At 44.4% G+C, this 116,673-nt stretch overlaps 1 protein-coding gene and 1 long non-coding RNA gene across 5 annotated transcripts; one reads left to right on the top strand and one right to left on the bottom strand.

The window, feature by feature from the left end:
* Positions 1–6,411: 6,411 nt before the first annotated feature.
* Positions 6,412–92,017, top strand: mmp28 (matrix metallopeptidase 28). Of its 4 annotated transcripts, none has more exons than XM_059972982.1 (8): positions 6,599–7,146; positions 34,940–35,019; positions 45,551–45,738; positions 71,285–71,506; positions 75,303–75,548; positions 87,831–87,980; positions 90,093–90,260; positions 91,353–92,016. In XM_059972982.1, exons 1-8 carry the CDS (start codon positions 7,000–7,002, stop codon positions 91,754–91,756), a joined length of 1,605 nt encoding a protein of 534 aa, XP_059828965.1. In that variant the 5' UTR covers positions 6,599–6,999; the 3' UTR covers positions 91,757–92,016. The 4 variants fall into 4 exon arrangements, with proteins under 4 accessions (XP_059828968.1, XP_059828965.1, XP_059828966.1 ...); XM_059972983.1 differs by lacking the exon at positions 6,599–7,146 and adding an exon at positions 7,634–8,019; XM_059972984.1 differs by lacking the exon at positions 6,599–7,146 and adding an exon at positions 8,046–8,289 and having other exon boundaries at positions 91,353–92,015.
* Positions 92,018–92,172: 155 nt separating this feature from the next.
* LOC132395865 (uncharacterized) lies at positions 92,173–108,713 on the bottom strand. The gene is made up of 3 exons (XR_009512769.1): positions 108,586–108,713; positions 98,478–98,639; positions 92,173–93,359 (listed from the first exon to the last, which is right to left on the bottom strand). It is a non-coding gene; the product is annotated as an uncharacterized LOC132395865 (long non-coding RNA).
* Positions 108,714–116,673: the final 7,960 nt, after the last annotated feature.

The raw sequence follows: 116,673 nt of genomic DNA, 5'->3' as shown, positions 1-116,673 counted from the left end.
AAATGTTTTTGAGGTTGAATTTCTTTGCCCCTTCTGCAGCTATCCTGGTGATGCCTGATGCCCTCTGGTTGCTGTTGGAAATTTGAGCTAACTCTAGTATTTAAGAAAATAGTTGACTATTTAGTGCAGATTTGTTTTATGTGGCTTGCATGCTTTGATTTTCTTCGTTGCGTTTAGAAAATGAATGACATTTAGTGCTTGCTATGAAGAGGCTGAAGGGAAGAGGCAATGATGTAGCTCATTTGGGAACCCTCAGTGGCAGGCTGTGTGGTTATGGGCTTACTGTATATTGTGCACACTGCAACTTTATTGCTTCTACTTTAGCCCAGCAGTAGTTTTTGTTTATAGTTTGAGATGCAGCACAGTAACAGGCTCTTCTAACCTCTGGAGTCCACACCGCCCAATTACACCTGTGTGACCAGTTAACCTACTGAACTGTACATCTCTGGAATGTGGGAGGAAACATTTTGTTTTGGTTTAAAAAAAATGTTTCTATAGGCAGTGACTTAAAATTCGATGTATTGGCCAAATTTTATGAGAATTACTAGGTGATGCTGCATTACACGTTCTGAGGTTTTGGTTAGTATTGATACATGGACAGTGAATATCACTTATAAACTATCAAAATCTTCCTTTATCATCATCCTGTGAAAGGGAAGTGTTTGGGCAGGTAGTCTTGATTTGTAGAAAGCATTTGTATTATGCTCCCATTATTAAATGGTGTTTGTGCCAGAATCACTTACGTTTTTGCTCATGGATTCAAAATATCCCTGTGGCAAAAGTGTGAAGTTTTCTGTCCTTGTTACTTTAAATCTTTTACATCAGTGCTGCTTCCTGTAGCTTTGGAGGTTTATCATCATCATCCTTGTTTTTGATACTGAATGATCTTGAAATAGTGATTATCATCTTTTGAATATAGAAAGATTTTAAACTTTGAGTTACTTCCATCATTTAGAAATTGGAAGAGGCTAGAATTCTTCAAGAGGCCTTGCATCTTGCAGAGTTGTGGCAATTGATAATATAGTTGATTGCCTGGCTGCTCAGGAATTATAAAAGTTCTTGGATTTGGCAGATTCCAAGAGGGTATCATTCCCTTCAATGAAGAACATCAGTTGAATTTTTTAGTACAGTTTCTCATTCAAACTTCCTTTGGTAAGATTTGTGGTGTTACTAATCATGAATCCCATTGCTATACTGTAGCAAAATCTTTGTTTTGTTTGCTGTAATGAATGGTTAATCAAATCTAGCTGACAACACTAGCATTTTTATAATGCTATTCAGATAACCAATTGTTTTTGAGTGGTCACCAATTGTTTGTGACTATGATTATTGCAGCATAATCAATGATATTTTATCAAATGCATCTTGTTCTTGGCTGGATCAGGTATTAACCTCTTCAGCATCCCACCTTCTAGAAGGAATCTAGGAGACCCTATGTGATTTTTAGGAGCCACAAGGAAGGGCAGACTTAATATCTGATCACCTCACCAACTCTTGTTTAAAACAAACTAACATTAAAAATTAGGGTAAAGATAAAGATTAGCTTTATTTACACATGCGTGGAATGGCTGTCGACGACAGTGGTGAAGGCAGATACAATAAGGTTTTAAAAGACTCCTGGATAGGTACATGGAGCTTAGAAAAAAGGGGGGGGGGGTGCTATAGGTAACCCTAGGTAATTTCTAAGGTAAGGATATGTTCAGCATGGCATTGTGGACCGAAGGGCCTGTAATGTGCTGTAGGTTTTCTAGGTTTCTGTTTAAATCAAAACAGTAAAAATAAGTCACTTGTGTCACTGACCTGTACGGTCCGAGGACATGCTGGGAGCACTTAGCAAGTGTCGGCATGTTTCTAGCGCCAGCATAATATAGCAACAACCCATACATCTTTGGAGTGTGGGAGGAAACTGGAGAGTCCAGAGGACACCCGCACGGTCACGGGGAGAACATACAGATTGCTTACACACAGCAGCAGGAATTAAGCCCCTATTGCTGGTGCTGTATGGGTCCTTCTAAAAGCTATGCAACTGTGCTGTGCCTTGGTCGAGCAATAGAGGCTTTTAAAAACTGGATAATGGTAATATGTGAAATCACTGCTTTTTGTTAAATGGGCAAGCCATTTGAGTACAGGAGGAAAGATAATACTTCCGTGCGCCCCTTGAATGCTGAATAAGTGTCACGGTTGGTATAGAGGAGGTGGACTGTGCCTTTGTTGAATTCCATCAAAGCAATGAAAGTAATAGTGGTAACAAATACCCTACACCCCTCCAACGCAAGCTGTGTTTTAAATTAAATTGAATGCTGCCCATCGTAATTGTGTTAATTTACAACTACCAATTAACAAGCAGTATGTGGGAGGAAACTGGCACACCCAGAGGAAACCCACGCAGTCACAGGAAGAACATGCAAAGTACTTGCAGACTGTGGTGGGAATTAACACTTTACAGCCATCCAGGTTGTAGTATATCTGTACTGATTACCAGAAAGAATTCAATCCTTCACAAGAGGCCATTATCTGTTAAAGATGAAGAGAAACAATCAATGGAGTGAGGCTACAGGAGGAAGTTATGGTGATCTGTTATTACCAAGTTTGTTGATGTTATGAAAAGATAAAATTACACAGTGGGTCCTTGTAATGGAACACAGTCAGTATTGGTGCTTCTGGAGGCAAGATACACTGGAGAAAATTCATTAACCCTCTTAGCCCCATTCGTGTGTGCAGTTATTCTCATACAGGTCTATTATCCCTTTTCTATTAGCCTACACTTGCAGTAATCAATTCATATACCGTCCTATGGGAAACCTACAGACAGTACTCAGGTCAGTATTGAATCTGGCTTTGCCAAAATTGAGGCAACAGCTCTTTTTTGTATTGTGTCGATGGAAGTATTTACATGTATAAAATAATGTCAATGGGTGAAGCAAATAGATTCAAGATTGAAGATTTGTACAATGTCACTTCCTGTACAAGTGTAAAAGAATGAAATAATTGTTACTCCAGATCTGATGCAGCACAAAAAAAACACAAGAATATAATAAATCTAGCTTGTGTATATATTGATTGTAAATCTATAAAGTGATGCAAGGCTGTACATATGGTAACCTGCAGTAAATAATAAAGCAATGGTGGGGTTGTGGGTGGAGGTGTTGAAGGGCCTTACTGTTTGGGGAAGGCAACTTAATTTTGAGTCTGGTGTGGATGATACCTAGCCTCCTTGGGACAAACAATCCATGAGCAGGGTCAGTGGGATCCTTCATGACATTACTGGCCCCTTTTCAGCACCTTTATATATGTCCTTGATGTTGGGAGGTAGGGGCCAGTGATGCATTGGGCCATTCTGACTACCTATTGTAGAGCCGCAGTGCAGTTTCTGTAACCTGGCAGTGATGTAGCTTGTCGGAATGCTCTCCACTGTGCATCTGTTGAATGATGTAAGTATGGCTGTGCAAAGTTCAGCTTCAGAAAGTCGCGTTGGTGAGCTTTCTCGAGTGTGTAGGATGTGCTCTGTGCCCATGAGTGGTTGTGTACTCCCAGGATTTTGAAACTGTCTAGCTGATGCTGTGTGTGGTACGAGTTCCAATGAATTCGATAAGGAAGAGGTTATTTGCCTGGAAGCAGGCCTCGAGCTCATCCACTTCCTCTCATTTTTGGCGATGAGCCCCAGCGCTAGTAGTATCGGCGAACTTGATGTGATTGACCGTGCAGTCAAGTGTGAGCATATTGTACAACAAGTGGCTCAACACAAGAGTCCCGGGGGGGGGGGCTTGGGGGGCACTTGTGATGAGAATTGGGGAGAGGAGTGGTTGTGTATCCTGACTGAGGTCCTCTCGCTTGGAAGTCTGACGTCTAGTTGCACAGTAGTGTGTTTAGACTGAGGTGCAGGAGTTTGTTCACCAAGAGCTGTGGGGTAATGGTGTTAAATGCTGAACTGAAATCCAGAAGCAGCATTCTGACATGTTTTCTAGGTGTTTCAGCGCCAGGTGCACGTAGGCGGTTCTGTTGGTAAACATATTGGTGAGTGTTCAATGTAGCAGGAATGGTGTTTTTAATGTGTCATCACTTCATGAAGATTGGTGTTAGTTCCAGTGGCTGGTAATCGCTTAATTCTGAAGGTTTAGAGTTATTTGGTACAAGAGTGAAGTGTTGAGGATGACCGTGAAGGTGTGCATACTCTTTGAACACTCAGCCTGGGATGTTGTCTGACCCGGGTGTTGACTCTGCAGAGTCCTCGTGTTTGCTGTAGTTACAGACTGGCTGCTTGTGGTGGGGTTTGGTAGTAAGATTTCGTGGCTGGCGTTGAGTTGCATGCCTCGAAGCGTTTTAGCGATCGGTACAGTCTATGCTGTTTTCCTTGCGTAGTTAATGATGTCCTTGATGCCCTGGCACATACCCCGCCGGGGCTCGTTATCGGACAGGTGTTTGTTTTTTTGTGTGTGTATGCGTCCGCTGCCCGCTTGACGCCAAAGATAAGATTTCCCCAGCTGCTTTAAGTTGTTCTATCACTGGACTTGAAGGCAGCATCTCGGGCTTCTAGTAGGGAGCGCACTTCATTGTTCAGCCAGGGCTTCTTGAGGTACCAAAGTTATTTACACATTGGCCGCCACAGACCTCGAGGAATGTGCCAAAGCGTTGCAAATGCATTTCAATGCGCGTCGATGTGAGGCCGTTATGCCGTGTGGAAACTTAGAGCCATTGTGTGTGTTTGGAGGAAACGGTGGTGAAGGGACAGACATGTTGACATGTAATGGCCATCACGTCATGGTGGGTACAGAAACTTGATCATAATGTTAATGATGAATAAAGGGCAGTAGTCTATAACATAAAATATTGTTGGAAGTCAAGTCAGGCCACATCCCTGGAGGGGAATGAAGCCGAGACCCTTCATCAGTCCTAGAGTGAAGTGGCGTGGGGGACCTGACAGGATATTGTTCAAATCAAGTGATGAGGAGTGAATTAAGCTGGGAGGTGATAGCTGGAAGAGAGCATAAGCCATGGGAGCAGATTAGGCCATTTGCCCCATTTCATTATGGCTGATACATTTCCCTCTCGCCCCCAGTTTTTTGCTTTATCCCCCATCTTCCACGCCTTTACTAATGAAGAACCCATCAACCTCAGCCAGCAGTTCACCCAGTGACCTGGCTTCACAGCTGCTCGTGCCGACGAATTCCAATGATCCACTGCCCTCTGATCGTAGACTTCCTCTACCATAGGAAACATCCTTTCCACCTGCATTTTAGCTAGGCTTTTCAACAGTCGATCGGTCTCAAAAATTTTGCCCTCATCTAAATTCCACCGAGTAAAGGCCCAGGGCTTTTCATGCCCGGAGTCATTCTCGTGAACCTCCCCCGCACCCTCTTCAATGTCAGCACATCCTTAAATAAGGCGCACAAAATTACAAGCGTTTCACTAATGCCCCATAAAGCTTGAGAATTACGCATTTGCTTTTGTATTCCAGTTCTGGCGAAATGAATATTAACATTGTATATTCCCTTCCTCACCACCGACTCAACCTGCAAAGTAGTTTCCAGGAAATCCTGCGCGAGGTCTCCCAAGTCCCTTTGCATTAGGATTTTTGAACTGTCTCCCCGTTTTATTCCTAATTCCAAACTGTACGACCATACACTTCCCAATACTATTCCATTTGCACTATGTAAGACCTGCTTCCTCTACACTACCTGCCCCTCCACCTATCTTCGTATCGTCCGCAAATTTGGCCACAGGGCCCCGAGGTATCTGACAAAGCATAGTAAACCATGGAAGAAAGAAGGAGGGGCGACAAGAGGGGGGTGGATTTTGGGCAAATGAAAAGCGGTGAGAGGGGAGCCGGTATGGGAAATGGAAAGAGTAGTGGAGGTGGTGGGCGGGGTGAAATTAACGGATGTTAAAGAATCGGTGTTCATGCTATCAGGTTAGAGACTACACAAAACGCAATATGAGGTACGGCGCCTCGAACCCGAGTATGGCCTCATCGTGCCAGTAGAGGAGACCGTAAACCGACATGTCAGAATGGAAATAAGTCCAGTTGAAATGAGTGGCTACCAGGAAATACCCGCCTTCTGTGCTAGGAGCGAGAACAGTGAGGAGGGATGAGTGGACAAGGGAATAACGTGTCAACGAACCCCACGGAAAGTGTTGGGGGGGGGGGAGAGAAGAAGGATCTGGAAGTCTTTATATCCAGATAAGCGTTTAAAAAATGATAACATTTGGGTATAAATTCCCGAGTTAGACCCCAGCTGAAACCCTGCGAGGTGCTGGCGTGATAAGAATTCAATTACGCGGCAAGATGACATAAACTGGGGCGTACTTCCCAAACTCCAGAATATTACGGTACGAGACACATTACTGAGGGAACCTGGCTGGGCGGGAAGTAACTCCGCTCCTGCTTTTGAGGATCAAGAAGAATGGAAGGTCAGCCCGATCTTAAAGAAGTGAACTTCTCCACGCAGAACGAGGTGAAAATGTGAGACTAAATGAAGGCTTCAAATCTGTACCCGGGACTTTTGTTTACCAAAGACATTCAAGAATATGGCAGAAATGAGGAGTTGTGTACGCAATTCATACAGATACCATTTGAAGGCTCTCTACAGATTCGGGAAGATTAAATTATTCATTTTAATGTCATAATGTTTAATCTTTCGCCAACAAAAATCCACCAAACACTGAGCCATTGCCCTTTTAAGTGCAATCTGGGCGGGTTCTCGCCATCCCCGTTAGCCGGTGGGCTGATGGGTGGCGCTAATAACCACTGTTGGTTCATATTTGTTTCCTTATAGTTTCCCCGCAGCCAAACACAGCCCTGCCATTCCGAAGGCTCCCAGTCACTCCCCAAGGCAGTAAAAGGAAGGGCTGGATACCAGGTGACCGCAAAGAGTGTGGATGTTCAGAAGGCGTTTCTGTTGCTGTTCTTTCCCGTGGAAATGTCTGCACTGTCATCCCCTGAACTGAATCGTCTGGAGATAAATCGACTCCTTTGATTTCATTATTTACTTGGAGCACAGAATGAGTCCGAATACTTCGCTCCAGGGTTCCCCAACTCTGCAACTAGTTGGCGTCGTTTGTTTGTTGTTTACCTCTGCCCGGTGTGTGCCCGTGGTCCACAAACTCCACCCTATTCTGGACAGCGAAGGTCCACTAAAATCAACCGTGGTACGTACTCTCTCGCCAAGCCGAAAACTGTCTGTTTCTGTAAATCTGTTTCAAGTTATCTTTTTTAAAATCGCTGTCGCTGTTAATGCTAAAAATTCAGTTTGCTCTTGGGAGGGGAGGGGAATAAGCAATTGTCTTGGCTTATCAGCGCGGAAACTGTTCTCGGTAGAGATTTCGGGTTCTGTCCCAGGGCAAGAGCTCCTTGCGAGCTGTTTTGGTCAGTAACACTTCACCGGAATCGGCCGCAGAACTGATTGTAAGGCTCTCCTTTTGCTAATTCAGGCTGATTGTTTCCAATCTAATAAGAAATCCAAGTTTTTTGGTGATGCATGCACGCTGGCTTCCATAATGTCAGTGGAGATAAGTTCATTTAAGGGAGGTATTAATATCGTCGTCTAATACCTTACTTGGCAATAACCAACCTTTGAATCCTAGCGGGTGAATTATTTATCTTTCAAGTGTTGTGATGACGCTCTATCCTAGAGTATTTCAAATATCGCAACATTTTCATCGGTGGTACAGTGGGAACGTTCTGCTCCGTGGACGCTGGCAAAGGGCGGGAGGAGAGCAGCTGCGCAATAAATACAGTAAAGGACAAAATACTATTATAGAAAGCGGACGTTCGGCCCATCGCACATCTGGCCGCTCATTGAAAGAGTAATCTGATGGGTCCCACCCTGCAAATCTATTCCATTCAGTCAGAGCATCTGCCTTACTGTGGCATTTACTACGCCAGCGTTATTCCTCCGCCCACCGTTGGAAGTTCGCAGGTGTATGTCGCTGCGCCTGTGCTGGAAGCTGCGGAAGCCCTTTCCAATCAACAGTCAACTGGCTTGTATTGTCCTGCACACTCGGCCAAACAACACTGCGCTGGTAAGTGCCGGCCGAGACGCTGGGAGTCGGACAAGCGTCCGGGTGGAACCTGTGAGCTACGCTGTTCCGTAAGATCAGGCGGGTGCGGTACATACTCCTGCCCAGGTTTCCACCTCTGTCTCACCTCGAGTACAGTTATTCAAGCAAGCAGCGGAAAGGAAACTGTCCTGAGCTATCGGAATCCGCCTGGACAATCGTCTCAGACACTAAAGAACGTTATTTGTTAGACCAGGAGCACAAAAGATGTTAGCATACAATTTGGATGAAGTGGTAGGTTCTTAAATCATTAATTTGAAACAAAATTTTGTAACCATCTCCATTTGGTTGAGCCACTGCACCTAGTATGTGTGTGTGTTTTCCCCCAAGGAAAGCACAGTAAGGCCCAGAGGGAGACAACCGGGAAAACAGGGCAAAGTTCAGCACTAAAACGGAGGTGGGTAGAAGCGAAACTCAAGTACTTAAAACATTCTAGCAACACACAAAATGCTGGAGGAATGCAGCAGGCCGGGCAGCGTCTGTAGTTTCTCACCCCACAACCACTCCCTGACCTGTGAGTGTTTCCAACACTTCCTTTGATTTTTTTTCAGATTTCCAGCAATTGCAGTTTTTCGATTTTCGTTTACTTTACAATTTGTACTCTGTTATACAAAAAGATATGAATTTTCCTTCTCGTTTATGGTGGCAGAAAAAGGATATTTACATATTCCTATATGAATACAGTGCTCCTTCCTATCTCATTATCCCTAGGACAGCCCGAAACTCTTCCCACACTTTTGGGGTGATCCGAATATTTTCAGCATTTCCTGTATTTGTTTTAAATGGGAACCCCGCTGGGTTTCAAGCACTCGAGTAGTCGCAGTAGCTAAGGAAACGCGGCAGGAAGCCGCCATACATGATTAATTCATCACGAATTTGTACAATTAATCAGTTTGATTCTATCCCCAGCATCGTATCAATCTTCAGACAGAATGCATATCAGGAAAATCCGCGTTTTCCGGTAATTGTGGAGAGAGATTGTAGGTGTAGCTCTCTGGAAATCACATACAACTAAAACGTCTTTCAAAACCTTAGTCCTTGGTCGTTCCTTACTTCTAGCTGAGCAATCTGCATCAGCAGGGCAATGGGTTTGGCCCAGCAACACGCTTATAAGGGAGATATCGGAGACATACTCACGGGCTGTCCTGGAGCCGTGTCCCAGCGCTCTCTAATCCGTTTCCCCACTCTCACTCGTTCACGAAAACGATCTGCAAAGTGAATGCTGTGGATAAAAACCGCGCCACTGGCGCCCCGAGAGTGAAGTGAGTGAATCTCACAAGCGGCTTTTGAGCTGGTTGAGATGCTTTTTGCTCTGAAATTGCCTGGTATTGTACAGTCACTGTTAGTACACCAGACTAATGCTTTCCAGAGCCCTATTGTGGAAAAATAAAGTTGCCAAAACGGCAAGGTGGTAAGGCAGATAGTAACTCCTATTCAGTGTTTGCCTTCCGTGCAAGGAGGCCAATCAGCAGACATAGTGTGAATGTAGAAAGGAACAGATTATCTACTCCTGCTATCAGAACAACTGAAGTTTGAGTTTCTCTTATCGAAGTCTTGGCTTGTTCCTGTTGAATGTTAAAATCTAAAGGGCTAAAAGCAGCGGGCGATAAAGAAAAATGGTGGGTGGGTGGGGGGGGGCGTTCGGAGGTAAGGGGAGCAGCTGAGGGATTGCAGGCTTAATTTAGGAACTGAATTACATTATAAGCATTTGATCCTCGGTGCCTCATAATTGATTACATTGATCACATCATTACCTCATCTCTTGCTAACCCACTGTTCTCTTAGACTTTGATCAAAGCACCCTGTAGATGTTGAAAAGCAACATGACACTTCTGTATTTGGCAAATCATAAGAAATATGGACTGAAGAAATAGTTATTTCTGGGTCTGGCCCGCATATTATTGCCATTCACTACTCTGGTATAGTGTTAGCTAGTATGATTCCCATAATCACACAGTGACGCCATTCCTTTGAGCTAGGGTAGGGGCATTCAATCGGGTAAAGTTCAGAATCTGCCTTTTTTTTTTGAAAGGTCTTCACCAATTTTCTCTCACCCACCACCCAACTGAGATATCACTACCTCACTTTATCTACCTTCAGGCAGAGAGTCAGGTTTTCCCTGAGCTGTGATAATGTCATTGCAATCCTTGGGATTGGACTTAAACAATAGGCAATTGAGCGTGATCCTTAATCTATACCAAAATGGCAAAAGCAGACTAAATGGAGAAGTGTAGATTGTATAATGTGGAGTATCTGAAATATGGATTCATACCAGCATGAAGCAGCCAATGAGTCTCCCCCAAATCAGGCAATGAGGCCTTTCAGGCTCCTTGAACATTTGAAGAGAATATGCTCTGATAAAGCAAACAAAAACTTGGCTTATTTTCAGTCACTTTGTGAGAACTTTTAGAAACGGAAAACACTTCAAAACATGTTTGCCATCACTTCACCACAAAACAGTGATGGTTTGCGTGCTTCTTGCGACATTTCATTGCTAAGTCTGGAAAGCCCCATGCAAGTAGAGAAGAACTGATTCTGCCAGCAGTAATTAATGGTCTCAATTATTGACTATTTCAAGAGCTTTGTATTGAGAATGATGAACAGTTTGAATGCTTGCTGTTGCGCACACACAAGTCAGATAGCGCTCAGAACGAAACTGCCTGAGACACTTTCGTACACTTTTTGAAACAGATTAAATTCTTTGAAGACTTGAATACTTAATTTAGTAATCAACTCAAGAATATTAGGCTTGACCTTGCTTCTTTGTCAGAATTATTCACAAAGTTTAATGAAGTTAATCTTCAATTCTAAGGAAATTATGTGAATCTTATCAAAGTCAGATCAGTCCTCTCCACATTCCTGTCCAAGTTAATCCTATTTAAGTGCAACATTGGGCATTGCGGCCTTTTTCAATTTCCGAATCGCTCTGGGTTGGACGGAAAAGATGATGATCTTCACATATACTATGCTCACTTGGGTGTGTTACACAAAGACAAGTCAGAGAGATTTCAAGATCTTATCTTGATCCAAATTCCAGATTGCTTAATAAATCCATTCCTAAACATTTGTAATGAGAAATAAACAGGAAAGATGGAGAAAGAACTGATCTCTCTTAAAAAAAATAACTGAAGCTGAAGTTCAAAAAAATCATATCAAGGCTTATGGTTGCAGAAAGAAATCTCTGAATGCTATTCTGCACTGTGGATAAAGATCAAGGTGTTCTTTATTGCCGTTCCAACATCATATTTAGTGGAATGTAGTTTTAGTGCAGTTGCCCAACTTCCTTCAAAGCAGCAAAAACTGACTGCAAGTTACTCAATGTGGGGATCTGAGACTCCCGAATGACATTCAATCTGATATTGAGAAGCTGATATCACTGCACCAAATCCATCCATATCACTGAAAGGTGTAAAAAAACAATGAAGTAGTGAATAGCTGGTCTACTAATGTACGCTCTAAAATTGTTGATGAAAACTGTTACTGTAATTAAATAAAGAACTTTTATTTGTAGCTTTAAATATATTTGAATCATTTTTGTAGTTATCTTTTACTGCTTTGAACTTGCAGTTCCTATTTTCTTTCACTGTGCATCAAATTTATTTAGCCTTTCATGTAGTGATGGGAAAGGGAAAGGGGGCACTGGGATGTGGTCTGGGAGTGAAGGGGGCAGTAACCCAAAAATGTGAGAACCACTGGTCTAGAATGTTTAAGTTTGTTGGTGTTATCATGTCAGAGGATCTGTACTGGGACCAGCATGCAAGTATCATCACAACAAAAAGCCTCAACAGCGCAGAGATTTGCTTAGATTCGGCATGTTGGACAGACTTGTATTGATGCATGGTGGAGAGTGTCCTGATTGATTGCACCATGGCCCAGTATGGAAACACCCATGACCAGAACAGAAAGTGGTGGATACAACCCAGTCTATCACAGGACAAGCCCCCCCCCCCCCACCACTGAACACATCTACAGGGGGTGCTGGCACAAGAATGTAGCAACCACCTTCAAAGTCCCTACTGGTCAGGCCATACACTCTCCTCACAACTACCATTGGGCCTTGGGTCCCGCACAACCAGATCAGGAACAGTTATTACCCTACAACCAACAGGGTCCTGAAACAATGTGGATAACTTCATTCACTTCAACTCTGAACTGGTTTCACAACCTGTAGACTCACTTTCAAGGACTCCACAACTCATGTTCTTGATATTATTCATGTACTTATTTATATTTAAATCTCTGGTTTTCATAGATTTTTATTGTATTTCTTGATTTTCCTGTGAACTCCTGCAAGAAAATGAATCTCAATGTCATATAGTGTACGTCTCCATATATGTACTTTGACTATATGGACATTGACTTTGAGTATTTCCGTAGTAGGGTTGAATGTACAGTGTCTGTTGAACTCTGGCCCTTTGTTGGCTTCTTTGCCTCTGTGTTGTTAGATAGTTAATATACAGTCATGGATGAACCACACTACTGCCTTTTGTTCAAAAGGCTTTATATTCAAGGGTTCTTAACATTTTTTATGCCATGAACCTATACTATTAACCTAGGGTCTGTGCCCCTACATAGGGAACGTTTTAAGATATAGGAGAAGAATTAGGCTATTTGGCCCATCAAATCTGCTCCATATGCAATCATGGCTGACTCTTTATTAACCTTTTTTTTCATCTTCTCCTCATAACCCATAACCTTCTTATACAATAAAGGATCTATTAATCTGTCTTAAGTACACCCAATGACTTGATCTTCACAACCCTCTGTGGCAACAAATTCCACAGCTTCACCACCCTCTGATTGAAGAAATTCTTCCTTCTCTCAGTTTTTGAAGGTTTGTCCCTTTATTCTGAGAAGACCTGAAGAGCTTTGAACATACTTGAACATCTTAATGCTGAATAGCTTAACATGTGAGGAGTGTTTGAGTGTATTTGGGTCTATATGCACTCAGTGGAGTTCAGAAGGATGTGACCCCCAGAGACATCAAACACTCCTCATATGTTATGCTGGTCAGCATGAAGGATGTTCAAGTTGATTTCTTCAGACATTCGTATACATTCAATGTCCACATCACCGACTCCTCTCCAACCATAGGATTACAGAATGTGGTCATTATGAGCAAGGCCAGCATGCCTTGCTATAGTTAATTGTTTTAATCTGTTCCTTCCTGGATATCTATCATTCATTCCACTTTGCCTCTGTTTGGAGAAGATGGTTAAGGTCAACTATGTTGTGTGGCGGAAGCTATGTATGTGTGAGACCTTGCTGAGAGATGGAAGTGAACATAGTGGAATTTCACGGCAAGCTTCATAGTCCCCATTACTGAGACTAGCATCCTATGCCCTTGAAAAGGTGGTAGAGAGCTGAACCTGGTCCCATCAGTACTCCAACAATATCATTGGGAAGGGAGTTCCAGGATTTGGATTCAGCCACAAAACAGAATGGCAACATATTTCCCGGTGCTTCCTTTGCACCTGCTGTCTTTATCCTTCTTAGTGGTGGGGTTCATGGCTTTGGAGGTGCTGTCGGAGTAGCCTGGGCAATTAACTGCAGGGCATTTTGTAGATGGTATACACCGTATCTACCTGTGGTGAAGGGAATTAAAGTTCTGGTTTTTGGCCCTAAACAGTGCCATTTAGTGGGTGTACACAGTAAGCTGACTCGTCATATAAAACTCGTCCAGATCTAGTCGGTAGCACATTGCTAATTGTTGATCTAAGTCTGATCGGTGGGTCATGGTACTGCTGTAGTCCCATTTCTGTTTGAACTGGGGAAGTAGTTATCCCCTCAATACAATAAATTGTGACCACATTTATTTGCTTTTGCTTGCTGATGGATGCTATATTTTCTTCCTTTCTATTACACATGAGAAGCACCTCATTGATTTTAGACACCAGGAGACAAGGGTTAGCTTAAACACTGGGAATCTGGAGCAATTGCTGGAGAGACTGCAAGTCAGGGAGCATCTATGGAGGGAAAAGTTCCCCTTCTTTCCCTTGATTCTGTGATCCATTCCATCTTCCATCTTCTTCAACCCTTTGTCACTCTCACCTATCAACTACCACTTCCCCCTCCCCTCTTTCCTCACCTGCCTATCACCCCCCACTTACCTGGATCTACCTATCACTTGCCAGCTCTCATTCTACTCCCTCCCGCCACCTTGGTATGCTATCTTCCCTCTTTCTCTTTAATCCTGATGAGGGGTGGAAACATTAACTGTCCTTTGCCCTCTGTTCCTCTGACTCGCTCCAGCAGTTTGTGTATTGCTTTCACTGTCTGAAAGTGTTATTTTACTTAGAAATACAGTGTGGGATAAGACCTACTGGCCTAATGAACTGTGCTGCCCAGCAACCCACCTATTTAATCCTAGCCTAATCACATGACAATGACAGGTTAGCCTAATAATCAGTACTTCTTGGAACGATGGGAGGATGCCAGAATATCTGTCGGAACCTCTCGTGGTCATGGAGAGAATGCACAAACTATGATGCCCTGAACTGTGATGGTGTGGCACTAACATGGTAACGTGGTACCTGGTGTGGACGAATGACCAAGTTGGGTATGTGGGTGGATGCTTGAGTGAGATCAGGGTATGGTCCTTACTCCGAAGCTACACCCATCTCTTGTCTTTGCCCTACATAGCTCCAGATAATTCGTGGTGAGTTTCTGTGATGATTTTCCCTGTACCTCTCACTAATATCAGCTGAAGCATTTAAAACAAAATGTGTATGATCAGTTGAGGGTAAATGGGCAGGAGACTTGCCCATTCTGTAAGGTACAGCTATCAAATACCAGGCAATGATGTGCCCCAGGTAAAGTACAAAAGGCAGCTGATATCCCTGGCACTGCATTCCTTGGACTTCAAGGAAAGCAGGGAGAATATTTGGCTATTGAAGGGTTGGAGGAAGAGCTGTCATGTTCTGAAACATTTCCTGGCTGATTGCTATTCACAGTCAATTTGTACTGAAAAAGCCAATGCACAGCCCATTGCTCCTGAAGAGGAGAACACCCTCCACCAGGGGAAGCTCAGCAGGGCTTGCGGTTTTGGTGGCTAGGAGGTTGGCAGAATGCATTTTAAGTGCTGTTTTCCTGCACTCTTACAAAAATCTGTGCTCTATCTTGAAGTGGAGCTGCGTTATGTTTGCAACCACACCCAGATTAAATGCTGCCCCTCTGGGTCTCTATCTCATTTTGCTGCCTCTCTATGATGGAGTCATACACCACAGAAGGACAACCTACAGCCCACGGAGTTTGCCAACCATCCAGCATGCATTTACAGCAAATCCATTTTACCTTCTCCACGTTTCCCATCACTTCCCCCCAGATTCTACCTCTCAGCCACAGTGGCTAATTAACCTACACCCACGGGTCTTTCAAATATGGGAGGAAACCCTATGTGGTTACAGGGGAGAACTTGCAAACTCCACAGATGCAGCACCAGAGGTCAGAATTGAACCTAGATTGCTGGAGTTACGAATCAGCAGCTCTACCTGCTGCATCCACTGTGCCAGATTTGGGCTGGTAGAGTCTGAAAACCATTGTTGCTGACTGCATGCTGGACCTGTGCCTGAGCTCTTTCATTAGAGCCCTCCCGAGCTCCCAACGTTTGGAACTATCATGAACATAGGGAAAATTCTTCTTATCCCTTTGGACCTGCCCTTTATTCCTCATGATACTCATCCTCAGCAGCATTTTGCTGCCTATCCTTATACCCCATTAAAACTTAGAAATACTCAGAATGAATTCAATGCCACCTTGACGTTGCCTTTCCTAGAACTGATGAGAGGCTATGGGTTCAATGTGAACAAGCTCATTTGTACTATAAACCAAATGTACTGCCATACCACCAAAACACACTTTAACCTTCTTGAGAGGAAAATAGAGGTTTGCCAAAGGAATGATTTTAATGAGCAGATGAGTTAATTGGGTTAACATTTTGTTTGAGCTAGGGCATTACAAAAATCTGTTGCCTTTCCCAAACTGTCCTGGAAGTAGTTTTGCTGTTCCAATGGATTGTTACAGCTTGATTCTCTGTAATATTTAAGTGGTTGGCTCAATCTCTTCTATGGCCGTTTCCTTATTTACTTATTGAAATTCAGCTTGGAATAGGCACTTCTGGCCCTTCGAATCTCACTGCCCAATAATCACATGATCTAATCATTGGACAATTTACAATGACCAATTAACTTACCAACCAGTAGGTCTTCGGACTGTGGGAAGAAACCGGAGCACCCAGAGGAAACCCACGTGGTCACAGGACGAATGTACAGGCAGCGGTGGGAATTGAATGTGGACCACCTGTACTGTAAGATGTTGTGCCAATCACTAACTACACTACCATGCTATAATTGCTAATTGGTTTATTGTTGTCATGTGCATTGAAACACAATGAAAGACTTGCCAGTCAGACAGATAATTTCATACATAGTTTTAGTACATTGAAACAGTACCAAGAAGAAAAAGAAACCCCGAATGCAGAATATAGTGCTACAGTTGCTTTGGATTTCCAGCATCTGCAGTCTTTCTGGTGTTCGTGTTACAGCTGATATTGGTTTATTATTGTCACCTGTACCAAGACAGAGTGAAAAGCTTTGTTTTGCATGTCAATCATAAAACTTTTTAGCACATTAGTACAAGTGTAAAGTGACAACAGGATGTGGAATATACTGTTACAGTTATAGAGGGAGTGTAGTGAAGGTAGACACTATGGTGTAAGGGCTGGGATTAAGTAGATTGTAAGGTCAAGAGCCCATCATGTTGTTGTAGAGGTTCATTCGACAATCTAATAACAGTAAGATAGAAAATGTAACACACACAAAATGCTAGAGGAACTCAGCAAGTCAGGCAGCACCCGTAAAAATGAATAAACAGTCAAGATTTTGGGCTGTTTGTTCATTTCTATAGTTGCTGGTTGACCTTGAGTTCCTCCAGCATTTTGTGTGTTTTGCTTTGGATTTCCAGCATCTGCAGAATTTCAGACAGAAGTCACCCTTGGTGGTACATGTTTTCAGACTTTTGATTCTCCTGCCCTAAGGGAGAGGGTAGAAGAGAAAATGACTGGGGTGGGATGCTGCTTTACTGAGACAGAATGAAATGTAGACCTTTTCAGGGGAAATGCAATGTAGGTAGATAAACAAAGTGCAGGGCCATGGGGAGGTAACATTGTTAGCAATGTTAGAGTGGCATGGTTAGCACAACGCTTTACAGTAGGGGCTATCCGGGTTCAATTCCCGCTGCTACCTTTAAGGAGTTTCTATGTTCTTCCTGTGACCACGTGAGTTTCCTCCGGGTGCTTTGGTTTCCTCCCACAGTCAAAGACGTACCAGTTGGTAGGTTAATTGGTCTTTGTAATTTGTCCCATGATTAGGGTAGGATTAAATTGGGGGATTGGTGGGTGGCATGGCCTAAAGGTCCTTATTCTGCACTGTATTGTTATAAATAAATCAATACATCTTAGAACTGAGGTTTAAAAGGGCAGAATGATTCTAATGAATGTAACAAATAGATTTGCTGGGAGCTGCCTGCAAAAGGCCACCATCTTTGAGAGCGTTTTGAGGTTGTGGGAGAGGATCACTGATCCTCAAATGACAAGTGAGCATCGACAACATTCCAGAGGCTCACTCACTTTTTAATTGTACCTGCTTTTGCAAAATGAGCTCAAATACTCCTTTGTGAGGTTTTGATTGCATTTGGTGTGTGAATCAGGAAGGATGCACATACACTAAAAGGGCTGTGGACCCTCAGAAGATTTCTTAGATATTTCTTACTAAATTCTAAGGAAAAAGAAAAGCATCTTGTATGATAATTACCATCTGATATACCTTAGTCAGAAACTAATGCTTCAAGCAGGGGTTCTCAACCTTTCTGATGCCATGGTCCAATAACATTAAGCAAGAGGTACGTCGACGCCAGGTTGCGAACCCCTGGTTTAAAGGAATCAAGGAGTACACGAGGAAACAGAAACAGGGTGCTGAATTTGAATGATCTATCTTCTTCATATTGAATGGTAGAGAAGGCTCAAAGGCCAGATAGCCTACTCCTGTTCCTACTTTCTATGTTTCAATAGACATCACTGGCAGTGTTTACAGTGTGTCTGCGTGAACCATTGGAAACTCAGCCTCTCTAAAAGGTAATGCATGTGCTTCTCATTTCCTGCTGTCTGTTGTTGCCAGCAGCACCACCAGGGGGCAGCATTGAGGTCTCTGCATTGGAACATGCTCTCTCTCCCCTGACCACCTCACTCTGGGCAGCCGACACTTCAACCCTTCACCGCTGAATCTTCCACCTGCTCCGAACGACTGCGTTTAAATATTAAGTATGTTTTTGAAATATTTAATTTCAAACACAAGGGTAAACAAGTTCATGTTAATAACTGTGATAGGTAATCAATACTTTGATTGAGTTAGAAGCTGTACAATAATCCTCTGCATTGTGGGATTTTTAAAAATATAACTGGAGCAAATATGCAAAGTTTATAGTACTTAAGTCTCTGGAACTCCAGAATCTACATAGAGTTGCCAAAGCCAGTAATTACCAACCATTCATATTGGTTCAAACATCTCAGCTATTTTAATGACTATCTTTCTCAGGAATCAAACTCCTCCTTGTTATTTATGCTAGTTTGCACGTTACCTTGTTGTTTGATGCAATCATTTGTCTTTTGCAACTCTGAAATTTGCAGCATTACTCTCTCAACTGGTGCACTGTGGTCAGTACAGTGTGTCGCATCTCCAGCACCGAGTCTGGACCCTCAGCTCAGAAAGAGGGAAAGGAGGAGAGCAGTAGTGATAGGGGATTCGATAGTTATGGGGGCAGATAAGAGGTTCTGTGAGAGAGATTGAGAATCCCAGATGGTCTGTTGCCTCCCTGGTGCCAGGGTCCACGATATCTCAGATCGAGTTCTCGGTATCCTCAGGAGAGAGGGTAAGCAGCCAGATGTCGTGGTCCACATGGGGACCAATGACATGGATAGGAGTAGGGATGAGATCCTGAAGAAGGAATACAGGGTGTTAGGAAAGAAGTTAAAAAGCAGGACCTCAAGAGTGTTAATCTTCGGATTGCTGCCTGTGCCAGGATACAGAGAGGATAGGAACAGGAAGTTATAGCAGATGAATGCATGGCTGAGGAGTTGGTGCAGGGGGCAGGGGTTCAGATTTCTGGATCATTGGGATCTCTTCTGGAGAAGGTCTGACCTGTACAAAAAGGATGGGCTGCACCTGAACTGGAAAGGGACCAATATCCTGGCAGGCCAGTTTGCTAGAGCAGTTGGGGAGGGTTAAAACTAGTTTGGCAGGGGGGTGGGAATCAGAATGTGAGTGCAGAGATTAGGGTAGAAGGACCAGGGCATGGTGCTATCTGTTGGTGAGGAAGAATAGGCACGGGACAAAACATAAATGTAGCCAGTTAGAGGGGTTGAAATGCGTCTATTTCAATGCCAGGAGTATTAGGAATAACGTGGATGAACTTAGAGCATGGATCAGTTTGTGGAATACAATGTTGTAGCCATTACTGAAACTTGGCTGGAGGAAGGGCAGGATTGGCTGATGGGTTTCAGGTGTTTTAAAAGGAATAGGATGGGAGGTAGAAAAGGGGGGGGGGGGAGTAGCATTACTGGTCAGGGATAGTATCACGGCTATAGAAAGGGAGGATGCTGTAGAGGGAGTGTCCACTGAGTCGGTGTGGGTGGAAGTCAGAAATAGAAAAGGATCAATCACTGTGCTGGGAGTAGTCTATCGGCCCCCAAATAGCCCTCGGGACACTGAGGAGCAGATAAACAGGCAGATTTTAGAATGGAGCAGGAAATACTGGGTTGTAGTTATGGGTGATTTCAACTTCACTCATATTGACTGGCACCTCCTGACTGCAAGGGGGATAGATGGGGCTAAATTTGTCAGGTGTGTTCAAGAAGGATTTCTGACACAGTATGTGGACCGGCCGACGAGAGGAGAGGCCATACTGGATCTAGTTCTGGGTAATGAACCTGGTCAGGTGACAGATCTCCTGGTGGGGGAGCATTTCAGTGAGAGTGACCACAACTCCCTGCGCTTCAGCATAGCTATGGAAAAGGATAAAAACAGACAAAATGGGGAAGTATTTAACTGGGGAAGGGTTAACTATGAAGGGATGAGGCAGGAACTAGCGAGAGTAAATTGGAAACAGATATTCAAGGGTGAAAGCACAGAAGTAATGTGGAGGAAGTTTAGGGACCACTTGTGCTGGGTTCAGGATAGGTTTGTCCCACTGAGACAAGGAGAAAATGGTAGGAAAATGGAACCGTGGTTGATGAAACACGTGAGGCAACTTGTCAAGAGGAAGAAGGAAGCATATGTTAGATATAAGAAGCAGGAGGGGCTCATGAGAAATATAGGGTAGCCAGGAAGGAGCTTAAGAAATGACTTAGGAGGGCTCGAAGGGGGCATGAGAAGGCCATGGCATGTAGGATTAAGGAGAACCCCAAGGCAATCTATGCGTATGTGAAGAACAGATGGATGACAAGAATGAAGGTGGGGCTACTAAAGGATAAAGAGGGCAACATGTGCCTGGAGGCGGAGGAGGTTGGGGAGGTCCTAAATGAATACTTAGCTTCAGTATTCTCAAGTTTAAAGGACCTTGATCAAGGTGAGGTCGAAATAGAGCAGGTCTGTGTGCTGGACAATGTGGAGATTACAGAAGAAGTGTTGGATCTTCTTAAAAACATCAAGGTTGATAATACCCCAGGACGTGATATACCCCAAGTTGTTGTGGGAAGTGAGAGAAGAGATCACTGGAGCAGTAACTATGATCTTTGAATCCTCTTTGGCTGCAGGGGAGATGCCGGAGGATTGGAGAATGGCAAATGTAGTTCCCTTGTTTACAAAAGGTAATAGGGAGAATCCTGGGAACTATAGACTGGTGAATCTTACGTTGGTGGTCTGCAAACTATTGGAAAGGATCCTTAAGGATAGGATCTACAAAATACAGTCTACCTAAGGATAGTCAACATGGCTTTGTGAAGGGAAGGTTGTGCCTCACGAGCCTAATTGAGTTTTTTGAAGAGGTAACAAAAGAAATTGATAAGAATAGGGCGGTAGATGTTGTCTACGTGGATTTTAGCAAGGCATTTGACAAGGTCCCCCATGGGAGACTCATCCAGAAAGTCATGAGGCATGGGATGAGTGGAACCTTGGCTGTTTGGATAAAAATATTGATTTACAGGAAGAAAGCAGAGGGTAGTAGTGGAAGGAAAGTATTCTGCCTGGAGGTCGGTGACTAGTGGAGTGCCGCAGGGATCTGTCCTGGGACCCTGTTCTTTGTGAATTTTATAAATGACCTGGATGAAGAGGCGGAAGGACGGGTGAGTAAATTTGCGGATGACACAAAGATTGAGGAAGTTGTGGATGGAGCTGTAGATTGTCGAAGGTTACAAGAGCATATAGAAAGGATGCAGAGTTGGGCAGAAAAGTGGCAGATGGAGTTCAATCTGGATAAGTGTGAGGTGATGCATTTTGGAAGGACAAACCAGAAGGCTGAGGACAGGGTTAATGGCCGGTTACTGAAGAGTGTGGATGAACAGAGGGACCTTGGGGTTCAAATCCATACATCCCTCAAGGTCGCTGCTCAGGTTGATAGGGTAGCTAAGAAGGCCTACGGGATGCTAGGCTTTATTAACAGGGGGATTGAATTCAAGAGTAGAGAGGTCATGTTGCAACTCTACTAATCTCTGGTGAGACCGTACTTAGAGTACTGTGTTCAGTTCTGGTCACCTCATTATAGGAAGGATGTAGAAGCTATGGAGAGGATGCAGAGGAGATTTACCAGGATGTTGCCTGGATTGGAAAACAAGTCTTAGGAGGCAAAGTTAGCAGAGCTGGGACTTTTCTCTTTGGAGCGTAGAAGGATGAGACAGGACTTGATAGAGATCTACAAGATTATGAGAGGCATAGATAGGGTGGATAGTCAGTACCTGTTTCCCAGGGCACGAATAGCAAACACCAGAGGGCATATGTACAAAGTTAAGGGAGGAAAGTTTTAGGGGAGACATCAGGGGTAAGTTTTTTACACAGAGGGTTGCGGGTGCCTAGAATGACTTGCCAAGGATGGTGGTGGAGGCTAAAACATTAGGGGTATTAAAGAGCCTCGTGGATGGGCACATTGATGAAAGAAAAATAGAGGGATATGGGGTAGTGTGGGTTTAGTACTTCTTTTAAGGAATATATGGGTCGGCACGACATCGAGGGCTGAAAGGCCTGTACTGTGCTGTAGTATTCTAGAGTCTAGTGTCTGCCCCAGCTTAGCAGTCAAACCCTGCCTGACCTCATCATGATGCTGTTACTGACAGAGAGGTCAATGACACATTATTAAATGATGTCATTCAGCTGGGAAGGAGGGTAAGTGGCTTGAAACAGGCAGTGTAAGTCAAAAGATGTTATAGAGTCATAGAATCAGGTCCTTCAGCCCAGTGTGCTCATACTTGCCATCATGCCTGTCTATACTAATTCCATATCCCTCTATGCCTTCCTTTATCCAAGTCCCTGTTTGAATGCTTCCTAAATGTTGTTGTTGTACTTGCCTCCATCACCTCTGCTGGCAGCTCATTCCTGATAACAACCACTCTTAGTGTGAAAAGTTTACCTCTCAGGTCCACTTTAAACCTTCTCCCTCACATTTTTCACCAATGTCCTCTTGTTTCAGATGTCACTGACATGAGGAAACATGCCTAGGTATTTACCTATCTAAGCCTCTCAAAATGTTATAATTCCCTCTCATGTTGCCTCTTAGCCTGCTTTGCTTCAGTGGAAACAGCCCCAACCTCTTAAGGAAGTGTCTTCTTTACCCAGGTGAAGGGATGAAATTGGAACCATGTCACTGGAGATTTACCTACGTATCACTGCAGTTCTTTTCTGCGCCTTGTGACACGCTGGGTGGCAACCTTGCCATTTCTTTAGCATTTGTCTGTTCCTTTTAACAAGACTGAGTTGTTAGTTTGATGCTCAACCCGGCATGCAAGGAGCCGGCCGGACTCTCACCTTGGTCTGGTGCAGACGCCAGTACTCCACCGGCCGGCTGTGTATCACAGCACAAAAGGCCATTATACTGGCAATCCCATTTCATTGCCTCCTTATTTCATATGTTTCAGCACTCCTTTAAAACTGTTAAAATCCACCTGCATTCCCGAATAATTTAAAGTAGCCAGTTGAGGTGTCAGCAAGTTGGGGACGTGGCAGGAGACACACATTTTGGTGATGGGAAACTGTGTAATCTCCACACAGACAGCACAAGGTCAAAGATTCAAAGCACATTTATTAAGAATGTATAAGTTATACACCTCGAAATTTGCCTGCTTATGGGCAGCCACAAAGCAAGAAATTCAAATAACCCGATTTAAGAAAAAAGAGCAAAAACCACTGTGCAGAGAAAGAGGGAGGGAAAACACGTTGTGCAAGCAATCGAAGCGAGCTGAACACTGTGAGTCCCAGATCCGTTCTGGAGCAGCTGGAGTAGACCCAAACCAAGCCTCGGTTCCCACTTTTCATATCAGCGGATCTGCAACCGGATCAGTTCACAGCCGCGGAGAAAAGAATGAGCATTTCCAGGAGAGCGAGCGAAATCAGCCCGACCCTCATCTCCGATTTGGGCTTCTGGTCTGTCTGAGCTGACGTATAAATTGTCCAGGCACTGAGTAATGCCATGTTCTAGGACCTGGATCCCAGTGCCCCAATACGTCTGTGCCACCCAGCTCGAGGCCATTCTCGATCTCAGCAAAGCAGCCCAGCGCTTGGAGCGATTCAGCCTTGCACCCAGGTTAGGTGGACGGACATTGAAACTCTTCTGTATTAACTCCTCTCCAAACCGTTCGCTCCATCTCTGGTAGCGATATGAACTCCGTCTACGAATCCAGTCCCGTGACGAGTGCGGCAACTGCAATAATGCAATGGACAAACTATTTCTATTAAAAGTAACTGATGCAGCAAAAAGTCACTGCATACAGTTCACATTCAGTGATTTGAGGAAGTTTCCCAGTCCTTTAGTGTGGTACACAGCAAAAGACAGTTTGAAGGATGGACTTCTGTGCTTCCTAGAACATGCTAAAGCCTGTCCCAAGAATTATCAGCATTTTGATCATCAAACAGGTAGAGTAATTTTTACTCTCAGAAGTACATGATCAGTCCAACACCAATCATGTGTAAATCACAACATTTAGAGGTACCTCCTGTACCTAATAAAGTGACCAGTGAGTGCATGTTCATGGCTTTCTGCTGTTGTAGCCAACCCACTTCAAGATTCGACATGTTGTGTCTTCAGAGATGCTGTTCTGCACACCATTGTTATGAGGTGTGGTTGTTTGAGTTACTGTCGCCTTCCTGTCAGCTTGAATCAGTCTGGCTTTTTCCCTCTGACCTCTTTCATTGACAAGGCATTTTAAATCACAGAACCGTTGCTCACTGGAATTTTTTTGCTTCTCACACCATTCCCTGTAAACTCTAGAGACTGTAGTGTGTAAAAATCCCAGGAGATCAGCAGTTTCTGAGATAATCAAACCTCCCCATCTGGGATCAACAATCATTCTATGGTCAAAGTCAATTAGATCACATTTATTCCCCATTCTGATACTTGGTCTGAACAATAGACAATAGACGGTAGGGGCAGGAGCAGGCCATTCAGCCCTTCTAGCCAGCACCACCATTCACTGTGATCACAGCTGATCATACACAATCAGTACCCCGTTCCTGCCCTCTCCCCATATCCCTTGACCTATAAGAGCTCTATCTAACTCTCTCTTGAATGCATCCAGAGACTTGGCCTCCAGTGCCTTCTGGGGCAGAGCATTCCACATATCCATCACTCTCTAAGTGAAAAAGTTTTTCCGCATCTCTGTTCTAAATGGCCTACCCCTTATTCTTAAACTGTGGCCTCTAGTTCTGGACTCACCCATCAGCGGGAACATGCTTCCTGCCTCCAGTGTGTCCAATCCCTTAATAATCTTATATGTTTCAATCAGATCCCCTCTCATCCTTCTAAATTCCAGTGTATACAAGCCCAGTCACTCCAATCTTTCAACATTGTCTCTAACAACTGAACCTTTTGACCACGTCTGCATGCTTTTATACTTTGAGTTGCTGCCACATGATTAGCTCATTAGATATTTGCATTAGCAAGCAGGGGTATCTAATAAAGTGGTCACCCAGTGTTATCTGTTACAACTGAACTAATCTAACATTGTAGAGACCTGTCTGTTAACTACTAATACCCCGAAAATAGTTAGGGCATTGGGCATCTGCCATAATCAGCTAATTATTCTGCGTTTATCTTCAAGACGAGTGATTACACAGAAGCAAAAAGCATTTCACTTGCTGGGATTTTAAATTAGTCAGAAACAATATCGGCGTAGTCCAGATGTTTGGCAACTCTGATACAAAGTCGGAACTGAAGCTCTCATTGTTACAGGCAACGAAAGGGCACAGAGAGTCCACTATTACAGAACTGGTACTGTCAGCAAGTAGGAACTGAACATGGTGGAACTGGTACTCTCAGCTGTGGTCCTTTGCAGTGAATGAAGGCTGCATGCCAAGGGCGGCCCCTTTGCGCCTGTCCAACATTCGGGATATTAGTTATTTCTGCCAGCTACCTGCTCGCCGTCTGACAGTGCTTATCAGCTAGCTCGTGAAACAATGTCTCTTCGATGGATGCAAGAGCCAACTTTAATGAGTGTTACCTACTGCTAGGAATTCAAGAAGCAGTGATTTTCCCCATAGTTGACCTTCACAAGTCTGCCGTGTTCACTGCTATACCCAGTGGGCCAGGTTGGTGAGTCAGTGGGACAGTGGCTGACAATGATCCAACGCTGTCTTTTTCAAATTTGCCTCACCTAAGAGGCTTCTGCTGTTGAAGCATGTTCTACGTGATAAACATTAAATGGCCTGACCGTGTACACTGACCCTCTGACCTCAGTCACCTCATTCCAAGACTCTTCTCATACCGAGCCTACTGACAATTTAAATAATTGCAGTGGATCCCATCTTTCTCCCTCACACTGTCCTTCATGTTTCTTCCCTCCAGTTTTGCTTCCTCAGCATTGCGCCCATCCTCTCTCCTATCCTCCATCACTCTCTCTTTCACTTTCTCACTGTCCACTGTGGCTCCCTCCACACTCTCCTTCATGCTCTTAGGGTAGTGAACCAGATGCTTGGACAACGATTTAGGCGCCGGGCCAGATTGAAAAGGTCAGGGTGTTGGGGCCCGAATTGAGGGACAGACCAGTTCAGCTCACTGTATTGAACTAAGGGTCTCTCTTTGGACAGACGGAACCTCTTTGTGAACTTCAGTTCAAAATGCTATTTACTTGCGTTTATTGTTTTTTGTTGATTTTTCTCTGCACATTGGGTGTTTGATGGTCTTATTTAAAGGGGTTCTTTTAGGTTTGTTTGGTGTGAGGCTGCAAATTTTCAAGTTGCATATTGTATACATACTTTGATAATAAATGTATTTTGAACTTTAATTTAGCTTGCTCTGTTTTCATAGGCAGGGGTATTAACTATAAGAGTCGGCTGTAATGACGCCCTAAAATATTATGTGTAGTTTTATTCACCACAGCACGACAGAATGTGCAAAGTCAGCCAGCAATGAATGTCACAATGTATGTAAATACTGATGTGGTCTTCACAAGACGCGAGATTAGAAAGTGTCTCTGACACCCCTTACGTTCATCCACCTCACTCTATCAGCATCACAATTACATTTCTCGTAGCAGCTGTGCAGTTTGTAGAATTATCAAGCAAAGTGCTAAAAGTGGGTGGTTTCTGTCAAAGCTCCCCATACTCTGGGATATATAATCTATCAGCCAGCTGCATATTCTATCCTGTCCAGCTGTTGTTAATAAAGGTTTTGCCAGCTGTTAGATGTGGCTAATTCCCCTACGGACTTTCCCACACGAGCGGGGACAAAATGCTCTTCCTTTCAATCTGTGTTGCAGGTGAAAGGCTGAAAGACAACATATTTCATTGTTGTACATTCTTTGCCATCTTCATTAGACATGGGTTAAAGCCTCAAGGATCAGTTGATAAGCCAACGAGGCACGAGGTTTCTCACATGAGTTTAAAAGGGTCCCCTTGTACTTGCCCCTCCCACAAACCTCACAGCCCTCGTCAATGTTTCTTCGTCAGTTATCCAACCATTTAGATCATTCCAGTTTGAGAGAATTTGTTGAGCTACGAGTGGACTGATACCTGGCCTCATGCTGCATCAGTAATTACACTTTACAAAGGTCTCACTGGCTCCTTGGTACTTTGTGAAGATTTGGAAACCTCTGTATAAACGTGGACCTGTTTAAGAACAGGTACTGAAATATATGTCTCTATCAAAGGAGGCGTAAGGCACTCCTTCCCTCCGTTAGCCTGCAGGTCACTCTTGGGCAAGGTGTAGCACCTGCCTGGCCCCCCCGATTAGGATCACATGAAGCCACCGGAGCAGGTGGTGGGTGGTCGAATGAGCGGTTGGTGCACTTCACAATTTCTGCTTATGTGACCACTGACATCAAGCAGACAATCTCTGAGAGTAGTGATAATGGCTGGAGTCACTGTCTTGTAAAGACACTGCCCAGAAGAAGGCAAGCGCAAACCAGTTGTGTAGAAAACATTTCCAAAAATACCTATTAAATACCAATAAAAACATCCAAGTTACTGCAAATTGGAATGGGAATCAGGTTTACTACCACTGATATATGTTGTGAATTTCATTGTTTTACCACAGCATATTGTGCACAAGACAAATAATGAAATAGTGTTCATGGACTATTCAGAAATCTGACGGTGGAGGGGAAAAAGCTGTTCCTAAAAAGTTGAGTGTGGGTAATTCATTTATGCAGCACAGACTACTAAGACTAATTATATTAGGAAATGGGGGAATGCTCTGTCAACAGCTTAATCACTCTTATCAGTGTGGCAAATCAGTGAATTAAAAAGTTCCTGGTGTTTGGATTCTTTGGTAGTCAAAGTTCAAAAGTTCAAAGAATTTATTATCAAAGTACATATATGTTTCTATATAGAACCCTGAGATTTGTTTCCTTGCAGGCATACACAGTAAATTCAAGAAACACAATGGAATCAATGAAAGACCTCTCCCAACAGAACGGACAATGTGCAAATACCAGAGATAAAAAACATAATAAATAAGCAATAATTATTGAGAACATGAAATGAAAAGTTCTTGAAAGTGAGTCCATAGGTTGTGGGAGCAGTTCAGTGAGGGGGCAAGTGAAGTTATTCCCTCTGGTTCAAGAGCCTGATGCTTGAGGGGTAATAACTGTTCCTGAATCTGGTGGTGTGAGTTCTGAAGCACTTGTACCCTGTTCCTGATGGCAAAGGTGAGAAGAGAGCATGGCCTCTTGATGATGGATGTTGCTTTCCTGTGTAGATGTACTCTGGAGATTGGAAGTGTAGGTGCTTGTGTTAGCTGACATAATGGATACCCTAAGGAAGACCAGAGGATAGAAATCTCCATGATCCCTTGACTGTAAGGACCTGATGTGAAAAGAATTCACTCAGTCCCAGCCAGGGTTCTATGGCATGCAACTTGCCCATCTTTCAACAGAGCAGCTATTGGAGAGGGTAGTGTAGAAGCTGTGTAGGCCAAGCTTCCAGTGCAGTTGATATCTACCTCAGCATCAGCAACCAACATGTTGGGAAACAACAGAGATAAATCACTCTGTCCTCAGTTGCCGCACTGAGTTACGGACTGTCACAATAAAAACTAATTCCAATGGTTATCATTGCCATCGTCCTAACAAGTAAAATAAGGGAAGACGTGCATCTTTATATATCAGTGCAACACTTCTCTTGGACTAAGATGTCCAAAGGGACATTTGAATAGACAATCTTTAATGCTAGAAAGGAGTGTTTCCTGTCTAGACATTCCTAGGATCATTACAATGAGCATTGTGAATGTGATTCTTCAGGAAAAATCTAAATATAAATATTTGTGGTATTAAGAGATTTTTGGCAGAATATGCAGATCTCTGTTGAGTGAAACAAAGCATTTATTCAGCGAATAGGCTCCAAATAGGTAGAATACCACTGAGCCACATAATAGGTCCTTGATACAATATGCTTTATTATACAGCATAATACAAGCTCTCAAAGCTTTGTACTTACACGGCCCATTGTACATAAATAAATCATTTTATATGATTTATTATTTCATATAAACGTTCCAGTAGTATGCCGTACGCTTAGACATGGAGCCAATCAAAGCTTCTTGATTAGAATAAAACTGACCAATTGTTCTCTTGGTTCGCTCTCTTGCCCTTAAGGCTTTTATTGATTCAAAAAAATCAATGTTTTTGGCCCAGTTTTGTTTCTTTGCCTCCTAGCTCTGAATCTCTTGTTAGTTTCCCTCTTCTTCCACTCTTCAGCTTCACATTGGCACATTCCATGTAAAAGAACCTCATAGCTAATGTTTCTTGGTGTATAAAAGAGTTGATCTAGCAGTTTAGATGGCTGTATTTTGTGGGGTTGAAGGTGAATTTGCTTCTGATGGAGCTGAGCCTTGATGACCTCTATAGTCTTCTCACCAGAGGAAGACATTCTGATATCCCAATCAAGGCACCCCATCTTGTGTGCTGTTTTGGGGGAGCTGACCTTTCTTGCTGGCACTGCAGTGGGAATGCACGAATGAAAATGGATCACAGCTCATGCTGACTCCCTCAGGCTGCCGCTGGGCACGCTACAGCCACCAAGTTGCTCAACCTTTACTGTCCCACTTACCTGCCAACACCCGCTGCTGATCCAGGAAAAGCTTTTATTCTTGCATCTATTCCACTCCATACTCGAATCTCAAATGCTCAGGTAGTGAATGGTATGACAGTCAGCTCTGCATGCCAGGAAACTCAAAAAATATACTCTGCAGTAGATGACAGCTGGATCTAATGTTCCTCTATTAACTATATTGTTTGTCATTGAGGATTTATCTTCTCATACTGGTGACTTGTGGATTCTGCAGGGCAAGATCAGACATGTCCATGATGTCTGCAGAATAGACACCCACGCCAGCCGTTTGCCAAAGGTTAAACAGAGGCTACCAGGCAGCATGAGGATTGATGGAGGAGAGGAAAATCAGTGTTCCAAAGCTCATGATTCCAGTGTGGGAAAAATGCATAACATGGGCTGTCACTGTTTATTCAACCCATATTTGGCGATATTATGTTTCTCATTATAGGCAGCAAGCCAGGGTGAATTAGAGATGATTAGCATTTCAACCTGAGCCCAAAATTTTTCTTAAAGAAGTCGTAGGGTCAAGAAGGAAGTCCACTTCTGAGGAGTTATCCAGTGCCAAGGTTCAGCATCTGAACCAGGGTGGGAATAAGTGTGATAGCACCAGGGTCATGGAATAGAAAAGTGTCAGTACTTATCCTCTATAGGCTTGGATAAAGGCACACTTAGTTCTGGCAAGGCGCCAGTGTTCCTAATTTGAGCTGACTTAATACTGGTGATATAGTAGACAGTGAAAAAGATTATCTAAGGTCACAAAAGTTTACAAATTGGTGGGGGAGAGTGAGCAAGTGATTGGCAGATGAAACTTTTTGCCAGTTGAAGGAGGATGTTTTGCACTTCCATCCATTGTTCCTGGAAAAGCATCAACTTGGTGGCCTCTCTGAGAACGTATATTTGAACAATGGAAGTTTTAACATCCCTTAGTAACCCCATGTGGTTCATTTTCTTGATGCCATTACTCCAGAGGGAGGAGTGGTTTAATTGTGTTGCACTGTTTTTGCTCCAGTACAAATTAGCACATTAGTCCAGGTGGGCTTGGAGCAGTCAATACTAGGAAACAGTTAGTCCCTTATGCCCCCCCCCCCCCCAATTCCCAGTGCTTACTAAAAATGTTGAGTAGTTACATGACACTGAAACACCTCAGCAATTTGCTGGTGTTGCTCTTCCTATTGATTCAGGTTTAATGCTGGACATTTCATTGTTCCTTATAGTGAAATCTGACATTTTTCATCAGAATCAGGTTTAATATCACCGGCATGTGTCATGAAATTTGTTAACCTTATGGTAGCAGTACAATGCAATACATGATAATAGAGAGAAAAAACTGAATTACAGTTAAAAAGAAAAAAATATATATGTACTAAATAGTTATATTAAATAAGTAGTGCAAAAATAGGAAATAAGAACATAGTGAGGTAGCGTTCATGGGTTCAATGTTCATTCAGAAATCAGATGGCAGAGGGAAAGTGCGAATCCTGAGTGTGTTTCTTCAGGCTTCTGTATCTCCTTCCAGATGGTAGCGATGAAAAGAGGGCATGCCCTGGCTTGTGTAGGTCCTTAATGATGGATGCCATCATTGCTCCTTGAAGATGTCCTAGATACCTATGGAGACTAGTGCCCATGATGGAGCTGACTAAGTTTTCAACTCTCTGCAACTTACTATGATCCTGTGCAGTAATCGCCCCATACCAGATGGTGCTGCAGCCAGTTAGAATGCTTTCCACGGTGCATCTGTAGAAATTTGTGAGTGTCTTTGGTGACATATCAAATCTCCTCAAGCTCCTAATGAAATATAGCCATTGTCTTGCCTTCTTTACAGTCATTAGATTATTGTCTAATTTGTAAAGCTCATTCCTATGCACTAGAGTACAGAACACCAGGGCTGAGGGAGTGGTGCAACAGTCTGAGATGTCTTCTCCACACTGAGCATTAAGCCAAGGTCCTCTCTACCTTTTGGTGCAGAACGCCTTATTGTAGCATATCAGAGCAGTGTTGGGAAAGCATGTTCCACAGTCGACATCAGAAAGTATCTTAAAGTTATCCAGCAGGTGTGGCAGCTTCTATAGTCATTGCTGGATTTGTTGATTGTTACCATTGTATCTTGATTACCTTTATTTGGCCATTAGGTCATTATCATTTGTGGGGCCTTAATGTGCATCAAATTATATTGTAACAGTGACTTCAAAATTATTGCATTGGCTGTAAATCATATTTCATATAGCTTTTGTATTTCACATGAAGCTGAGAGGCAGAGGAATATCCATCCCACTTCTATGTTGTTGTCTGTGAAAAGTGGTAATAAAATGTTTCTGTTCTAATAAAAAATAGTCTGACATTGAGCTGAAGGCCATGACGCTACTACTTAAATTTAGCAACTTACAAACATTGATGCTGCTTCACAAAAGTGCAGTCACAGGGTTGTGCCAAATATTCTTTCCTGTATTTAAATGCAGTGGATTCCAATTAATTGTGACACAGTGGGATCAGTACAGTTTGGCCCAGTTAAGCAGCTGCCACTTTAGCCAAAATTTCATGGAAATAGATAAAAAGGTATCAGAAAGACAAACTACTCTTTAACTGCGTAACAAATTGTGTATTTAAATGAAATATGAACAAATCAGAATATTATCAATACTACAACAGTACTATAAAACTGTATATTAGTTCCTAATAGTTCTGGTCAAGATGACACCAGTGTACAGCGTGTCCTTAATCAACATCTTCCAGGTAGTCCACAAAACTGTTTATTTCACTTCTTTTATGTCTGCTTTTCATCTTAAATGTGTTTCTGGAACTATTAGAGCCTGTGATTTACAGTTTGGAGATCGATTAATTGACCAAGCGTTTGGGTGTCTCTGAGAAGATTCCAGAAAGTGAGAGCAAGCTTGAGCAGCCTTGAGGCAAAGAAGCTTAGAGACAAGGTGTGCGCCTGATGCACCTTCAATAACTCTCGGAGACGTGGGTTAAGGTAGGCTTTTATTGGCTGGAAGAAAGCACCGTCAGCAGCAAGCGACCACCACACAACATCCTGGAGACTGAGGAAGGAGCAGTGGCTCCAATTGCCTTTATACAGGGGTCTGTGGGAGGAGCCACAGGAGCAGTCAGCAGAGGGGCGTGTTCAGACAGGTATATGTAGATCACCAAAGCGCCGATGATTGACTCCACTTTGCCAATTAAAGCATCGAGGAAAATTGAAACATCAAGGTGAATACAGAAGGCGAGCTGGGGTTCGGTGTTGACTACCTACCTTTAGATCACTGCTGGATGGAGCTCTCTGCTGCTGGAGTAGAAATCTGTGTGGCGACCTACTGCTTGTGCCAGAGGGTAGGCCTCTGTGCTCCAGTAGTATCTCTCTGGGTGGTGTCGGAGTATGTTACTGAGGTTCTGTGTTCATCCATTGGACTATGGACTGTGGACTTCTTCAGCCTAATGGTGTCTTTGCTGTTCTTTCTCATTGCCATGTGGCGTGATTTGGTAGTTTTTGTGTAAGGGGGAGGGGTTTTAGGGGTTGATTTCCTTGTTGCCATTTGGTGCATTTTGTTAATTTTTTTATGCGGGGTTAGGGTTAGTGGGCTTAGGGTTGATGATCGTATTACCATTCTTTTTAGAGTGAGTGAGTGTGTGTGTGTGTGTGTGTGGTAGGTTTAATTGTTTTCTTTGTCTTGTGGCTATCTGGTGAAGACAAAGTTGTATACTGCATACACACATAAATAATAAATGAACCTTTGAATTCATCCAGTGTCCACTGCTGTGTTCTTTTGATTGACTGTAAATGAACAAAGCCAGCACAGATACCTCCTGCAGACAATGGACTGGCTTCATACAATGCTTTTGACCATTGCATCCTCCATACCTTTATTTTCAATGTAACATTCAAAATGATTGTTGATACCTTCAAATTCTTTATAGTTTCTAACTTGAAGTATTCACATAAATAATAAATGAACCTTTGAATTCATCCAGTGTCCACTGCTGTGTTCTTTTGATTGACTGTAAATGAACAAAGCCAGCACAGATACCTCCTGCAGACAATGGACTGGCTTCATACAATGCTTTTGACCATTGCATCCTCCATACCTTTATTTTCAATGTAACATTCAAAATGATTGTTGATACCTTCAAATTCTTTATAGTTTCTAACTTGAAGTATTCACATAAATAATAAATGAACCTTTGAATTCATCCAGTGTCCACTGCTGTGTTCTTTTGATTGACTGTAAATGAACAAAGCCAGCACAGATACCTCCTGCAGACAATGGACTGGCTTCATACAATGCTTTTGATCATTGCATCCTCCATACCTTTATTTTCAATGTAACATTCAAAATGATTGTTGATACCTTCAAATTCTTTATAGTTTCTAACTTGAAGTATTGACATCATTTCATTTTCACTCCTGGCTGTGACTGGCATCTCCAAGCCAGGATGCTTGAAATCACAGTGATCAAAATGGTTCTAAATAGTCTTACTGCTTATTTCTCACCAACTATCTGTGACAAAATCTCTGCTTTTGAACACAAAATGCAACTACTTAAAGATTATTCACTCTAAGCATAGTGTATTATCTAGCAGCCATACAACTGCACGTGACTGACACTAGTTAGAAGCTGCTTGGCAACAGTCTCCTATTCCAATTAAGTGTCCCAAGTAAGTGAAGGGAATGCCGGCTATTTTCTCAATCAGGTTTTGATCTTTAAGAGTGTCCCAATTAACAGCTGCCCTGATTAACTAATGGGCCAATTAACCAGGATCCACTACACTATTCATAGACCAGTATTGATTGGGCCAATATAATTGATTGTAACAATAGCAGCATTTTAATGAAGGTTCCTGCCAATGTTACCAAGCTATTCCTCTATATTAGATATGTTTATTATAGCCACGTCTTTCAGTCTGAAAATTAACTAACCCACTGAGAAACAGTGTCCCACCAGGATTTTGGAAAGACCCAAATCATCACCTCCCTTTCTGCTCAATCAGTAGCACAAAAGCTATCGGTTAGTTGTATCAGTACATTGTACTCCATCTCCAATTCCGCTCAAGATTTGCCATAATTGTTCCACTGTGGCTGAGCGCCACAATATTGCTCTGTATCTTCTGCGGCTCTGGTCTAAATGGATGCTTTGCTCTTCTTCCCCAAGGCATTCTTGGAAAAGTATGGTTACCTTGAACCAGGATCCCTCAGGCAACTGAACCCTGCACAGGTGAAGGAGGCGGTGAGGTAAGGCTTTTACATCGGGCATGTGCTGTGTACCAGAGGGGTAATTGACAACCTGCAGCATGGAGGATCCGCACAGCCAGGACACTGAACCTCTTTCCAAGCTGACATCTTCCTTGCTCACCACAACAACTTCCTCCTTTCAGTTACACTTCATTCTAAGACTTTGAAGTTTTGCTTTGGGTGGTTAGATTAAAGGGATATAGGATAAAGATAATATTAAGGATATAGGAACTGAGATTCTACCATACAGTGATAATTAACTGGATAAGTAATATTATCTTATTGCTTGGGCTTTGTCCTTTGGCAGGTGGTCTTCACTTGTCAGCTACTAGTTACCCAGCAGAGCTAGAAGCAGTGAACAGGGACCGGCTCTGCTGAAGGAATCAGGAAATATCTGCCAACATAAAGATATCAGTTCAGCCAGCCATTTTTGGGCAGGTTGTTGATCATTTGAAATAAATCAGTAAAGGCAGCAATCCAAAATTCCTGTCGCTTGACTAATGCTCTGGGGAAGGAATGTAAACTGAGTGCGTCGTAGCAGGTGCTGGTATTCACTTCGCCCCATGAACATTGCCTCATGCAGTGCCAGAGTACTCACAGCCAACGTTCCTTATCGCGTCCTGAGCTGATCCCCTGACCCCATATTCCTTCCATTGCTGTTGCCCTTTCCCACCCCACCTCACTGCCTTCCTCAGTTCCTGCATCTCTCATTTGCTACTGGGTTACCATATGTATATTTACACTGGATTTGACTACTCCAATGCACTCCTGGCCAACAGACTTAATAGTCTGTTCTTTCACTGCCACTTGTGTACACGTACTGGCTCCAGGCCTAGCAGTGCTGTGATTCTGAGGTCCTCATCTATGTGTCCAAATCCCTCCACAGCAACACACTTTTGAACCTCCTACAATACCCCAGTATCTTTGTGTTCTCGCAATGCTGCCCCTTTGCCGTCCCTGAATTTCATTGCCTTGCTAATAGTCAACATGGCTTCAACTGCCTGAACCCTAAGATCAAATTTCTCCACTTCCCTCCTCCTTAAAACCCCCCTCAGTGACTGAGATTTCCTTGCTGTACTCCTATCTCCTCCAGCGTTAATTACTTTGGAACAGTTTTCTAAGTTAAATGCAAGTAGTTGGCTGTATCTCACCCTGTTGACTCCAGTTGGTCTATATCCCCTACAGCTGAATGCTGCTCAGTGTTGCCGCCTGTTGGCAGGATGGGTAAAGGCTCTCTATTTCAGCTTTGATAACTTCTGGTCTATCCTTGCCTACGTACAGCCTCCAACACCACCTTGGAAGCCATTTTCTGATTGTTTAGATTTCATGCCAGTAAAGTGTGGGAAGAATGTTTATATCCACATGGTCTACAGATTTTCACACTGTGGCTGACCTGTTGAGCACCAGGTGTAGCCTATCTGGGTATGGTGTCTGTGGATATGGACTGGATGGACAGATCTGGCATTAGAGTTATTAAGTCATGCATCATAGAAACTAACCTCTGAGCCCACAATTTCGGTGTCAGCCATCAGATACATATCTATTGAATCATAGAATTGAATGCAGAAATATGCCCTTTCTGAGAAGCCTGCACATATGCAGGCTCCTCCCAGTCTCCACCCAGCTCACAAGAGTCACCTGCCACTTCTTTCCAACATGTCACCTGCAACCTATTTAAACCCAGCTCTCATCCACAATCCTTGTTCACTCATATGAGCCAGCCAAGCTCAACCAGTTGCTCTTGGACTTCAGTTACCTTGTTGTCTGTGAGTTTAATATCTGTTCTCTATTGCTTAGTGTTATTTTGCAGTCAATTATCAGAATTATTGCTCACCACTAAATCGTCTCTGCAGCTCTGCTTTTGCGTCAGGCCTCCTCAACATTTCCTGACTCTTTTCACCTAGCTCATCCACGCGGACTGAGATACCTATCTAATCCCATTTCCCTGTGTTAAGCCCTACCTCTGTACAGCCTTCCTATCTAAGTACTTGTCCAAATGCTTTTTAAAATTTGTAAATATTGTTCATTAATCCCATCTTCCAGAATTTGATCCATTAGTCAAAGTCAACTTTATTGTCATTCACACAAGTACAATGAGAAACTCACTTGGAGCAGCAACTTAGCATTATTTACAAAACATTCTCAAGAAAAGCATAACATAAAACTTACAGATTTCTTTACAAGAAAGGAAACAGAACAGAAAAGGAGTCCTTAGCCTCCTATGCCATGACTTCTCAATCACCTTTGTAAATAAATTACTAGCTGTTGTGAGAATACCACTCTCCACCATCTCCTCAGGTTAAGAGTTCAAATTCCATTGTCACTAGTTGACAAATGGAATTTGGGCAATTCGGTACTATTTGCATAGGGAGCAGGTAAAACAGCTGCAAAAGCTGCCAAAAATGTTATTAAAGTTTCAACAGGTTCATTAAATCCTTTCAGCATCGGGAACCTGCCACTTCTGTCCTGTTTTGTCTATACACTATTTTAGTCTCGCACAATATGACTGACTTTAAATGTTGTAATGTGGTTACTTATTGCCCTACTGATCAGAGCTGTATGTCAAACAAAGGAAGATAGTAGTAAACAAAAAGACTGCAGATGCTGGGGATCTAAAATAATAACAGAAAATACTGGTCAGTGGGTCAGGCAATGTCTCTGGAGAGAGGAACAGACCTAATATCTCAGGACTGGAAAAGTTCATTCTAAGTTGCAGAGAAGGTGGCAGGAGGGATGGATAGAACAAAGGTTAAGATCAGGTCATATGGATTAATGGAACAATTAAAATATGATTATTCTTCTTAACCGGTTTCAGAGTGCATTAACAAAGAAAGTCCAAATCACAGTTGGAAGGCTGTTTTAGTGATAGACTGGAACTTTCTCTGGAATGAAGGAGGTTGAAGGGTGGCCTTCATGAGGTTCTTAAAATCATGAAAGGCAGAGATAAGGTCTTTTTCCCAAGTAGGGAAGGCTAAAACACGAGAAACTCTAGAAACTAGAGCTTCAGCTGAGAGGGGAAAGGTTTGGAGGTTTATGGTCCAAACCCAGGCAAATGGGACTGGCTGAGGTTATCATGGACAATTTGGGTTTAAGGGTCTCTCTCAGTGCTGTATGACTCTATAATCACAAAAAATGCCTGTTCTGACACAGACAGACTGGAAGAATTAATTAACCAAAATTAGAGGATTGATTCTAAGGGTGCAAGGTTGCAAAGTACACAGATGGATGCTGAGATGCTGTTTCTTTAATCTTGCATTGGGCCTTGCTGTAATAGTGCAGGAGGTGACAGGCTGGTCTGTCAAAGTGTGCCTGTAGAGTAGAATTGAAGTGGCAGAAAATGGGAAGGACAGGATTGCTCCTGCTAAACCAATGCACATAATCTGCAGAAAGGAGCTGGAGATCAATGGAGGTCAATCATCCAGGACATCATCACACGAATTCTTCAAGACAGAGGCCTTGTCACAACTGTCTTTATCAATTACCTACCTTCCATCATAAGATGATATCTGGATATCTTTGCTGAATATTGTATAATCTTCCATTCCATTTGGAGCTCCTCAATAAAACGAAGTAGCCTGTCACTGCTGTATGTATGACCAAATTCAGGCTGGGGCTAATAAGTAGCAAGTAATATTGTAGTTCTAAAATGGCAGACATAAGAATACAAAAAAGTAAGGTAAAAAAATAGAAGCACACGTGCCTGCTTCCCCACTCGGAAAGACCGCAGAACGTAGAATTATACAGCACAGTATAGGCCTCATGGCCCATGATGTTGTGGAAACCTTTTAATCTACTCCCAAGATCAATTTAACCCTTCCCTCCACATAGGCCTCATTTTTGTTCCATCAGTGTGCCTGTCAAGAGTCTCTTAAATATCCCTATTGTATGTGCGTAAAAGTGGGTGAGGTCCTTAATGAGTACTTTACATCAGTGTTTACCAAAGAGAAGGATGTAGAGGATAGGGAGATTGGTGCCAAGCATTTTAATATGCTAAGGCATTTCAAGGTAAACGAGGAGATAGTGTTGGGTCTCCTAAAGAGCATTAAGATAGATGTCTTCAGGGCTTGATGGGATACACTCCAGGTTAATGGGAGAAGCAAGTGAAGAGATTGTTGGGATCTTGACAATACCTTTGCGTCCTCTCTAACCACAGTCAAAGACCTGGAGGACTGGCGAGTAGCTAATGTTGTTCCATTATTCAAGAAGGGAAGCAGGAAAAATCCTAGAAACTACAGAAAGATGAGTCTCACATCAGTGATAGGGAAGTTACTGGAGAGAATTCTTAGGGATAGGATTTATGAGCATTTGGAAAACCATGATCTAACCATGTTGTCTCTCCCATGGCTTAATTAATGAGAGCTAGTGTGGCTTTGTGAGGGGCAAGTCATGTCTTACAAACTTGATGGAGATTTTTGATGAGGGTGATTGATGAAGGTAGAGCTGTGGACGTTGTCTGATGGGTTTTAGTAAAGCATATGACAAGGTCCCTCATGGGAGGCTCATTCAGAAGATTAAGATGCATGGGATCAATGGTGAATTAGCTGTTTGGTTTGCCCATAGAAGACAAAGGTTAGTGGTTGTAGGGAGTTATTCTAGCTGGATGTCTGTGATTAATAGTGTACAGGGATCTGTACTGGGACTTGTGCTGTTTGTGATGTATGTAAATGACCGAGATGAAATTGCAGATAGATGGGTGAGTAGGTTTGCAGATGATACAAAGATTGGTTGTGTTGTAGATAGTGTAAAAGACTGGCAAAGAATACAGGGATATAGATCAGTTGCAGACATGGGTAGAGAGACGGTAGATGGAGTTTAACCTGGCCAAAGTGAAGTGTTGCACCTTGGTGGGTCAAATGTAAAGAGACAGGACACTGTTAAGAGCAGAGGGATGTTGGGTAACAAGTTCATAGCTCCCTGAAAGTGGCCAAACAGGTTGATAGGGAAAATAACTCACCACCACCTTCTCAAGGTGATTATGGAAGGGCAATAAATATCGGCCCTTTCAGTGATGGCTACTTACTGAAAAATAATTAGTAAGCTACTAACTGCAGGCCAAAGTGGCGTGTGTTTGGAAAATTAAGCCATGCTACTGTCCAGTCTTCTCCCTCTCATGGAGAAATGGGAAGGATTCAATTCTGCTTCTTCTTAACTTCTGTGGATCAGCTGCACCCTGTGCCAATAAAATTTAGTAAGGGCAAAATATACATCTATTTATTAGACAGCAGGCACGGAAGGTTCAGTGTTAATAACCTCCATTAACTGGGACTGTGAAATAAATCCAACAGCTGACTCCCTAAGGAACATCTGGTGTATGTTGCATAACACCTCAGAAAATCAGCTGGGGTTTCTGACTTGCATTGTGTCTTTTCAACAGTGTCATCAGTCAGCTTAGATCTATATTCCTTGGAACGTGGGAGAATGAGTGGTGACCTTAGAGAAGAGTTTAAATGATGAGAAGTATAGATAAGGTAGAGTGTAATAGTCTTTTCTCCAGTGTAGGGGAGTCCAAAATGAGGGAGTTTAGATTCAGGGTGAGAGAGGAGAGGGAATTGAGGGGCAACTTTTCAGGCAGAGGGTAGGCATAATGGTAACAATTTAGAAGGTCTTGCATAGGTTCTTGGACAGATATGGATTGTACACAGGAAATTGAGATTACTATAGTCAGCATGGACTGGTTGGGCACCAGGTGTATATTGCATTGCACCTGAGAAATTCAGGTAGGGTTTCTGATTGCATTGTATTTTTTCAACAGGACAATTCCTCTTTAGTCAACAGATGGGTTGGTCTAGAGAGCTTTTATTGAAGAACGTCATAACACAAACCCCAGTGCATAGTGATACTCGAGTTTCTGTCAGGTTTTAGCACTGCAGGAACTGAAGTTTTCTTAAGACAGAATGCACCGACAACTGAAACACGTGTTGTAAATTTCAGTGACCTCGTAACCTTACATGTGTTTCATATCATCCAATCCTTTGCTGCATTCACTTCCTACTATAGTAAACCTTTAGAGTAACTGCTTTTCCAGATGTTGATCCTCATTGCTTGTATAGTTTTCCAGATACTGATTCTTTGCTGAATGTGGTTTTCTGGATCTTGACACTTTATAATACGTAGTTTTCCAGATGTTGGTCCTTTTGGTATATATAATTTCCGTAATATTGAACGGTAAGTGTGTGCAGTTTTCCAGACGTTGATTCTTCGCTGCACACAGTTCCTCGAATGTTAAATCTATACAACATACCTTGGCCCAGATGTTTACTGTATGCTACTCGTAAATCTTAATACTTTATTTGGTACAACTTCTCCAGATCTTTTGCCAGGCTTGGTTCCAAGTAGAAGCTGTGCAGTATGTGAGCCTGATTACCATACGTTAGATTGGAAGGCAGTGGTGAGGAGGTAATGCTTAATCCTTTGATCAGCTTATACAAAAGTGGGAGTGGATAATAATCAGATCACAAACAAGTGAAAATCTGCAGATGCTGGTGTGTTGCATGGATACTAATCATTAACCCAGACACTGAAACTGACTGGAATCTGGTTCAGAACAGATTCAGAGTTAACTTCAGGACTTAAAGCAGTCTGCATAGCTCAGTCACTCTAAATCTTTAATAGCCCATTGTGATACCTTGCAACATATTTACTTTGAGAATCAAAACCCCCCCCCCCCATCTGAAGTGGTCCCATTTGCTCACATTTGGTTCACATCCCTCCAAGCATTTTCTGTCCAAATGTGTAAAGATATTGTTATTGTACCTGTCTCAACCACTCCCTCTGGTAGCCCTCCCACCACTGAGTACATCTACACGGAACGTTGTTGCAGCATCCACCATCAGGTAGCCCCACCATCCAGGACATGCTCTTTTCTCATTGCTGCCATCAGAAGGGAGGTACTGGAGCCCCAGAACTCACACCACCCACTTCAGGAATAGCTCTTACCTCTCAACCATCAGGCTCTTGAACCGACTTCACTCGCCCCATCATTGAAGTGTTCTCACAACCTATGGACTCACTTTCAAGGACTTTTCATCTCCTGTTCTCCATGTTTGTTGTTTGTTTGTTTGTTTGTTTATTTATTTATTTATTATTTATTTTTGTATTGCACAGTTTGTTGTTGTTTGCACGCTGATTGTACACCAAATTGGTACGGTCTTTCACTGATTCTATAACGGTTATTAGATTTATTGAGTATGCCTGCAAGGAAATGAATCTCAGGGTTGTAAATGGTGACACATATGTACTTTGATAATTAATTTACTTGGAACTTTGAACTTACACACCACCCTCTGCCTGAAGAAGTTGCCCCTCATGTCCCTTTTAAATCTTTCTCCTCTGACCTTAAAGCTCTACCCTCTACCTTTTGATTCTCTTTCCCATACCTGCATTCTCTCAATGCCCTTTACACTCCAATGAAATGAAGTTCTAGCCTGCCTAACATCTCCCTACAATTCAATCCTTTGAGTCCTGGCAATGTTTTCAAGTCTTATTTGTATTCTTTCTAGTTTAATGAGACCTTTCCAACAATGGTAGCTAAAACTGTACACAATGCTGCAGGTGCAGCCTCACTTTTGTCTTGTGTAACTGCGACATAACATCCCAACTGCTACAATCAATGCTACTGGATTTCTAAGCAATGGTTCCCTCATCTCCCTTCATCAGGACCTTCTTAGGGAATCTATTTTGTTCCCTTTTCAAGGTCTTGACGTTTTCACTACTAAAAGGCTTGGAATTAGATATACTGTTCTTACTGCAGCCTAAACAATTAACTGCAATGCCGCTGTGATTTTTAAGAAACCTTGGATTTTAAAGATTATTTTAATAGTTTCGCCAACGTTTATTATCTTGTTTGTCTGAGTGGCTAAAACTCTCTGCTTCACTGTATGGTGTATCATTTAGCACCAAGTTCTTTTGTCCTAAAATGTTTCACTTCAATTTTATTGCCAGTAATTTAATATTTCTTGCCTGATATGGAGCAGTGGTCATTAGGTTTGGAGTCCAGCTGGAGAAGTGTGAGGGAACAGAGGGATTTGCAGAAAGCAGTCAGCTAGGGATATGAAGAGGCTCCAAAGAGTCATAAACATTGATATAGAACAGAAACCCCATTTTCTGCTGTAGGTTTGCAGTTTGTCTTCTTGAAGTTACTGCACATTAAGCACAAGCAAAATAAAGGCTTACTTTATATCATGTTTTCATAATCTTAGGATGTCTCAAAGTATTTTTACAACCAATAAAGTGCTTTTTTTTAAAAAAAACATTGCTACTGTTGTAATCAACAGGATACACCAGTTATGTATAGATCCAACAGCTGTGTGATAATACTGGACACAGATTCTGTAAGTATATTGCAATTCAGAATGTAATTTTTAGACAACTCAAATGCAGTGGTCACCAGTAGCATGCTTTTGGAAACTGGATGCAGTCTTTGGTACATATCGATGGTAGATGGGGCAGCTTAGTGGTTAGAACAATGCTTTACAGTGCCAGTGATCTGGGTTCAATTCCCACCACTGTCTGTAGAAGTTAGTATGTTCCCCCTGTGACCATGTAGGTTTCCTCTGGGTGTGCCGGTTTCCTCCCCTAGTTGGTAGGATGATTGTAAATTGTCCTGTGATTAGGCTAGGATTAAAATTGCGGGACCGCTGGATGGCACTGCTCGAAGGGTTGGAAGGATTTATTCTGTGCTGTATCTCAATAAATAGCCAAAATAAATAAATATAGTCAGCCCTCCTTATCCGTGGGGGATTGGTTCCAGGACCCCCCACGGATACCAAAAAACATGGATGCTCAAGTCCCTTATTTAACCTGTCTCTGTGCAGTGGTCTTTAGGACCCGGCGCAGCTCTGAATCCGCAGTGTTTCTGTTCACGAAAATAATCACGATCACAATTGAAAATAAAGTGGAAGTAATGAAGTGATCAGAAAGAGGTGAAATGCCATCAGTCTGGAAAAGCATTAGGCTACAGTCGCTCAACGATTGGAACAATTTTAATGGAGTATGTGAAAGGCCCTGCCCTGATGAAAGCTACAATTATTACTAAACAACGCAGTGGTTTAATTATTGAAATACATACATTTCTTAAGTGCTTTATATGCATAGAAAAGTAAAATATATACTATATACTAAGACAAACGTTTGACTAACTGATGCTAAATAATACCGGATGCACCTGTTTCAACTTCAAATCCGACTTAAAGACAGACTCAGGAATGGAACTCATTCATAACCCGGGAACTGCCTGTACTTTTAAATAACCTCTAGATTACTTATAATACCTAATACAATGTAAATGCTATGTAAATAGTTGTTATACTCTGTTGTTTAGGGAATCTTATAGGCATCCGTTAGTCTCGTGAGACCATGGATTTGCGCCTTGGAAGGTTTCCAGGATTCAGGCCTGGGCAGGGTTGTGTGGGAGACCGGCAGTTACCCAAGCTGCAGGCTTTCCCCTCTCCACACCATCAATGTTGTCCAAGGGAAGGGCACTAGGACCCAAGCAGCTTGGCACCGGTGACGTCGCAGAGCAGGGAATAATGTTTAGGGAATAATGACAAGAAAAAATAGTCTGTACATGCTCAAACAACGAGTGCTGGAGAGAGAACTTCCAGGTTTTCTCGATCCGCGGTTGGTTGAATCTGCACATGCGGAACCCGCGGATAAGGAGGGCCGACTGTATGTACACGCAACTCACACAGAGGGAGAGACTCAGCATGAGAGTGTATATGCTGCTGCCCAGGCCTGTGATCTGTGTGGGTCTTGCATTGGGGCTGGTCTTTAGTGCAGGCTTGGAACCTGGCTTGGTGGCGAAAGGGCCAGGCTAACTTGGGCTACTGTGAGAAGTCCATATGTCAGTCTATACACATCCTCAGCTCAGTGAGGCACTCCTGTTACACAATATTTTGTAAATTGAGCATTCATAAGTTAAAGAATTACTGAATTCCAGATAAAGCTTATTGCATTAAGGATTATTTTCTGACAATCAATGCCCTCAGCCTAATCTCTCATCCCATCTCATTTGGACTTCCAGGATCTATCCTCAGTTTCACTTCCCTTTCTGCCCAGTCGGGTTCCCAACTCCCAGCCTCTGAATTTGCCACTCTCTGTAATTGGGGGAGTTCAAGGGTGAAAAGATCTTTGAATCGGTTTCCTCATTCCAAGCACATGGCACCTTGAGAGACCTGTATGATGGAGTATCAATGCCTGGCAACTCACACCCAATCCAACACAAGTTAATCCATTTTTTCCGGAGTGAGAGATATTTTTGCTAATTTCCCTTGCACTGAAACACTATCAAAATGCCCTTTAAATTAAATTTTTAGTACAGTGACTATGGATAATTTGATGCAAGTGTTTAGTCCCATCATCCTCTCTCTGCTTCACTTCCCACGTAGTTCAGAGATAGACCTCTTGACCTCTCTGACATTCCGTCCCCCACCATTTCATAAGACCATCGGGTTCCTGCTTGTGTGTTCATTCTTGCTGCGCCTCGCTGGGATCCATGTCCTCACCAATCCTCTCCTCCATGATTTCCCTGCAGAGAGTTCCAGTGGATTTCCCACCTGCCGGTCAGCGGTGTCCTGGACGAGCGGACAGTCCGACTGATGTCCATACCGCGCTGTGGAGTAAAGGACATCGGCAGCCACGAGAGCTGGGAGGGTCGAGTAAGGGCCCTGTTCCTTGGCCAAGCCGGCAAATCCCGGCGGATGAAGCGTTACTCACAGCAAGGTAAACAGTGCCTCCCAATCCTGGACAATGCCCACCACCCAGGAATCTTTAAATAACTCTAGCGGAGGGTCACAGACCTGTGGGATGTTGGCCATTTTTCACCTTCCACAGATGCTGCCTGACCTGTTGAGTGTCCCAGTGTTTTCTGTTCTCATTTCAAACTCCCAGCAAGTGTCTTTTTCAATTTTCAAGGCTTTAAATAGTGAACAGGGCTGAAGTTGATGTTTCTGAAATGTGGGGCTCGTGTCAAAGCTAAACGGTGAACTTCACTGATTAAGTGGAGACAAACAGGGAGCTAAGACCATTAAACTAGTGTTTCTGTATCCTCTTCTCCTGTTGTACTTCATTCTTTAATAAAGGCGAGGCTCAAAGTCGGTCACACCCTGAAAGCATGGCTAATCAGTGGTGTGTGGAGCCAAGCCAGTTTTGTGTGAACCAGGGTGGGTAGGGAATAGAGAGGGGGAGGAGGGCAGGCAGAGGGGAAGAAGGAAAGGAGGAGAGATGGGTGAGAGGGCAGGGGGAGGGTAGGAGGAAAGAGCAAAGGGGAGTGGAGAGGAGGAAAGAGACGGTATTGGGACAAGGAGGGGCTGGAAGTGACAAACAGGGAGCGAGAAGAACATCAGCAATGTAGCTGGTATTTCTAACACAGACACCTGCAGCTTAAACTGTCTCTTACTTAAAATGAAGCAAACCAGGATGGCAGAAATGTGGCAATTAAAATCTTCTTGTTTTGTTAAATCTCACATGTTATTTCTGGGTCCTTCATGGACATGAGTTGTAACATCGCGAGCACCTACAGCCCGAAGTCTCAGTCTTTATGGAGTACTGTTGCTTGCTGCATCCTCCCAGTGCTTAGCCCCCAGGTTATATTGGATAGCAGTTGTCAGTAACTCCATGTTTCAAAGCACACTCCAAACAACGAAGACAGCTCCACTCTTTATCAAGCTCAATCTAGAACAACTGTCAACACTCCCTGCTCTTGGTTTGCTTTGCAAGTGCTACAGAGATTTAGTTTCAATCAGAGAGCTAAGAACTGGTTTCAGGTGAAGGAGTGATTATATTAACACTTTATTTGCCAAGCTTTTGTTGCTTTTCCTTAACACGCTGCAGCCATTCACACTTAAACCTGTCACTCAACACAGACCTGTGGAAAAAGTCTTTACTGCTCCACTGCCTCCAAATCCTTTCACTCACTTCTTGTGATAAGGATGGAGAATGAACAGAAAGTGTGACCAGGAGAGCTAATATGGAACCAAACTAGAGCAGCTGAACTTAGAAGGAGGAGGTGAATCATTTTTTAGATTACACCAGGCAACTCAATTATTAGTGAATGAACAAGGCAATTTCAAGTTAAATATTATTGTCATGGTCTTACATAGCCAGGGTATAAATACATTGTAAATCAGCTTTTCTTGCAGCAGCAAGCATGAATGTGACAAATGCAAATGATATAAATTTAAATTAACAAATCATTCATAACTTATGCAGTGCAATAAACAAAGCTGCAATCTCAGAGCAAGCCTTAATTCCATGTTTGTCTTACTTTGTGTGTGTGTTGTTAAGTTCACCAACTGGTTTTGTGGTGAGCCCCAGGTTTCAGAAAGCTTGCAGTCTCTTTCATTTCCCCATACGACGCCATTCGTTCCATCAAGTCTTTGCCAGCTGGTAGAGCAGTTCCATTTCCCACTATCTTCCCTGTAACCTGTTCTATTCACATTTCCATCAATTACCCCGAGTTGGTGTCAGTCTAAGAGCAAGTTAGAAGCCAATGTTGCACATTTTTGGGAAGTGAGGAAAGAAATGGATGACCCAGTGGAAACTCGTCTAGTCAGAGGGAGAATGTGGAGGCTCCGTGCAGTGAGGACCAGAGGTCAGAACCTGGGCCACTGGAGCTATCTGTATATTTACATGGAGCATGACCAGAGCTCCTGACCAGTAATGGTATCTGGGGATGAGGCACGGTAGCTTTGGTAGAGCTTTAGGACTGGCAGATAATTAATTGGATTGTCATCGTCACAACAGCTCTTTTGCCTATAAATACTGTGCTGAATGAAATTACCTGGACATGTCACTGACAACACCAAGCCTGACACTGAGCAGCGTAGACCTTTCCAACAAATGTCCTACCATTCCTTGGAGACATGAGAAAGACCCAACTAGATGTCTGCCAGCCCTGCAGGATACTAAACGAGGACCACTTTTAGTTAGCAGGGCTGTTTTCTTCTGGGAGTTTGTATGCAAATGTGCTTGTTCATACCTGAATCTTTGTAGCTTTTCGATGTGTAATGATGTTACACGCGAGATGGTTCCTCACTGTCAATCCAGCTGCAACATGCTGTCCGCACCTGCTCTAGCCTGAAGGCTTCCTGATGTGTCAGTACTTGTGGATAAAGCTGTGTCCTGTGCGGGGTTTGGATCCTCTTCCTTCAGGCATTCTTTTGCACTCTTCACCTGAAATTGTACCTAAATCCAAATAGTTTAGTACAGTTCCAAAAAGTTTGAGTTAGAGCGTAAACAAGTTACAGAATGGAAGTATCTCGAGCTGCTATCTGCACAGCATTCCAGCCACTACTCCTAGTCTTTGCTTTGTCTTGGGATATAACCACAGTTCCTGTGTTATGTTACCGATCTCAGTTCATTCTTTATGTTGATAACTAAATTCAATTTATACCCCCGAGTCTTAAAGTCATAGATTTAAGCTCCATTCCAGTGCTTGAGAAAATAATTTACTAATTATCAGTACTATTAATTTGATAAAGTGCTGAATCACCAGTGTTGTGGATATTCTGAGGGGAAAGAAAAGGTATCTGCTTTTTCAGGCTGATGTAAAAAGTTCTGAAGGACAATTCAAGGAAAAGGAGGAGTATCCTAGCTAACAAACATTTCACTACCAACAGTGAAAGGCATAGCCAATCAGTTATACCATTTGCTGCTAGTGGCTTCTTTCTTTGTGTGAGTCAATGTCCATGCCTGGTTACATAACTCTGAAAGTAGCCACTCTGATGCGAAGCAGTCTGGGTCTTTCTTGGTGGGTAATTTGATTTGACTCTATCTGGCAAGAGACTGATGGGATTAGATTGAAACATTAAAGAAATCAAACGAAGTTGGAGTACAATCATGTAGGCAGTTTCCTCCTAATGGGGAAGCTAGGGTTATCTCACTCTTGTACGAGCCAAGAGGCTTTTTCAGAACCTTCTCATGGGGAAATATGGTAACAAACAGAAATGAGATAAATAACCTGACAATCTGTTTGGAGATACAAGAGACTGGGGATGTTGGAATCAAACGAGCTGGATTGGGTCAGGCAGCATCTGTTGGCGTTTTGGGTTGGGGCTCTTCACCTGGACTCCCAAAACATCAAATGTCCATTTCCCTGACCCACTGAGTTCCTCAAGCATTTTGATTGTTACTCCAGATTTTGTCATCTTGTGCCTCCTAACAGTCTCTTATTTGTTGTAGTAGACAATCTATTTGATAGTCTTGGTTGAAGACTGAGACTTGCTTATTTCATTTCTATTGATTTATTTATCTATCTCTACCTATTGATTGATTGATTTGTTGATATGGAATAGGTCTTTTCTATAGATCTATAGATATGCAATATGGAATAGGCATGGAATAGGTCTTTCCAGCTGTTCGAGCCACGCTGCCCCGATTTTATCCCAGCCTAATCATGGGACAATTTACAATGACGAATTAATCTGCCAAGTGCTACGTCTTTGGACTGTGGGAGGAAACTGGAGCACCCGGGGGTACACTGCCATAGAGAGAGCATACTAACTCCTTACAGGCAGCAGTGAGAATTGAACCCGGGTCAATAGGTATATGATAGGTATATGGACAGTAAAGGAGTGGAGGGTTATGGGCTGAGTGCGGGTAGGTGGGACTAGGTGAGATTAAGAGTTCGGCACAGACTAGGAGGGCCCAGATGGCCTGTTTCCGTGCTGTGATTGTTATATGTTATATATATATATATAGTATATGTCACCTGTACTGTAAAGCGTTAAGGTAACCATTGTGCTACTGTGCCGCTCTGGAATGCTCTTGCCAGTTCATCCACTGAGAGGAGAGAAGGGCTCCGATTAAATGTCTCTCATCCAACGTTGTGGTACTGCCTGATCCTGTCTTTCCTTCACTACAGATTTGAGTCAAAATCTAGTGTTTATTGTTGCCAGTCAGAAAGCAGATGAGTGTAAACAATGAAGATCTGATTCCTAACACTGGAAAAGGGGGAGAAAAGACACAGGCTTTTGCAACGTGTTTTCACTTATGCTTCTGTCAGGACTGTTTGCTCTCGCTGCAGTGGAGGTGTTTGGTGATGAAAGTTGGGCATGTGCGCCCCCGGCATGTTTTGGGAATTAATCACCAAAAGAATGCATAGTCTGTTCAAAAACTAATTTAGAATGACAAGGGATTTCTTATCCTCATAGCACCAAGCAGTCAGTCGTTTTTACATGCTAGTCATTCTTGGCATGCTGAATGGGTCTGATATCACTCCTACATTACAAATAAATTATCACATATGTTCACCCCATGGTAGAACATTGTTCAGTGTTAATTTCAGTTAATTCCCATGTCATTGAACTTCCTGCCTGGGATTCTTTTTTTCCCTCTCCTTAAAGACTAAAGCACTTGCATTTGTAAAGCAATTTTCATGTCGTCGTAATAACTCCACAGCGAGATTTGAACTGTAATTTTCTTTGTAGAAAGCAAACATAATAGCATATAGGATAAGGCACAACAGGAAACCGGAGCAGAAGCAAGAGCTGAATGCAGTGGAGATGTATAGAAGGTGTAGAGAGGAAGTTGGAAAAGGGTTAGGAAAATAAAGAAACAGCATGTAAAAATGATAAATCAAAGAAAATTTAAAACTTGTGAGAGATGGACACTGGAAATCAGGAACAACACATACAAGATGCTACAGCAGCTCTGCAGGTTGGAGGGAAATGCTTTGTCCGAGACTCATTATCAGGACTGGAAAGCCAGAATAAGAAGGTGGTGGGTGGGACCTAGTACAAGCTAGCAGGTGATAGGTGTGTCCAGGTGAGTGGGGATGGTCAGGAGGGCAAAGGGAATCCTGCAAGAAGCTGTGAGGTGATAGGTGGGGGTGGCAAAGGGCTTGAAGAAGAAGTAGGAATCTGATAGGAGAGGACAGTAGACCATTGAACAAAAGAAAGGAAATGGGAAGCCAGGTGAAGGTGATGGGCAGGTTGGGAGAGCAGGAGAGGGGAAAGAAAGGGGGTAATGGGACCAGAGGGTAAATGGAAAACAAAGTGATGGTGGGGGGGGGGTAAGTAAGGGGAGTGGTTACCAAAAGAAATCAATATTGATGTTGTCAGGTAGGATACTACCAAGGCACAATATGAGGTGTTGCTCCTGCAACCTGCATCTGGCCTCATTGAGCCAGTGGATGACGTTGTGGTCCAACATTTCAGTGTGGGAAGTGGAATTAAAATGGTTAGCCACCAGGAAATCCTGGCTGTTGGCAGCAGAAAACTTAAGCTGCTTAAATGAGTTCATGAAGAGCAAGAGGATAATTACTGCTTAGGCTTGTTAGAGATCAAGGAGGTAATCTGCTGTGGAGGGGGAGAATGTGAGGAAGTTCTCATTGAATATTTCGTATTTGATATCCAGAAGAGGAGGAGAGGAGGATGGTGCAGATATTGTCATTAGGACCAACTTGTGTAATAGGAAGTCCTAGTCACCAAGTGGGTGGTATCATTGAAAGTGGCAGGCTGAGATAAGATTTATCCAGGGTGGTCTAAAAAGCCAACAAGGATGCTGTTGAGGCTCTGGCAGGAATTTTACTGGCTAAAGATGTGGTGCCTGAGAACTGGAAGAGATGGACTTGGAGGAGGGGAATAAACCAGTTTGTTTCAAAATTCACAGTAATTTTATTATCAAAGTACATATATATCACCATATACTAACCTGTGATTTGTTTTCTTGTGGGCATTCACAATAAATACAAAGAAACACAGTAGAATCACTCAAAAACTGTCTTCAGCAAAGATGAACAAACAAGCAATGTGCAAAAGACCATGAATAGTGCAAATGCAAACAAAGAAAAAAAATCGAAACAGTAATAATGTATAATTAATTAAAAATAAATATAAATAAGTTCAGCTTCATAAATGGTCAAATTACTGGAATCTATCTGAAAGCATACCATAAACCTTTATTTAGAAAATAACTAACAGCCCGGGGACAGTTGGATTGGATTTGTTAAGGGAACATCATAAATCATTATGAACTAACTAAATGTCTGGGTTGAGTTGTTCTCCGATCCTGGCAATTTACTTGCAAACGTTTTTTCACCGTACGAGGAGACAATCAACAGCTCACTGATGATGTCTCCTCATATGGTGACAAAATGCTTGCAAGTATATTGCCAAGATTGGAGAACTACTCAACTCAACATCAACCACCCAAGCCACACATTTTCTGAACTATTTCCAACTAACAGAATTCTTGAAGAGACAGCAACTAGAGTTGATGATGGCAGTGAGTTTGATGAAGACTATTATTCATAGCAATGCTTTTTTATGAAGTATCATGTGACAGGCTGGACAAAAAAATTGTATCTTATAGCCTTCAAAACAGGGCGACAAATCAGATCCAAAATTGATGCAGTGGCAGGAAGCAAAGGATAATGATTGCCAAGTGTTTTTGTGTTTGGAAAATATTTCCATTGAGATTCAATAGAACTCAGTACTCAGTCACCTCGCTGTTTGTGATATATTGAATGATTTAGCACCATTTGTAGGGGGTGTGAGGAAAAAGTTTGCAAATAATACAAATCTTGATCATGTGGTTGAGAGTCACGAGGAGAGCTGTTGGTCTGGTCAGCTGGACGGAAAAGAAGCAAATAGAATTTAATCCAGAGAAGTGTGAGGCAATGTATTTTGGTAGGTTTGGCAAAACAAGAGTAGACAATCAATAGCGAGATATTGATCCATGTGAAGGAAATCAAGGAACTTTAAGTGTACACTCACAGATCCTTAGAAGCAGTAGGACAGGTGAATAGAGTGAATAAAAAGCAATTTGTCTACTTGCCACGTACTTTTTCTGTAACTGCAGCACTATATTAGAGTCAGAAAGCATGGAAAGCATGAAGAAACCACCCAGCTAGTCCTGTTTGCTTGTGTTTGGACCATATACCTAGCCGAAGCCCTCCTGTAGGTATACTTACCAAATATGTTTTTTGTATGTTGTTATTGTACCTGCCTCAACCACTTCCCTGGCAGCTTGTTCCATATATGCACCGTCCTCAGTGTTCTCCTTTAGGTCCCTTTTAAATCTTTCACCTTACCACTATGCCCCCTAGTTTTTAGTTCTTCTTCCCAAAGTAGTAGAGCTAATAGGACTTGATGTTTCAATCCCTATGATAAGTTGGCACTCTCGATGTTGGCAGTGGGCTTGGAGTGGTGACAAGGAGGGTAGGTACCTCATCCGGGTCGTCAGGTGGGCACCCTCCTTCTTTGACATTTCATTGATACACAATGTCTCCAGAGGGTTCAGTGGTGTTATCTGGCATCCCAGATACACCCCCCCCCTCAATTCCATTCCCTCCTGTCTTCCTCTTGCAGCCCAGTTGTCCCTCCTTTTAATCCAAATCCAATTACTGCTTTCTTCTGCTGCATTTGTCAAGGACTTGATTGTTTGTTGGAGTGAATAACCCCTCACCCCTATCTTCTTCAATAGACTGGTCGTAGATGTAGCCAGGAATCCCCTGCATTGCATTTCTACAGGGAGAATCTTGATCTTCCAGCCGTTCTGGACAGCTTCAGTTGCCAGTTCAGAGTACTTGGTCTTTTTCCTCTCATAAGTTTCTTCAACACCATCTTCCTATGGTACTGTCAATTCCACAACATACGTCAACTTGGCTGCTGTGGACCACGGGACCATGTCTGGCCAGAGTGTTGTAGCCGCAATGTCTGGGGGAAACACAAGCTTTTTTTCCCAAGTCCGTGTTCATTTTCCAGTTCCGAGAAACCTGCAGAATGCTTACTTCTTTTGATGTTATATGGTGCTCAGGAGGTTGACCTGCTGGTACAAATTGTGTGATGTGAACATTTCTTGCTGATGTTTGTGGGAGAACATTTGTGGTGATTCACCTCTGTTCCAACATTGATGCCAGCTGTCTGAGAACTTGGTTATGCCGCCAAGTATGCTGCCCCCGGCTGAGGCCCGTGCTGCATCCTGTTAAAATGTGCCATAGTGATCCAGGTGCTTGACAAAGAGAGCAAGTGGGGTCCTCTCCCCACCACTGGGTCAGGTTCTGGGGTGTAGTTAGGAGGTCATAAGTGGCTCTGATGACAAAACTTAGCCAAGATCCCTCCATCTCCAGATGTCACGCCAGCTGAGTTTGCTCTTTTCCAGGCTCTCCCAATTAGTCCATTGGCCCTGCTTGGCTGTTGAGGCGGCCCTGGCGTGTTGCTCTGCCTCCTCCTGTCTCCTCACCTCCTCCACCATGAGCTGTCTCTTCTGCACTGATGTTGCCTCGTGCCATTGAGGAGCCTTTGGGACGAGCCGAGACCGGCTCTCCCATGTTGGCAATGGCCAACCACATCCCTGAAGTGAAGAGCAGATCTAGCACTCTGAACGGCTTCAGGTGTGGTCCACTTCCTCCCCATTGCCACACGGGGGGTACCGCTGTTCGAATAACAGTATCTTCAGATTCATTGAGGGTCATGACCAACCTTGCTTTGGTGCATTTGAATTCTTCCACAAGACTTGGAATTGGTAATTCCAATTTGCTGTTCCCGTACAGTCCAACAGGACTTGAGCATTGTGGAAGTCCAAGCCACTGTTTCACACGTGTGCTGATCACTCTTTCGAGCTTTTCCACCTTGTTGATGGGGATTTCGTACACTGTTAAAGGCCACATGAGTCTTGGGAGTATGCCGAACTGGAAGCACCACAGCTCGAGTTTTCCTGGCAGCAAGGTCTTGTTGATGCGAGCTATGTATGTGATGGTATCCGTTTTGAGTTGTTTAAACTGCTCGGTGTCCTTGAGCTTAGCATCATACCATCGACCCAAGCTCTTCACCAGCATTTCTAACAGGTGGTCTGTCAATATGAAATCTTTGATCCGTGACTTGACCTTTGACAATGAAGATGCTTCTGCACTGGCTGGGCTTGATCTTCATCCTCGCCCATGTGATGTTTTGATGAAGCTTTTCCAGAAGTCTCTTGGTGCAGGGGACAGTTGTCGTCAGTATTGTTATATCATCCATATAGGCTCGTATCGGTGGTAACCTCTGATCAAACTGTAGCCATTTTCCTCCCGCAACCCATTTTGAGGCTCTGATAACGAGCTCCATTGCCACAGTGAAGGCCAATGGGGAGATGGTGCACCCCGCCATGGTGCCTACTTCCAGCGGTCGCCAAGTCTGATCTTGTGAGACAAACTTGCATATCCTGGAAGTAGTGTTTTACCGGATTTGTTATTGTTGCAGGCACCTGAAAGAATTTAAAAGCAGTCCACAGTAGGAATGAGGAACTGATCCATAGGCATTGGCCGGGTCGAGGAACAAGACTTCAAGATCCTTTCCTTCTTTCTTAGCCATCTGGATTAGATGCCATATGATGCTGGTATGTTCAAGGCATCCCGAGAGACCTGCTATGTCAGCTTTTTGGATTGATGTGTCGATGAAATGGTCTTGCTTCAGATACTTTGTAAGTCTTTGTGTCAACACGCTGAAAAAGATCTTGCCTTCTATGTTCAGAAGGTTTATTTGGCGAAACTGTTCGATGGTGGACAAATCCTTTTCTTTTGGGATCAGAACTCCCTCCGGTCTTCTCCAGGCTTGGGGATCACTTGCTTTTCCCACACAACCCTGATGTTTCTCCAGAGTAATTTCGGAACATCCGGGGTGTTCTTGTAGACGCAATACAGAACACCGTTAGGGCCTGGCACTGATGCTGATCTTGCCTTCTTCACTGCCTCTTTCACCTCATTCAGCTTGGGAAGGCTGATGTTGAATTGATGTTGTGGGAGAGAGATTGGTGGGATGTCAGCTGGGACAAGTATCGGTTCACCTTTTAGCTCATCGGTGTGGATAATTCTGAGATGTCTTTCAACCTCTTCTTTTGATGCTTTCAGGGATCTGCTTTTCACTTTTGTGAAAATGCCTTGCACATATTTAAAGGGGTCTTTGTAGAAGTCTGTTCTTGCTTTTTCCTTCTTTTTGAGTTGTTTCCTTAAATTTTCTGCTCTGTGCAGCTTCAGGAGCCTCTGTTGTAGGTCCTCTTGAAGGAGGTTGATGCCCTCCCTCTCTTGTGCTGTTGCTTTTTCCCACAATTTCCTCAGGTCTCTTCTTTCTTTAACAAGTTGTTGGATTTCCTGAAGACGACGGGATTTGTGGGGAGGAGGCATACCTTTCCTGCTGACTTCTTCCTTCACTTCAAATTTCTCCTTTCCGTAGCTGTAAGTCAGGTCGCCCGCCTTCTCCAACTTCTTTTCTGCTGATCCCTTGATGCCACTTAAGACCAGGCTCACATCTGCATTGATGGTTTCCCACTCCTTGCTGTTAGACTTTGGCCATTTCACCCACGACTTATGTCCATTTTACGATGTGCCTGGCTGTGTCTTGGACTACTGTTTGTGCCTGAAACTTCTTCCACATCCCATAGCGTGCTGATGTTCTGTGGACTGTGGGTCTCTTCCTGCCGCTGAGTTTCGTCCGACTGGTTTGACCTTCCTCGTAACAGAATCTGGTCAATGCGGGGCCCTGGGTTGGAGATTTTCAAGCATTTCTTCTGTCCTTGATGAATTTTAAGACCACAAGTTGATGTTACTTCAGTCCAGCCACACCTACAGGTCTGAAGAACATGTCCAGCTGCTGGTTTCTCAAGAGTATTGACACTTTCTTGATTCATTGTTGTGTCCATGCCAAGGTTCGTTACCATGAGGTCAGTCAGAGAGTCTACTTGCGCTCTCGCAGACTCTGGGGGTATACTTCTCTTTAAACTTTGTTTTCTTTTTACTACCTGGATGTAATTCTGAATGGCATGATTTGTGTGAATGGTAAGGAAAACAAAAGCTTTTCACTGTATCTCTCTACACGTGACATTAATAAACCAAAGCCAGTACTTTTCTTTATTAGCTGAGGCCTCAAATATGTTCATTAATGTTTATTAAGAGTGACAGAGAAGAATAAGTTAATGAAACAGGGATGTAAGAGTGATTTGGGTGAAGATAATAAGTCACCAGTGGAAGTGGTAGGGAAATTTCTTTAGAACGTCATTGTGAGAGCTTGTCAGGGAGATAGAGCAATAATGACGGCTATTTTAATTTACATATAGAGTAAAATAAATGCTGGGCGGAGGAAATGTAACTGAGTGGTTCACGGAGCGTTTTCAGGATAATTTCTTAGAAGAACTTATTCTGGAGGCAGCTAGAGAACAGACTGTGTAAAACAAGATTAACTGATGGCCTCATGATATAGGAGCAATCATATTATGTCCAAATTTTACACTTACTTTCAAAGAGAGAAGTGAGGGAGTGTGCATCCAGTTGTCACCCTTCCACTCGGCTCACCATGGCTCCATTTACATGCTTACCTTCAACTGAATCCTGTTTCTCTGGATACTACCCAGTTCACTGTGAAATTCATTGTTATAGTGCGTAACACATAAGAAAAGTAAATTAAAGTGTTGGGATATTAATATTTTTTTCTTGAAAAAATAACATCTGATTGCCTGGAAGAATTGCTATTTCAGCACTCAAGTCTGTAGTGTGCGGGATCATCTGAGTCCTACTGTTCTTGCATGTGAACTCAAAGAGCCTGGTGCTGGAAGGTAAGATACTGGAACAGTCCAGATGGAGGGTCTCAACCTGAAATACTGACAGTCTATTTTCCACCACAGATGCTGCCTGACCTGCTGAGTTCTTCCAGCAGCTCACTCTTTGCTCAGTTCGAAAGTACATTTTCATTGCCTAGAGAGTGGAAAATGATTAACTATTTCTATCCTTTCATCAAGACTTTCTATCTGCTTCCTATCTTCCTGCATTTCTCTAGAGCCCCAAGCTAGTTCAGAGCAGAGGAGCTACGCCTGCAGGATGCGTATTTTCAACCTCTCTGGTTGCCTGACATCTAGTTCACAGACTGGTGGAGTCTGCTTCAGCAGCTGACAGGCCCAAGGGAGAGATTAGACTCTTGGAAGTGACGAAAACTGCGCTGTTAGAAAAAACCGTCAAAGCTGATTAATTCTGGAGCTTTGGAAATTACTGTCAGAAATCTAGGTGACCAAGCATCCCTGGGAAATTTTGGAAAGGATGTTTGTGGTCAGTGATTAGATGCAGCACAGGAACCTTTGTGTAAGCAGCTCATTTCCTAGCCCCGGGCAAATGGAAGATGCTAACATTTACCACAGCATTCTTGCTGTGCAAATCTCACAATCGAAGGCTGGGGTCTGATCACTTTTAGATTTGCTTTAGTTTTTAGAAATAAAGAACGAAAATGATTTTTCTGATAGTAGCTTTTGATGTCCATTGGGGTATCCAGTGGATTGTTTTAGAGTTGTAAGGACAAGTAATTTAAAACGATGGTTTTTTCTGACCTCCTGAGTCTTTCCATTCACTCACTCTGTGCACCTGCAGAACCGAGACAAGCTCAGCAAGGAAAGTTCCTGGTTTGGTTTTACCCCAAGACTTCATGAATCTCAGCTTACACAACATAGTTTGTTGACCGCCCCAGACAAGGAAAATATCAGCAGGGTACGGGGATCAGGGGTATGTGCATCAGCAAGATTGGGTTTAAATATTTATTTACTTATTGAGATACAGTGCAGAATAGGCCCTACCGGTCCTTCGAGCTGTGCTGCCCAGCAAACCCCGATTTAACCCTAGCCTAATCATGGGGCAATTTACAATGACCTACCAATCGATACATCTTTGGACTGTGGGAGGAATCTGGAACACTCGGAAAAAACCCATGTAGTCACGGGGAGAACATACAAATTCCTTGTAGGAATTGAACCCAGGTCCACTGGTACTGTAAAGTGTTGTGCTAACCACTACACTACCATTTTATAATTGCTAATTGGTTTATTGTTTCATTGAAATACAATGAAAAAAATCTTCGTGCCTTTGTCGTATCCCAGCCTGGAAAAAAAACTGTCGAATTAGAGCTTTGTCCTTTAGGAAGTTTATGTGTTTTCTTCAAGCCTGCTCACTGCCCATGAACACAAGCAATGTGAGTAACCAGTCCTGGGTTTGTAGCTTTGTAAATCCTGCCACATCAAGTGATGGAACCATGCACACTGCTGAGGAGTCATGACAGGGTGACTGTGTTTCCCCTTGTGGGAGAATCTAGAACTAGAATCACTGTTTAAAAATCAACTCTTGTCCACTAAAGGCAAAAGAGGAGGTGATTTTTTTTCTGTCTTGGAGTCTTTGGAGCTTTCCTTCACAAAATGACAGTGGGATAATAAATCAGCCATGTTGGAATGGCGGAGCAAACTGGATAGGTGGAATGGCATAATTCTGCTCCTTTGTCTTATGGCATGTCACCCCTCAGCCTCCTTCACTCCAGGGAAACCAAGCCTAGCCCATTTAATCTCTCCTCATAACTAAAATCCTCCAATTCAGGAATCAATGGTGAATCTCCTCTGCACTCTGCCCAACACAATCACAGTCTAGAACTGCACACAATATTCCAGGTGTAGCCTAACTAAAGTTCTGTAAAGTTGCCAAATAATCTCTCAACTCCTGCATTCTTTGCCCTCTTCTACGAAGGCAAACAAGTCTTCCCCACTCTATTGACTATGTTTTCAGGGAACAATATACATGGGCTCTAAGGTCCTTCTGTTCATCAGCATTCCTTAGTGCCCTACCATTTACTGTACATCTCCTACCCCTATCTGACTTCTCAAGATGCATCATCTCTCTCTTGTTGGGATTAAAGTTCCATCTGCCACTGCTTCACCCAACTTTCTATCTGATTAATATCCTACTGGAGCATTAGACAACCTTCCTCACTATCTACAACGTCATCAATTTTATATAATTCAAAGACTGACATTCACATCCAAGTTGTTGATACATATTTTTCAAATAGCAACTGTTCCAATACTGATCCCTGTGCTACACCACTAGGTATAGATTTGTAGTCAGAAAAACATCCTTCCACCACTCCCCTATGCCTTTTATTACCTAGCCAATTTTGGATCAAATTAAACAGCTCACCTTAGATCCCTTGTGTTTCAACCTTCTGGGCCAACCAACCATGTGGGTCTTGTCAAATACCTCACTGAAATCCATATGACTGCCAACGAAAGCCACTAGAGAGACACAACACACACAAAATGCTGGTGGAACACTGCAGGCCAGGCAGCATCTATAAGGAGAAGCACAGTCGACGTTTCAGGCTGAGACCCTTCGTCAGGACTAACGATACACAATACAGGCAGTATAAGAGTCTTTATTTATTCAGCACACACAAGCTGACAGTCTTTGGAGTCACTCTGGGTGGAGACTCTCTGACCTAATATTACATCATATTTTATATATTGAAGACAATTTCTATAGTTACAATGCATTCATAATGCTTCCTTTTAGTCATATACATTTTACAGATTATCTAGATCTTCACATCAATACAGCCAAATTGAGTGTTAATCACTGCTGTCTCTGAACTGCATTCATGCACATGCAGACATCTCAGATCAATGGGCTGTTTATTGCTTTCATGCATATGCAGACATCTTGGGTCAATTGGGTGTTTCCTGCTCTGCAATTAACCCCAAAATGCAACTCCAGGAAGACCATTGTTCTGAACTGCATTTTAAATTCAATCTACAACCCATATTCAGATCTGAAGACTGTTTGTTGTTGGAATTAACATTTCCTATATTCCATTTTGCAACTGTTCATGATATACATTAATGATCTGGAAGAGGGGGCCAAGCGTAGTGTATTTAAGCTTGCTGATGATACTAAATTGGGTGGAAAAACAAATTGTGCAGAAGATGCAGAGAGCCTACAGAGAGATATAGATAGGTTAAGTGAGTGGGAAGATGGAGCACAATGTTGGTAAATGTGAGGTCATCCAGTTTGGAAGGAAAAATGAAAAAGCAAATTATTATTTAAAAAGTAAAAGATTGCAGCATGCTGTGGTGCTGAGGGACTTACGAGTTCTTGTGCATGAATCACAAAAGGTTGGTTTGCAGGTGCAGCAGGCTATCAAGAAGGCAAATGGAATATTGGAATATTGGAGATTGAATTTAAGAGCAGGGAGGTTATATTGCAACTGTACAGGGAACTGGTGAGGCCACATCTGGAGTACTCTGTGCAGTTCTGATCCTCTTATTTGAAGATATACTGGCTTTGGAGACGGTGCAGAGGAGGTTCACTAGGTTAATCCCAGAGGTGAGGGAGTTAGACTATGTGGAGAGATTGAGTTGCCTGGCACTGGACTGGCTCATCATCTTGTAGTTACCTAGCTGAACCCTGCTGCTCTTAAATTAAAGAACAATATTATTTATTCTCCAGTTTCCTGATAATTCTCCTGTGTCTAATGATAATACAAAAATTCTTTGTCAGGGCCCCAGCAATCTCCTCCCTTCTTTCTGTAGCATTCAGGGATAAATCGCATCCTGAGGACTTATCCACCTTTTTTGCATTCCAAGACATCCAACACCTTCCTTTCTTCATGACTATCAAATTGTGTAACTTCCATTGTCAATTGGAATGTTACTCTAAAATCATTGTGTTCATAGTTTTCTAATTCCTGAAGTAAGCCCATCTAAGATTTCCAAATTGTCTTCATTTAAACAAGGATTAATTTAGTGCAAATATATTCAGTGTGAAGAAGACAGCATCCTGAGCTGTAAATGCATTGCATTAAATTATGAACATAGAAAATTCAGATATCGAAGCCCCCTCTGTCATTCAATAAAATCAATGATGATCATTTACATCAGTGAATACAGATGAAAAGTATATACTTATTACCTTATCCACATTTTCTGACTTCAGATATGAGCTACCACTTTGATCCCTAAGGGGCCCACTCTTTTCCAAGCTACTCTTGTTTCTGAAATGCATATAGAATAAGAGCATAAGCACTTAAGAAATAGGAGCAGGAGTCGGCCATCTAGCCTGTTGAGCCTGCTCCGCCATTCAGTAAGATCATGGCTAATCTCAGCTCAAGATCTTTCATCCATCCTAATGCCTTCAGATGTTACTTAATCTGGCCTACTAAGGGCATTTTGTGACCTTTTTTTCCTTCTAATTTATTTTAAAAAATCAAGATTCAAAGTACACTTATTATCAAAGTATGTATGCAGTATACAGCCCTGAGATTTGTCTTCCCACAGGCAGCCATGAAACAAAGAAAACCATGGAACCCATTCAAAGAAAAACATCCACGCACACACGCACACACACACACACACGCACACACACACACACACACACACACACACACACACACACACACACACACACACAAAACATATAACACAAAATCAGTAGAATCCAGGCATATTCTGTTTGTCTCAGAAGTGCTCAATTCATTGTAGCTATCCACACATGTCCTATGCTTCCTTTGCTCCCCTGATCCAACCTTTAATGACCTTTGTTATTTAAATCAGTCACTCTAGATCTTTGGAACCAGTTTTGAAGTGAGTTAGGGTTCTCCATTTCTACTGCTGAGATAAACATCTGGCCCTCTAAGGTGTTGTAAAATTTTCTTTTGATTGAATCAGATATGAGTTATTAATAGCAATAAATTTTAAATTAAGGTGGTTTTAAATTTAAACTCAAAAGTAATTTCCTGTTGTAAAAAGACATTATCAAACTGAAAAGATCAAGAAAATATTGAAATAAAGCTTACAAGCATTTGAACAAGAATGGTAGAGATGCAATTGGCAAAGGGATATAATGTAAATGTAATCATCTCATTGAAGCAAATATTTCAAAAAAAGCTTAAACTATGAATTACCTCCTTGAAATTCAATGTTGATTCAACATTTGAAGGTTGAAATGGTATTGTTGGTTTTAAAAGCACTATCTAAGTTGATTCTTCAATACATTCCCAGGGGAGTGCTCTGTTGCTAGAGACATAATATGTTAGACAAGACTTTAAACTTGCTCATGTACCCAGAATCTGAATCAGGTGTATTATCACTGACACAATGAAACTTTTTGTTTTGTGACTTAAAGGATCCCACTGTCTTTTCCAAGGAAGAGGATGAAACATCCTTGAACCTAGCCACCATACATAGCCTCAGCCCACATGTGAGCTGAACACTGCTCTCTCTTCATTATAGTAGCTTCCAATGTCAGTGGAAACTTAACTCAAAGGTTTTGCTCCCAGGATCAATGTGTTAATAATTTTCTATTCCCTGAGTTTATTCATAAACACATTTCTACTTGTTTTCATTTGGAAAGTGAAGAAGTTAGTACAAAATATATTCAGCGCTGAGGAAGCAATTACATTGAACTCAGAATGTAGAGGACACCTAAGAAATAAAAATAGAAGATCCTCTGTCAATGATGAAGATCATAGCTGATCTTTTACATCTGTATTGCCCTTGTGCAGTAACCACGCACTTTTTTTTTCTGATCTTCTAAGTTTATGGGTGTTCATCTCTTCTCAGATTAAGAGATCTGTCATCCCAGGAATCCATTTGGTGAACACTCCAGTGCCATTGGATGGAAGACCAAGCTGAGATATTCCCGCTGAGGTCTTACCTGTACCCTGTATAATGCTAATTATATGTCTTTATTTTGCTCTTGCAATAAGAGCCTGTACACTATTTATTTTCTGAATAGTTTGCCGTACATTGACTTTCAGTGATTTATGTATAAGGACACCTGGGCCCTTCTGAACAGTGACAGATTTTCATATCTCCATTACCATGTGGATGACTTAACAATTTTCCTTCTTGTGTCTTTGCCCATTCTGCAGTTCTGGTTGAATTCCCTTGAAGCTTCCCTGCCCTTTCCTGGCAATGCACACAGTCACCCAGCTTGGTATCAGTAGACACCTCGATTGTTTTATGCTTGGTCCCCTCGTCTAAATCATTGATATAGATTGTGAACAACCTGTCACAAATTGAAACCTCTCATCCATTATATGGCACCTTATCATAGGGCTTCTTAAAGTTCAAATCCACATTTCCTAATCTTCCTTTCTCTATTCTGTCAGTTACAACCTATAACAGATTTGTTAACTCTGTCCAATCATTTTTTCCTAGACCCCACTTCCTTCTCACCAAATTCCAATATTGTCCCTCCTGTTGAGGTCAGGCTCACTATAGTGCTCTGTTTTTTCCTCTGTCTCTCTCTCCTTTCCAAAAAGTGAAATTACATTTGCCATCATTCTACTCATTATGGACTATTGGAAATTGACAGTCAGTGCACCCAATACAGTATTACCATCTCCAGCCCTATCATAAGCATGGTATTTTGTTCATCAGCTGAACATTTATTAGCTTTCAGCCACATAGATTCTTCCAATACTTCTTTTCTAAACTAATTCTATTTTCTCAACTCATTATTTTCTATACCTATAGTTCTCTGCTATTTAAAGAAGGCCTGTTAATGTTTTCTTCTGTTAAAACTGACTCAAACTATTTGTTTAATTTATCTGCCATTTCCTTGTTACTCAATATAGTTTCTCTTGTCTCAATTTCATCCACATTAACTTTTGCTCATCTTTTCCTGTTTACATATTCAGAGAATCTGCCTTTATGTTTCCTGTTAGATTACTCTAAATTCTACTTTCCTTGTTCTTATCAACATTTTCTCTGCTGAATTCAGAACTTTTAACCTTAAGCCTGTAGTTCTTTTGATAATAAAATCCTTTTCCTCTGATCTAATGTAGTCTAATTTCATTGCCTGCTATTGAACTACTTTGCCTGTTCGGCTTTTGAGCCTCAAAAGGACTTATTTGTCATAAAGTCTGCATCAATTTTCAAAACGTTAGCTATTGCTTGTTTACTTTGAAGGCAGTAGACCAACCTACCATAGCTAATTTATGTCTCTTATCTTTGTGATTTGTTTTGTTAAGAGTTGGGATCCTGGATTCAGATTAAATGAAATAATTTTCAATCTTAATGTTAAATTCTGTCATATTATGATCACTCTTTCCACAATGCCCATTAACTGCAGGATTATTAACCCTTTGTATTACATAATGGTAAATCTAAAAAATCTCTTTCCTTGTTTGTCTTTGATTTAGAAAAGTATGTGCACGTTCTATGACTTCATCCTCTACACAATTGGTTGATACAGTACTTTACATCCCATCTGAGAATAGATGAACAACTCCTTCTTTTGTTCTTGATTTCTTAGCTCAATTCAAATTGATTCTTCTTACTGATCTTTCTGAGCTCAAATCCTTTCAGCTGATTTTATACAATCCTTTATTACCAGGTCTAGGCTATCCCACTCCTTTACTACTTTGCCCCTCTTTTCTAAATATTTTGCATCATGGAATGTTGAATTCACAACTTTGGTTACTTTGCAACCAGGTCTCTGTCAATACGATTGGATTGTACTCATTTACTTAACAGTACCTCTACTTAATAGTACATTTACTTAAATGTACCCATGGTTTAAACTCATCTATCTTGTCACAAATACATTTTTGTCTTTCTACCATTTTTTATACTAGACTTACATTGAGGTTTTGCTATTATACTTTGATGCACTCTGGTTGAGGTTAACTTTTCTGTTTTCTTTACATTTCCTCCAAATATCCCCCAAATTGTGCAAGTAAATTCATGGATTCCCATAGCTGATACAACCATACTTCCTTCAAAACTGCTTCCTGAAAGAATTTAATTTCTTCCACCCGGTTTTTTTTATCTCTGTCACATCTGTCTTAATGACATCAGCTTCTATACCACTGCCCTTATGACTGCTATGTCCCAAAGCTCCCAAACCACCATTGCTCTCTGCCTGGCAAAGCCACTAATGTAGTTAAAGACCCCTCCCACCCAGTCTCTCCTCTTCCTTCAGGCAAAAGATACAAAAGCTTGAGAGCATGTACTATAAAGCTCAAATACAACTTATAACTCCTGAACAGATCTCTAATATGATAAAGGTGAACTTCTGATCTTTCGGTCTACCTCATCATAGCACTAACAGCTTAAATGGCTACTTGCACTGTACTTTCTTTGTAACAGTAACACTCTATTTTGTATTCTGTTATTATTTTCCTCTTTGTATTTCCTTAGTGTACATGTTTGTAATGATCTGATTGGATGGTATATAAAACAAAACTTTTCACTATTTCTCGGTACATGTAACAATAATTAACACAGCTAATAACCATTTCTGTTCCACTCCCTCCAATTCTTCTTCCTCTTAGACACATGATAGAACCCTCATTCCATATTCATTTGGTCAGTTTCTGATATCTCCAATGCAATGCCATCAAGTAACTCGTCTTCCTTCAATATTACAAAGAGAGTGTTCTTTTTTTAAATTGAAGCTTCCACAAGACATGGGAAAGGTAGAAAAGATAGCAAAGCAGCATTGAGGTTTTGATCAGATTAGCCGAGATCTTTTTTGAATTACGGAAGAGCTGAGCGGCTTCTGCCTGCTGCTCATTCAGATCCTCACGTCAACCTGAAATGAACCTGAGAAATTCCTTCAGCTACTGCAGATCCCTATCCATAAACTAGCATTAATGTCTCATCACTGCAGGGCACTGGGATCTTGTTGATAATGGGAGTTTTATACCAACTCATTTGGAAAATGGGAGGATGTTTCCCCATGGAAGTTAAGAGGCTTTTATTTTTTGTCAAGCACATTGAGCTAATGGTCTGCATTAATGGTGTGAGTGGTAATGATTTCTTGGATTTCTTGCCCTCAGCGAAGACAACCTTTGCTCAAGCAAAGACCCACACGCAAATTCCAAACTCTCCCCAATTCTGAGGGGAATCTGGAGAAATATAAGCCTGCAACTACTTCCTGCGCTGACGCTTCAAATTGTTTACTTGGACTGCAATAAAAGTGTTCAGACGACCTTATCTTCCAGAGAATGGTGATTATTCCAAATGGGAGCCACTCCACAGCTCTGTCTACATTTAATGATTTGTTAATGCTAATGTTGGCTAGAGGGATACGCTTTAAAACACTGCAAATAACAAAATTCTGTTCTTTTGCATTTGCCAAGAAATGCAACTGTGGCTGTCGGTTCTCATATTAGAAGGGAACCTCTGATTATCTCAGAGAGATTGCTGAACATTCCAGTGCCCAGTCAACCAATACTTCCTTCCACAGGCTAGCCTGCCTCTCTGTTATGTTACTGGATGGAAGAGAGAAATTTGGGTCTTTCTTTGTGATGATTTTTACAGACCTAAGTTTAAATTAGAAACTCTTTCAGTTCCCAATTACTATTCTTGCTAATGGTCATTGTTGGAGGATAGTATTTTCTGTGATGCATATTCTGGTGGAATAAAACAGACCTACATTGCCAGGTTTTTTCACATCAATAAAACTAATATTTTGAGTACATCTAGTGTTCTTGAGGCCATCAACTTAGAAGGAAACAGTTTTCCCGTGGGAGTGTAAAACTAGAGGCTTAGTGTGTAAGGTAAAAGTTTAACAGGGACTTGAGGGATAACTACGACAAGTTTCACAACATCTGCCAGTGATATTCTGATACCCAATCCATCTAAATGACTATCAAAACTGAACTCACCAGTTGGTTATAAAGACAAACATTGTGGTGGATCCTTTGATATTCCTACTGTGAAACCCTGTCAGTTTCATTAAAGTTAAAAAGTTAAAGTCTGTCCCGGCATCAGGCTGGTGCTTATGCCAGTTTCCGTGGTGTGAAGCAACTGAGAGTACAAGACTCCACCCCACACTCCCTAGATAGGATGCCAGTGTATCGCGAGGTTAACCCCCAGCATTTTGCAGGTACCCATTTTCAGCTGGGTGGACTGGAACAATGTGTGATTAAGTGCCTTGCTCAAGGACACAACCCACTGCCTCGACTGGGGCTCGAACTCACAACCTTCAGATCACTAGTCCAATGCCTTAACCACTTGGCCACACGCCACACGTCAGCTTCATTAAGGACTGTTAATATTTGGCAAATGTTCATTGGAACCCTGGTAAGCTACAGAGTGTTAGTCTCAGGTAAAGCAGCTGGATGAGATGTATTGTTGTACTGCAGTCTTTCTGTAAATCCCCTGCATTCTCTCACCCACTTTCAGCCCTCTGTAAAATTCCAGGTCAGAAACTCAGTACCCCTTGCCCTGTTAACATATGCCTTAAATAGGACCTAACTATGTAAAGTACTAATTCAGTCTTTATGTCTCTCTGTGCCACAGTGACAATGGACTGCTTGATTGGGTGCCAGTGCAATTTGTTGCAATAGTCCGTGAGCCAGTAGGGTTGGTCGGTACCATCTGAGGGGAATAATGCTCATAATGATCTTTGGCAAAAAATCTCTAGAGTTAGAAAATATGTGATGGCATTGCACCAGTGGTAGCTTTGTGTGCTATCATGCATTTTCTAACACTACCCCAAAATAGGCATTTCTGAAAAGCAGCCAATATAAAGTACAACATATATATTCAACCGAGTGGTATTTTGTCTTCAGTGATCCTTCAACATTGAAATTTGTCACAATGATAGCTGAATTCAAGCACTTTTCATCAAATGTTGTTATAATATCCTACATTGAAAACTATATCATTGGTGGCACTCGCAGTACAGTGCCCAATTTCAGTAGTGACTCATTTCATTTTTAGAAAAATATTTGTCTGTTGTTTATTTTGGAAAAGTCAATAAAAACCCTAGGACATATATAATCTCATGGACTTGTAGAAAATTTATTCAGAAATTCCAAGTAAGTAATCGCTTTTTGTATATATTCCATATTAACATCGGTACAGCAGAAAATGTTACCCCCCTCAAAAGGTAAAAAGCCTCATTTGGAGAGATTTCTGGAGTTTTATCAATGTCATGATATTTTCAATATTGTTGTATCAAATCAGAACAATCTTAAGCTTTTGTCATAGCATATAGAATTACAGTACAATAATTCTAATATGGGGTTCCACATGGCCATAACCTAGGCTCCATTTGGTTGTAAAATGAATATATTTAATCAAAGACTGCTTTCCATACTTTATTTTCCATACTTTCATAACCTATTAATAACCATAATGATTTTCCAAGTCTTCCATGTCTTTCACATTTTCATCTGAATTTTCCATACTCTCTGAGGTGGATGCCTGGTTCTCACAGTCTGCTAGTCTACACACGTCAGTACACATGAGGCCATTTGCAACACACATACATCTTGCGAGTGAACATTTTTCTGGACAGTTACAGGCCAGTAGATCCAGGACGGCATCGGGTGCTGGCTGGCCTTCCATCCAGTGCACCAGCAACTGTTCAGTTTCCTCTTCCCTCTTCATCTTTCATCCTCTGCCAACAGGGCTTGGCACTTGTGGGTCCTTCTCCAAATATCTTCTCCATATACCAGCCTGGTAGTTGGCTTGCTGAGCATGTTTTGTTAAGCAGTTCTTGCATGGTGGGAGTTAATGACTTTGGATTTCACCTTTTTTTGGCGCAGAAAAGGTGATACCTGAGCTCATTGACCTTGGCGGTCAATGGTTTTGGAGCATAAAGGAGACATGTAAATGCCTCCAGTTTGTCCATCAGTTCTGGGGAGAGGTCCCATTCCTGACCCAACCCTAAGCATGTGTCCTGAGTTTCCCTGTGGCTGGTCAGAAGTTTTAAGGCACTTGTCTTCCCTTTGCCTGCACAAGTGTTTACAGTGTCACATCCTGTATATGCGTGCAACTTGATGTGAGCCCTACAAACCTCTGTGCCAACAATGGCAGCAACCTTCCTGACGTCTACAAGCCTTGTATGGGTTCTAGTGCCACATTTATAGAACAGTGGGGTCTCAATCTTGTCACAAAATGCTAAAGACATGATAAAGACATCTGGTCTTCTGAGCAGATCACTACAGATTGGTATCCCTCTCTTGTGGCATGGGCAGTATGGAGAAGTAGGTGGCCATCTGCTTCTTCTTGTTGACACTGAAGAGCTGACACCTCCTCACTGTCTTGAGATGTGATTCTCTAACATTTGTCATTCACTGTTGTATACAGAATCTTCTCCAGTAGCTCTGCTCTGTACTCCGCCTTTCTCCATTCATGGACTATGAAGCTAATGAGACTACTTTTGTGACTGACTTTGGTCAGGAAGCTCCTCCACTGCCCCACCATCTGTGTGCCTGTGATACCTTGCAACTCATGACCAGTCTCTTCACCCCATAGAGATCTTTCACTATTCTTGATAGAGTTCTTCTTGTATGTGTCGAACACAACATCTATTCAGCTACTCTGACTGCTTTCCCTCAGAGCCATGTCACAGCATATATTATGTCCTGACTAACTGACTGAACCAGAGTCTTGATGTCCAACAAGCAGTCCAACAAGAAGCCGCTCTGGTTGATCTGGTATGGAGATATGAACACTATCTTTCACATCAGATGGATGGAATGGCCGGAGAGTCATAGTCATTTCCTGTCTAATGATTGATCTGATATGTGATGAAGTCTGATCTATGATCTTGTTGAAATTGGTTGCCTTGGCCCTCCAAACTTTGAGTTTCCTCTGTAGAGTTTGACTTTCCAAGACAACGTTCCTTAATGATACACTTTCAGTAACCATGAACAATTTTCCTTTGTCATCTGGGAATATATCTACTGAATTGCCCAGCTCAGATTCCAGTTTCCTACGAACGTGCTTCCTTGTAGAATCTTGCAGGAGTGTAACTCCACCAGAAAGCATGAAAGAGTCAAGTTTTGTGACCAAAGAAGTGACTTGTACAATCATCTTGCTGGGTATGATATCAGTTCTGATATACATAGAAAGCTACCATCGCTGCAATGCTATCACTTATTTTCTAGCAATAGAGTGTATACCTTGCCAAAAATCACTAAAAGAATTATTCCCCCCAAGTAGTACCGGAGGCCCAAATTTGGGGTCCTGGCTCACGGACTACAAGTCTTGCTTTGCTCTAGCTGATATATAAATGGAAGTTAGTGTATGTTTCCCTAAGGGTAATGGACATCTATCATTGGTGTCTGCTCTAATATGCAAATTGCCTAGAGCATGCTCAATCTAAGGTCAAGATGACATACAGTACTAAAGGGGCATTGCATGAATATGCCTGGTGTTGCTAAATACAGCCAGGTCATCCTCCGAGGTGAATGTAAAAGATTTCATGGCACTTTTCTAATGAAAAGCTAGGGAGACCTTCCACCCACATCTTGATCTAATCCTTCAGTGAGCTGGAATGGTTAGAAGGAGACCTACTCTGCTGACACTGTTGTTTGTAGGAGCTTGTGAACCGTAACTGTTGGCAGTTTATTTCCAAGGTTACAGAGGCACTCTGTGGCTTTAAAGCACCTTTGCACAACCCGAGCTCATGTAGAGTAAAGGAGCTAGCATCAGTGCCTGTCTCTAATCCTGACGCACGGTAAGTGTTTGAATGGCTTGATGTGAGTAAGCTCTGACAATGTCCCCGGCTTTGCTTCCTTCCCTTCAGGAGAGAAATGGTACAAGCACAACCTGACGTACAGAATCATCAACTGGCCCAGGTACCTGGAGCAACACCGAGTGAGGATGGCAGTGAAAACTGCCTTTGAACTGTGGAGCAACGTGTCACCGCTGACCTTCGGGGAGGTACAGGACGGGCCTGCGGACATTCGCCTTGCGTTCTACCAAGGCGAGCACAATGATGGCATTGGCAACGCTTTTGATGGACCAGGTGCTGACTGCTGTCTCATTGTAAGATTCCTATTTAACATGCAGTCTGTGTCCAGATTCAAAGTTATACATTGGTTGCGCACCAGTAGGAATACCATGTACAGTTCTGGTTCCACACTACAGGAAGGATGTGATTACACCTGACAGTGCAAAGGAGATCCACTAGGATGGTACAAAGTCTAATAGAAGACAGCTTCTATTAGTTAAGGATCCTGAGATAGAAAATGAGAGTGATGACAGGAATGACCTTTGCAGACAATTAAGTGCAGTTTCATTTGAAGGGTTAGTGACTGAGGCAGGTGTAATGGAATGAATTTTAATAAACCTTCTGCTTGCACCAACCCATCCTGTGCCATTTGTTGGGACATTGGAAAAAATTTATCAGGGTTCTAACATGGAGTCCAGTAAGAGAGGCCCTTTTGGAAACTTCCCTTTTGTAAACCTGTAGGAATTAAATAGATGAATTGTAAAAGGATGCAGCGCTGAAGGCACAGAGAGCAAGTTAGATGCTATTGGGACTATTTCTGCTGTGCAGTGTGAACATCAGACTGGGCTAACGTCCTAATTGATAGTGCAGCAATAAAATTAACCCACCAATAATCCAGAGAGGTCCAGGGTTGCTTTTTTTTAATTGGCAGGACCTGTAAGCTCATTCTTCAAAGAAATAGTCCCATTATCAATGCTTCATCTCAATAAAGAGTCAGAATCTGGGCCCTAATGAAGCAGCGACAAGATATAGAGTCACAGGACTTCAAAACAGGCCCTTCTGTCCAACCGGTCCATGCTGACCATGATCTCAAACTAAGCTAGTCCATGTTGGCCCATATCTCTCTAAATATTTCCTATCCATGTGACTGTCCAAGTGCCTTTTAAATATTGTAATATTTATTCATTTAGAGTTGCAGCATGGAACAAGTCTTTCTGGCCCAATGAACCACCTATTTAACACTGTCACAATCACAGGACAATTTACAATGACCAATTAACCTACCAGCTTGTGAGGGGGAACCGGAGCACTCAGAGTAGATCCACTCACTCACGGGCAGAAGGTACAGACGGCGTTGGAATTGAACTCCTGAATGCCCGACCTGTAACCGTGTGGTACTACTGTGGCACCCACAATATAGTGCCTGATCTGCTTCCTCTGGCAGCTCACTCCATGTACCGACCACTTTCTGAGTGAACAAGTTGCCCCTCAGCTTCCAATTAAATTGTTCTCCTGTCACTTCAGCCAATGCACTCTAGTCTTGTTTCCACAACCCTGGGGAAGTGTACTCGCCCCTATCTATGCCCCCCATTTTATACATTTCTAAAAGATCAGCTTTCATTCTCCTACCCTCCAATAGAAAACGTCCTAACCTGCTCAACATCTTTGCATAACTCAATCCCTCATGTCGCAGAAACATACTCCTAAATCTCCATTGCACTCTTTCCAGCTAAATGGCATCTTTCCCACAGCAGGGTGAGCAAAACTGACCACAACAGTTCTCTCACAGTTGATGGACCTTGAGGCCGGATTCCGTCATGGTCTCAAAGTGGTAGTCAGATTCCTAGTTGACTCCTTTGCCCATGGCCTGGAGTGGAAGTAGGGGCTTTGCTCAGCTTTCCAAGCTGATACCTCAGACCAGGTTGCTTTCCTGACTGTGCCTGGAAAATCACAATAAAGATCACCACACAACAAGCCCTTTGGTGGCATGTTATCTGAGAACTTAACCTTCATTTTAAGAGATATCTTGGGTGTTCAGTTCCAACCATAACTATGAATGTTCTCAGAGAAAGGTCATTGTGTTTCACCATATGTGCCAATAACCCTGTTCGCCAGTATTTTTCAACACTTGCCTTCAGCTTCATCTTGGCTAGTTGCCCAGGGGCTTACGACTCCTCCCGGTGCCTGGAGTAACCGAGGTGTTCAGTCTCACGTCCTTGTTAAGTCTGCTGGCTGCCTATAATTCCCCTAAGCTTTGTTCTTGCATGCATCTGTCAAGCCCAGCCGTCCACATCTCACTTCTGATCTCAGGAAAACTGCTTCAACGAAATATTAATTGCTGTTGGGACTTCCTAAGGGTCCAGCTTATTGGTTTCGCAAAGTAACCTGGCTATTGTTCAACTTACAGAAATCTGATTTTATGGACTTGAATTCCAATGAGTTGAGAATTTAAGGTCAGGGGCTAGTCACGCTCAGAGCTGTGTCACAGCTGGTTTCCAGTTGAGGCGGCTTGCTCCTGAACCTTGCTGTGTTCTTGCTCCAGGGTTTGTTACAGACCAAAGGCAGAATCTAAGACAATGATTGTCATCTGGTGGCACCTTTCCATCATCTCTATTACAATCTTGTCTCACTTCTTGTTTCACTTCTCGTGTCCAAATATTTTATTGCGCACAGATTTACACATCTTCACTGTAAGTGACATAAACTTCCATCCCAAAGTGCTTTTTCCCAACTTCTGGCCATTTTGACCTATATTGGCTTTTTTTTATGCCTCTAAAAGTCTGGGAAAGGATTGGGAGGCATTAAAACTGGAATAAGGTGTCACCAAACCATATTTGCTGTTTTTGTGCTAAATCAAACTGTTGGAGGAACTCAGTGGGTCAGGCAGCATCTATGGAGCCAAAGGGCTGCTTAATGATTCATGTCAAGATTCTGCTGGGGATTTGTTCTGAGAGTGTGCAAGTCATCTATCACAGCTATAGAGGATGTTAAACAGACACATCTTTAAACAGATGAATCTCTAAGTGGAGACTCTCTAATCAGGTACATACACAAAACTTGCATGCCTTGTTTGTGTAAGTTGCTTTGGCCAATGAGAGGAACCCAATGTTGTCACTTACTTCCAGTTACACCACTGGCGTTTAGGGTGAAAATGAAAGTCCTCCATCTCTGGCAGTGTTCAGGGCTTCTTTCATCATCTCAGTGGCTTCCTCTTGGTTTTCACTATCATCAGTCATGTAAATCCCAGGTGGAGACTCAGGAATACCATCACACTCAGATGTAGAAGGATTCTTCATTGATATTTCCATAACAATTCTGTTTTACCGTTCAGGGTTGTTAGTCCTGAGCTGAACCCCCTGAACTTGGAGGAACAATGGCCTACTCTTAGCCTGTCTTCTACCCCTTGACCTGTTTGGCATGGGTGATCCTACCAGAGTCAAAGCATAAAGCCCTGACTCCAGCCAACATAGCTCTCCGGGTCATTGAGGCACGCAAGCCTCCAAACCACGACAAGGTTGTGGTCCTCTTGGAGGAAAGTTGTAACTGTCAGTTATCATCTCCTTGTGTATAATCTTTCAGCCTGATCTCTGTGCAAGAAAGTTAACCTTCAGAACCATAAACTGCAAGCTTTTATGTTCCATTCTCCCTTCAAAGTCAAGTTAATTTCAGACTAACAGTGGCAGTGGCTGCTAAGCTCTTAATACCATGATTCAGATTTGTGATTATATAAGGTTTCGGTTTGTTCTTCTGAATCACTATTGATTCATCCCTGAAGGAACCACTAATCCTGAGTAATGTCCAGCATTAAAGAAATGATTTGGTGGTTGAAACTTTGGGCAGAAATCAGGATCAGGAAAATAATGTTAGCTTTGAAGCTTGTTGATGTGAGTGGTGTTGTGTGGCATTTGGCTGATTGCATTGTGCTAATGATAATCTACCTGGGATTTAGGCAGTTGTGATTTTGGTCAGACAACTTCCTAATGCATTGAGCAATGTATTACAGAGCTCACTTTTTAACCCTATTTACTTATAACTATATTTGGATTCTGGAAATCCCACAAATGTCCTGAACTTGCTTTCCCTGTTACAGGTGGAGCCTTGGCCCACGCTTTCTTCCCCCGAAGAGGAGAAGCCCATTTTGACAATGATGAGAGATGGTCCCTGAACCAGGGCAAAGGCAGGAACCTGTTCATCGTCACTGCACATGAAATTGGACATACACTGGGCTTGGAACATTCTCCCGTCAAAAATGCCTTGATGTCTCCATTTTATAAAAAGTTAGGCCGAGACTTTATCCTCAATTGGGATGACACCATGGCCATTCAGAAACTATATGGTAAGCTTTAGATTCAGATTATTTGTCCACAGTAGTTAAAGCAATTTATTACATAATTAAGATTCAAGGATGCTTTTAAAAACATTGAAAAATGTGCAGAATCTGTACCAACATCTGGGGCTCTCTGGCTCCTAACCACTCAAAATGGAAGAGGAGTTAATTTGGTGCACAAAGGCCCAGCAAAAAACAGCACAAGGAGCACGCCACCTCACTAATCAAGCATTCATTCGTATTGCCAACCTCTTCCTTCCACACGTGTGCCAGAGCCCGTGGTTGCCATAGTGATCTCATCAAAGTCCAAAGAACTGCACTGGAAGTAGCTTATTCCAATCCTGATGACTTGTGTAAAAAGAAGAAGGCAAAACTCTACTAAAAGCAAGAGGCAAAGAGGTTAATTTTCATCTAAGGATAGAGGTGAAAGATCCATAGTGGAAGGAGGATCCAGTGTGATCACAAAATGTCAAGGAAAGTGAAGGTAAGTCAGAAAGACATGATTACAATGAGCAACAAACTGACGGGTGATGTTGTCACAGAAGACTGGGCAGTGTCCCTGCACTAACTCGGAAGGGAAGAAGATCAAGCCTGGCAAGTTGGTAGCATAAAGACTTAAGGGGAAATACTGTGAGGAACAATGCCAAGAAGTTGGGAAAGAGAAAAAAAGTTTAAGTTTCTTTCTGGCATAGAATGACACCACATCAAATCTATGCCAGCTTTCGGAGCATTCCCATTAAACTCATTCCCCACCCCACCCCCATGTTAAGTCAAGTTGAGTTCAGTAGTTCCATTTAATATCAGTGAAATGTATACAATAGACATCCTGAAATTCTTGTTATTTGCAAACAGAAGAGTGTCCCGAAGAACATGTGACAGTAAAAGTGTTAGAATGCCAAAGCCCCCCCAATCCCCCCTCTCATGCATAAGCAGCAATAAAGCAACTCCATGTCTGCTACCTTCTTCAACAAAAAAAAATCACCAAGCATGCAATAGCAAAGCCCCCAAGAGAGACCATAATCTGCAGTCCAACAAAAACCAATCATTCATCCAACAATTCAACATAACACTTGCTCTCTCTCTGATAAAGGGACAGAGAGGTGTCGCCCTTTCACAGTGAGAGGGGAGACGCAACAAAACAACTTGCTGATTTGTCATGTGCACAAGTACAGAGGGGTACAGAATAACTTGCAACAGATCTATTAGGCATGTACGTAGGTAGAGACAACATACAAAATGTAAATGATACTCAAGTTATTTAAGAGAGTTAAGAGAAAAGAAAGATGGTGTAATGACAAACAGCCTACTAACACATAACCTATTCTCTCCGACATACTTACAATCCTCCCACTGGCTACGTACGCACAGGCTAATCTACAGTAGGCAATTAATAGCGCATTGTCATACAGGAGGAAGGCAGAGCATCTGAGTAAACCCATGTAGTCATAGGGACAGAATGCAGACCACACACGGTTAGTAGTGGAGGCCAGGATTGAATTTGGGTGAGCCTGGCTGAGAGACAGATGATATTCCCAGAATGCCCATGTCACACCTTGGGGTACGTGAAGCTCATGTAGTTGGAGACCAGAAGGAGAGAAAGTGGTAAAACCAAGCCCAGGAATGAGATATGAACAGATTGTGTTCAAAACCAGAGGATGAAAACGAGAAATGATTTTGAATAAAACCTGTTAGATGAAAGGGGAGGGAGAAGGGTGAATGAGTTGCATTGACAATGTAAGCTTTGAAGGTTCACAAAGATTACATTTTCCGGAGCAGAAGTGGACCTGCACCCGGTGTTAATTTGTCACTGGTTGTTTCTGGAGGTCAGTGAATGGAGACAAGGTTGAGCAGATCAGCAATGACGGGCCAGTCCCACTGGATTCTGAGACCCTTAGCAGTGTAAATAATGCGCAGGACCAAGTACTGGTAAACCCTTGATAACTTTTACTACTCCTGAGGCAGAATTACCGATTGGACTTGGAGTGTTGGAAATGCGACCCTTCTACCTCATGTCCATTTGAATTTTCATTATTGCTCACTATGAAGTTACTGCTCTTCACAGAGACGGAGATATAGTAGGAGTTAAGAGCTCAGGTAACCCAAACCTTATGAAGAATTATCACGAGATTCTGTCAATGCTGACAATCCAGAATAACATCCAAAATGCTGGAGAGACTCAGCAGGTCAGATTCACCTACGGAAATGAATAACCAGTCGATGTTTCAGGCCAAGTCCCTTCCTCAGAACTCTTAGAAATGATAAATTTGTAAATAATATGTGGGCCAATCTGACCCAAGTTGTCCTGATTTCAAATGAATATGGATGAGGAATTGAGCAACTTGTATTGCTGTACATATTCCAAGTGGTTTAAACAGAATTCCCATGTAACTTGTCCTCAATGACTATATGATCCTTATAGGTGAGGGCAACCATTTGGACCATCAGACAGTGATACAGTGACTGGAAGGAACTACAGAGTTCTCTCTTTTCCTCCCTTCCACCGGGCACAAGATACAAAACCTCGAGAACATGCACCACCATGCTCAAGGACGGCTTCTATCCCACTGTTTTAAGACTCTTGAATGCACTTCTTACACAATAACGATGAATTAGAATCAGGTTTAATATCACTGGCATATGATGTGTAACTTGTTAACTTTGTAGCAGCAGTACAGTGCAATACATAATAATAGAAGAAAAATATGAATTACATTCAGCGTGTGTGTATATAATAGTTAAATATTTTATGCAAAACCGTAACTAAAAAAATAGTGAGGTAGTGTGTGTTCAGAATCAGGTGGCAGAGGGGAAGAAGCTGTTCCTGACTGATTGAGTGTGTGCCTTCAGGCCCCTGTACCTTCCTCCTGATGGTAGCAATGAGAACAGAGCATGAGCTCTTGATCTGTCAGTCTACCTTGTTATTGCCCTAGCACTTTATTTGTATCCTTTATTGACTTGCACTTCCTCTGTATCTGTAATACTCTGCTTTTGTTTCCTTTCGTGCAACTTCAGTGTATTTGTATCTAAAAGAATTGTCTGAATAGTATAGAAACTTTAAAACTTTGATCTGAATTTTGGTAGGTTTGACAATAATAAGCCAATTACCAATTATCAATACTACACACATCAAGTTCAGCATTAAATTGGTTCTATTCTAATAACTCCAGGATTTGCAACTGACCCCTTTGCAACTAACTCCTTTTTTCAGAGGGGTTAGTTTTATTCGTGGCTTACTTTGTGGATGAATAACCTCACTGTGTAGGTTCCACACTGTCTTTCAGTAGGTCTTGCTTGTACATTTGTTCCACCCTGGAAATTTAATTGAAAACAATATTTTGAATTTACTTTTCACAGAAGTAAAGCACTTTCCAAACCTAATGTATTACCTTCAATGTTGCAGTGTTGGAAGATATCTTGTATAAAGTAACTTCTCTGTTGGACACCTAGTATTTGGTTCTTCTAACTATATTCTCTGTCTGTTTTTCAAAAGTTGTTTGGTGTTGCTAGGAAAGTATTCCAACCTAGGAAATAGGACAAGGAGTAATGCACGTGGCCCATTGAGCCTGCTCTGTCAATCCACTTTTTTGCCTGATTTTCATAAGCCTTGCTTCCTTCACAGTCCAGACATCTATCTGTATCAAATATGTTCAATGACTGCTCCACAACACTGTGTAAGAGTCACAACATTCTGAGGGAAATCATTCTAAAATGCCATCTTAGATGGGAGACCCAGAAACCTGAAACTGTGCCCCCTAGTTCTAGGCAACCCAAGGAATGAAGTCCTCTCGGTGGGAGCTCCAGAAAAGTTTGGACAAGCAAAGAACATTCTTCCCAGGATTTCTTCAGTTAAGTCTGGCTCCTGCTGTGGTTTGTGGATGCAGACGTTTTCTGGTTCCTTCATGTCTCAGGAATGGAACAATGTGTGAGAGGCATAAGAAATTCCTACCGGAGGAACAAATCACAGAGCATATTGGGTATGACATGGTGGTCGACAAGACCTTAAAGTTAGCAAAGCGCACCTAGAAAACGAGAGAGGTAGATTGTAACACTGGATTGCTGAGCTTTTGAAACCCAACCTAATGTCCATTATTGCTGTGTTTAGCTAGTGCTGGTAATAAAATTACATTGGAAAACGGTGTACAATCTGTATAATTGGCAAAAGCTAGAATGCCTTCTCCTTAGACCTTCCTGCCTCATTTCATTCTTCCTCAGCACAACCCTCAAGCCAGCCCCTGAAAGCCATAGTGAAGGCAGCTCTGTACATTGATGGGGGATAAGTCCTGGCCTCACCTGGGCTGGAGAAATGAAAACAATTGCGCTAGTGAGAACTAACCTCTACAATTTTAATCCACAATTATTTCAGCTGACCAGGAACTGGCAATTTTGCAAGAGAGAATCAGAAAACCAGAGCACAACAGACCATAATTCCAGTGCGTGGGTTGACTGTGGGGTGAATAGACACTGGGAAGTAGTCCCCTGACTTATATGGTCCAAAGTGGAACATTTCCAGCAATATTTGTGGAGTAATTATTTCTTGAAAAATAAACTGGACGGCACCAACTGGATAGGCCATTGTGAATGGTTACTGTCTCTTCAGGAATTCCAGCCCAGTTCTGGGAGATTCGTGAAATTGCTTCTGTATTACTGAGTGAGATGGCAGATTAGACTGGCTTCCTGATAAGGCTGCTTGTTGCTGTGAGGTCACAAAGTCCACTGCTACTCCCATTCTCCACAGGGTCTATGCAAAGGTCTTCTGTAAGAAAATGGAGTAATTAGGAGCAGGGTGCTAAAGTAAGGCTTTTCTTTTACATTGAGCAATCAGTTATGAATCCTCTGGAGACACCCTGCTTGGAAATGCTCAGATGCAGATCTCCATGTACTGAATTTCCCATGCTCGACTGCTGGGAGCAATGTTGGTTGTGTGCCAGGTATTTTTCACAGGAGCAGAGAGTCAGTCCATGGAATTAACTGTCAGCTGCTAGGACTTTCTTCTTGCATTTGGAAGAGGTTGTATTCAAATTCGACTCTGGAGAGAAAAGGACAAATTTGAGGTGACCCAGTGTAGTGCTTTTGGGGTACATTACATCACAGCCTCACCTACCTTTTTCAATGAACTCAGCTACAATGTTCTGGTTAATGCCGGGGCTCCCTGGGTAACCAGTGATCTGCCTTATGAAATTGACTTTACACAAATTTTCCTATACATTTTTCAAGTTAGCATCATTTGTTTAATAATAAACTGTTTCATAACAGTGGGGTTGTGAGTGATAATAAATCAGCCGTAATAGAAAAATGGAACAGATTCGATGGCCGACTATCTTGTGAAATTCGTTAATGGCTACTGTATATATTACATTTGTAATTATGGGCCAGGTGATTCCTCGGTGAAGTGAAAGAAAAAAGGCAAGTTTATGCACAGCGATACAGTAAAGGTAGTTACAGAAAATGAAAGTTTCTGACTTCCAGAGACATCAGCTTACACACAGTGCTATGGAGCAAAATGCTTATGTAACAGTGAGGGTACATAGACAAATGATGAGTGCATGGAATTATGATGTCATGGCTCTTACAGAGATTTAGCTGTCACAAGGGCAGGATTAGCTACTTGATGTTCTGGGGTTTAGAGGTTTTATAAGGGACTGGAAAGCAGGTAAAAGGGTAAGGGGGTTGGGACTATTAGCATTACTAATCAGGGAGAGTATCACAGCTGCAGAAAGGGAAGATGTCATGGAGGAATTGTCTACTCAGTGTGAGTCAGAAACAGGAAGGGAGCAACCGCTCTATTTGGAGTATTCTAAAATCCCCACCATAGCAACAGGGACACTGAGGAGCAGACAAGTAGACAGACATTGGAAGGACAACAAAATAACAGGGTTGTTGTCACGGGTATTCTCAGCTTCACTAATACTAATTGGCAACATATGTTAGGTGTGTCCAGGAAGGACTCCTGACACAGTGTGTAGATGGGCTGACTTGAGGAAAGGCCATACTGGAGCTAGTACTAGGCAATGAATCTGGTCAGGTGTCAGATCTCTCAGAGATAGTAACCATAACTCCCTGACATTCGCCATAGCCATGGACAAGATTAGGAGTAGAGAGTATGGGAAAGTATTTAATTGGTGGAGGCCTAATTATGAGGATATTAGGCAGGAATTTAGGTTTAAATTAGCAGAGACGTTCTCAGAGAAATATACAGTGGAAATGAAGAGGTTGTTTAGAGAGTACAGCACAGTGCGGGATTCTGGATAGATTTGTCCAATTGAGGCAAGGAAAAGATGGTTGAGTGCAGGAAAAAAGGTGGAACATTTATTCAAGAGGAAGAAGGATGCTTATTTAAGGTTTAGGAACCAAAAATAAGGCCAGGCTCTTGAGAGTTATAAGATAGTGCCGGGAAGGAGCTTAAGAATGGACTTAGGACAGCTAGGTAGAGCTAGACATGAGAAAGCCTTGGCGAGTAGCAATAAGGAAAACCCCACGGTGTGCTACAAGTATGTGAAGAACAGGAGGATGACCAGAGTGAGGATAGACCTAGCCGGGGATAAGGTGGAGGGGGGAAACATGTGCATGCAGGCAGAGGAGGTAGGAGACATCTTTAATTAATACTTTGCTTCACTGTTCACCAGTGAGAAGGACCTGGATGAATGTGAGGTCAGTGTAGAACAGACTCATGTGCTGGTGCCTGTTGAGGTTAAGAAAGAGGAGTTTTGGAACGTTGAAGAACATTAAGATAGTCACCAAGGCCATATGTGATATACCTCAGGTTTCTACAGGAAGAGGGAAGAGATTGCTGGGGCATTGAAGATGATCTTTACATTCTCACTGGCTACAGGAGTAGTACCAGAGGATTGGAAGATGGCAAATGTTGTTCATTTGTTTAAGAAGGGTAATGGGGATAATCTTGGGAATTATGGATCTGTGAGTCTTACGCCAGTGGTGGAAAGGCTAGAAGAGAGGATTCTTAGGGTCAGGATTTCTGAGCATTTGGAGAAGTATAGTGTTATGAAGGATAGTCAGCATGGTTTTGTGAAGAGCACTTGTACCTCATGAGGCTGATTGACTTTTCCGAGGAATTGACAAAACAAGTGACTGAAGGTAGAGTGGTCAGTGTGGATTTTAGTAAAGGTGTCACAGAAGGCTAATCTGGAAAGTCCAAAAAGTCACATGGGATCCATGGGAAATGTGGTTATGTGGATTTGGAAGACAGAATGTGATAATATATGGATAGTATTTTGCCAGGAGGTCAGTGACCAGTGGTGTTCCACAGGGATCTGTTCCAGTATCCTTGCAGTTTGTGATTTTTATAAATGACATAGATAAGCAAGTGGAAAGCTGGGTTCGTAATTTTGCAGATGACATGAAGATTGGTGGTGTTGCGGATAATGCAGAAGGTTGTTGAAGGAACAACGGGATATTGACAGAACGCAGAGCTGAGCTAAGAAGTGGTAGGACCAGTTCAAAACAGAATAGTGTGAAGTGATACACCTTGGAAGATCAGACTTGAAGGCAGAATACAAGGTTAATTTCAGAATGCTTAGCAGTGTGGAAGAACAGAGGGATCTTGGGGTCCAAGTCCTTGGATCCTTCAGATTTGCCACACAAGTTGATAGGGTGGTTAAGAAGATATATGGCGAGTTGGCTTTCATTGTTCAGGGATTGAGTTCAAGAGCCATGAGGGCATGTTGGAGTTTTACAAAATTCTGATTAGGCCACACTTGGAGTATTGTGCTCTGTTCTAGTCACCTCAGAAAGGGTGTGGAAGAATTTGTGAGGGTGCAGAGGAGATTTACCAGGATTCTACCTGGATTTGAGAAATGTTTTGTGAGGAAAGGTTGAGCACACTAGGGCAAAGGAGAATGAAAGGCAACTTGATAGAATCTCTTTGGAGCAAAGGAGAATGAAAGGCAACTTGATAGAAGTGTAAGATTATCAGAGGCACAGATGGAATGGACAGCCAGCTCCTTCCTCCTCGAGTGGCAATGTCTAATACTAGAGGGCATCAAGAAGTGTCAGAGGCTTTTTAGAGGGAGAGTGGTATATGCCTGGAATGCATTACCAGGGTTGGTGGTAGAGGCTGATACATTAAGGACATTTAAGAGACACTTAGATAGACACAGGGATGTAAGAAAAATGGAGAGAAATATGGGCTGTGTAGGATGGAAGGGTAAGATCGATTGAGGAGTAGGTTAGGGGATGACACAAAATTGTGGGCCGAAGGGCACCTACAGTGCTGTACTGTTCTATGTAACCTTAGTTGGTAATATTGATTTCAAGATCTTGCTGTGCCATCTCTTTTCCCAGATCACAACAGTGAACAAATAATGCTCTTAGGGATTTTCAGAGCTCTTAAAAGGCTATGATATAAATGCAAGTTTTTTGTTTTAATCCAGAAACCCAACCTATCAACTTCTACTTATATTTCCTTAAGGTTTGCCCCACACAAGGGACATACAATTGCAATAGCAACTTCAATTGATATAGCTACCTGAATATAAGAAAAGTCTCCAAGGGAGCTCATGGGAATATTGTTCAACACAATTGAGAGTGAGCTGTATAAAGTGGTGATGGATCACATAACCAAAGGTCTGGTAGAGGAATGAACATAAGGAATACCTGAGAGAGAAACAGTGGTTAAGAGGTTCAGGGTACCAAATGGCACCAGTGAGTTCTGATACATTACCGATCCTCTTCACTCCCACTTCCACTGTCGCATGGTCCCACTGCGATCCTGCACACACCGAAAGACACTGATTCTCCATTAGACTTCCTACTCCCCCTCCTTTCACAGTGGTCTGAGTGGCATTGAACAGAGAAACCAAGATATTGCAAGCTCAAGGCAACTGAAGAGGTTAAAAAGCTGAATTTCATCATTTGGTGATGACTTTGCAGTGTAATTTAGGAAGAGCTAATCTGTAAACAGCCAAACGAGAAATGTGTGGCATTTTGTGGCATAACTGATGCAATCTGCTGGGAGGCTGAGGGATCTCGACTGGAGTGGCGCCTGTCGGCTTTCTACGGTTTGGCTTGTGCTGTGGGGATTGGGTTGTTATTGTTAACACAGTGCAATCACCATTACCCTAACAGGCCTGGGGACAACAACACTGACTGGTTCATTAAGAGTTCGGATAAACAGTTGCGAACAGATATTGCACTGAAAATTCTTCAGTGTGGGGTCAGTAGGTGATGGGCAATCATGGCCATTTATCTCACTGGACGTGTTCTCTTTCTCGCACACAGTCTCTTACTAACATTGACTTTCACTTTCTCTCACTTGCAGTTGCTGTATTTCTGCTTCTCTGTGAGCGTTGCAATAATTATTTATCTTCCTCTCACTCTCTCTTTATGCAAAAACATAGTTCTGCTCTCTTTATATGTGAATCCACTTTGTTGTGCTCTCTGTGTCTCTACTTGTATATGTCAGATTTGCCCAAGTGGATTCTTGTTTCTGGTGACATGACACTCTCTCCGACGGTGGGTGTTACATTCCTTTCACACACCTTTCCACCTCTGTCTCCATGATTTTACTTCTGTATATGGTTTCTCTCTCCATCTCTCAATCTCTCTATTTCTCTTGGTGAGTATCTCTCTTACTCTTCCTCCCCTCTGTCTCTCTCCCTCTTCCCACTTTCTCTCCCTTACTCTCTCCCCCTCTTTCTTTCCTTCTCCCTCCCTCCTCTCTCCCCCTCTCACCTCTTTCTATTCCTCTTTCTCCCACTCCTGTTCTCCCTCCCTTTCTCTCTCCCCTCCTTCTCTCTCTCTCCCTCCCTCACTCTCTCCCTTTGTCCTGATTTTCCCTCTCTTATTCTTTCCATCATGTCCTCATCCTTGCTCTCCCTTTTTTCGTCCCCCTCCTCTCTGTTTTCTCTCCCTCCTCCCTCCCATTTTCTCTTTCCCTCTTCACTCCCTCTCTTCCATTTTCTCTTCTTCATCCCTCCTCTCTTTTTTCCCTCTACCATTCTTTTCTCGTTTTCTCTCTCCCTCCCTCTCTCTCTCTCTTCCCTAACATTGCAATGCTTCTACACTCAGCTCTTTGCTGATTATAGTTATATAAATTTGCAATGGTCACAATTGCCCTCCTGCATGGTAATATGAAGCTACTGTAACTTAGGTGTGAAAATCCATGAGTGATGCACAAACTCATGGCCTGCTGAATCTTTAGTGAAAATCTCTTACAATGTAGCATTTAGACAGAATTAATAGACTACCCTGTAGGCAATTTCAAATATGACAAAGTATCTGAGATCCATCAAGTTCTGCCATTTACCTGAAGGTCTGTCTTGAAGGTAATTTATTACATTCATTTCTGATATTGATCAGTTGCAGTTTTAGAAAATAGATTGTTAACTTCAGCCTCAACTTCCCTGAGAAAACAGATGGTTGCGGAGTTATGAGGCTATTAAAGAATTTCATGAAGGGGAGGGGAGTGAGGCAGTCCACATTCCCAAACCACAAAGAGTTTTAGCAACCTCGTTTGAGAGTACGTGACCTTTTCAGATGGCTTGTCATTATCCTAGTGGTGGTTTCAGTCAGTGCAGTGCTGATACTGGATCATCGTTAGTTTTTCTGTAAAATTCTCAACCTTTGAAAGCACAGGGACGTCTTCGAGTTGCAGTGCCTCCAAGGGGCGCTGAGGATCCCCATCACCCAGGCCATGCCTTGCTCTCATTACTACCATCATGAAGGAGGAACAGAAGCCTGAAGGCACACACTCAGTGATTCAGGAACGGCATCTTTACCTCTGCCAACGGATTTCTGAATGGATGTTGAACCCGTGAACACTACCTCACTACTTCATTTCTACTTTTGTACTATTTACTTAATTTTACTGTTATTTATATATATATATACACACGCACAAAGTAACTTGGCTTAAAATGCGCCAATGAATTCCACAGATTCACCACCCTCTGGCAAAAGAAATTCTTCCTCATCTCTTTTCAAAAAGGACATCCTTCTATTCCAAGGCTGTGCCCTCTGGTCCTAGACTCTCCCACTGTTAGAAACATTCACTCCATGCCCAATCTGTCGAGGTCTTTCAATATTTGGTAGGTTTCTATGAGAATTTCCCCCTCCAATTCTTCTAAACTCCAGTAAGTACAGGCCCAGCGCCTTCAAACGCTCCATAGACATTAACTCTTTCTTTACCAGGATCATTCTTATAAATCTCTTCTGGTTCCTCTCCAATGCCAGTACGTTGTTTCTTAAATATGGACCTTAAATCTATGGGTGGGTTCTCCCTCGCTCCCCTCACTCCATTACCCTAGGACACTATGACTATTGTGTGTGTCTGAATTAGTACTTTCAGCACCACAAAAATACTTCTGACAGAAATCAATACCTCCCCCACCCCCTGCCCCAACCGAATGGTTCACATGATTCTTCAACTCAACATGCTGTCAGTGTCTGCATTCCCACCCTGTGGACCTCTGCCATGGACAGCTTAATCACAATCTTTTCCTTGGGTGGCCTCAGTGTTGAGCATTCTGCCTCTGAGTCAGGGGCTCAAGACTCGCTCATGACCCAAGCTCCCGGTTTTGCCTTTACTGTGCGAGTGCTGCACTCTGTTGGAGGTTCACTGGGGCCTTCCCAAATGGAGGACAAACCCCGGCCCGCGCTTGGGGGAAGAGCATTGAGAATGGTGGCACAGCTTCGCAGTTCCAGGTTAATTCAGTCTGTGTGGAGGCTGCATGTTCTCCCTGTGACCGTGTGAATGTATTTGGGCATGTTCCCTAAGTATCACAGTGGGCAGGGCATGAGTACAGGATGGTAGTGCCATTGTTCAACAGCTCGAGACCTGGGATCAATCTTGACTCTGGGTAGGGTTTGCACATTCTCTTAACCCTCTGTCTTTGCTGGAATTCTCCAGTTAACTCCTGCATCCCAAGGATGTGAAGAGCAATGCGATGACTGGCTCCTGTCAATTGCTCCTTGGGAATGTTTAACAATCAGTGTTGGAGTGGGGTGGATAACGTAGGGATAGTGTAGGATTACTGCATGGGCTAGAGGGGCTGTGAGACTCTGTTAGGGAAGTGGCAAAGGATTAAGGAAAGCATTAGTGCTATAAGCCCTACACTGTCAGACCATACAGGGATAGTAATGGGCAATGTGATGCATTCTCTAAGATACCTGTGGTACTCCAGGGGTTAAAGTATTGGATGACATTTTTCTCTTGAGTTGTTTACTTTAACCAGGCTTGTCATAGTTCTGTGGAGAGGTGAACTGCTCCAGTTGTACACGGGCTGGGAAGCTCCTGGAGTCCAAAAGCTCACTGGCTCTTTCTTCTCTCTCTTCCAGGGAAGCCAGTCCATCGGCCGGGACTGCAGCCGCTGGCAGGACTGCTGACTTCTTTCCAGAGCCCGGCTGAGCACGCTGAGACCAGGGACCCCGCCAGAGGCCAGCAGCAGCCATCCTACTGCCGGACCCAATTTGATACCATAACCAGGGGTAGGGTTTTACCTCCCGCCCACCTCTGGCAGTCACACCGCTTCTCTGTCCCCTTGAATAGAGCAACAGCACCCCCTCCCTCACTCTATTCCCCATCTTCTGTATTTAGAGGAGTTTGCATTTATTCAGAACAGGAGGCAGGCAGCAACACTGGACAACGCACAAAATAATTTGGAATAAGCAAACCATTTTTCTCCCCTGCCCCACATACACTAATGCACACATAGACTCAAATGCACTCATGTATATGTGTGTGTGTGTGTATATATATATACACACACACATACGCACACAATACATAAACACACAAAAGCACATAAATATTCAATGGCCACTTTATTAGGTACACCTGTACACCAGCTTGTAATGCAAAGATCTAATCAGCCAATCACGTGCCAGCAACTCAACGCATAAAAGCATCCAGACATGGTCAAGAACTTCACACATTCTTCAGACTAAACATCAGATTGGTGCAAGAAATGTGATCTAAATTATATTGACTGTGCAGTGATTGTTGGTGCCAGATGTGGTGGTTTGTGTATCTCAGAAACTCCTGATCTTCTGGGATTTTCATGCAAAAATCTGTTGAGTTTACAAAGGTTAGTGGGAAAAACAAACATCCGGTGAGCTGTGGTTCCGTGAGTGAAAACGTCTTGTTAATGAGAGGGGTCAGAGGTGAATGGCCAGACTGGTTCAAGCTGACAGGAAGTTGTTGGTAGCTCAAATAACTACACGTTACAACAGTGGTGTGCAGGAAAGCACCTCTGAACGCTCAACATGTCGAACCTTGAATTGAAGGGCTACAGCAGCAGAAGACCATGAACATACACTCAGCGGCCACTCCGTTAGGTTCAGGAGGTATCTGACACACGTATGTGTGCCTGCCTGTCCACACAGAATGCACACGATAAGGTAGTGAAACAGCTGGAGGTGGGGCAAATTACAGCAGAGCTAAAGTCAGCAGCTTCTAAAGTTCTCAGGTGAACCTGGGCAGAATGGGCAGCAGACTGGCATACCCCTACCCCCTTGGGGTTTGTGCTGTGTAAACTGATGCCCATTGGCAAGGTTTTGTCTCCAAAGGTGACATCAAGGTCCATTCTAGAGATGAGTATTACAGTGCGACTGAGAGTTGTTTTTGGATGACGTAGCAGTAGAACCTCTGTCTGCCCTCTCTCAGGCATTCTAGGGAATACAGCGATCCTGGAGACACTTGACAGGTGAGGCTGCAACTGTGTAAAGGGAATGTTTTACAGAGCTGAAACATTAATTCAGTTACCATCCCTACCGATGCTGCTCGTTCTGGTGACATCAAACAAAGTCTTTGATAAGGTGACTGAAGAAACGACATTTTCCCTAGCTAGGTTTTGGAACCAGGGGATCCAGGGTCAATGACACTAGCAGAAAGGGAACACAAACACCTGCATTTATGTAGCGCTGAACGATGTTGCAGATCACTTCACTTGTGCTGTGCTGTCTGAGTTGCAATGGCAGACCTAGTTTTATGTAGCAAACCCCCAGGGGTCAGCACTGGCCAGATCGCCAGTGCCATTGGGCAGCGGCTGTGGTGGAGGCAGACTCAAACAATCAAGGGAGACCAGATAAATAACAATGTAGAGCTGTGGGGAGTGGCTCTCGCCAGAGTTGGCATGGAATTGAATGAATTGTCCCCTTCTGTTCTCCAACCTTCCTCTGATTGGACCACTACCTAGATACTAAACTCTAAAACCCAAAGATGCCGGGAATCCAAATGTGAAACGAAAATTATTGGAAGGAAAGAAATGGAGTACGCTATTCAGCCCTTTGTGACTGCTTCCCCTCTTCAGTAAGATCTTACTCCACTCTCCTGCTCTTTCACCATCTCCCTAGACAGCTGTAATATCCCGAAACCTCCCAGTATCACATATGTTCAGCAAATGAACCTCTGCAGCTCTCTTAGACAGAGCTAATTCTGAAGATTCACCATCACCTGTGGAAAGAATGTCTCCACATCTCTATCCTGAGTGGCTGACTCTTTATTCTAACGCTACTAGCTCTCCCTCTTTGCAAACATCAGATATTCAGGCTTCCTGGAGGCATAGTAACTTGACAAAGCTGTTTCTTCCCCTACTGTAGATCTAAAAGAAAATATCTACATTTTCCGAGGAGCCGACTACTGGAAGATCTCACGAGACGGCACTATCAAAGGACCCCTGTCGCTGCAAAAGAGCTGGCCTGAGCTACCCCTGGCTATCGAAGCCGCAGCCGTGTCGGAGAAGGAAGGAAAGTTCTACTTTTTTAGAGGTAAAGGGATTTGGTTTCGGTCAGTGTGGTGAACTCTTTGTGAGGGGGTGCTTGGTGTGTGGGGAGAGGTCATGGGCGCACTGTTGTAGACAGCCAGGATCCAACAGGCTTCCTGTCTTCTCTCCCTATTAATGACAGGGAGCGGTAGAGAACGGTTGCAGTGACAGGGGGAGCTAGGGGAGAGAAGTGTTACTGTGATAGGGAGAGGCAGGGGCAGAGGGGGTTACAGTGATAAGTTTAACAGCCCTCTCACTCTTTCAATCTCTAGTCCAGTCTCTCAAATGTTTCCTCAGGAGACAACACTGCGCCTCAGAGCATTTACAGTGTCTTGAATCAGGGGACCAATACAAACACAATACTCTAGTCTGGATGAATTAAGGTCAGTGGAAGGTACTGATCTTAGAGAGGACAGTCAGTCCCAGGGCAGATAAAGTCGCAAACCCCAGTGTAAAACTCCTACTGCCTGTGATGTCCAGCAAGACAAGTCCCTGTTGGCAGTAGGGTTGAACGACGATGCAAGGAAACTCCAGTGCTGAGTGTGAGAGGTGTGGAGCAATCAGTGTGGGGTAGCTGGCAAAGACCACGTTGTGCATTGCAGTTTAAGTCAAGCGGTTTGGGGTTATAGTATTTCAGAAAACTGCGTGGTTTACACGTAAACACAGCAGAGTTTTTCAGTAACATTGGCAATCACACTGAAGGTGATTATGGGAATTGCTACGTATAAGTATGAAAAACAAAAAAAAACCAAATGCAGATGCTGGAAATCCAGAAAATAAATCTGAAACACCAGAGAAAGGGAAACAGAGTTACTGCATAAAGCGGAAGACCGTAGGGTTTACGTTTCTCTATAAGTTGTCTGACAACTGAGTGTGCTTATTGCAGTAAGAATGAGGTAATTGGCTGATAAAAATCTGGTCACAGAGAGACAGCAGGGGAATTAGCGGCTTGCTGCGGTTAGCTGTGGACTGGGTTGAGCTGTACAGTGCGTTCAGTAAGAATGACACTGTGTTGAAGAGAGCTCTTGTCTCACGTTGCCATCTGCTGTTTACTGGCGGGAGGAGCTGACTAAGGCTTCTGTTTCTGTTGATCCAGGGGGCCGGTGTTGGAGGTACACAGACAACCAGCTGGACCAGGGCTACCCGGTGAAGGTTAAGACGATGAGGCTGCCTCGACATCCAGATGCCGCCTTCTACTACCCGCCACTCAGCCACCTGGTGATTTTCAAAGGATCCAAGTACTATGTCTTGAATGAAGAAACGATGCAGGTGGAGCAGTATTATCCGAGGACCCTCAGTGACTGGAACGGGATCCCAGTTGGGATTAATGGCGCCTTCACCTGGAATGATAAACGCACCTATTTCTTCAAAGGTGACGCCTTCTGGAAGTTTGACCACAGCAGGTTGAAGGTGTTGCGTCAGGGGCAGTGGGCGAAGGAACTGGCGTGGACAGGCTGCCGGCACACTAACCATGCCAACTCCACCTGGCAGCAGACGTGACTTCAGGGCTCCAATCCCCAAGCTATCCCAGCTCAGCTTGTCAGAGGGAGCCCAGTGTAACCAGACACAGTACACCACCCACACCGTGTACAACCTACACAGATGGAGAAGATACACAGAACATCACAATTTATATTTATATCACCTTTGAGTGATACTGATATCTTACACGTGCCTTGTGCTGTGTACGACTGCTGGTACTGTGTTTGCATTTGGCCCCGGAGGATCCCAGTTTCTTTTTGCTGTATTCATGTATAGTTGAATGATAATTAAAGTTGAACACAAACAAATACAGAGATACACACATGAATATACAGTACAATCTACACGCAAGGAGTATGTAGATCATACATCTCACACACACACACACACACACACACACACACACACACTACATACACAGAGACTGGGTACATTGTTCACAACATGGACACAGAGGGATGGGTATACAATACAATGTATGTACACATTTAGTGGATGCACAATACAGTACACACATGGAATGGGTACTTAGTACACCACACATAGTGTGTACACAGTACATCACACACACAAGGAGTGGGTACACAGTACCTGTCACAGACACAGACACACATAAGCACAGAGTGGGTACACAGTGTGACTAAAGTCAGTGTTTTATTCAACAAAAACAAGCAGCAGGCGTCGCATTGAGATACTTTCGGGGAAGAGGCTTGTTCAACACAGCATTACGCAACATTTTAAATGCTGAAGATCAAAGGAGAATTCTACATTTACAATGTATCTGCAATGCTTCCTTTGAATTACACACAACCTTTACACCTCAGTCTTTGCACCCACACTCCACACATCCAAGATGAATGTTAATCAGCATTGTCTGGTTTTTCAATTAACTGTTGTTCACAGCTCTAGGAACCTATTGTCTAGGCTGCATTTAAAATTTAATCTACAGGTCTAAAGATTGGTTGTTGAAGTTAATACTTTGCTATGTACCCTAAGTCCAGAATATGGCCTAACAAGCCCTCCTGGACAAAAATAATCACTTTCTTTATCTTCACCCCTTCACTTTTTCATGGCTAAAATCTGTGGTGGCTACCAGTGATTACTCTCTTTCCAAGGGCACTGGCAAGGTAAATGTATCAGGCTCAAAAGCCCTCTCATTGATGTACAGGAGAGGTTGGGGCTGTCTCTATTTGAATGACCGCAAGGACTTCACTCCAGTGGCACCCCCTTCCAGGCTACCCAGTTGATCCCTGGCCCGGCCCAGCTCATGGGCTGGGAGTGACTGCCTTTAGATGCCGTGTGCAATTTTGTCCCTTTCTCAATCGGCCATGCCATTGATGTTGTGGATCCGATATCTCTGCTGTAGCTCGGATCCCTTCCCATCTATTTTCCCCAATATTTCCCTATTCTGTGCTGTACAACTAGTAATCTGCTTTCAGCTACCAGCCTTCATTACAGAGTACTGTTATACTACAACAGCTCACTGTCATGCTCTGTTGATGACCTCTGGCTTGGCGTCTTCTGTGGGTCTGCTTCCATCAGCTGTGGTCAGGTCTGATGCAGCCGGCTGTTGTTCTCTGCAATGACACTGTTACCAGGTACACTTGATCTCTTGCTTGGTCTGTGAGGGTGACAAGAAGGTGGGTGATATGGTTTAACCTGTTTCCACTGGCTGCCTTGCTGAGACTGTACACCAACAGAGGTGTCACCTATCCAGAGCACCACCTAGGAGGGAAACCTGTCCCTTACCATGACCGGGTCACCTGGCTGTGATAAGACCACTTTCTCTCCCTCTGGCTCTCTCTGATCCACAACATGTCACTGCTGCTTTGCTCTGTCCCTCAGTGTGTTACCCATTACAGTGGTCCTTCACATCTCCATGTAATCTTTCTCATCTGGCAATTGTAGTTTCTTTCTGTACACTTGTGATTTCTATTGCTTCTTGTTCTTCCGCTGCCCTCCTCGCACTGATGTCTGCCCACTTGTTCCCTTTCTGTTCCTTACTATCCCCTTTCGGGTGAGCCTTTACTCCTCAGACAGCTGCACTACTTCTAACTGCTCCTGACTGTGCTTGGGACCCCCGAGACGATTTCCACTCATCGCCCTGTCTCTCCTCCCTGCTCAGAGCTGCTGTCTCTCTGTGGACCATGTTAGCTGCTTTACCTGTTGCTGTCCCTGTCTTGTCCAGTTATTTCTCCTTTTCTCAAGCCTATGATTGCACCTGCCTTACCCAGTGTGTGTATCCCCAGGAGATCACCTTCCTTCATTGATCTCAAGTACCTGGGGCTGACTTCTCTATGCATTGTTTCACCTCCTGCACTGGCAATGTAAATCGCCTCTCTAGTCGTGGGCAAGGGTAGATCAGTTATTGATTCTGACAATCCCATCCGTGTCCACTAACATCTCACGTTGCTGGCTCCTTAATAAACCTCGTGTGTACATCTGTGGATGAGTGCCACTGGCAGTAGAGGCAGCCGTCAGCTCGATAAGCTGGTCAGCAGACAAACCGGAAAGAGGATTCTACCTGTGTGACTTCCACACCTTGCTGTCTCTTCAGGACACTGCCTGCAACCATGGCCTGAGAAGCCGCAGCTAAAACAGGTAATTTCCTTCACCCTCGCACATCCTTTCCAGCATCTACATTCACCACAGCCACTTTACAACTTCTCTTCCTCTCCTCTGGTGTACCTCACCAGCCCTTGACACTGTCACGGAGTAGGTCAATCCCACCTCTATCCACAGATCTAAGACTTCCTGGTGGGATGAGCTCAGCCTTCCCCTCCGTAACGAGGAAATCTGCGGATGCTGGAAATCCGAGCAACACACCCAAAACGCTGGAGGAACTCAGCAGGCCAGGCAGCATCTATGGATGAGTATAGTCGATGTTTCGGGCCGACACCCTTCGTCAGGACTGGAGAAAAAGGTGGTTGCTGAAGTTACAGTAGTTGCTGAAGTTAATATTTTGCTATATACACTACGCCCTAATACACAGTACATCACACACTGGGGGTGGATACTCAGTATAAAACACAAATGGTCTGTGTATGCATTACAACATAAAAGTGTACAGTGAGAGAAGTCACTGTGGGAATAACTCGATGGGAGCACTTCATGGTGTCCCTGAGTAGAAGCACCTTGTACACTGTTAAGGGCACAGAGAAAAAGGGCAGCTTCAATGCCCTATGAGAGACAATTTTTACCGGTGTTGGGGTACAGTGACCTTGTATCCCCAGTGTCGGTATACAGTGACCTGATATCCCCAGTGTCGGGGTACAACGGACCTGATATCCCCAGTGTCGGGGTACAGCGGACCTGATATCCCCAGTGTCGGGGTACAGTGACCTTGTATCCCCAGTGTCGGGGTACAGTGACCTGATATCTCCAGTGTCAGGGTACAGCAGACCTGATATCCCCAGTGTCGGGGTACAGTGACCTGATATCCCCAGTGTCGGGGTACAGTGACCTGATATCCCCAGTGTCAGGGTACAGTAACGTGATATCCCCAGTGTCGGTGTACAGTGACCTGATATCTCCAGTGTCAGGGTACAGCAGACCTGATATCCCCAGTGTCGGGGTACAGTGACCTGATATCCCCAGTGTCGGGGTACAGCGGACCTGATATCCCCAATGTCGGGGTACAGCGGACCTGATACCCCCAGTGTCGGTGTACAGTGACCTGATATCTCCAGTGTTGGGGTACAGCAGACCTGATATCCCCAGTGTTGGGGTACACCGGACCTGATACCCCCAGTGTTGGGGTACAGTGGACCTGATACCCCCAGTGTTGGGGTACAGTGAACCTGATATCTTTCAGAGTCCTGGTTCAGGTGACCCCAGTTTCATCCAGCCGACGGTGTCTGGTTTTTGGCATGCAGTGATCTCTGAATGTATTGGGGAGTTTGACAGCAGTGTTGCTGAAGTCCGAGTACTCAGTGGTAATGGACAGCCATGTTGTGCCCTGTGTTTCCGTGCAGCCTTGCTGTTAGTGTGTCTCGTGAGGCTAGTCGTCCAGTGCCCGCTCCATGTACCACGGGGAATGCTGAACATCTGCAAAAGCCAGGTTGTACCACCTGCTGCTCTCTGACATGCTGCAAGGATGCAGGTCAGTGAATCAATCGACCACTGCAAGTTGTCTCCAGTGTGTAGCTGGTGCTTGAGGGTTTGCTGATGACAGTGAACAGAGTGTCAGGGCAATACATTTGTGGATGGAACCACCCACACCATTGAGACAGCTCCAGCTCTAATATGGAAGAGGTTGCCTCATCAAGATCAACACTGTCGCCCTTGAAAACCGTTAACAGAGACAACCTCATGCTGCAGTGGTGTCTGCAGGAAGGAAGGTACGACAGTGAGAAACCATTCCTCACACATTGCTCCTACGTAGGAATTGGCCGCAGAAGTCGGTCACATGGCCAGTGAAGCCTGCTCTGCTGTTCAGTAAGATCATGGATGATCCTACCACCTTTCCCCCGTAACTCTTAACTTCCCGTGCTATGCAAACACCTGTCTAACTGTGTCCTAATTATTCTGCTTAGCTGTGTCCTGACTGGATTTCAAAGGTTTCCTTGAGCCAGTTGCACCTGGATAGCTGGGAGTCAAAGACACCTCAGCCCTCCTGTCCTTTCCGCACATCTTCACTTAGCCTATTTGTCTGTATCCCTTTATGCCTTGCCTATTAAAGTGTCTCTCTAACTGCCTCTTAAGCACAGTAACGCTATCTGATTCTCTGAGTCAAAATCAGATCCCCTTCCAAACTCCTCCCCACACCTTAAACCTGTGGCTTCTTGCTTTTGATAATCCCTACCATGGGAAAGTATATTCTGCGTATCTACCCTCTCATAACATTACATATCCTGCTGCAAAAATTCTGCCATCTCTCTTCCTGACATGTGCCATGTACTGTGTGTCCACTCTAAATACCCTCAAGTAATGCTGGATCCCCGCTGATGAAATCAGGAGCAAGAAGTAACCTCAACACGCAGACCAAATCCTGGACACAGCATTGCCCCAAGAAAGGCATTAAACTATTATTCAGTGACAGTCTTGCAAGCATTTATGATCCCTTTAGTATCAGGAGTTGGTTACCTATTGAATGTTAAAAGGCCGAGATAGAGTGGACGCAGAGAGGATCTGTCCATTAGTCGGAGAGTCTAGGACCGGATTGCAAAGCCACGGAATACAGGCATGAGGAAGTCTGTAGGTGGTGGAAATCCAAAGCAACACACACAGGACACGGGAGGAACTCAACAGGCAGAAGTAATAGGCAGGCGAGTAGAAGTGAAAGGTACGAGTGGGGGTGGGGGGACGACGGGACACAGAAATCTGTTCACCAGAAACTGAAATCGATATTCATACCCAGACAGAATATAAAGTGTTGCTCCTCCACCGAGGGTGGCCTCATCTTGGCACAAGAGGAGGCCATGGACCTACATGTCGGAACAGGAATGTGTTCTTAGAACAGACTGAAAGGGAACACTGGGATCCAGTCCAGCAACAGAGAGAGTGAGCAATCTTTTTCCAGGGTTAGGGAAGTGAAAATCAGAGGACAGAGCCTTATGATTACAGGTAAAAAGTTTTCATTAAAAACCTTCACGGCAACTCTTTTACACAGCAGGTGATGGGTATATGGAACCAGCTGGCAGAGGAAGTAGTTGAGATTGATACATTAAAGATATCAAAGAAGAACGTGGACTGGTATATGTAAGAGTTCAGAGAGATATTGGGCCAAGTGCTAGGACTAACTTGAATTTACACATTAGTCAGCGTGGACACGAGCTGAAGGGCCGTTTTCTGTGCAGTACATCACTATGGCTTTATGATATCAGATCATGGCAATTTGAAGGGTATTGACCCAAAATGTCGACTGTCTCTTTCTCTCCACAGGTGCTGCTTGGCCTTCTGAGGTGATCCAGTCATTTGTTTTGTTGCTTTTAATGCCTGCCTCGCTCTATTCTGTTAACTACCAGCAGGTGGCGCACAACTCTGTGGAAAGCTGTGTCAGTAACCCACACAAACCCAGTTAGGTGGTTCACCCTTCATTTGCTGTTCCGTTACTTCCTTCCCCCGGGATAATGAATTTATTTTTGACAATCTTGGAAGAGTCATTCCACCTTATTCCAGGTTATCTTCTTCTCTCTCGCTTATCATGACACAGGAGGCCGTTTGATCCATTGAATCGTTGCTGGCTCCCAGCAAACTCTGCCCTCCTATTCTCCACCAGTTGCCTGCTGTTAGTACATTGACTTTAAAATTTGCATCAATGAATTCCTTCACTACTCACTCTGGGACTGTACTGAACAGGTGGAGGATGGGGCAGTCAGCAGCAGGAAACGATCCATCACCCGTCTCCTCACCAGCCCCTGAGATCGAAAGGGACCAGGCATGTTTACAGGACAGTTGCTGAGTGATGCTTCGCAACCACCGGCATCAATTTAGGCTCAATTTCCTAACCTATGTTCCCAACTCCTAATTTACCGGGAGCTGCCTAATCTTTCCCTTCAACCATTAGTAGTGGAACCTCTAAAGAGCGCAATTTAAGAATATGGAATTGATGTCGAAGAGTCAGTCAGCACAAAGGCAGTTGCTTTAGATACCAAGTCTGCACCAGCCACCAAACACTTTGGTACAATAGTCCAACACTAATCCCTGGCCTATCCCCATCACCTCCCCCAAGACTCTCTGACTCACCCATGCACTAGCAACAATTTACGATAGCTAATTAACCTGCCATCTCACTCACCTTCGGGATGATGAAGAAACTGGAGTACCTAGGGGAATCCCACGTGGTTCCAAGGAGAATGTGCACTGTAGACCAGGATTGAACCAGGATCACTGGAGCAGCCAATAAACAGAACATCAGTGCTACCAGGTCTCTCTCTGACTTACACCATTTCAGCACCTGCTGACGAAAAACAACGGGAGCAGTGCTTATCCAGAACTCAAACCATTCAGCACAGTATGCAGAGGCTTTAATGCTGTTTATTTTAAAGATGAAGTGCAGTTCCATGAATTTACAATGTGTTTCCCTGGAGGCTGAAAACTAAGCACTGAGTATGCGAGAGCTACAGAGATCTAACGTGACAGACTTCTGGGAGTCATGCTTGTGGACAGAACAGAGGTGTGCTTCAAACAAGTCTTCCAATCCACTCTTGTTCACTGCCTATAAACCAGACCACATCATGAGCAGAGGGTAGAGGGAGGTAATTTTTTAATAGAGTACTTTACGTTCTCAGACGAAAAAGAATCCTTGTGGCCCAGGGCAGACTGAAAGAGAATGGGTGCTGGGGATGACTGAAAGAAGACCAGCTTGTGGCCCAGGGCAGACTGAAAGAGAATGGGTGCTGGGGATGACTGAAAGAAGACCAGCTTGTGGCCCAGGGCAGACTGAAAGAGAATGGGTGCTGGGGATGACTGAAAGAAGACCAGCTTGTGGCCCAGGGCAGTCTAAACCAGAATGGCTGCTGGGGATGACTGAAAGAAGACCAGCTTGTGGCCCAGGGCAGTCTAAACGAGAATGGGTGCTGGGGATGACTGAAAGAAGACCAGCTTGTGGCCCAGGGCAGTCTAAACGAGAATGGGTGCTGGGGATGACTGAAAGAAGTCCAGCTTGTGGCCCAGGGCAGTCTAAACAAGAATGGGTGCTGGGGATGACTGAAAGAAGTCCAGCTTGTGGCCCAGGGCAGTCTAAACGAGAATGGGTGCTGGGGATGACTGAAAGAAGACCAGCTTGTGGCCCAGGGCAGTCTAAACGAGAATGGGTGCTGGGGATGACTGAAAGAAGACCAGCTTGTGGCCCAGGGCAGTCTAAACCAGAATGGGTGCTGGGGATGACTGAAAGAAGTCCAGCTTGTGGCCCAGAGCAGTCTAAACGAGAATGGGTGCTGGGGATGACTGAAAGAAGACCAGCTTGTGGCCCAGGGCAGACTGAAAGAGAATGGGTGCTGGGGATGACTGAAAGAAGTCCAGCTTGTGGCCCAGGGCAGACTGAAAGAGAATGGGTGCTGGGGATGACTGAAAGAAGTCCAGCTTGTGGCCCAGGGCAGTCTAAACCAGAATGGGTGCTGGGGATGACTGAAAGAAGACCAGCTTGTGGCCCAGGGCAGACTGAAAGAGAATGGGTGCTGGGGATGACTGAAAGAAGTCCAGCTTGTGGCCCAGGGCAGTCTAAACAAGAATGGGTGCTGGGGATGACTGAAAGAAGTCCAGCTTGTGGCCCAGAACAGTCTAAACAAGAATGGGTGCTGGGGATGACTGAAAGAAGACCAGCTTGTGGCCCAGGGCAGTCTAAACGAGAATGGGTGCTGGGGATGACTGAAAGAAGTCCAGCTTGTGGCCCAGAGCAGTCTAAACGAGAATGGGTGCTGGGGATGACTGAAAGAAGTCCAGCTTGTGGCCCAGGGCAGTCTAAACGAGAATGGGTGCTGGGGATGACTGAAAGAAGACCAGCTTGTGGCCCAGGGCAGTCTAAACCAGAATGGGTGCTGGGGATGACTGAAAGAAGTCCAGCTTGTGGCCCAGAGCAGTCTAAACGAGAATGGGTGCTGGGGATGACTGAAAGAAGACCAGCTTGTGGCCCAGGGCAGACTGAAAGAGAATGGGTGCTGGGGATGACTGAAAGAAGTCCAGCTTGTGGCCCAGGGCAGACTGAAAGAGAATGGGTGCTGGGGATGACTGAAAGAAGACCAGCTTGTGGCCCAGGGCAGTCTAAACGAGAATGGGTGCTGGGGATGACTGAAAGAAGTCCAGCTTGTGGCCCAGAACAGTCTAAACCAGAATGGGTGCTGGGGATGACTGAAAGAAGACCAGCTTGTGGCCCAGGGCAGACTGAAAGAGAATGGGTGCTGGGGATGACTGAAAGAAGTCCAGCTTGTGGCCCAGGGCAGTCTAAACAAGAATGGGTGCTGGGGATGACTGAAAGAAGTCCAGCTTGTGGCCCAGAACAGTCTAAACAAGAATGGGTGCTGGGGATGACTGAAAGAAGACCAGCTTGTGGCCCAGGGCAGTCTAAACGAGAATGGGTGCTGGGGATGACTGAAAGAAGTCCAGCTTGTGGCCCAGAGCAGTCTAAACGAGAATGGGTGCTGGGGATGACTGAAAGAAGTCCAGCTTGTGGCCCAGGGCAGTCTAAACAAGAATGGGTGCTGGGGATGACTGAAAGAAGTCCAGCTTGTGGCCCAGGGCAGTCTAAACAAGAATGGGTGCTGGGGATGACTGAAAGAAGTCCAGCTTGTGGCCCAGGGCAGACTGAAAGAGAATGGGTGCTGGGGATGACTGAAAGAAGTCCAGCTTGTGGCCCAGGGCAGTCTAAACGAGAATGGGTGCTGGGGATGACTGAAAGAAGACCAGCTTGTGGCCCAGGGCAGTCTAAACGAGAATGGGTGCTGGGGATGACTGAAAGAAGACCAGCTTGTGGCCCAGGGCAGACTGAAAGAGAATGGGTGCTGGGGATGACTGAAAGAAGACCAGCTTGTGGCCCAGGGCAGACTGAAAGAGAATGGGTGCTGGGGATGACTGAAAGAAGACCAGCTTGTGGCCCAGGGCAGTCTAAACGAGAATGGGTGCTGGGGATGACTGAAAGAAGTCCAGCTTGTGGCCCAGGGCAGACTGAAAGAGAATGGGTGCTGGGGATGACTGAAAGAAGACCAGCTTGTGGCCCAGGGCAGTCTAAATGAGAATGGGTGCTGGGGATGACTGAAAGAAGACCAGCTTGTGGCCCAGGGCGGACTGAAAGAGAATGGGTGCTGGGGATGACTGAAAGAAGACCAGCTTGTGGCCCAGGGCAGTCTAAACGAGAATGGGTGCTGGGGATGACTGAAAGAAGACCAGCTTGTGGCCCAGGGCAGTCTAAACGAGAATGGGTGCTGGGGATGACTGAAAGAAGTCCAGCTTGTGGCCCAGGGGATGATCCCTTTGACCAAGCTGAGGAGAGGCGGAGGAAGGGAAGGAGAAGATATGGGAATAGAATTAGGCCAGTCAGTCCATCAAATCTACTCTGCCGTTTAACCCCATAAATTCCTTCTCCCTGTAATCCTTAACCCTCTCACCAATCAAGAACCTGTCAATCTTTGGCCAATTACTCAGCCTCTACAGCCCTTTGTGGCAAAAAATTCCTCCTCATCTCAGTTTGCTTATTCTGAGGATGTGTTCTCAGATCCTAACCTTTCCAATTAATGGAATCATTCTCTCTACATCCAATGTATCCAGGCTTTTCAGGAGGTTTCAATAAGATCTCCTGTCTTCTTTCTGAATTCTATTGAGTATAAGCCCAGAGATATCAAACACTTCTCGTACATTAAGCTTTTGATTGGCGAGATCAGTCTTGGGAACTCCCTCTGGACCCTCTTAAATCCTTTGCCCATCCTTCTATATCCCTCAGCATATTTCAAATACACAGAACTCCTCACAATATTCCGAATGCGGTCATGTCAATGCCTCATGGAGCCTCAGCAGTACGTCCTTGCTTTTATGTTCTAGCCCTGAAAAGGGTTTGGTGCCAAAGATCTCAGGGAGGGTAGGGGATGATACGCTGATGGCAGAGGTTGGGTGATGAAAGGTGAGGACAAGAGGAATCGAACGTTGGTTTGGTGACAGAAGGGCATGGGAAACAGCATGCGTGCAGGAATGGAAAGGACACTTAAAGTTTAAAGTTCAAAGTGCAAAGTAAATTTTATTATCAAAGTGCATATGTCATACCCTGAGATTCATTTTCTTGTGGGCATACTTAACAAATCTATAGAATAATAACTATAACAGAATCAAGGAAAAACTGCCCATCTAGAGTGTTCAGCCAGAGTGTAGAAGACAACAAACTGTGCAAATACAAAAAAGTAATAATAGTAAATAAATGAGCAATAAATTTTGTAATATGAGATGGAGATCTTGAAAGTGAGTCCATTGGTTGTGAGAAAAATTCAATGATGGGGCAAGTGAAGTTGAGTGAAGTTATCCCCTTTGGTTCAAAAGCCTGAAGGTTGAGGGGTAGTACCTGTTCCAGAACATTGATGTGTGAGTCCTAAGGCTCTTGTACATCCTCCTGATGACAACAGCGAGAAGAGAGCACGTTGTGGGTGGTGGCCGTCCCTGATGATGGGTACTTCTTTCCTGCGACTGTGTTTCATACAGATGTGCTCAATGGTTGGGAGGGATTTACATGTGATTGACTAGGCCATATCCACTACCTTTCGTAGGATTTTTCTGTTCAAGTGATTTGGGGTTTCCATAGAAGGCTGTGATGCAGCTGGTCAATATACTATCCACTACACATCTATAGAAGTTTATCAAAGTTTTAGATGGCAGGCTGGATACCCACAAACTCCTAAGGAAGTAGAGACGCTGCTGTGTTTTTTTCATAATTGCCTGAATGTGCTGGGCCCAGGGCAGGTCCTCTGAAATAACACCGAGGAACTTCAAGTTGCTAGCCCTCTCCATCTCCAATCCTCCGATGAGGACTGGCTCATGGACCTCTAGTTTCTTCCTCCTGAAGTCTATAATCAGCACATTGGTCTTGCTGACATTGAGTGAGAGGTTGCTGTTATGACACCACTCAGCCAGATTTTCAATCTCCTACATCTGATTCATCTCCATCTTTGATTTGGCTTATGACAATGTGATCAGCAAACTTGAATATGGCATTGGAGCTGTGCTTAGCCACACAGTCATAAGTGTAAAGCAAGTAGAGCAGGGGGCTAAGCACACAGCCTTACTGTTGGAGATTGCAGAGGATATGTTGTTGCCAATCTGACCTGACTGAGGTCTCCAAATGAAGAAATCCCAGGATCCAAGGCTTTGGAGCTTATTGATTCGCTTTGGGGAGATGATGGTATTAAATGCTGAGCTGTAGTAGATAAACATCATCCTGATGTGTGCATCTTTGCTGACCAGATGTTCAAGGGTTGAATGAAGAGTCAATGAGATGGCATCTGCTGTGGGTCTGTTGCTCTGGCAGGCAAACTGGAGTGAATCTAAATCAATTCTCTTTTTTTTTGTAATTTATTTTTTATTGAAGTTCAACATCAAACAAACATTTCCAGAAGATGTACATCGTACATATATATCATATAATCATATATGTCACAAATCTCCACAAAGTATTTATCCGAGGTATACACTTATAGAAAAGAGTGGAAAGAAAAAACAAGCAAAAGGAAAGAACTATGTACAAGTAGGGAGTGATCTTTTTTTTTACAACATATTCATTGATTTGTGAGAATAAAATCAGGCCTATCAGGCATTATGTAGTTAAACCATTTTTCCCAGTATGAATAAAATTGTTCCAGCTTATGATTAACAGATGCTGTTATCTTCTCTATTTTGTAAATGTCCATTGTAATTTCCATCCATACATTTAAAGTTGGGCTCTCCTGTGATAACCATTCCCTAGTAAGAGTCTTTTTACCAGCCACCAACAGTATATTCATTAAATATTTATCTCTTTTCAACCATTCTTGAGGTATATATCCAAAATATATGGTGTTGCTCTCTAAGGGTATTTCACATTTAAAGATGTCTTGTAGGGCATTGTGGATCCCCCTCCAATAGTTTTTGATAACAGAGCAGTCCCAAAAAATATGATAATGATTTGCATTTTGATTTCCACAATTTCTCCAGCAAACAGGGAGGTTACTATCATAATGGGATTTCTGAGAGCGTGTAATAAAATTTCTTATCAAGTTTTTCCATCCAAACTCTGTCCATTTCTGTGAACTGCTACACTTCCATTGATACCTCCATATTATTGTCCATTCTTTCTCAGATATAATTATCCCTCCTTCCTTCTCCCATTTTGTTTTAATGTATGAAGTTGAATGTGTTTTAAGATTTGACAACCCCTTATACATGCTTGAAATGATTCTACTACCATTATCTGAATTATATGCTTTTCTAAAGAGCTCTATCAAGCATGTAATTGCCTTGGTTACATTTTTATGCGTCTTATTAACATATTGTCGCATCTGTAAATACCGATAAAAATCTTGTTTTTCTAAGTGTTTCTCTTTAGGCATTTCAAAACTGAACAGTGTTCCTTCTTTCATTATGTTGCAAAGAACTGTTATTCCTTTAGCTGTCCAGTCCTTAAATCTAGCATCCAATTTATTTGATGTAAAATCCAAGTCATATGCACACCATTTAAGAATTGCAATATCTCCCTCTAGATTATATTCTTTTATAGTAGTTTTCCATATTTTAAGAGTCAATTTCACCTATGGGTTATCAATAGTATTTATGTACCTTTGCAGGTTGTTATCAGCCAAAATTGCTTGTATGGGGATGGGAAGTACCCACTCCTCAATGTTTTTCCATTGAGCATCATATGATGGGTTGCACCAACATATCACAGCTCTCAACTGTGCTGCAATATAATAATTTCTAAGAGAATGCAAGCCCCATTCCCCCTTTTCCTTTGCTAATTGCAAAGTTTTGAGATGAACTCTAGGCCTTTTATCCTGCCAAATATACCTTGATAACATCTTGTTCCATTAATTGAATTGATTTTGATTAATCTCTATTGGTAGGGTCTGAAAGAGATATAACAGTCTGGGCAGTATATTCATTTTAATAGACTCAATCCTTGAACTGAGACTGAAAAAAGGAATCAGCTTCCATCTTGCCATATCTTCCTTAATTTTTTTATATAAAGGCTGATAATTACATTCTGATAAATTTGCCAAATCTTTTGGCATAATGATGCCCAAATATTTGAAAGTCTCTGTGAGCCACGCCCAGGGGTATCTACTTTCAATTTCTTTTGGTGGGCTAGTAATATGGAAGTAATTGGGTTTTATCTATGTTGATCTTGTATCCTGATAATTTACCATATTGTTCAAAGGATTGCATCAATTTAGGTAAAGAGTACATTGGTCGTCCTAGATAGATTAAAATATCATCCATGTAGCAAGCCAATTTATGCTCTGTCCCTTTAATAGTAATTCCCCTGATATCTTCATTTTGTCTGATGTATTGAGCTAATGGTTTCAGATATAATGCAAAGAGCAGCGGTGACCATGCACAACCCTGTCTCGTGTCCCTTTCTAGGGTAAAACTATTTGATAAATATCCATTGATTTTAATCCCAGAAGTAGGGTTGTCATATAGTGTCTGTATAGTTTTAATAATTGTCTTGGAAACCAAATCTATGTAAAACTCTGTAAAGAAAATTCCAATTAACTGAATCAAATGCCTTTTCAGCGTCCACGCTTATCACTATTGCTTCGATTTTATTTTTTGTATATGATCCATAATGTGAAGTGTCCTTTGTATATTGCCTTGAGTTTGCTGTTGTCGTATAAAGCCTGTCTGATCGTTTATGTATCAGTATGGGTAGAAACTCCTTTAATCGTTTGGCCATGATGGAGGTAAATAATCTATCATCTACATTAAGAACGGATATTGGTCTAAATGACCATTTTATCCTTGCCTTCTTTCAGTATAGCTGAGATTATCACTTCCTTCCAACTGGATGGCTTTTGTACCTTATTTAGAGCCCAGTTCAGTGTGGGGAGTAAAACAGGAATTAACGCATTTTTAAATTCTTTGCACCACTCTGTCGTATACCCATCTGATCCTGGTGACTTGCTTAATTTAAGCCTACTAATTGCAGCTTTTAATTCAAATTCAGTTATGTCAGCAGTCATCATTCTATTTTGTTCTTCGCTTGGAGTGGGTAATTCTAGAGAATTCAAGAAGGTGTCAATTTGGGTTATGCTTCCCCCTGGAACTTTGGAATATAGAGTTTTGTAAAAACATTCCAAAAGCTTCTTGAATTTCACTTAGCTTATTTTTTTTATCATTTTCGTACTTGGGTCCCTAATTCTATGAATTGTGTTTTCTGCTATCTTTTTTTCAGTTTCCACGCCAGTATTTTCATAGATTTTGATCCACTTTCATAATGTCTGTTTCAGAAACATTAAATCTTTCCTGATTTCTTGCATAGCCAAACTATTAATTTCATTCCTAAATTTTTAAATTTCCCCTAAAGTATCCTGTGCCAAATTCAATTTGTGTTTTTTCTCTAGTTCCTTCAGCTTATTTTGTAATTCCTCTAATGTTTTATTCCTTATTTTTTTCTTATATGAAGCTATAACTTTCCCTCCTAAGACAGCCTTCAGAGTATACCATAACATGGGAGGTGAAACCTCTCCATTATCATTAAATTCTAAGTAGAGACCAATTTCTTTTTTAATTTGTTCCTTAAAGTACAGATCGTTGAGTAGACTTGAATTCAGTTTCCAAATAGTATTCTTTGGTTGTAGGTGAAAATCAACAGGTAAATATATAGACGCATGGTCACTTACATCTATTGTCCCAATTCCACAGGTGTTTATCTTGCCTTTGTCTTTTTGAAATGTTACTAAGTCAATTCTCAGGCAGGAGTTGATAAGTTTCATCACCAACCTTTCAAAACACTTAATCACTGCTGATGTAAGCACTACTGGCTGCTAGTTGTTGAGGCAGGTCACTACACTCTTCTTGGGCACCGCCGTATAATTGAAGTCTGCTTGAAACAGGTGGGTACCACACGTTGCCGAAGCAAGAGGTTGAAGATCTTAGTGAACACACCAGCCAGTTGATCACCACAGAACTTTTTTTACATGGCCAATTACCCCGTCTGGACTTGAAGCTTTTCCTGGGTTTGCCCTCCTGAAGGCAGCTTGCTCGTTGGGCTCAGAGACTGAAGTCATTGGATCATTAGAGGATGTGGGAGTTCATGATGGTTCCTCCAACACAGAAAGCATTGAGTTCATCTGGAAGTGGTGCCCTGATGTCTCCTATGTTGCTTGATTTAACTTGATATGCGGTGATAGTATTCAAGCCCTGTCACAACTGTTGAACAATCTTCACTGATTCAAGTTCGGTCTGGAAATTCCACTTGGCCCGTGAGATACATGGACCTCTTGTGCTTTTTTTGGTCACCAGATATGAATGCCAGTCATCTGGCTCTCGGCAGATGTTGGGTCCAATTAGTGAAGACTTGGAATGATTTTGTAGGGACCCACGTGTCTACACTGTTTTAATAATGTCCGTGGTGTATTCATTCAGATCCACAGATGTGTCCTTTAATGCTTTAATGTAATGGCCTTTGGCAATATTGTAGAGCACTCACAATCTTACTTAACTCTTCTCATCTCACACAAGTAACAGTATACATTTTCCTTTAGCCTAGATTGCAACTCCTTTACAATAACTTTTATTAAGGCGGGCGTCCCTGCTCCTAAAATTAATCCAGAATACCTTTGAAAACATTGCACACGTGTTCTACGTATTTATTAACATCATTCTCTTCGGCACCACACTGAGTATTTTATGCCAATCTACATTGTGAGAGAAACTTTATTGGAGTTTCTACTAGATCTGTTAAAGGTACATTTAAATCAAAATATCACTCGTTCCCTTTGTACCCCTCTGCGTCCCAGCACACCCTTCCATCTGTGCCAGGGCACCAGCTGGCATCGCCCAGTACTCAGGAGACGCCACTTTCCTGTAACTGAGGGCGGGGGATATAGCAGGTCATAGTTATCTAGTTCATCTTCAAACTCTGGTGCCAGTTGTTTCCTTATAAACTCCGAAGTACACACTATTATTCTTTCGGTGTCTTTCCTCCTTTAGTTTTTATACACTGTCTCCGTCCTTTCTCCGAGATTCAGCTAGCTGCTTTTGCATTTTATTTCTACATTGAACATACAGGTCATCCTACATTTCCTTTCTTTAACAACAAATTCGTCGGCGCTCACTTATTCCATTCCACCTACTTCTCAACATAGTTAATGCTTTCTGGTCCGTAACGTACACACCCGCGACGGGGACGTTCATACTGCCATTCACGCACACTTAATCGAGGAACTCACGCATACTTTGGAATTCTCTTTTGTTTCAACCACACACGCAGGGCACTGCGCAAGATCCGAACCGGTCCAAGGCACTTTGTTCGGGCATCCGCGGGTTCCCCAACCCGGTGTGAACAATCTCCTTCCGTCCGCGGGTGCCAACCCGGTGTGAACAATCTCCTTCCGTCCGCGGGTTCCCCAACCCGGTGTGAACAATCTCCTTCCGTCCGCGGGTTCCCCAACCCGGTGTGAACAATCTCCTTCCGTCCGCGGGTTCCCCAACCCGGTGTGAACAATCTCCTTCCGTCCGCGGGTTCCACAACCCGGTGTGAACAATCTCCTTCCGTCCGCGGGTGCCAACCCGGTGTGAACAATCTCCTTCCGTCAGCAGGTGCCAACCCGGTGTGAACAATCTCCTTCCGTCCGCGGGTACCCCAACCCGGTGTGAACAATCTCCTTCCGTCCGCTGGTTCCCCAACCCGGTGTGAACAATCTCCTTCCGTCCGCGGGTTCCCCAACCCGGTGTGAACAATCTCCATCCGTCCGCGGGTACCCCAACCCGGTGTGAACAATCTCCTTCCGTCCACTGGTTCCCCAACCCGGTGTGAACAATCTCCTTCCGTCCGCGGGTTCCCCAACCCGGTGTGAACAATCTCCTTCCGTCCGCGGGTTCCCCAACCCGGTGTGAACAATCTCTGCATGTCCGCTGGTTCCCCAACCCAGTGTGAACAATCTCCTTCCGTCTGCGGGTTCCCCAACCCGGTGTGAACAATCTCCTTCCATCCGCAGGTGCCAACCCGGTGTGAACAATCTCCTTCCGTCCGCGGGTTCCCCAACCCGGTGTGAAAAATCTCCTTCCGTCCGCGGGTTCCACAACCCGGTGTGAACAATCTCCTTCCGTCTGCGGGTTCCCCAACCCGGTGTGAACAATCTCCTTCCATCCGCAGGTGCCAACCCGGTGTGAACAATCTCCTTCCGTCCGCGGGTTCCCCAACCCGGTGTGAACAATCTCTGTGAGTCCGCGGGTTCCCCAACCCGGTGTGAACAATCTCCTTCCGTCCGCAGGTGCCAACCCGGTGTGAACAATCTCCTTCCGTCCGCGGGTACCCCAACCCGGTGTGAACAATCTCCTTCCGTCCGCTGGTTCCCCAACCCGGTGTGAACAATCTCCTTCCGTCCACTGGTTCCCCAACCCGGTGTGAACAATCTCCTTCCGTCCGCGGGTTCCCCAACCCGGTGTGAACAATCTCCTTCCGTCCGCTGGTTCCCCAACCCGGTGTGAACAATCTCCTTCCGTCCGCGGGTTCCCCAACCCGGTGTGAACAATCTCCTTCCGTCCGCGGGTACCCCAACCCGGTGTGAACAATCGCCTTCCATCCGCGGGTTCCCCAACCCGGTGTGAACAATCTCCTTCCGTCCGCGGGTTCCCCAACCCGGTGTGAACAATCTCCTTCCGTCCGCGGGTTCCCCAACCCGGTGCAGACAATCTCCTTCCGTTCGCGGCTTCCCCAACCCAGTGTGAATAATCTCTGTGAGTCCGCGGGTTCCCCAACCCGGTGCGGACAATCTCCTTCCGTCCGCGGGTGCCAACCCGGTGTGAAAAATCTCCTTCCGTCCGCGGGTTCCCCAACCCGGTGTGAACAATCTCCTTCCGTCCGCGGGTGCCAACCCGGTGTGAACAATCTCCTTCCGTCCGCGGGTACCCCAACCCGGTGTGAACAATCGCCTTCCGTCCGCGGGTTCCCCAACCCGGTGTGAACAATCTCCTTCCATCCGCGGGTTCCCCAACCCGGTGTGAACAATCTCCTTCCGTCCGCGGGTTCCCCAACCCGGTGCAGACAATCTCCTTCCGTTCGCGGCTTCCCCAACCCAGTGTGAATAATCTCTGTGAGTCCGCGGGTTCCCCAACCCGGTGCGGACAATCTCCTTCCGTCCGCGGGTTCCCCAACCCGGTGTGAAAAATCTCCTTCCGTCCGCGGGTGCCAACCCGGTGTGAACAATCTCCTTCCGTCCGCGGGTTCCCCAACCCGGTGTGAAAAATCTCCTTCCGTCCGCGGGTGCCAACCCGGTGCGGACAATCTCCTTCCGTCCGCGGGTGCCAACCCGGTGTGAACAATATCCTTCCGTCCGCGGGTGCTAACCCGGTGTGAACAATCTCCTTCCGTCCGCGGGTTCCCCAACCCGGTATGAACAATCTCCTTCCGTCCGCGGGTTCCCCAACCCGGTGTGAACAATCTCCTGCCGTCTGCGGGTTCCCCAACCCGGTGTGAACAATCTCTGCATGTCCGCAGGTTCCCCAACCCGGTGTGAACAATCTCCTTCCGTCCGCGGGTTCCCCAACCCGGTGTGAACAATCTCCTTCCGTCAACGGGTTCCCCAACCCGGTGCGGACAATCTCCTTCCGTCCGCGGGTTCCCCAACCCGGTGTGAACAATCTCCTTCCGTCCGCGGGTTCCCCAACCCGGTGCGGACAATCTCCTTCCGTCCGTGGGTTCCCCAACCCGGTGTGAACAATCTCCTTCCGTCCGCGGGTTCCCCAACCCAGTGTGAACAATCTACTTCCGTCCGCGGGTTCCCCAACCCGGTGCGGACAATCTCCTTCCGTCCGCGGGTTCCCCAACCCGGTGTGAACAATCTCCTTCCGTCCACTGGTTCCCCAACCCGGTGTGAACAATCTCCTTCCGTCCGCGGGTTCCCCAACCCAGTGTGAACAATCTCCGTCCGTCTGCGGGTTCCCCAACCCGGTGTGAACAATCTCCTTCCATCCGCAGGTGCCAACCCGGTGTGAACAATCTCCTTCCGTCCGCGGGTTCCCCAACCCGGTGTGAACAATCTCCTTCCGTCTGCGGGTTCCCCAACCCGGTGTGAACAATCTCCTTCCATCCGCAGGTGCCAACCCGGTGTGAACAATCTCCTTCCGTCCGCGGGTTCCCCAACCCGGGGTGAACAATCTCTGTGAGTCCGCGGGTTCCCCAACCCGGTGTGAACAATCTCCTTCCGTCCGCAGGTGCCAACCCGGTGTGAACAATCTCCTTCCGTCCGCGGGTACCCCAACCCGGTGTGAACAATCTCCTTCCGTCCGCTGGTTCCCCAACCCGGTGTGAACAATCTCCTTCCGTCCACTGGTTCCCCAACCCGGTGTGAACAATCTCCTTCCGTCCGCGGGTTCCCCAACCCGGTGTGAACAATCTCCTTCCGTCCGGGGGTTCCCCAACCCGGTGTGAACAATCTCCTTCCGTCCGCGGGTTCCCCAACCCGATGTGAACAATCTCCTTCCGTCCGCGGGTTCCCCAACCCAGTGTGAACAATCTCCTTCCGTCTGCGGGTTCCCCAACCCGGTGTGAACAATCTCCTTCCGTCCGCGGGTTCCCTAACCCGGTGTGAACAATCTCCTTCCGTCCGCGGGTTCCCCAACCCGGTGTGAACAATCTCCTTCCGTCCGCGGGTTCCCCAACCCGGTGTGAACAATCTCTGCATGTCCGCTGGTTCCCCAACCCAGTGTGAACAATCTCCTTCCGTCTGCGGGTTCCCCAACCCGGTGTGAACAATCTCCTTCCGTCCGCTGGTTCCCTAACCCGGTGTGAACAATCTCCTTCCGTCCGCGGGTTCCCCAACCCGGTGTGAACAATCTCCTTCCGTCCGCGGGTTCCCCAACCCGGTGTGAACAATCTCCATCCGTCCGCGGGTACCCCAACCCGGTGTGAACAATCTCCTTCCGTCCACTGGTTCCCCAACCCGGTGTGAACAATCTCCTTCCGTCCGCGGGTTCCCCAACCCGGTGTGAACAATCTCCTTCCGTCCGCGGGTTCCCCAACCCGGTGTGAACAATCTCTGCATGTCCGCTGGTTCCCCAACCCAGTGTGAACAATCTCCTTCCGTCTGCGGGTTCCCCAACCCGGTGTGAACAATCTCCTTCCATCCGCAGGTGCCAACCCGGTGTGAACAATCTCCTTCCGTCCGCGGGTTCCCCAACCCGGTGTGAACAATCTCCTTCCGTCTGCGGGTTCCCCAACCCGGTGTGAACAATCTCCTTCCATCCGCAGGTGCCAACCCGGTGTGAACAATCTCCTTCCGTCCGCGGGTTCCCCAACCCGGTGTGAACAATCTCTGTGAGTCCGCGGGTTCCCCAACCCGGTGTGAACAATCTCCTTCCGTCCGCAGGTGCCAACCCGGTGTGAACAATCTCCTTCCGTCCGCGGGTACCCCAACCCGGTGTGAACAATCTCCTTCCGTCCGCTGGTTCCCCAACCCGGTGTGAACAATCTCCTTCCGTCCACTGGTTCCCCAACCCGGTGTGAACAATCTCCTTCCGTCCGCGGGTTCCCCAACCCGGTGTGAACAATCTCCTTCCGTCCGCTGGTTCCCCAACCCGGTGTGAACAATCTCCTTCCGTCCGCGGGTTCCCCAACCCGGTGTGAACAATCTCCTTCCGTCCGCGGGTACCCCAACCCGGTGTGAACAATCGCCTTCCATCCGCGGGTTCCCCAACCCGGTGTGAACAATCTCCTTCCGTCCGCGGGTTCCCCAACCCGGTGTGAACAATCTCCTTCCGTCCGCGGGTTCCCCAACCCGGTGCAGACAATCTCCTTCCGTTCGCGGCTTCCCCAACCCAGTGTGAATAATCTCTGTGAGTCCGCGGGTTCCCCAACCCGGTGCGGACAATCTCCTTCCGTCCGCGGGTGCCAACCCGGTGTGAAAAATCTCCTTCCGTCCGCGGGTTCCCCAACCCGGTGTGAACAATCTCCTTCCGTCCGCGGGTGCCAACCCGGTGTGAACAATCTCCTTCCGTCCGCGGGTACCCCAACCCGGTGTGAACAATCGCCTTCCGTCCGCGGGTTCCCCAACCCGGTGTGAACAATCTCCTTCCATCCGCGGGTTCCCCAACCCGGTGTGAACAATCTCCTTCCGTCCGCGGGTTCCCCAACCCGGTGCAGACAATCTCCTTCCGTTCGCGGCTTCCCCAACCCAGTGTGAATAATCTCTGTGAGTCCGCGGGTTCCCCAACCCGGTGCGGACAATCTCCTTCCGTCCGCGGGTTCCCCAACCCGGTGTGAAAAATCTCCTTCCGTCCGCGGGTGCCAACCCGGTGTGAACAATCTCCTTCCGTCCGCGGGTTCCCCAACCCGGTGTGAAAAATCTCCTTCCGTCCGCGGGTGCCAACCCGGTGCGGACAATCTCCTTCCGTCCGCGGGTGCCAACCCGGTGTGAACAATCTCCTTCCGTCCGCGGGTGCTAACCCGGTGTGAACAATCTCCTTCCGTCCGCGGGTTCCCCAACCCGGTATGAACAATCTCCTTCCGTCCGCGGGTTCCCCAACCCGGTGTGAACAATCTCCTGCCGTCTGCGGGTTCCCCAACCCGGTGTGAACAATCTCTGCATGTCCGCAGGTTCCCCAACCCGGTGTGAACAATCTCCTTCCGTCCGCGGGTTCCCCAACCCGGTGTGAACAATCTCCTTCCGTCAACGGGTTCCCCAACCCGGTGCGGACAATCTCCTTCCGTCCGCGGGTTCCCCAACCCGGTGTGAACAATCTCCTTCCGTCCGCGGGTTCCCCAACCCGGTGCGGACAATCTCCTTCCGTCCGTGGGTTCCCCAACCCGGTGTGAACAATCTCCTTCCGTCCGCGGGTTCCCCAACCCAGTGTGAACAATCTACTTCCGTCCGCGGGTTCCCCAACCCGGTGCGGACAATCTCCTTCCGTCCGCGGGTTCCCCAACCCGGTGTGAACAATCTCCTTCCGTCCACTGGTTCCCCAACCCGGTGTGAACAATCTCCTTCCGTCCGCGGGTTCCCCAACCCAGTGTGAACAATCTCCGTCCGTCTGCGGGTTCCCCAACCCGGTGTGAACAATCTCCTTCCATCCGCAGGTGCCAACCCGGTGTGAACAATCTCCTTCCGTCCGCGGGTTCCCCAACCCGGTGTGAACAATCTCCTTCCGTCTGCGGGTTCCCCAACCCGGTGTGAACAATCTCCTTCCATCCGCAGGTGCCAACCCGGTGTGAACAATCTCCTTCCGTCCGCGGGTTCCCCAACCCGGGGTGAACAATCTCTGTGAGTCCGCGGGTTCCCCAACCCGGTGTGAACAATCTCCTTCCGTCCGCAGGTGCCAACCCGGTGTGAACAATCTCCTTCCGTCCGCGGGTACCCCAACCCGGTGTGAACAATCTCCTTCCGTCCGCTGGTTCCCCAACCCGGTGTGAACAATCTCCTTCCGTCCACTGGTTCCCCAACCCGGTGTGAACAATCTCCTTCCGTCCGCGGGTTCCCCAACCCGGTGTGAACAATCTCCTTCCGTCCGCTGGTTCCCCAACCCGGTGTGAACAATCTCCTTCCGTCCGCGGGTTCCCCAACCCGGTGTGAACAATCTCCTTCCGTCCGCGGGTTCCCCAACCCGGTGCAGACAATCTCCTTCCGTTCGCGGCTTCCCCAACCCAGTGTGAATAATCTCTGTGAGTCCGCGGGTTCCCCAACCCGGTGCGGACAATCTCCTTCCGTCCGCGGGTGCCAACCCGGTGTGAAAAATCTCCTTCCGTCCGCGGGTTCCCCAACCCGGTGTGAACAATCTCCTTCCGTCCGCGGGTGCCAACCCGGTGTGAACAATCTCCTTCCGTCCGCGGGTTCCCCAACCCGGTGTGAAAAATCTCCTTCCGTCCGCGGGTGCCAACCCGGTGCGGACAATCTCCTTCCGTCCGCGGGTGCCAACCCGGTGTGAACAATCTCCTTCCGTCCGCGGGTGCCAACCCGGTGTGAACAATCTCCTTCCGTCCGCGGGTTCCCCAACCCGGTGTGAACAATCTCCTGCCGTCTGCGGGTTCCCCAACCCGGTGTGAACAATCTCTGCATGTCCGCAGGTTCCCCAACCCGGTGTGAACAATCTCCTTCCGTCCGCGGGTTCCCCAACCCGGTGTGAACAATCTCCTTCCGTCAACGGGTTCCCCAACCCGGTGCGGACAATCTCCTTCCGTCCGCGGGTTCCCCAACCCGGTGTGAACAATCTCCTTCCGTCCGCGGGTTCCCCAACCCGGTGCGGACAATCTCCTTCCGTCCGTGGGTTCCCCAACCCGGTGTGAACAATCTCCTTCCGTCCGCGGGTTCCCCAACCCAGTGTGAACAATCACCTTCCATCCGCGGGTATCCCAACCCGGTGCGGACAATCTCCTTCCGTCCGCGGGTTCCCCAACCTGTTGTGAACAATCTCTGTGCGTCCGCGGGTTCCCCAACCCGGTGTGAACAATCTCCTTCCGTCCGCGGGTTCCCCAACCGGGTGCGGACAATCTCCTTCCGTCCGCGGGTTCCCCAACCCGGTGTGAACAATCTCCTTCCGTCCGCGGGTTCCCCAACCCGGTGTGAACAATCTCCTTCCGTCCGCGGGTTCCCCAACCCGGTGTGAACAATCTCCTTCCGCCCGCGGGTTCCCCAACCCGGTGTGAACAATCTCCTTCCGTCCGCGGGTTACCCAACCCGGTGTAAACAATCTCTGTGAGTACGCGGGTTCCCCAACCCGGTGTGAACAATTTCCTTCCGTCCGCGGGTGCCAACCCGATGTGAACAATCTCCTTCCGTCCGCGGGTGCCAACCCGGTGTGAACAATCTCCTTCCGTCCGCGGGTTCCCCGACCCGGTGTGAACAATCTCCTTCCGTCCGCGGGTTCCCCAACCCGGTGTGAACAATCTCCTTCCGTCCGCGGCTTCCCCAACCCGGTGTGAACAATCTCTGTGAGTCCGCGGGTTCCCCAACCCGGTGCGGACAATCTCCTTCCGTCCGCTGGTGCCAACCGGGTGTGAACAATCTCCTTCCGTCCGCGGGTGCCAACCCGGTGTGAACAATCTCCTTCCGTCCGCGGGTTCCCCAACCCGGTGCGAACAATCTCCTTCCGTCCGCGGGTTCCCCAACCCGGTGTGAACAATCTCCTTCCGTCCGCGGGTTCCCCAACCCGGTGCGAACAATCTCCTTCCGTCCGCGGGTTCCCCAACCCGGTGCGGACAAACTCCTTCCGTCCGCGGGTTCCCCAACCCGGTGTGAACAATCTCCTTCCGTCCGCGGGTTCCCCAACCCGTTGTGAACAATCTCCTTCCGTCCGCGGGTGCCAACCCGGTGTGAACAATCTCCTTCCGT

This window comes from Hypanus sabinus, chromosome 6 (assembly GCF_030144855.1).
Source record: "Hypanus sabinus isolate sHypSab1 chromosome 6, sHypSab1.hap1, whole genome shotgun sequence".
NCBI lineage: Eukaryota > Metazoa > Chordata > Chondrichthyes > Myliobatiformes > Dasyatidae > Hypanus > Hypanus sabinus.
Note: the sequence above shows the minus strand (reverse complement) of the source record. Positions and strands in the feature narration are given on the sequence as shown.

What these genes read in the sequence shown, in the direction of transcription:
- mmp28 (XM_059972982.1), top strand. Translation starts at nt 7,000, where the DNA reads ATGAGTCCGAATACTTCGCTCCAGGGTTCCCCAACTCTGCAACTAGTT. An exon ending in CAACGCTTTTGATGGACCAG is followed by an intron (nt 71,507 to 75,302) that starts GTGCTGACTGCT and finishes TCCCTGTTACAG; the next exon opens with GTGGAGCCTTGGCCCACGCT. An exon ending in AAAGTTCTACTTTTTTAGAG is followed by an intron (nt 90,261 to 91,352) that starts GTAAAGGGATTT and finishes CTGTTGATCCAG; the next exon opens with GGGGCCGGTGTTGGAGGTAC.